This window comes from Aotus nancymaae, unplaced genomic scaffold (assembly GCF_030222135.1).
Source record: "Aotus nancymaae isolate 86718 unplaced genomic scaffold, 86718_ANA_hifiasm-v0.15.2.pri h1tg000016l, whole genome shotgun sequence".
In the NCBI taxonomy this organism is placed as follows: Eukaryota; Metazoa; Chordata; class Mammalia; order Primates; family Aotidae; genus Aotus; species Aotus nancymaae.
In genome coordinates this window covers 69,163,624-69,305,397 of record NW_026988428.1, presented here as the reverse complement: position 1 = coordinate 69,305,397, position 141,774 = coordinate 69,163,624, and the positions used below count along the sequence as shown (strand labels likewise).

Below are 141,774 nucleotides of genomic sequence, written 5' to 3'. Positions count from 1 at the left end.
TTTCACTCTCAACCCCAACAAAGCGTTCTTTTTTGTTTTATAGAAAGTTTGTCAGAATTAGGTTTATATATTTTCTTGTTGAATTAACAGAATAATTTGATTTAACATCACTCTCTAGTCTGACTGAAAGCCTCTAATCTTTTACTGTTATTTATTTATGGGCATATTTCTTTTTACAGCTATGGTAATTATTTCACTTTGTGTGATTTCTCAAAAACACGTGTTTCTTGTGTCAAAGAGCTCCTACACTAGATCCCTTCAGATTTGATGCTAATAACATGAAGTAAGAATTTAAGACAAGTCTTTAGATGTTAGAGGAAAGCCAATCTAATAGCAAAGAAATTAATTAATTTCAAGTTGACATTCAAGTTGAGTTGTGGAGGTGGGGGAGGCAGTTTGGTAAATGAGTTCGGAAGTAAGGAGAAAGATCTGGCAATAGATATAATTTTGGATTTTGTAGTAGTGTTTTGATAGCAGTTGTTGATAGCACCAAAATCAATTATCAGTGAGCTCCCTGACAGCTCCCTGACTTTTCTTTTTAAAGAAACAGGGTCGTGTTATGTTTTCTGGGCTGGGCTAGAACTCCTGGGCTCAAGTTATCCTCCTGTCTCAGTCTCCTAAGTCGTATCTAGGGCTACAGCCATGTGCCACCATGCCCAGGTTTGAGCCACTCCCAGCCATCATGTTGCAAAATATTTAAATGTTACATTCAGAGGTACATGGGAGATCTGTATATAAATAGCATCACGTAAATTGCTTGAATGTTTCTCTTTAGAGTTGTGTTTGGATGCAGCTTAAGAGCAGGGATTAGTAAATTCATTTTTACTTTTTTTTCTTAAGGCAGATTCTCACTCTGTTGTTCAGGCTGGAGTGCAGTAGCTCACTGCAGCCTCTGCCTCCTGGGTTCAACTGATTCTCTTGCCTCAGCCTCCTGAGTAGCTGGGACTACAGGTGCCTGCCACCACACCCAGTTTTCTTTTCTTTTTTTTTTTTTGCTAGAGACAGGGTTTCACCATGTTGGCCAGGCTGGTCTCGAACTCCTGACCCAAGTGATGCCCCTGCCTTGGCTATTCAAAGAGTTGGGATTACAGGCATGAGCCATGGTGTCTGGCCATTTTTTTTTTCTTTTTCTTTTTTTACATTTTTAAATTACAGTTTTTATGCCTATTCAGAAGTAGAGAAAATAGTACCATGAACACTAAAATACCCATTCCTGAATTTCTGTGATCATTAAGATTGTCCTACATTTTGTTCTATTTCTTTTCCTCCCTTTGCAAGAATATTGTAAAGCAAATCACAGTCTTCACATCATTTTACCTGTTCAGTGCACATCCCCAAACAGCCACTATCTCATCACATCTGACAAAACTAAAAATGAGTTTTTGGTGTCAGCTCATTGTTTGCTTTATATCTGGATCCAAACAATCTTCTTGTGCTAACTTTGGTTATTATGCCTCTTTTAAGCTAAACCAGCCTCTGCTTACTATTGTTATTTCACATTCCATGAATTCTTTGTGGAAAGTTATTTCTTTTAAAATAGCATGCTTACAAGGTTGAAGGGGTAAAGAATATTGATCTTGTGGATGCAGTGCAGATGAAAGTGTAGCCTGAAATGTGCCAGTGTGCAGCAGCAATGGAGGAGGGTTATTAAAGGTCACCAGCAGGGAGTAGCAAAAGGCTGCTTCCAAATAGTATTTACAGGCTGGGTGCGATGGCTCATGCCTGTAATCCCAGCACTTTGGGAGGCCGAGGTGGGTGGATCACTAGGTCAAGAGATCGAGACCATCCTGGTCAACATGGTGAAACCCCGTCTCTACTAATACAAAAAATTAGCTGGGCATGGTGGCGCGTGCCTGTAATCCCAGCTACTCAGGAGGCTGAGGCAGGAGAATTGCCTGAACCCAGGAGGCGGAGGTTGCGGTGAGCCGAGATCGCTCCATTGCACTCCAGCCTGGGTAACGAGAGCGAAACTCCGTCTCAAAAAAAAAAAAAAAAAAAAATATATATATATATATATATATATATATATATATATATATATATAAATTAGCCAGGCATGATGGCAGGTGCCTATAATCTTAGCTACTTGGGAGGCGGAGGCAGACGAATTGCTAGAACCTGGGAGGTGGATGTTGCAGTGAGCTGAGATCATGTCACTGCACTCCAGCCTGGGTGACAGAGCAAGACTCCATCTAAAAAAAAAAAAATACTATTTAGGTTGTATTCTTTATTTTCTATAATAATTTTCTTTCTCTCTCTTCCTAAGGGTATTAAAAAAAAAGTTTTATCTTTTAGGATCTTTGAAGATCTCTTTTAAGACCAAAACTTTGAAGCACATTCAAATGATCTGTATGTGGAAGGACTACTGGAAAACATTCCTTTCAAAAGTCCCTCGTGATATGGAATTCCAAGGCTGGAAAACATCAGTCAAGTGGGCAACTGAATTAATTTTTATTAAAAGGTAAGATAATCTGCAGAAACAAATTAAGAAGAGATTAATTTGATGAAGATGGGCCTTTTGTTCCCATCTCATCATGACTTCTTTATATTTACAATTAATATTTAGATTCACTTATTGAACAAACATTTATTTAGTATAAGCATTAGATGTGCAAAATTGGGTCTGACAAGAACCCTGTCGTTGGGGGCTTAATACTAAGAAAAATAAAATGAAAAGTTATTCAGCATTTTTGGGGAAGAAAGCAAGGATGGCATATCCAGTTACTGTCTCATTAAAGATCAGTGAGAAAGCAAAAGCAAAGTATTATAAATTCCATCAAAGAAAACCATTTAAGTTTTTGTTTTTTAGACAGTCTCACTCTGTCACCCAACCTGGAGTGCTGAACATGATCATCTTTAAACACAAAAATTAATCACCATCACAACAGAAGCCCCACAACATAATCTGCTTCACTTACAAAAAGTGAAAAGAGAAAGGGAACCTGTTTCAAATATGAGTAAAGGCAGGGAGGTGTCAAATATGGTCACATATTCACATACCTCACCCATTGTGTGTGGAGTGAGGAGTGCCATATGGGTGTGGTGGGATTGCATAGATAGACTTGTGTGACCAAGTGGAGGAAGGGCTTAGAGCCTACCAAAGAAGTGGCAGTCATGAAATGGTCTCATAGTGTTATGCCCTAGCAAGTTTAAACAGAAGCGCCATGCACTGAGTTTGTTGAGAGTCCACCTTTATGCTGGCATCTGAGAGTCAGCTAGAGCTCAAACCTCTTGGCCAAGAACAAAGGGCAATCAACATTTTTATACCAGTTTAGGGTCAGGGGCAGTAAGCAGATTATTACAGAAGCAGAAGGAGCAGGTCAAGGGAAGGGGGGCTTGTCTAACAAAAAGTTCTACTTAAGATTTTTTTTAACTCAAGATGCTTTTTTTACTCAGGCCCATCTCCCTCCTGACAGTGGCCTCTCCAGGCCCAGCTCTGGCATCCCCACAGCCTCCCCAGCACCAGCCACATCTTTAGGTCAGCCTCTCGGAGCCCAGCTCCTCCTCCTGATGGTGTCTAAGGGCCCATCTTCCTGCTTCGCCTCACAGCAACCTCTGTGAACTCGGCTCCTGCCCTACTCCCGGTGGCCTTTGTAGGCCCAAAAGCTCAGGCCCTCGACTCAGGCTCTCCAGGTCCACCGGTTCATGCCTCACGCTGGCCTCTCCAGGCTTGGCTCCTGCCCTCCCAGGGCATCTCCAGGCCCCAAATGTTCCCGAGTCAGCTTCTGCTGGCCCAGTTCCTGCTGCCTCCTCCCGCTGGCCTCGGGAGGCCCAAGCATTGGGTCCTGAAGTCAGCCTCTCCAGGCCCAGCTCCTGCCCTCCTGGCGTCTCCTCCCCATGGGCACAAAATGTGCTCACGTGGGCCCCTCCAGGGTCAGCTCCTGCCTCCCAACGGCCCTCTGGGGCCCAGCTCCTGCTTCCTGTCAGCCTTTCCTGGAGGTCCAGCCTATGCCTGCCTCTGGCAGCCTCCCCAGGCCCAGATCCTCCTCTCTGGCTGCATCTACTGGACTGCATCCTGCCTCCCAGCAGCTTCTTTTGGCTCAGCTCCTGGCCAGCTTCCAGCTGCCTTTCCTCTGTCGGCGCAAATCTTTCTCAAGTGGGGCTTTCCGGGCCTCCGTTCTGCCTCCCGCTGTCCTTGACAGGCCCTGCTACTGCCTGACATTGGCCGCTCCAGGCCCAGCTCTGGACTCCCCACAGCCTACCCAGCACCAGCTGCTGCCTGCTGGTGGCTTCCCCAGGCCAAGATCCTACTTGCCTTCCTGCCTGCATCCCGGCTGCGTCCACAGGCCCAGGGCCTCCCTTACATTGGCCCATTGGGGCCAAGCTCATGCCTGTGGCAAACCTCTCCGGACCCAGCTCTCGCCTCGTGCTGGCCTCGAGTCTAGGCCCAAGTCCTCCCTCGCAGCAGCCTTCCTCAGCCCAGCTCGCATATCACGGACTCTCCCGGACTAGCTACTGCCTCCTGGCAGCCTGTCCAGGTCCGAAGCTTCTTCTCCGGGCCTGGCCTCTGCAGGCCCAGCTCCTGCCTGTGCCAAGCCCCTCCGGTCCAGCCTCTGCCTTTCAGTGGACCCTCCAGGCCCAGCTCGTGCCATCATGGTGGCCTCTGCTCAGGCCCAGCTCCTGCCACAGAGGCCCTGCCCCCAGCCTCCCTATGGCCCCATCGGGCCAAGCCAGTGCATTCCAGTGGCCCTTCTGGGCCCAGCATTGGCCTTCTGGCATCCTCCCTGGACGCAGAACGTGTTCAGGTAGGCCTCTCGGGTCCCAGCTCCTCCTCTCAGCGGCATCTACAGGCCCAACTTCCGAATTTGCCTCGTAGCAACCTATGTGGACTCGGCTCCTTCCCAGCTTTTGGACCTTTGTAGGCCCAAAAGCTCAGGCCCTCAACTCAGGCTGTCCAGGCCCACCCAGCTCATGCCTCACGCTGGCCTCTCCAGGCTCATCTCCTGCCCTCCCAGGGAGTCTCCAGGCCCCAGACGTTCCCAAGTCAGCTTCTGCCGGCCCGGCTCCTGCTGCCTCCTCCCTCTGGCCTCGGGAGGCCCAAGCATTGGGTCCTGAAGTCCGCCTCTGCAAGCCCAGCTCCTGCCCTCCCGGCAGCCCCCTCAACATAGGCACAATATGTCGTCACATGGGCGCAATAGGTTATCACGTGGGCTCCTCCAGGACCAGCTCCTGTCTCCCAGCGGCCCCATGGGGCCCAGCTCCTGTGTCTCACCAGCCTTCCAGGAAGCCCAGCCTATGCCTCCCTACTGACAGACTCCCCAGGCCGGGATCGTCCTCCTGGCCGCATCTATGGGCCCACATTTTGCCTCCCGGCAGCCTCTTTTGGCTTGTCTCCTGGCCAATTACCGGCAGCCTTTCATCTGTTGTCCCGAAGCTTCCTCAGGTGGGGCCTTCTGGGCGTCCCTTCTGCCTCCCAGTGGCCTCGACAGGCCCAGCTACCTCCTGACAGTGGCCTCTCCAGGCCCAGCTCTGGCCTCCCCACAGCTTCCCCAGCATCTGCCACTGCCTGCCGGTGGCTTCCCCAGGCCAAAATCCTGCCTGCCTTCCGGCTGCGTCCACAGGCCCAGTGCCTCCCTCACACTAGCCAGTTGAGGTCCACCTCGTGCATCTGACAGACGTCTCTGGACCCAGCTCTCACCTGGCACTGGCCTCGAGTCTGTGCCCAGGTCCTCCATTACACCAGCCTTTCTCAGCCCACCTCACCTCTCATGGACTCTCCTGGGCCAGCTCCTGCCTCCCGGTGGCCTCCCCAGGCCCGTCTCCTGCCTGCGCTAGGCCCCTCCAGGCCCAGTGTCTGCCGCTCAGTGGACCCTCCAGACCCAGCTCGTGGCCTCACCATGACTTCTGCTCAGCCAAGGTCCTGCCTCTGTGGCAGCCTGTATCCACAGGCCCTGCCCCCGGCCTCCCCGTGGCCCCTTCAGGCCAAGCCGGTGCCTCCCGGCAGCCCTCCCGGGCCCAGCATTGGCCTTCTGGCATCCTCTCCGTGTCCAGAACATCTTCAGGTTGGCTTCTTGGGGCCCAGCTCCTCCTCCCGGTGGCATCTACAGGCCCACTTTCCAGCCTTGCCTTGCAGCAACCTCTGTGGACTCAGCTCCTACCCAGCTCCCGGCAGCCTTTGTAGGCCCGAAAGCTCAGGCCCTCGACTCAGGCTCTCCAGACCCACCCGGCTCATGTCTCATGCTGGCCTTTCCAGGCTTGGCTACTGCCCTCCCAGGGTGCCTCCAGGCCCCAAACATCCCTGAGTCGGCTTCTGCTGGTCCGGCTCTGGCCTCCTCCTGCTGGCCTCAGCAGGCCCAAGCATTGGGTCTTGAATTTGGCCTCTCCAGGCCCAGCTTCTGCCCTCCTGGCATCTCCTCCCCATGGGAGCAAAACGTCATCAGGTTGGACCCTCCAGGGCTAGCTCCTGCCTCCCAACGACTCCCTGGGGCCTAGCTCCTGCCTCCTGTCGGCCTCTCCAGGACGTCCAGCCTATGCCTCCCCAGGCCCGGATCCTCTTCCTGGCCACATATATGGGCCCATGTTTTGCCTCCCAGCAGCCTCTTTTTTTTTTTTTTTTTTTTTTGAGATGGAGTTTTGCTCTTGTTACCCAGGCTGAAGTGCAATGGTGTGATCTCGGCTCACTGCAACCTCCGTCTCCTGGGTTCAGGCAATTCTCCTGCCTCAGCCTCCTGAGTAGCTGGGATTACAGGCACATGCCATCATGCCCAGCTAATTTTTTGTATTTTTTTATTTTGAGACGAAGTTTCGCTCTTGTTACCCAGGCTGGAGTGCAATGGCGCGATCTCGGCTCACCGCAACCTCTGCCTCCTGGGTTCAGGCAATTCTTCTGCCTCAGCCTCCTGAGTAGCTGGGATTACAGGCACGTGCCATCATGCCCAGCTGATTTTTTGTATTTTTTTTTTTCTTCGAGACGGAGTTTCGCTCTTGTTACCCAGGCCGGAGTGCAATGGCATGATCTCGGCTCACCGTAACCTCCACCTCCTGGGTTCAGGCGATTCTTCTGCCTCAGCCTCCTGAGTAGCTGGGATTACAGGCACACGCCACCGTGCCCAGCTAATTTTTTTGTATTTTTGGTAGAGACGGGGTTTCACCATGTTGACCGGGATGGTCTCAATCTCTTGACCTAGTGATCCACCCGCCTCGGCCTCCCAAAGTGCTGGGATTACAGGCCTGAGCCACCGTGCCCAGCCCCCAGGAGCCGAGCCAAAAGAGGCTGCTGGGAGGCAAAACATGGGCCCATAGACGTGGCCAGGAAGACGTTCCGGGCCTTGGGAAGCAGCCAGTAGGGAGGCAGAGGCTGGACCTCCTGGAGACATCGACGGGAGGCGGGAGCTGCTGGGAGGTAGAACCTGGCTCCGGAGGAGCCCACGTGATGACGTATCGTGCCCATGTTGGGGGTGCTACTGGGAGGGAAAAAGCTGCGCTTGCAGAGGTGGACTTCAGGACCCAATGCTGGGACTCCCAAGGCCAGCGGGACTAGGCCTCCGGGCCCAACTCTGGACTCCCCACAGCCTCCCCAGAACCAGCTGCTGCCTGCTGGCAGCTTCCCCTTGTCAAGATCCTGCCTGGCTGCCTGGCTGCATCCCAGCTGCGTCCACAGGCCCAGCGCCTCTTCACACTGGCCAGTTGAGGCCCAGCTCGTGCCTCTGGCAGACGTCTCTGGACCTAGCTATCTCCTGGCACTGGCCTCAAGTCTGGGCCCAGGTCCTTCCTTGTACCAGCCTTTCTCGGCCCAGCTTGCCTCTCATGGACTCTCCTGGGCCAGCTCTTGACTCCCGGTGGCCTGTCCAGGCCTGAAGCTTCCTCTCCAGGCCCAGCCTCCCCAGGTCGGGCTCCTGCCTGTGCTAGGCCCCTCGGGCCAACATGGTGAAACTCTGGCTGTACTGAAAATTCCAAAATTATCCAGGCATCGTGGTGGGTGCCTGTAACCCCAGCTACTCAAGAGGCTGAGAGACAAAAACCACTTAAGCCTCGGAGGCAGAGTTTGCAGTGAGCAGAGATTGTACCATTCCACTCCAGCCTGAGTAACAGAGTGAGACTCTATCTCACAAAAAAAAGGTGATAATTAATTCAAAACTCTTTTTGTGCAAATAAGTAGTTAGATGAATAGATAAATTGATGAAAAATCACTACATATTTTGTTTGTGTTTAGTTTTATAAGTTTCATTTGCGTGATACAACAGAAGCTGAAGAAACTAAAGCAAGGTAGGAGAATTTCTGAACTTCAGATAAATGCCTGTGTGCAAGTGATATCTTTTCATTGAATGTTCATTAAAATTATGAAAAAGTTAAATGTGTCATGATTCTTTTTATTCTGCAGTTTCTATCTTCACCCACAGCTGCTGTATTTTTGAAATTGGTTTGATGGTTTCTGTTTAATGCTTGTATACTTGGATGACATCATTCTTGCAAGAATATTCTTGATTCATTTTTCTTTAGTTCTTTAAGTTCTGACTCTATCGTCATCTGGTTCTGGCTGGGGCTATGGGAAGGTCTGAGGCTGGCTGGAGGTTCTTCTCACATGTTTGTGTGTTATATTTTCCTCCCAACAGGCCAGTGGAGTACTTTTTTTTATCATTGAAGTTCAGTAGCTTAGCCAGCGTTGGCTCTAGGTCAAAACTAATTCTGTATTAGTTTTTCCAGGTATATGGTGTGCCCTTTGATACTGATTATGTACTCCTCTATCTCTGCATTCCTTCCTTTCCTTCTTTCTTTTTCACTTTTTCTCCTTTCCCTCCCTCCCTTGTTCCCTCCCTCCTTCCATTCCCTCTCTCCTTCCTCCCTCCTTCCCTCCCTCCCTCCCTTCCTCCTTCCCTTACTCCCTCCATTCTTACATTTCTTCCTTTCTTTCAAGACAATGCCTTGCTCTGTCACCCAGGTTCTAGAACAAAGTGGTGTAATCATAGCTCACTGCAGCCTTAAACTCCTGGGCTTAAAAAATCTTCCTGCCTCAGCCTCCCTCGTAGCTATAACTACAGGTATGCACCACCACACCTGGCTAATTTTTGTTACTTTTCTAGAGATGGGGTTTTGCTATGTTGCCCAGGCTTTTCTGGAACTCCTGGCCTCACACTATTCTCCCAATTTAGCCTGCTAAAGCACTGGGATTAAAGGTGTGAGCCACATGCCCAGGCCTTTTTTTTTTTTTTTTTTTAGGTTCTCTAACTCAGGGTCACCTATTGACAACCCAGTGTTAGACTACTATCTCTGATTTTCATAATTTTTTCAGTTGCTTTAATGTAGTTCTTTTATTCTCTGATTCACTTTGATTTTTTTTTTTTTTTAGATGGAGTCTCACTCTGTCACCCAGCCTGGAGTGCAGTGGTGCAATCTCAGCTCACTGCAACCCTTGCCTCCCAAGCTCAAGCGATTCTCCTGCCTCAGCCTCCCAAAGTAGCTGGGATTGCAGGTGTGCACCACCACATCCTGCTAATTTTTGTAATTTTAGTAAAGACAGGTTTCACCATGTTTGCCAGTCTGGTCTCAAACTCCTGACCTTAGATGATCTGCCCACCTTGGCCTCCCAAATTGCTAGGATTACAGGCGTGAGCCACCACACCCGGCTGCCACATTTTCTTGATTATTTTTTCTATTGATGGAAGGAAACTTAGGTTGATTCCATCTCTTCACTATTGTGAATAGTTGTCTGCAAATTTTTTTGCACTTGTCATGGAGAGATAGAATTCAGTTTCTCTTCCCTTGAAAATGAGCTTAGACCCCTGCTTCTGTAAGTAGAATACAGTAGAAGTGCTGCTCTTGACCTGCCAAAGTTAGGTCTTAAAAGATGATACTGTTTCCACTTGGCTCTCCTTCCTGGGAGGTGTGCACTTAGAACCCATTCATCATTTTGTGAGAAAGCCCAGGCCAGGTAGGGAGGTTATGTGTGGGTATTCCACCAGGTAGCCCCAGCTAAGCCCTGGCTGACAGCATGCATTAACTAGGAGATATTTGAGCAAGGAAACCTTTGACACTATTCTAACTCCAAACTGTTTGAAAGCAACCACATCCTGAGCCAGAACTGCCCGGGTGAGTCTAGTCAGCCTCCAGAAGTGTGAGAAGACTAATAAACATCATTGTAAATTTATACCTTGGGTGGTTTATTTTTCTTGTTTGTTTGTCTGTTTGTTTGTTTTCTGAGACAGAGTCTCACTCTCTCACTTTGTCCCCTGGGCTGGAGTGCAGTGGCACAATCTCAGCTCACTGCAACCTCTGCCTCTGGAGTTCAAGTGATTCTCCTGTGTCAGCCTCCTGAGTAGCTAGGATTACAGGTGTGTGCTACCACACCTGGCTAAGTTCTGTATTTTAATAAAGACAGGGTTCATAATGTTGGCCCGGCTGGTCTCGAACTCCTGACCTTGTGATCCGCCTGCCTCGGCCTCCCAAAGTGCTGGGATTACAGGTGTGAGCCACCATGCCAGGCTGGTATGTTACACAGCAATAGAGAGCAAATGCACAAAGGCATCTTCCAATATAAATATTAAGTCACTTCTCCACTTGACAGCATTTAATGGTTTAGAATTGGGTGTAAAATAAAGACAAAACCCAATCCTGAATCCATCTGATGAGGGATTAAAAACCAGAGTATATAAGGAGTTCAGGGGAAAAACTAAATAGGAAAAAAAGCTCTAATAATCTGATTTAAAATGTGCAAAAGATCAGAATAGACATTTCTCAAAAGAAGACGTATAAATGGCAAATGGGTATATGAGAAGGTCCTCAACATCATTGATCATCAGAGAAATGCAAATTAAAACTTCAATGAGCTATCATCCCACTCCAGTTAAAATGGCTTATAGCCAAAAGACAGGCAGTAACAAATGCTAATGAGAGTGTGGAGAAAAGGGAACCCTGGTACACTGTTGGTGGGAATGTAGATTAGTGCAACCACCATGGAGAACGGTTTGGAGGGTCCTCAAAAAACTAAAAAGAGAACTTGTTTATGACATAGGAATCCTACTGCTGGGTATATACCCAAAAGAAAGAAAATCAGCATATCAAAGAAATGTCTACATTTCTATATTGACTGCAGTACTATTCACAATAGCCAAGATTTAGAAGCAATCTAAGTGTCCATCCACAGGTGAATGGATAAGGAAAATATGGTACATATACACAATGGAATATTATTCAGCTATTAGAAAGAATAGAATCTGTTATTTGCAAGAAGAAGTGTAGAACTGGAGATCACCATGTTAACTAAAATAAGCCAGACACAGAAAGACGAATTTTGCATGCTCCCAGTCATTTGTGGGTGCTAAAAATAAAAATGATTGAACTCATGGAGATAGAGAATAGAATGATGGTTACCAGAGGCTGGGGAGAGTAGTGGGCTGGAGGGAGTGCACAGGAACAATTAATGGGTACAAAAATACAGTTAGAAAGAATAAGATATAGTAGTTGATAGTACAACAGAGTGATAATGGTAAACAATAATTTATTGTATATTATAAAATAGCTAAAAGAGGCCAGGCATGGTGGCTTATGCCTGTAATCCCAGCACTTTCGGAGGCCAAGGCAGGAGGATCAGGAGTTTGAGATCAGCCTAACCAACATGGAGAAACACCGTCTCTACTAAAAAAAAACAATTAGCTGGGGGCAGTGTCAATCACGGTCACGTCGACTGTTCTGAATCCATATCCCATCACAGCCCTTCAGGGACCTTGAGCTGTGGCCATGCCAGCCACATGGGCACACACGCTTCCCAGACTTTGCACGTGTCCATGTCTTCCACTAAGAGCACCATCTCCTCTCTTGTGAATCCTGAAGTCCTCCTTCTGCAAATCTCAACTCAAAGGCCGCTTCCTCCAGAAGCCTTCCCAGACCACTCTGTCCTCACGCCAGAATTCATGTTCCCACTTGGGCTCATGCTGGTTTGGGTCCCAGGAGGCGCCGAGGGTTATGGGGCTTGTCCATGGACAGAGAGCCCACAGGGTGGAGACCAGAGCCCAAGAGTTCCGTGTGCAGCAGTGTCCCTGGCTCCGCAAAGCCCCAGCCCTGCCCATCCTCCAGCAGGGGGAAGGGCCACTGCTTCGGGGAGGATGACGCCAGCCTGGCCGCGAGCAGAGGGGCCGGAGCTCCCTGCCTCTCCCAGCTCCACGGCCCTGGGCCGGTGCCTGCAGACATGGATATGCTTGTGTGTACAGCAGGTTCACGGAGCAGGCTGGACTTGGGGAAAGTGAACCAGGCACGGCTCTGTGGTCCTCCCACTAGTTTGGCTGCATCTCCCACCCATGGCCAGAGCCCATCGCTTCTCCAGGCACATGCAGGAGCTAAACAGACTGGTCTCATTGAAATCATTGAAATCAAAACTTTAGCCCTGCTTCCAAATAAATTTCTTCTTTTTTTTTTTTTTTTTTTTTTTGAGACTGAGTGTCTCTGTCGCCGAGGCTGGAATGCAGTGGCATGATCTCAGCTCACTGCAACTTCTGCCTCCTGGGTTCAAGCGATTCTCCTGCTTCAGCCTCCTGAGTAGCTGGAATTACAGGTGCAAGCCACCACACCTGGCTAATTTTTGTATCTTATTTTATTTTTTGAGATGGAGTCTTGCATTGTTGCCCAGGCTGGAGTGCAGGGGCATGATCTCAGCTCAGTGCAACCTCTACCTCCAGGGTTCAAGTGATTCTCCTGCCTCAGCCTCCTGAGTAGCTGGGATCACAGACATGCGCCACTGCACCCGGCTAATTTTCGTATTTTTAGTAGAGACAGGATTTCACCATGTTGGTCAGGCTGGTCTCAAATTCCTGACCTCATGATCCGCCCACCTCGGCCTCCCAAAGTGCTGGGATTACAGGCACGAGCCACCATGCCCGGCCCCAAATGAAGCTTCTTTCCAGGACCAGAAACTTGCCTTGGGACGTGGGGGGCTGTAGTATCGTCTTGTTCTCCTTGTTCCATCTTCTACCAGCATCCCGACACCATGCCTCCCCTCGAGATTCTGTCCCATCCAGAGATGAGCAGGTGAGGAAGGACGGCTCAGAACAGCCGAGCATCGCCTGTGTCGGGAGCTGTTTTTGCTGCCTGTTAGTGCCTTCCCTGTGGCAGATGCCCAGAGGGAGGGTGGGGGGGCACTTTTGTGGGTGTTTTGGGGCCTCTGGCCCTGGTTTCTGCTTTGCCCAATTCCTCCTTGCAGGGGCGCCTTTCCAGCCCGGCCTTCTTGCCGGGGCAGAAGATCCTGCAAGGGGTTCCCTCTCATGAGCATCTGTCTCCCTCCATGGTGTCCATCTGACCCCTGGAAGAGGTCAGGAAGGGAAGCCTCCCCCACTGCCACCCTATCCCCCGCCATGACACTGCAGACTGCTCCATCTGGTATCTCCCTGGGGGGAGTCAGGCCCCAGGATCCATCTCCCTGAATGCCAGATCACATGCATCTGGGTGTCCTGAGGATGACTTCTGTGCACGCCCCTCAGGTGCCCTGGTACAGGAGGCTTGGCATTTAGCTGGTGTCCAGCCAGGGGGAAAAGGCCAGCTTCCTTCCTGGAAAGCACTGCCCTCTGTGGGGGGTGTCACCTGAAGCCCCTTACTCAGCTTAAGAGTGGAACTCTTTATTATTTATTTATTCATCTTTTAGAGATGGCAGTCTCACTATGTTGTTCAGGCTGGTCTTGAACTCCTAGACTCAAGCAATCCTCTTGCCTCAGCCTCCTGAGTAGCTGGGACTACAGACTTGTACGATGACACCCAGCTAGTTTTTGTATTTATTATTATTACTACTGAGACAGAGTCTCACTCTGTCGCCCAGGTTGGAGTGCAGTGGCACAATCTTGGCTCGCTGCAACCTCCACATCCTGGGTTCAAGCGATTCTCTTGCCTGAGCCTCCCTAGTAGCTGGGATTACAGGCATGCGCCACCACACCCAGCTAATTTTTGTATTTTTAGTAGAGACAGGGTTTCACCATGTTGGTCAGGCTGGTCTCGAACTCCTGACCTCGTGATCCGCCGACCTCGGCCTCCCAAAGTGTTGGGATTACAGGTGTGAGCCACCCCGCCTGGTCAAGGGCAGAACTCTTTTAATAAATCCTCCCCCAAGCATGACTTCGATGCAGGTGAGCGGGGGCCACATACGATAGTTCTGTTCTCCTGCCGAGTCCTGAAGGTGTCTCTGGCATCCCTCTTAAGGTGTGGGCACTGCTCACCCCGCGCTGCTCACCCCACACTGCTCATCCCTTGCTCTCAGCCTTGGGTCTCTGCAGAAATTCCTAAAGACTAGAAAAGTCTTGTCGTTCTCTTCTGCATATACTCTGATTTAGCTCTCATTACTGACACCTTTGTGGGGAAGGTTTCTTCTTTCCTCGTTTTTTTTTTTTTTTTTTTGAGACAGAGTTTCTCTCTGTTGCCGAAGCTGGAGTGTGGTGTCACGATCTCAACTCACTACAACCTCCATCTCTCAGGTTCAAGTGATTCTCCAGCCTCAGCCTCCCCAGCAGCTGGGACTACAGGCATGGGCTGTTTTTTTTTTTTTTTTTTCAACCCCCACCCCCAGGCAAGGAGTCCCAGGAGACCGGCAGAGCAGACCACGGGGGCGTTTATTGGGCCCACATTCCTGCCTGAGCCTGGTTAGCGGCAGCCACACTCGTCCACCACCATGTCCTCATACTGCTGCAGCACCACGTTATCGCTGCTGTCAAAGAAGAGCACGGAGATGGGCGACAGGCGCGCGGGCACGCAGCAGGGCAGGTCGGCGGCTCCCGGGGCGGCTGCGTGCATGAGCGCGTGCAGTACGGCGTGGTTGAGCTCAGGCGGACCCCCGGCCCCGACAGCGCGGCGGGCAGCGCGCACTGACCCTGGCAATACTTGGCCAGGAAGCCGCGCGGCGCGATGACCCATCGGTGCCAGCCCACCTCGCGGAAGCTCACGTATAGCCGTCGCGCGCGACACGCGCCCCCGGGACCGCCGCCCAACACGAGTTCGGCGCCGCGCAGCGGCCAGGCAAGGGGGTGGCGTAGGAGCGGGTCGAGAGTCACCAGCAGCAGCGAGGCCTTGGCCAGGCGCGCGCAGGCCGCAGGGGTCGGGGGGCGTAGCGCAGCGCCAGCGCCAGGCGGAGGCTGCGCGGCCACGAGGCGTTCCGATCCCAGGCGGCGCCCAGCAGCTCTGCGCGCACCGGCGGCCCCAGGGTGGGCACCGCCTGGCGGAGCAGCACCAGCCCGGGGCTCGCCCCTGCGCCCTAACCCGCCAGCGCCACGCTCAGCTCCCACCCGCCCTCCGGAGCCTCCGCCGCCGCGAAACGCAGCTCCAGGAGAAGCTGCTCTGCCTGGTGCGGCACCGGGCAGGCCACCACTGTCAGAATGCCGTGATCGTCATCCTCATGGTGGCCTGGGAGGGCATCCCCCGTAGCCTCGGCGACACCCTCTACCAGGAGCTCACGGACACCCTCCGGAAGTATGGGAACCCCACCAGCCGGAGATGCGGCCTCAACGGTGACCGGACCTGCGCTTGCCAAGGCAAAGACCCCAACACCTGCGGTGCCTCCTTCTCCTTTGGTTGTTCCTGGAGTATGTACATCAACGGCTGCAAGTATGCTTGGAGCAAGACACCTCGCAAGTTCCGCCTCGCGGGGGACAATCCCAAAGAGGTCATCTTTCTAGGTGTTAGATTTAGCAGGAAAGGCGGTCTCCGGCGCATGGGCCACCCTCTGGGTCTTTGCTGTACTTCCCGAGGCATATACCACCCTACCTGGCTGCTGGACAGATGCTAGGCAGTCGTCCCGGCCCTTGCAGTCTCCATGCCGGGAACCTGGCCTGGTCCCTGGGCTCTGGACTGGCGTCCACACAGTATGGCCACTAGCTCCTAGTACCAGAAGGGCTTCCCACTTCCCGTGGCGCACGGACATCCTCTCCACACCAACACCCATGTCACCTGCTGTGCTCTGACTGCCAAGCTCAGGTCTTCATAAGGAAAAGAAAGCATATTAAAATTTAGAACTCTTTATTTACCCCTCCCCCCAAAAATTGTCCTATTTGTTATTTTTTTGAGATGGAGTCTCGCTCTGTTGCCCAGGCTGGAGTGCAGTGGCATGATCTCGGCCCACTGCAACCTCCTCCTCCCGGGTTCAAGTGATTCTCCTGTCTCAGTCTCCTGAGTAGCTGGGATTACAGACACTCACCACCATGCCCAGCTAATTTTTGTATTTTTAGTAGAGACAGTGTTTCACCACGTTGACCAGGCTGGTCTCGAACTCCTGACCTCAAGTGATCCGCCTGCCTTAGGCTCCCAAAGTGCTGGGATTACAGGCGTGAGCCACTGTGCCTGGCTGTTGGAAGGCTTTTTCTTATGCCATTTGACAGGCTAGAAAACTGAAGTCCACAGATAGAAACAGGTGAATAGCGGGACAGACAAAACTCCAACGAATGGCCGGGTGTAGTGGCTGACACCTGGAACCCCAGTATTTTGGGAGGCTGAAGTGAGAGGATCACTTGAGCCCAGGAGTTAGAGACCAACTTGGACAATGTAGCAAGACCCTGTCTCTACAAAAAATTTAAAAATTAGGTGGGCATGGCAGCACATGCCTGTAGTCCCAACTACGTGGGAGGCTGAGGCTGGAGGATTGCTTGAGCCCAAGAGATGGAGGCTGCAGGGACCTGCGATCATGCCACTGCACCCCAGCCTGGGTGGCAGAGTGAGTTTGAGACCTTGTCTCAAAACAAATAAACAATCCAGCAACCTCCAACTTGGTTCTGACGCCTCCAAAGTCTGTGTCCTTCCTAGTGCACTAACCCAGGAACAGAGCTGCGTATACCCCAGGAACTAGCAAATACCTCAGTGCTTACTGACCGAGCTGGGGGGGGCATCACTTCTGGCTGATAGGAGCTGTGGGGGTTGGGGGGGCCTGACCTCACAGATGGAGGCCCCATCAAAGCCATCCCTGCACCAGCCAGCTGGGGCTGGGGCCCCCCTGCCAGTCCTGCTTCTGTCACTGCCTTGGTTGGTTGTGGGAGGTGGCTCCTTGGCTGGGTTTTGGGGACACAGCTGCCCCCCACCCCTCGCCGGCACCCTGCAGCCTGGCACATCTCCAGAGCTGGTTGGCTCATCTAGAAATGACATTGCGTCTTGGCTGCCAAAGCCAGCTGGAGAAACTCTTATTTAGACCTGCCCTGGGGGTTGGGGCTGAGGGGCGGAAAGGCGGGCAGGGCCAGGGTGCATCCATCCTCTGGCGCTGGGAAGCCACTGGTTCCGGCCTGGTACCCACCGATGCCGAGCCGCTGTGACCAGAACTCTGACCCTCCAGAGGTGCTGCATCCCCACCCCATGGCTCTGTCTGTGCCTCCGTAGTCTGCTTGGATGTTTGGAGCTGAGATTCAGGCTCCAGTTCCTCCTCTTCAACAACTGTCAGTCGCAAAGCCCTTAACCTCTCCAGAGTCCACCTGCCCCTCTCCGTCCTCCCTGCCCATCCCTGGCTCATGCCTTGCTGTCTTTCTCCAGAACTGTTCCAGAAGCCACCTTCCTGCTCACCCACCACAATCTGTTCTTCAGTTCTTCACACATTGCCAGAGTGAGCTTCCTCCCTCCCTCCTTCCCTCCCTTTCTCCCTTCCCTCCTCCCTCCCTCTCTCCCTTCTTTCTTTCCCTCCCTCCCTCCCTTCCTTCCTTTCTTCTTTCTTTCTTCCTTCTTTTTCTTTCTTTCTTCCTCTCTTTCTCTCTCTCTTTCTTTTCTTTCTCTTTCATTCTTTCTTTCTCTCTTTCTCTTCCTTCTTCCTTTTTTCTTCCTTCCCTTCCTCCCTCCCTCCCTCCCTCCCTCCCTCCCTTCCTTCCTTCCATCCTTCCTTCCAGACATGGTCTCCCCGTGTTGCCCAGGCTGCTCTTGAACTCCTGGCCTCAGACGATCCTGCCCATGCTGCCTCCTGAGTAGCTGGAATTATAGGTGTGTGTCACTGTGCCTGGCTTACAGAGTGAGCTTTCTGACACCATGACCCTTCCCTGCTCAGAAGCCTTGCATGGCTCCCTGGGGCCTCTGGGGTTAGGTCCTGCTCCTTATCCTGGCGTTTAAAGCCCCTCATGAACTTCCCTGACAACGCTGGGAGCCTTATTCCTCCACTGCAGTCCTGCCATACAGCTTCCCTCTTGATTCCCTAGGCCATGTTTCCCTCTCCTTCTCTTTCCCCATCCTCACTCCCTTCGCCATATGTCCAAAGCATTCTAGGCCTTCAAGGGCCTCCGTCTCTCCATGGATTCCTCCCTGTTGCCGGGCCTGACCCCCTCTCCCTCCTTTCTTTAGTACGCCCCAGCATCGTCTTCCTGGGGTCTCGGTTATGTACATTCTGGCTCCTCTCCCAGCCCTGTCTGTGAGTTTTAGCAGGGCCCAGCTTTGGTTCTAATCTTTCTCTGCACTCCAGCTCAAAGCATGGTCAGGCACATGGATGACTGGGTGAAAGTCACTGCTGGCTGAGTGAAGAGTCGGCTAACAAACTGTTTGTATTCATTTGTTTATTCGACCAATATTGATTGAATGCCAATTAAGTGGCATACTAGTTTAAATGCTGTAGATATAGGTGGCTGGGCACGGTGGCTCACGCCTATAATCCCAGCACTTTGGGAGGCCGAGGCAGGCGGATCACCTGAGGTCAGAAGTTCAAGACCAGTCTGGGCAACATGGCAAAACCCTGTCTCTACTAAAAATACAAAAATTTAGCTGGGCATGGTGGTGCGTGCCTGTAGTCCCAGCTACTTGGGAGGCTGAGGCAGGAGAATCACTTGAACCCAGGGGGCAGAGGTTGCAGTGAGCCAAGATCATGCCACTGCACTCCAGACTGGGAAACAGAGCGAGACTCTGTCTCTAAATAAATAAATGCTGTAGATATAGCAATGAATAAAACAGATAAAAATGTCTCTCTCCTGAGGGAACTTACATTCTAGTTGGGGGAGATAGATAACAAACAAAATATATAAGTATTGTGAATTTTATTGTAAAATTCACAGTATTTCAGATAGTCATAAAGGCTTAGGAGAGAAGTGGTGTTGGGAAGGGAAACAGGGAGAGTGTGAGTATTGGGAGGAGAGGGTAGCAATTTGATGTAGGGTGGCCAGAGAGGCCTCACTGAGAAGGTAGTTGTTGAATAAAGACCTGTAGGGGGTGAAGGAGTGAATTATGTGGATATATGGGGGAACAGTAAGTCAGGAGTATACTCAATGGGTACACAATGAGGTGGCTACTCTGATTAGTGCAGAGAGAGGAGGACAGGGAGATGATGGGTGCCCAATGATGGGTTCTAAGATGGGGGACATCTGGCTTTTGTCTTCTGCATCTATTGAAATGATCATGTGGTTTTGTCCTTTATTTGATTACTATAGTTTATTACATTGACCGATATTTATGTGCTTAACCAACCTTGCATTCCTGGGATATGTTCTCCGTGGTCATGGTGGATGACCATTTTTATGTCTTGCTGGATTTGACTTGATAGTACTTTGTTGAGGATTTTTGCATGAATGTTTTGATACTGGTGTTCCGTTTTCTTGTGGTGTCTTCGTCTGTTTTGGTATCAGGGTAGTGGCCTTGTAATGAGTTGGCAAGTGTTCCTTCCTCTTCTGGTTTTTGGAAGACTTTATGAGGAATTTGTTAATCCATCGTTAAACATTTGGAAGAATTCACCAGTGAAGCCATCTGGTTTTGGGCTTTTGTTTGTGGAAAGTTTTTTGATTGCTAACTCAATATTTACTTGTTATAGGTCAATTCGAATTTTCTATTTCTTCTTGAGTTGTTTCAGTAGTTTTTATGTTTTTAGGAATTTGTCCATTTATTCTAGGTTAATCTAATTTGTTGGCACACAATAGTTTATACAACAATTCCTTCTAATTCTTTTAATTTCTGTAAGGTCGGTAGTAATGTCCCTGTTTCATTCCTAATTTTAATAATTTGAATCTTTTTGTTCAGTCAGTTTATCTAAAGGTTTGTCCATCTTGCTGATCTTTTCAAAGAACCAACTTTTGGTTTCATCGATTTTTCTCTATTATTTGCTTTTTTTTTTTTTTGACATAGGGTCTGGCTTTGTTTCCCAGGCTGGAGCTCCTGGCTTCAAGCAATCCTTCAGCCTCAGCCTCGCCTCCCTAAGTGCTGGGATTATAGGAGAGAGCCACCCCATCTGGCTGGCTTATGTTGAGTAGAATCTGTCTACTCTGGGGGCAAGGGCAGAAGCAGAGAGGAGTGAGGAGCCTATTGCTAGAATGCAGGTGAGATGATGGGGCTTGGACCAGAGTGGCAGCAATGGAGGTGGTGAGAGGCAGTTGGATTACATACGTATTTTGAAGGTAGAGCTATCAGAATTTCCTGATGAATTCCAGGAAGGAATGAGTCCATCCATCCATCCACCCACCCACCCACCACTTCACTTCTCAGATTGCAGGAACCAAAGTCCTTCCTGCAGGATTTCTGCTGTTGAAGGAGTAGGTACTGGGCAGATGATAGGCTCTAAACTCTTCTTGGGAAGGGCCCATGGGAAGATGGGCCTGTGTGCTAGTGTGTGCATGCATCTAATATGAGTGTGTGCATGTTCATTCTTGTGTATATACGTTAAAATGAACATACTAGCAGGGCACAGTGGTTCACACCTATAATCCCAGCACTTTAGGAGGCCAAGGTGGGTGGATCACTTGAGGTCAGGAGTTCAAGTTCAGCCTGGCCAACATGGCAAAACCCCATCTCTACTAAAAATACAAAAATTAGCTGGGTGTATTGGCATGTGCCTGTAATTTCAGCTACTCAGGAGGCTGAGGCAGGAGAATTGCTTGAACCCAGGAGGCAGAGGTTGCAGTGAACTGAGATCACACCACTGCACTCTAGCCTGGGCAACAGAACAAGACTCTGTCTCAGAAAAAACAAAAAACATGAATATACTATCTGGGCATGATGGCTCACACCTGTGAGGCAAAGGTGGGCGAATCATTGAGGTCACAAGTTCGAGATCAGCCTGAGTGACATGCTCTCTCCCATGCCCCATCTCCACTAAAAATATATTTTAAAAAATTAGCTGGGTGTGGCAGTGGGCATCTGTAATCTGAGCTACTCTGGAGGCTGAGACAGGAGAATCACTTGAACCCAGGAGGTGGAGGTTTCAGTGAGCCGAAATCGTGCCGCTGCACTCCAGCCTGGGCGACAGAGTGAGCCTCCATCTCAAAAAAAGAAAAAAAGAAAAAAAAGAGAATATACTTATACATACGATATACATTTAGCATGAATGTACATTTAAATTTAGCATGAATAAATAAAAATGCTAAATATATATTGTATGTACGACTATGTTTTAATTTGTGTGTGTGTGTGTGTGTGTGTGTGTGGTGTGTATGTGCGAGTGTGTCTGTGTGTTGTTTTGTACGCTGTTCTGTGCCTGGGCATGCACACCCATGTCAGGACATGCAGATAACTGTGTGGGATGTGCCTGTGTGCACATGTGTGCCTGCAACTAAGTATAGCTTTTCTCTTGCTACTTGGTGGCTGTAACTCCACTGTGTGGGCAGGCTGATTTTTGGTGGTACCGTGTGTCTGCTCCCAGATTTCCTGAAGTAGGGCCAAATCCTGCTGCTGGTTTCATGGAAATGAGTTTTTCTGAGAATATAAAGTCCGATCCGGGGCCTTCCCTGGGGATGCTCACGCCCTGTGGCCACCTACAGAAACAGAGTGTTCCATCTTTCCAGGCCTCTTGGCAAGGGAAGTGGACTTCCCGGCTGTTAATTAGGATCCAGACACGCACGCAGCAGGTCCTGGCTCACACCACCTTCCTTGGCCTTCTTCTCAGAGCTGCTGCCCTTCAGAGGAGAAGGCATTTGTGCTCAGAGGAGGGACTGAGCCCAAGGCAGGGGCTCCACTGTCACTGACCTGGTGGCTGGAGGATGTGAGTGCACATTGGCGGTCCCCCTCAGGTGGGCTCTGTGGTCAAGGTGGAGGGGCAGGAGTGGGGCATGGGAGAGGGCACACAATGAGGTGCCTGAAAGACATCATTCCTTCTTCTTCCCTTACCCACTGTGTGACTTATGTGACCTAGGGCAAGATCTGGACCTTGCTGAGCCTCAATTTTCTTTTCCTTTTTTTTTTTTTGAGACAGAGTTTAGCTCTTCTTGCCCAGGCTGGAGTGCAGTGGTGCGATCTCAGCTCACTGCAACCTCTGCCTCCCGAGTTCAAGCAATTCTCCTGCCTCAGCCTCCCGAGTAGCTGGTACTACAGGCGTGCACCACCATGCCTGGCTAATTTTTGTATTTTTAGTGGAGACAGTGTTTCACCATGTTGACCAGGACGGTCTCGATCTTTTGACCTCGTGATCCGCCCTCCTCGGCCTCCCAAAGTGCTAGGATTACAGGTGTGAGCCACCGCGCCCAGCCTGCTGAGCCTCAGTTTTCTTGGCAATAGAATGGGAGTGCTACTCCTTACCTCTCGGTTTCATTAAAGAGGTAAGTGAATTTTGGAGCCTGTTCTAATTGCTATGGCGATGCCACAAAACATAATGTCTTAAAATGACAGCAACATTAATTTTGCTCACAAATGTGCAGTTTGGGCCAGGTTTGAGAGCAAGGAGGCTGATATCTCTTTTCCACTTGGTATTAGCTAGGCAGGACGAGGGTGAGGGGCTGGATCACCGAAGGGGTGGGGCCTGCCTGGCAGAGGATGCAGCTATTGACTGAGAACTCCGCAGAAGCTGTGGGCTAGAACTCCTGTCTGTGGCCTCTCTGTGTGGTCTGGGTTTCCTCACAACATGGTGTCTGGGTTAAACAAGGACTAATGTCCTGAGACAGAGGGCCAGGTGGAACTGTATTGCCTTTTATGACCTACCCTTGAAAGTTACCAGGAATGTAACTTCATTCTCTGCATTCTATTGCATTCACTTTTTTTTTTAAACCTGAGCACAACTACTTCCTCCTCCAAGTAATGGGGCAAATAAATGAACTCTAGGCTGGGCGCGGTGGCTCATACCTGTGATCCCAGGCCTTTGGGAGGCCAAGGAAGGCCGATTACCTGAGATCAGGAGTTCAAGATCAGCCTAGCCAACATGGCGAAACGCCATCTCTACATAAATATGAAAATTAGCCTGGCATGATGGCAGGTGTCTGTAATCTCAGCTACTTGGGAGGCTGAGGTGGGAGAATTACTTGAACCCAGGAGGCGGAGGTTGCAGTGAGCTGGGATCACTGCCAATGCACTCTAGCCTGGGTGAGGGAGCAAGACTCCATCTCAAAAAAAAAAAAAAATCAAAAAACAAAAAACAAAAAAGAAGGCCAGGCACGGGGGCTCATACCTGTAATCCCAGCACTTTGGGAGGCCGAGGCAGGCAGATCATGAAGTCAGGAGTTTGAGACCATCCTGGCTAACATGGTGAAACCCTGTCTCTACTAAAAATACAAAAATCAGCTGGGCGTGGTGGTGAGCACCTGTAATTCCAGCTACTCAAGAAGCTGAGGCAGGAGAATCTCTTGAACCCGGGAGGCAGAGGTTGCAGTGAGCTGAGATTGCACCTTTGCACTCCAGCCTGGGTGACAGAATAAGACTCCGTCTCAAAAAAAAAAGAAAAAAAAAAAGGCTGTGTGCAGAGGCCTGGTGCAGTAGCTCATGCCTGTAATCCCAGGCCTTTGGGAGGTCGAAGCAAGAGGATCACTTGAGGTCAGGAGTTTGGAACCAGCCTGGTCAACATGGGGAAACCCAGTCTATACTAAAAATACAAGTTAGCTGGGCATGGTGTCTTGCACCTGTAATCCCAGCTACTTGGGAGGCTGAGGCAGGAGAATCACTGGAACCTGGGAGGCGGAGGTTGTAGTGAGCCAAGATCGCGCCACTGCACTCCAGCCTGGGCGACAGAGTGAGACTCCTGCTCAAAAAATAAATAAAAAAAAATAAAATAAATACCATAGCATGTTAGATGGGGACGAGTTCTGTGGAGAGCAACAGCAGGGAAAGGGGACAAAGGGAGTGACGGGGCAATGTAAGCAGCCAGGGGAGGCCTCGCTGAGACGGTGGCACTCCAGAAGCGAGTGTGGGAAGGAGCCATGTGGGTCTGGGTTGAGGCAGGGAGGGGTGGTCCCTGTGTGGGGAGCAGCCTGTGCAGAGGCCCTAAGGGAAAACGCCTGGCTGCTGTGTTGGGGAAATGTGACTGGAATGGGGTCAGCCAGGGAACAGTAGCAGACCGTGACCTCTGATGGGGGAGTGAGGGTGGGGATTACAGAGGGCCTTGTACATACATTCCCTCTGGCTTCCAATGCCAGTGAAATGGGAAGCCACCAGAAAGTGCCCAGCACAGAGGCGAGAGGCTCTGACTTAGGGGTGATAAAAAAAATCACCCCAAAACTTAGTGGCTTAAAACAATGCCCAGGTCGGGCATGGTGGCTCAAGCCTGTAATCCCGGCACTTTGGGAGGCCAAGGTGGGCGGATCACAAGGTCAAGAGATCGAGACCATCCTGGCCAACATGGTGAAACCCCGTCTCTACTAAAAATAATAATAAAAAAAAAATTAGCTGGGCCTGGTGGCATGCGCCTGTAGTCCCAGCTACCCGGGAGGCTGAGGCAGGAGAATTGCAAACAAACAAAAAAACAAAAACAAACAAATAAATAAAAAACAATGCCCAGTTATTTCCAATTCGGTGGCTTGGCTGAACGCTTCCTGCTGCTTTGCCCGTGCCCACTCATGCAGCTACTTTCACCTGGACAATTGCTGGACTGGAAGGTCCACGCCAACCTTGCTCCCCTCTGGCTGTCCCCTGGGTCCCCTTCATTCTTCTCCATGTGGCCCTTCATCCTCCATTAGGCTAGATCAGCTTCCTTATATGACCATCTCAGGGCAATGCTCTAAGAAAGCAGAAGTGGGAGTTGCAATGTCTGTTACCCCCAGGCCAGGAGCTTGAAAAGCATCACTTCCACCTGATTTTATTTGTCTATCATCTACCTATCTATCTATCTACCCATCCATCTATCTGTTTTAGACAGGGTCTCACTTGTAACCCAGGCTGGAGTGCAGGGGTGTGATCTCAGCTCACTGCAACCTCCACCTCTATGGTTTAAGTGATTCTCCTGCCTCAGCCTCCCGAGTAGCTGGGATTACAGTAGCCACCATGCCCGGCTAATTTTTGTATTTTTAGTAGAGACGGGGTTTCACCGTATTTGCCAAGCTGGTCTCGGACTCCTGACTTCAAGTGATCCACCCGCCTCGGCCTCCCAAAGTGCTGGGATGACAGGGTAAGCCACCGCTCCTGGCCACTTCCACCTGATTTTATTGGTCAGAGCAAGGTATAACACCAGCCCATTTACCATGGCAGGGGCCTTCATACAAAGGTGTGAATGTCAAGAGGCCTGATTACTTTGGGGCCATTTTGTAGCTGTGGACCACGTGGTTTAACAGGCACTCTCTTGCTGCCACACTGAAAATAGAATGAAAGAGGACAGGCTGGGCGTGGAGACTCACACCTGCCATCCTAGCACTTTGGGCGGCTGAGGTTGGAGAATCGCTTGAGTTTAAGCTCAGGAGTTTGAGACCAGTCTGGGCCACATAGAGAGAAAACATTAAAAAACAAACAAAAAAGAAATTAAAAGAAAAAAAAAGATACTGGGCACAGTGTCTCACATCTGTAATCCCAGCACTTTGGGAGGCCAAGGCAGGCAGATCGCGAGGTCAGGAGTTCAAGACCAGCCTGACCAACGTGGAGAAACCCCGTCTCTTCTAAATATACAAAATTAGCTGGGCTTAGTGGCACACGCCTGTAATCCCAGCTACTCAGGAGGCTGAGGCAAGAGAAATCACCTGATCCCGGGAGGCAGAGGTTGTGGTAAGCCGAGATTATGCCACTGCACTCCAGCCTGGGCAACAAGAGCGAAACTCCATCTCAAAAAACAAAAAAAAACCAGAAATTTTTTTAAAAAAGCACAAAGGCAGAAACAAGGCAATCACTCAGGAGGTTTTCTAGTAATCTAGGCAGTTGATAGTGATGGCTGGACCAGGGTAGTCATGGAGGAAGTGTGGAGAAGTGGTCAGATTCTGGGTGTATTTTGGAAGTAGAATTACAGGATTTCCTGAGAGACCGGGTGTGAAGTGTGAAAGAAAGGGAGGGGTGCAGGGTGGCTTCAAGGTTTTTGCCCTGAGCAGCTAGAAGCATGGACTTGTCCCTTCCAGTGGCGGGAAGACTGAGGGAGGGGCAGGGCGATTCATTGTGGAGAGTTCATTTTAGACATGTTGAATTGAGGTGCTTCTTAGAACGTTCAACTGGACCTGTTTTCTTTTTTTCTTTTCTTTTTTTTTTTTTTGAGATGGAGTTTTGCTCTTGTTGCCCAGGCTGGAGGACAATGGCATAACCTCAGCTCACTGCAACCTCCTCCTCATGAGTAGCTGGGATGACAGGCCCCTCTTGCACCAAGCCCGGCTAATTTTGTGTTGTTAGTAGAGACAGAGTCTCACCATGTTGGCCAGGCTGGTCTTGAACTCCTGGCCTCTGGTGATCTGCCCGCCTCAGCCTCCCAAAGTGCTGGGATGACAGGCATGAGCCACGGTGCCCCACCTCGGACCTGTTTTCTAAGACAGGGTCTCGCTCTGTCACCCAGGCTGGAGTGCAGTGGTGCGATCTCAGCTCACTGCATCCTGGACCTCCTGGGCTCAAGTGGATCCTCCCACCTCAGCCTCCTGAGTGTCTGGGACTACAGGTGCGAGTCACCACGCTCAGCTAATTTCTGTATTCTTTTGTAGAGATGGGGTTCACTATGTTACCCAGGCTGCTCTTGAACTCCTGGGCTTGAGTGATCCGCCTGCCTCGGCCGCCCAAAGTGCTGGGATTACAGGCATGAGCCACTGGGCTCAGCGGGCCCTGCGGGAGATCGACAGCTTCCAGGCGGGCAGCAGTGGGGAGGCTTGTTCTCCTCTTCTTTCCGCCTCCCCTGGTGCCCAGCCAGGCGATCACTTGCTCACTCACTGATGGCCACCTTCGCTGTGCCAAACTGTGCCTGTCTCCCAGCAGCTGCAGGCAGAGCAGTGACTGAAACTCCTGCGCACCCCCGATCCTGGCTTGGTCTGTCCCTGCCTTCTGTGGGATGCCTCCCAGCCCCCACTGTTGGCCACAACAGGCCCCCAGCGTCCCCCGCCGCCCCGATCCCGGCCGGCATGATGTGCCTGGAGTGCGCCTCGGCGGCGGCGGGCAGCGAGAAGGAGGCGGACTCGGAGCTGCGGCGGCGGCGCCCGGGGGGCGCAGCGCAGGGCTGGCTGTGGCGGCTGCTGCGGGGCGCGCGGCGCGGGCCGCGGACGATGAGGTGCAGACCCTGTCGGGCAGCGTGAGGCGGACCCCGGCCGCAGCCACCGGCCCCCCCTCCCCCGGCTGCGCAGCTGCTGCCAAGGACCCGGGCGCGCAGCAGCCCAAACCGGCCAGCTTGGGCCGCGGGCCGGGGGCAGCCGCCACCATCCTCAGCCTGGGCAACGTGCTCAACTACCTGGACAGGTACACCGTGGCAGGTGAGCGAGGGCCCCACCCCGCCCGGGGGCCAGGACCCCACTCAGCCCACTCCCGCCTCGGGGGACCCCAGAGAGCTGTCGTCCCCGGCCTCCTAGCTCCAGGCCCTACGTGAGGTCTCCACGGGCCCTCTGCTCAGGCACAACTGGGCAAGGTACGCCTCCGCGCTCATACCCACCCGGGGGGCCAGGTGTTGGAGGAGTCCCCACCCCGGAGCAGCCAGCGCTTCCTCGCCAGTCCTTGGCGGCCCATCCGTTGTCCTCTTCTCCAAGTCTCCTCTGTGTCTCTCTGCGCCCCTCCCACCCCAGCCGCAGGTTCCCGGGCCTCCTTCCCTTCCCCCAGCCCAGGCCATCTCTCCGTCCATGGCCCGTCAGTTCCTTTCTCCGCCGCCTCCACCCCACAGCGTGCGTGCGGCGAGTGCTCGCGCCCCTTGCGGGTGCGCGCTAGGGAGACGGGTGTGTGCGCGCGTGGCGGCCCGGTTGTGTGTGTGTGAGCGTGTGAGCGCGTGGCTGACAAAGGCTCTGGGCTGCGGGGAGCGGAGGGAGGGGCGGGGCGGGTCCGCGGCGCCTGGGGACCCGGGTTGCGGTTTGCAGCTGGCCCCGTACAGAGGCCTGAAGACGCCCCCCCCGCCCCCGCTCCATAGCACTTGGGGCGCAGGGTGGGGCGCAGGGTAGTGGGGCACAGGGTGGGGCGCAGGGTAGGGCGCAGGCCTCTGGAACCAGAGACCTCGAACCTCATCCTCAGGGAGCATCTCTGGGAATCAGCCTTGGGGACGGGATTGGGTTCTAGTCCCAGATTTGCTCCTAATGTGCTTGCTGTGTGACCTTGGGCCAGTCTCAGCGTGTGTTTAGGTCTCTTTGCCCATTTGTGAGTTGACTGATCCTTGGGCTTTTGGGGGGATGCACGTGGTTCTGGAATTTCCTTCTGCTGGCTCCCCTCCCCAGCTCTTAGGGGTGGGTCTAGGGGTAGGAATTTGCCCTAGACTGAGCTGCTACTGGTTGGGAATGGTGGTGCCTTGAGAGGGAAGGACTCTGGCTAGACTGGCATAGGTAGGGACTCCCTGCAGGAGGAGAGCAGTACTGTGTGCCTGGCATGCTGGCCCAGAACCTGCCTAACTATAGCCTAGTGAAATCTGGAGCTACCAAATACACACACAACAGAGAAAGAGAGAGAGAAAGAGAGGGAGGGCAGAGGAGAGAGAGAGAGAAGGATTTATTTTGGACAGACTCTAAAGAGAACTTTGTGGCAGTTGAGAGAGGAGAGCCCTGGCATAAACCACACACCACCTGGTGCCCTTCTCCGGGCCTCAGTCTCCCCTCTGCTGAATGGAGTTTTGTGTCAAGTGGAAGGGAGGAATTCCTATGGTTGAGCGGCAGCTTTGCCCCGTCTCTTCTGCAGATAGGGCACTCGACGCAAAGGGCTGGCCCAGGTCACACAGGGAGGCCGTGTGAAGCAGAGCGCTGGTCTTCTCTGGGCCTGGTCCTCGCCTGCTGGCTGGGAGGTTGGTGAATGGGGCCATGGGGGAGATGAGGGTGAGCATCAGTATCAGAGGGAGGAACAAACCTGGAACGCTGCACCAGCCAGAGCTTGGAGGCTGCGGACAGGGGCCGGTCCTGCCTCCCACTTTCCTCTGCCCTCTTGGAGCCCTGGCTAGGGTCTCCCCACTTCCGCTCCTAGAGCTGCGAGGTCTTCGGGATTCCTTCACTGTCAGGCCTGGGGTTTCTGAAGGAGGCTTCCAGGAGGCAAACAGCAGGACGAGGCTTTGTAAACTGAAAAGGGCGGTGCCTGGGGAGGGGTGGGCTTACTTGTCGCTCAACTGTTTCTAGCACCCATGTGAGGATGACTGGTGTGGATGTTGAGGGGTGACTGGTTGCAGCCTTTTGGGGGGCGTTAGGGTGCAGGTGGGGAACATAGGCCAGATGTGGGAGCCTGGGGGCCAGCCCAGCCTCTCTCCTGCAGCCTCTGCATCTCAGTTTCCATCTGAGGTGGGGAGCAGCAGTCCCGGCCTCCTTGGTGACTGAAGCAGCATGCGGGAGAAGGCTGACGGTTTGTGGGTTCGAGGGTAGCTGTTCGGAGGTCTCTTATCTCTTCCCCACCCTCTTCCCCAGGCCCCTAGCTTAGCCTGTGTCTGTGGGCACACAGCCCACACCCCCATGGGTCACAATAAGACTGGGGCCACCTTGTCCCTGGCTCCTGGTGGTCTTTGGAGTCCCTGGGCCAGGGCAGGGCTGGGGAGGCTGAGCTGGGCAAGGAGTGGCTGTGCAAAGCCCCCAAATTGCTAAGGCAGTGCCTGGTTCCAGTAAAGCTGGCCCCAAATGATAGACTAGAACCACAGGCCAGAGGCCCGGCCACCTGGCCCTGCCCACTCTGGGCATAGAGACACAGCAGGGAGGAGGGGGTTGCTCTGGGCTCCGGGGGTGGTGTCTCTCTACGGCTGGTGGGGTCTGTGGGCAGGACTTTTGGGTGGGGAGGGGTGTTTCTCTGAAGGGTCAAGGATCTGGGCTGGGGGCCTCATCCTCATGGTCCCTGCAGAGATGGTCACTAAGCTGCTCTGCCATTAATTACCCAGATTTGCAAGGTGGCATGGGGGCAGGGGACTGGCACACGTAGAACAAACCCGGCTGAGATTCAGAAATGAACCCAGCAGGGATGTCTTGGGATTCTGTGCCACTTCTCAAATGGACAACCTGAGGCTCAGAGTAGGGGCCAGCTGCTCCTGAAGGTCATGTAGCCTCCTCTCGGGCAGATGGGGGCAGGATCCTGCCCTGTGGAAGTCTGGGGATGGGTAGGAGTGAGTGTGCCTGAGTCCAGGGTGCTGGTCAGGGACGGCCTTGGCCCGGTCCCTAGGCTGGTGGGGTGCCGATGGGGCCATGCTGTGGCTTCCCAGCCTTAGCCATCCAGCGCCAGGTCAGCAGAGCCAGGCTCCCAGGCCCCTGTAATTACCGAGGTGGGAGCTGAGCCGAGCTGAGCCGGAGCGGGAGAAAGACTCCCAGCGTGAGCCAGCACTGAGACCTCCACATGGGGACCCAGGTCCCTCTGACAGGGACTCGCCAGGGGCATGAGGGCCCATCCCTTCAGATCCCTAGGCCCTGGGGCGGTTGACATTTATGACATTTGTTGAGTACCTACTGTGTGCCAGGCACTGTTCTAAACACGGTACGTGGATTAAGCGACTTAGACCTCACCCCAACCATATGAAATGAAGCAGGTCTTCAAATGGAGCCGTTTTACAGAGGAGGAAATGGGCACAGAGAGGTTATGTCATTTGCCCAAGGTCACACAGCAGGAAAGCGGGAAAACCAGGCCTTAAACCCAGATGCTCCAGTTCTGGAGCCCATGCTCTTGAGGACTCAGGTAAGCCGCTGCTGAGAAGAGGCTTGGGCAGGGTGAAGGTGGGGTGATATTGACTGTGCTTGGGGAAAGCAGGGGGCGTGCAGGGACAAGCTTGACCACCAGATGGCCTGTCTGGGCTGCCTAGGAAGGAAGATACCTCAGGGTCACACTGTTGGCATCTTGCATTTGAGGCTGGCCTCAGCCAAGGATTCTCGAGGTCAGTGTGGGCTTACCCTTACACCTGGGCCTTTCGAGGGCTCTGTGATGTCAGCAGATTGGGCCTGGCTGGAGGAGGGAGGAGGCGGCCAGGAGTCCTGGAATCTGGGCTTGACTCCTCTGGGGGCCACGGAGGGCCTAGCAGTGATGGGGAATCACTGTGACTGTCTGGGACCCGCTGCTGAGTAAGTCAGGGCCAGAGTTCATCCAGTTCTGGGGGTGCCCTTGCGGTTATGGGCACCACTTCACCAAGAGCCTCGGAGGAGAGAGGGCAGGTGTCCTGACAGACGTGACCTTGGGTCTGGGACCTAGAGGGCGAGGCAGCTGTTAATGGCTAGAGATGACTGTCTTAGAAAGAGGGTATGCCTGCAGCCTGTGCCGTGTGGTTCCCCAGGGAGCTCTGAGCAGCTGGGCCCGGGTTTCTAATCACCTGGCCAGTGCGTTTATAGATACCTGGGTCCCACATCTAGAGAGGGTGGCTCCGCGGGCTTGGGGTGGGCCCCAGGAAGCTGTATTTAATAAGCACCCTCCCTAGAGGTGACTGGGCTTCTCAGGCAAGTTTGGGGCCACTGATCTGCCTGGTCTCTGCATTTCACAGGAAGAAGGAGGGGTCCAGGGAGGTGGAGAGTCATGGCTAGTGGCGCTGCCCTTGGCCTGGAGTCAGGGGCTGCGTGTGTGTGTGTGTGGTGGGCACCATGGCTGGGAGAAGAGCTGGCTTAGGGCCAGATCGTGGAGACCTCAAACACTAGAAGTCATGGACAGCTCTATGTGAGTGGGCAGCCGTGCCCGTGGAAGAGCGCCTGGCATAAAGTAGTTGGCCGATACCCATGGATGTGTGTGTTATCCTTGTTGTCGGTACCATTACTGAACCAGGGGCGTGGGCCAGTGGTCCCTGAAGGACTGATGGGCGATTCTGAGGCCCGGCCAGAGGTGACAGCCAGTGGGCCACAGCACTAGCTCCTTGAGTCCAGGAACGCTCTTGTGGCCTCTGGAGCCCCAGGCCAGGACCTAGAACCCAGTAGGAGATTCATAAGAGCTTGTGCAGTCAGGCAGCAGGAGGGAGGCAGGGACTGGAGGCCGGCTGGCCGGCTGGCAGGGGCCAGAGGCAGGGAGCCCAGGGAGGAGGCCGGGTAACGAAGCAGATGGATAATAAATGGGACACGCTCATGGGGTGGAGAGAGTCGGGGGGTGTTGCAGCTGACTCTCAGGGTCCTGCAGTGTTTCAGGGAATGGGGACCCAGTGGTGAGCTGGGGAATCAATCAGAGTCAGGGGTCTGGGAAACGGGGATGAGAGCATCTGGGGCTTGAGTCTCCAGGAAGTGGCTGGTTTCAGAGGAGGAAAGCGGGTGAGGATATTGAGTTGGGAAGGGGAAAGAACTCTTAAGAACGTCTCAGCCGAGTGTGGTGGTACATGCCTGTGGTCCCAGCTACTCAGGAGGGTAAGGCAAGAGGATGGCTGGAGCCCAAAAGGCCGAGGCTGCAGTGAGCTGTGATTGTGTCACTGCACCTTAGCCTGGGTCAGAGAGCAAGACCCTGTCTCAAAGCGACAACAAATACCATCATCTGTGAAAGGAGGAGAGGGAAGGAGCCGCTGGCAGAGGGGACAAGACAGCTGTTCTCACCACCAGGACGAGGGAGGTGTGGGCACGTGTGTGGGCCACTGTGCAGGAGCTGGAAGGCAGGGAGAGGCTGAACGCACCGGCCCAAGCCAAGGAGTGGCCTAGCACCGCATCCCTGCCAGGTGAGAGAGACAGTTGGCCCAGAGAAGGGGACACTGACCTCAGACAGGAGGTGACACTTCCTGGGACTTGGGAGGTGCGTAACTGTTGTCAGTGGATGAGAAGACTCAGACCCTCCCATTTTCTTGGGCGATGAGGACCCTGTGGCCAGGGGACGATTCTGGCTGTGGATTTGGGGTGCCGCCTGGAGAGGACCACACTGTGGCTGTGTTGGCTGGGGTCTGCATTTGGGGTGGCTGGGGTCTGCATTTGGGGTGGGAACTCCACCTTGCCTGTTCCGGGGCTGGTGAGGTGGGCTTGGCCTGAGCTGTGGGAGGCTGCTCCTGGGCGTGAGGCCCGTCCTGTGACCCACCAAACCTCAGCCTCCAGGAAAGAGGCTAAAAAGGCTGTGGTGAAGAAGGGAGAGTACTGGAGCCCAGAGGAAAATCTGAGGCGACAGCCGAGCTGCTGTGACACATGCTTCCCGTGCCAGCGGCCAGTGGGATCTCACCCTCCTGTGGCTGAGGCCGCTTCCAGGCCTGGAAGAGGGAAAGCAAGCCAGAAAGGCTGAGACCGGGTCTGACCTTGGGCCTCACAGCCTGCAGGAAGCCCTGTTCCCTGGGAAGGCTTTCTCTGGTCTTTTTCCTGGAGCTTGGCCTTGGACCCAAGGCTGGGCTCTGAGGAGTGATAGGGTGGGGACAGGCCGTGTTATCCACAGCTTCCCTTGTCCTGGGAACTGCCCAGAACTTCCCAGAGACCTTAGATGCCCATCTGGATGTGGAGGAATGTTTCTCCCTCTACCAGGAGCTCTATGTGGTAGAGGAAGTCAGGGGAGGCTTCCTGGAGGCAGAGGCAAATGTTGGACCTTGAAGTCATAGGGTGGGGAAGTGTGCAGTTGGATGGTTGAGATGTGCTGCAGGGAGGAAATGAGAGTGTTTTGATTTGTCGTGCACACAGGACGTGGTCATGATGGCTATATATATATATTTTTGAGACAGAGTCTCACTCTGTCACCCAGGCTGGAATGCAGTGGTGTGATCTCGGCTCACTGCAATCTCTGCCTCCCGGGTTCAAGCGATACTCCTGCCTCAGCTTCCCAAGTAGTTGGGACTACAGGCACCTGCCACCACGCCCAGCTAATTTTTTGTATTTTTAGTAGAGATGGAGTTTCACCATGTTGGCCAGGCTGGTCTTGAACTCCTGACCTCAGGTGATCCACCCGCCTTGGCCTCCCAGAGTGCTGGGATTACAGGCATGAGCCACCGCACCCGGCCCATAATGGCTATTTGATACGGCCTCCCTCCCAGAAACGGAACCTGCAGTCATGCAGACCCATGTCCCTCCCTTGGCCTATGGATGGGGACCCTCCTGCCTCCTCCTGACTCCACCCATTCTTCTGTCCACCCAACACCCAAATCGTGACAGTCCCTGGTCTGGGTCCTGGAGATGACCTGCCACGGCCCTGCCTTGCTTGTGGTCTAGTGGAGGATGACGCCACATTCACCCACGTGCGAAGTCCCTGTGGGCCACGTGCGTGCTGGGCCCTGGAGGACACCAGCAAACCACGCAGAAGGCAGTATGGCAGGAGAACAAGCTTTGGTTTTTGGCCATAGACCTGGCTTCGGATCTCACTCCAAAACTGAATGTGCTGGGTGACAAATGAGTTTACATCTCAGAGCCTGTTTCTTCCAAAATAAAATGGGATCAGAATCACAAATACCAGCACAGAAAGTGAGGCCGGCATCTGTACCATCTTCGAAACCTCACACAGTTCCTTGGAACTTAGCAGGCAGCAGTAACTAGTTGCTCTTAGCTCCTGGCCTCGGAGGCACTCACACCCACGCTCCTGCATGCGTTCCCCATAGAACTCACTCATCCTGGTGGGCCCAGTGCTAAAATGAGTTTGGACGGGGGAGAGTGGAGGAAAGTAACTTACAGAGAGCGGTGGGAGGGGAGCAACCAGGGAAGATGTCCCAGAACATCAGACATCTGATCTGGCCTCAAAGGAGTGGCAGGAGTGAACCCAGTTGATGAAGTCATACCAGGATAGAAGAGGAGGTGTGGGCCAGACGCGGTGGCTCACGCCTGTAATCCCAGCACTTTGGGAGGCCGAGGCGGGTGGATCACGAGGTCAAGAGATCGAGACCATCCTGGTCAACATGGTGAAACCCCATCTCTACTGATACAAAAAATTAGCTGGGTATGGTGGCGCATGCCTGTAATCCCAGCTACTCAGGAGGCTGAGGCAGGAGAATTGCCTGAACCCAGGAGGTGGAGGTTGCGGTGAGCCGATATCGCGCCATTGCACTCCAGCCTGGGTAACAAGAGTGAAACTCCGTCTCAAAAAAAAAAAAAAAAAAAAGCCAGACATCAGGAGGGGGAACAGAGGTCCTGACTCAGAAAGGAATGGATTGTGGAATGGTGAGCCCCTGGGGGCTGGGGCGGAGCACCTCAGAGGTCCCTCTCGCTGGCCCTGCCATCCACAGGCCTAGGACTGGCCCCGGCTTCCACCCTCAAGGCAAAGTCACAGCCTGCCTTGGTTATTAAGTCATTAACTGGGCCTCTCACAGTCTTCATCATGGGTAATTATGGTCAATCCACTCAGGGCATTAACAAGGAGGAAGACAGCTTCTCGGGGCTGTCAGGCTGCTAGGACATCAGCCCATGTGGTCCTGCCTTCCAGGAAATCGCTCAGCATCCCAACCTGGGTCTCGGAAGGGATGGTGACACTCCAACCTCCCCAGTCCTTCTGCACCCTCAGTCCCCGCTGCCAGCGGGACCCTCATACAGCGCTCGGAGATTCCACTCTTTCCTGCTTCCCTGGGGCATGACTTTGAGCCCATGGCTTAATTTCCTATGCTCCAGTTTCCTCATCTGTCAACTCAGATACTGGTACCAGCATCTTGGGACTGAATGAGGATTAAACAGGCATTTAATGATCAGTTAGGCAAACCATCCTCTGTTGAATGCTGCCATCATCATCATCATCATCATCATCATGAAGAGCTCTGCCATCCCCCAGAAGCCTCTGTCCCTGTCTGGGGAGCCCCCAAGGGCAGAGCCATCTCCTCCTTCCTCCCCTGTCCCTTCCACTGCAGACTGTGGTCAGGGGGCACTGACCTGTGGCCTGGGTCCTGCTGTCCTGGGGAGGAAGTGCAGGTGGGGACCCCAAGGCCTTGTAGGGCTGTGGGTTGTGCTTACTCAGAAGCCCTCGCTGGGTGCTATGAGGGGTGGAGGGTCCAAGACCCTGCCTTCCTGCCATCAAGTCATGGCTCTGTCAGTCTGTTGGCAGCTGTGGGTGGTTTCTAGGTGGTCCAGCTGCTGCCCCCACCCCGTGACATGCAAAGCCCTAAAGTAGTTGGGCTTGGGAGCAGGTGTGGTCTCAGGAATCCACTTCTCCCAAGAAAGTGGGCCTGGAGCCCCACTCACTTCCCTCTGTGTCCCGGGACCCTGTGTCTGAAAATGGGGGGGCCCAGTTACACAATCCTGAGAGCAGCGGAGGTGAGAGCTTGTGTGTGTGTGTGAGCGTGCATGTGCATGCATGTGTGCATATATGCAGGTGTGCGTGTGTGTACGTATGTGCGTGTGTGTGTATGTGAGTGTGTGTGTGCATGTGAGTGTGTGTGTGTGTGAATGTGCTTGCGCGCATGAGCAGGTGAACCAGAGTGAGTGTGGCTGCTCCCTCCCAGGTCAGAGGGCTCCCTGTAGCTTTCAGGCCCCCCACTGCTCTTGAGGTCTTGGACCCAGAGGGAAAGGCCGGTGTCTGTTGCACTGATCCTGGCCTGGGCCACAGGTAGGGAAGAGGCCCAGGCTGGCAGATAGGAGGCATGGTTGCCCATGGGGCAGAATAACCACAGACAAGCCCTGCCTGTGTCTGCCCCTCAGGCCTTTGTGAGTGATGGGGATGGGCTGGGGACAGGAGGCCCCGGTGGGGCAGGAGGCAAGCCTGGCAAACCTGGGCAGGGTGGAGGTCACAGCAGAGCAGGAGATATGCAGATGGGGGCAGGCTGGGCCCTGCAGGGTGGGAAAGAGGCTGGGCTGGGCTTGGGGACACCAGGCATCAGACTCGGCCAGTGAGCACCCCTCTGTCTTCCTCCAGGCGTCCTTCTGGACATCCAGCAGCACTTTGGGGTCAAGGACTGAGGCACTGGCTTGCTGCAGTCAGGTGAGGCCCACCCCCACCTTCCCCCGCCCAGGCACTGGCATCGTGGGTCCTGTCCTGTTGGCCGTCCTCTGCCCCCCACCCTGCCCCGGTCTCTGTTCACCAGTGCTGACTCCTGGAAAGAGAGTGGGCTTTGTCCCCAGTCCCACTGTTGCTGCCTGCCAATGGCAACATGTCTCTGAGCCTCTGCTTCTTTTCTTGTCTAACAAAATGAATAATACCTGCCCCGAGGGCAGATACGGGGGTGCAGGTCAAGGGCCAAGGTTGCAGAGGTGACCTTTCCTCTGGGTCCTGGAGCCTCATGGGGACCCAGTGATCCGGGATCCATCCTGAGGCTGGTGTAGGGAACTCCTTAAGTCAGTAAGTTGGGCAATGACAACAGAGCCATGGTGACCCTGTTTTTATCTCCTGCCCTCCCCCACACGCCTTCCATTACCATCTACCCTGGGAATCACCTCTTAGGTGACCAGCAGGAAACTCCACCTGGTCAGCCTGAAAGCAGTTCCCAAGCCTGGGACAGGCGCCTGAGAATCGGCCCTGGACTGGCCGTGGGCCTGACGTTCCCTGCCACCCTCTCCGGTAGGGCCCAGGCTTCCGATGGGCTGCCAGAGCAGGGCCTGAGCCCCCGGCCTGCTGGAAGCTGGGCTGGGACAGTGTGGGAGGTCATGGAGCACTTAAGGCAGCCTCCCAGGCCCTCCCTCCGGGAATGTGCCTCCCTGTCCCTGCCCTTGCTGAGGCATGGTCTCTGGGAGCTGGGCTGCTGGCTCCCTGGCCTTGTTGGCTTTGCCCTCAGCAGCACCCCTCAGGCCGGGCAGAGACTCCGGCCAGTCCTGCAACCCAGGGCTCGGGCAGGAGGCTGGTCCTGACTCTGCCCTGGGGGTGCTGTGTGGCCCCAGCTTGGGCCCTGCCTTTTCTGTCTTTGGCACCGGAGTCCATCTGGCTTGGAGGCCCAGTCAGATGTAAGATAAGGTCCCTGTGGTCGGTACTCCAGTCGGTGAATGCTTCCCCTCCTGGGCCCTCCTGGGACGGAGGGGTGAGTGAGCTGGCTCTGCCCAGGAACCTGCCTGACCTGTCTAAGTGGCATTCCAGTATGCACAATGCCTCCTGAGCTCAGAGTGCCACAGCCACTCACCGCCCCCTCCTAGCTGTCCCCATAGCCCAGATGGGGACTTTAGGGCTCAGAGAGAGGGGATGCAATGGTTCCAGGGCTCACGTGAGACTGGACTGTGCTAGGACAGGGCAAGGCTGTGTGGTCCAGTGTCCCCTGTGGGTGTCCAGGTCCCTGCCCTGGCAGACATCACCTCTTCCCAGGCCATGAGCCCAACCCCTCCCTGACCTCTTCCTGGGCCTCCCTGGCTAGGCCAGAATAAGTCTGCCTGCCCTGTCCTCGAGACAGGCTCCGGTGGCCCCCTCTGGTCTGTGCACATGCAGTGACCAGCACTTTGGCTGGGAAATGGAGGTCCGGGCACATGGGTGCATGAGAAGGAGGGGGCTGCCAGGCTGGTGAGGAAAGGGCGGAGAAGGCCTCGCTGCCCAACCCCCACCCTGCATGGCCCCTGACTCACTGGGGACCTGGTCTGAGCCCCATCTCCCTCCTAGTCCCGGCCTCACTGCCTCATCTGGAGTAAGGCTTTATCCCAAGCATCCTCCATTTAATGCCCATTAAGCATGGTCAGGGACAGCACAGCCCAGGGAAGGGGAGGGGTGGGAGGTGCAGGGAATGGTAGGGAGGGCCATGGGGCTCGGCTCAAGGCAGCTGTGAGGGTTCCCTGGTTCTTTTTGTGGCTCTGTCCTTGGCTGGCTTCTTGGGCTCATGAAAGAGAATTCACACAGTTCCTATTCATCCCGGTGACCTGGCCGGAGGTGGACAAAGCACGCCATGCATCATCTTGTTTGATTCTTCCGGTAACCCTGAAGGTTCCCTTCATCAGCTTCACTTATCAGATACAGGGACAAAGGCCAAGACAGGGAAGCCACTTGCTTGAGGGCTCACAGTGGACAGCAGCCAGCCCGGAAGAGGGACCTGGCCTCTCTGCCTCTCCTGCCCACTGGCCTGCATGGTCTGGGTGTCTGGCATCTCAGTGTCCCCAGGGTGGGTGCCTCTGGGCCATGGTGAGAACTCCCAGCATCCTCAGGGACCCTCTAGTCTGTAACTGATGGCCCTCACCTGTCACCTGCCCCAACATAGCTGGGATGCCTCTCCAGGGTGTCCTCACCCCTTTGGCCACCTGAGCCAAGACGCCATTCGAGTAGACCAGGATGTGACTCAGTGGACAACTAGGAAAGTCACCTAATTGGCCTGTGTCCCAGGCATCTGTGCCTTCCCTAAGCCGGATAAGGTTGGAGCCAGGTGGAGGGCGCCAGCCAGGTGTCGGTGCTTGCCCAGATCAAAGGGCCGGGGCTGAGAGCGGGGCTGTCTGCTTATTTGTGGGCACCAGGGGCTGCTGGGCCAGGAGACAGGGAGGGGGTGGCTCAGGGGTAGGCCTGGGCTTGCTCCTGCTGCCTCCCCTCTGGGACCAGGTGTGAAAACTGCTGAGGACCGCCCACTTTCAGCAGCCCCTTTGCAGATGAGACTGCTGCTGGCTCGGGCCTGGCCCCTGAGCTGCCCGCAGGAGTCATAGGTCAGCCTCTGTGAAAGCCCAAAGCAGAATTACAGCTCACAGGCTGGGCGTGGTGGCTCATGCCTGTAATCCCAGCACTTTGGGAGGCTGAGTCAGGTGGATCATCTGAGGTCAGGAGTTCGAGACCAGTCTGGCCAACATGGTAAAACCCTGTCTCTACTGAAAATACAAAAATTAGCCAGGTGTGGTGGTTGGCACCTGTAATCCTAGCTACTCAGGAGGCTGAGGCAGGGGAATCACTTGAAGCGGGAGGTGGAGATTGCAGTGAGCCAAGATCATGCCACTGCACTCCAGCCCGGGTGATAGAACAAGACTCCATCTCGAAAAAAAAAAAAAAAAAAAGCTGGGTGTGGTGGCTCACGTCTGCAATCCCAGCACTTTGGGAGTCCAAGGCGGGTGGATCACAAGGTCAGGAGTGTGAGACCAGCCTGGCCAATACGGTGAAACCCGTCTCTACTAAAAAAAATTAGCTGGGCCTGGTGGTATGCGTCTGTAATCCCAGCTACTCAGGAGGCTGAGGCAGGAGAATCACTGGAACCCAGGAGGCAGAGGTTGCAGTGAGCCGAGATTGCACTACTGCACTCCAGCCTGGGTGACAGAGTGTGACTCCATCTCAAAAAAAGAAAAAATTACGGCTCGTAGGTTTTGCTGTTTTGGGAAATCGGGAACCGCCATGGCCTATACCTAAAGAGGCAGCTGCCACTGAACCTACTGCTTGGCAGGCTGTGTGTTGGGCTCTGCCCAGACTCAGTTTCTGCCCTCAGGTAGATTCCCTCTAGCTACGGGGAATGTATCATCAAGTCACCACCCAGGCACAGGGGGATTGTGGGAGCCTGGTGGATGGCAGAGAGTGTGCGCCTCACCCTGGCGGGTGGCAGGTGGAGAATACGTCCTCAAGGAGGAGACATTAGAATGAGGCTTTGAAAAGATGAGTTAGAGTTTGTAGTCAGCGTGTGAGATCGAGTAAATGTGTGAAGCCCTCCTTTCCCCTCCAAGCTAGATAAAATATGCCAAGAAAACATGTTTAAATTACAAAGCTGAGCTTCACAGCTAAAGCTAGCAGGGAAATTCCCAGATGCCAGAAGCAGAGAGCTGAACTCAGAAAATGGAGTGGGAGCTAGAATTGAAGTCAAGTGGTGCAGAGTGTTTAGTGACCAGATAAATGTCTTTGAAGCTTGTGGCAGTATTTTTAATATAAACATTTTTATCATGAAAAATTTTAAACATACATAAAAAATGGTGAGAATAGCCCAACCAACTTCCATATGACATGTCGCCCAGATTCAGCAAAGGAACACCAGTCTGGCTCAGTTTCCAGGCCTGGGGCTTCTGCATTCCAATCATGGTGGTTCCATTTCCAGTCAGGCTCCCTGATTCCAAGCTGTGTCCCCACGCTGGTGGGTAGTTTTCTGGTGGAGTTCCCTTTCAAGAACAGACATTTTCCACCTGGCTCTGGCTTGATGGAGAGAGCCTAGTTCCAGCCCCTGCTGCATACAGGCCTGGGCCTTCTAATTCCTTCCCCATGGAGGCTGCTATATTTCCAGGGACCCCAGCAGAAGCAAATCCCAGACCATTCCTTAAGGAATTCTTCATGATGCAGAGCCTGCATGGGACACAGGGGACAATCGCGACTGCAGACAAACTCAAATTCCAAGTTAATAGAGCAGGCCGGCGCAGTGACTCACACCTGTAATCCCAGCACTTTGGGAGGCCAAGGTGGGTGGATCCCGAAGTCAGGAGTTTGAGACCAGCCTGACCAACATGGTGAAACCCTGGCTCTACTAAAAATACAAAAATTAGCCAGGCATGGTGGCATCCACCTGTAATCCCAACTACTTGGGAGTCTGAGGCAGGAGAATTGCTTGAACCCAGGAGGCAAAGTTTGCAGTGAGCCGAGATCGCACTATTGCACTCCAGCCTGGGTGACAGAGCAAGACTGTCTCAAAAGAAAAAACAAAAAAGATAGCTTTGAGGAAATCGATGTCAGTGCCACACAGGGAAGGGCAAGGGAGAACGAAGGTTGTTTGTGACACTGCCTAACTCAGTGACTTGTGTGGCCCGTTGGCCATGCGTTGGTGCATGGGGAGAACAGAAGGAGAAGAGGCTGGACAGTGGGCAGGGTCTGACTGTGAAAGGCTTGAAGGCCAAGATAAGGCATGTAGATTTTGTCTTGGGGCAGTGGGGAGCCAGAGAAGGTTTTGGAGCAGGGCAGCTCCATGTAAGATGTGTGTATCAGGATATTTATTCTGAGATCAAGTGTGGGAAGGGTGGCAGAGGAAGCTGAAGGCTACTCAGGGCTGGGGTTTGTGGGGTCATGAGGAAGTGCCAGGATGGGGATAGGGGAACGGAGGGAGAGTGGGGACAGGAAGAGCCAGCTCAGACTGAAACCAGACAGTGCCTCTGCTTTGGGGCAAGTCTCCTGGCCGTTCTCCTGCCGATCTTTGGCCAGCCTGGTGACTGCCTCCTGCTTCAGCGGACTTGGATTCTGAAGGCATAATCAGACAGCTCCTGTGACTGTTAGCCAAGCCCCCTCCCACTGTTCAAGAGGTGGCCCCAAAACCTCATTCACCTGAGACCTGAGAGGCCAGCACAGTTTAAATCCTGAGTAGAGGGATCACGGAGGAGGTGGTTCCCATTCCTCCACTGGAAAGTCTGAGCGTGGTGAGCTCTCAGGCACCGATGGGGCCATCTGTCCTCAGCACTCTCCCTTGGCTTGGCCAACCTGGGCTGTCCCTTGGATGGCAGAGCCTGGCCCACCCCACCCATGCCTCCTGAGCATCCTCCCTGCCCACAGGATGTGGAGGATGGCGAGTCTTCTCCAAATAACAGGTCAGCCATGTAAAAATAGCCGTGGTTCAGCCCAGGCTGAGGCAAGGGCTGAATGCAGGGTCCAAGATCACAGAGTGGGGGCTCAGGGCTCCCCCCAGCTCAGCCCTGTCTCTTCTGCTCCAGAATGGCCTTCTGGGGTCACACAGGTCAGGTGTGCCAGGAGGGTAGCTCCACTCACCATGGATGGGGGTCTGGGGCTGCCCACCAGGACAGCGAGTCTCTGTGGGGGTTCTGAGCTGTGGGCTGCCATAAGAGGTGGCCAACACCTGAGGCACCCATCTGCCCCCTGTGGCTTTCTGATGGCCTCCTGCCTGAACAGCGAGGGGAGGGAGTGAGGCCCCGGCCTGAGACCCCTGAGGCAGGCGGGTTGTTCTGAGTCCTCCCTCCCTGCTGCCCCGGCCCCACCCGCCGAGCCCTGGCTGCCTGCCCTATCTCTCCATTGTCCCAGACCTGTGGGCTCAGCACACGTGAGCTGAGCGAGGGCTCCCCGCACCCTCCACAGGATGTCCTCGTGTGGAACTGCTGGGAAAGCCGCCCCTACCAGAACCAGGGGTGGGGCCGCCAGTCTGCCCAGAAAGCTCTCAAACCAACAAAGACCATGGGATTGCGGGGCGGTGGGCAGGGGAAGCTTCTAGCCTGGAGACCAAGCCAGGCTGGTCTTTATTTTCAGCAGAGCTGCCTGCTGGCCTCTGTGTCCACATCGGATGAAGTTCACATGGCCGAGCCTTCACCCATCCTGTCCGTTCTGCCAGGAACGTTCTCTCCACCCGCTCCTCGTGCCTACCCTGATTGTGTTCAGGCCCCTTCAAGGCTTGTGACCTCCCAGAGGGCCAGGAGGCATCTTCCCTCCTGTCCATCCTGAGCAGAGGGGAGGGCGGCAATGATGGACCCCACTTCCCCCCGACCCTGGACTGCCTTGTCCCGAGGGAAGGCACTGGGGGGCAGGCAGTGGTGTGGAGTGTTCCTTCCTCATGTGCTGTCATCTAGGGCCAATTCCTCCACCTCTTGGGGCCTCAGTGACCCCAGCTGTAATATGGGCATGGACACGGGGAGCTAAGGGCACGTAGGTGCTTGGCCAAGTTCATCAGGCTGGGGCCAGTGGGTGGGGATGGGGCGTGCCTGCCTCTGCCAGGAGTCCACCTGTAGTCCTGGGGGCTTCTGCCCATCTGAGTGAGCAGCCAGAAACCAGGGAGGATTTGAAAGAGCCAGGAGGGGTCTGTGCTTCCTGCTCCACTGTGGGCAAGAGGGGAGAATGGCCATGATGGCCAGGGTCTGGCCAGGGTCTGGGCCACGTCCCTCCGATGCCTCTTCACCCACCTGGTGAGGGCTTTTTCTAGTGGCATTGGGGGCGGTGGTTCTCCGTCGCCTTCTAAACACCAGATGCTGTCCTGCTCTTCAGAGTCCAGTCCTCCCTCCACGGCCTCCCCTCTCGCTGCCTCTTCTTCAGCCTGACCTGTCTCTTTGCTGTCCTCAACATGCTCTGAGCTTTCGCTGACCTTGGGAACATCGGCGGGGACCTTCCCGCTTCCCAGCACGGCAGACTGTGGAGTGATTTCGAACGAGGGCTCTGGAGTCTGCCAAATTGGGGTTTGAATTCTGGCTCAGCCACACACTAGCAGTGTGATGTCACTTCTTTCGGCCTGTACTGCCTCCTCTGTCAAATGAGGAGAACAGAATGAAGTGAGATCATCTGTGTGTATTTTTTTTAATTAATTTAAATTTTTTTATAGAGAATGGGTTTCACTATGTTGGTCAGGCTAGTCTCGAACCTCTGACCTCATGATCCGCCCACCTCAGCCTTCCAAAGTGCTAGGATAGGATTACAGGTGTGAGCCACCGTGCCCAACTTAATTTTTGTATTTTTTTTTTTAAAGGTGGGGTTTCACCATGTTGGTCAGGCTGGTCTTGAACTCCCGACCTCAGGTGATCTGTCTGCCTTGGCCTCCAAAGTGCTTGGATTACAGGCGTGAGCCACTTTGCCTGGCCGTCTGTGCATATGTTGAGGCTGCATGCCTGGGCCTTGCCTGTAACAAGTGCTCCATGAATCATAAGTGCAGTTATTATGAACACTAAGCTTTATGCCTCATCAACCATTATCTGGTATTGCTGGTAAGATCTGAAGTTTATATTTCAGTATATATCATTGATGTTAAGTGTTATTGTAATGGTAAACTCCTGTGCATGCTTCAGCACCCAGCTTTGACACTGCCACCTCCAGGAAGCTTCTCTTCATTATCCTGGCAGGATTTGGAGCTCCTTGCTGGTTGCTCAACATAGGTTGTCCTTAAATGGGGCAACTTATGAACAGGATCTGCCCCTGGCCAGACATGGGGCAACTCTTCTTCTGCTTCTGTCTACTCCCCACCTGATACAGACAGGCACAGAAAGAGCAACTCTTCCTCCTCCCCCTAACATGTGTCAGTCCTGATGCGACTGGAAATCTACCCCCTGCCCACGTTCTGATCTGATCTCAGGCAGGTCCTTGGAGGCAGGCCCAGCAGGAAAAATTCATTTTCTAGATGTGAGGAAATAATTTCTGCCCTGACTAATTTAGACAAAGGCCAGGTGTTGACCAAGGCTGGCCTGCTCTGGGCAGGGTGTGGCATTAAGTACCTCCTCGCATGTGCTAGCCAGTACCCAGTCCAACCCTGGAGAGTTGCTATTTTTATCTTCATTTTACAGATGAGGATGTTGGCATGTTGGCGCTGGCTGAGACGGGCTCATGAGAGTCAACTGTTGACATTTCAGGAATGGTGTGTGAGCTGGTAGTTAAATACAACCATTGTTAATAACTAAATAGTATCAACTTACAATTAAATAACTAGAAATGGGGGCCGGGCACAGTGGCTCACGCCTATAATCCCAGCACTTTGAGAGGCCAAGGTGGCAGATCATCTGAGGTCAAGGCTTTGAGACTAGCCTGACCAACATGGTGAAACCCCGTCTCTACTAAAAACGCAAAATTAGCCAGGTATGGCGGTTCCCGCCTGTAATCCCAGCTACTCGGGAGGCTGAGGCAGGAGAATCTATTGAACCCTGGAGGCAGAGGTTGCAGTGAGCCAAGATCATGCCATTGTACTCCAGCTTGGGGGACAGAGCGAGACTCCATCTCAAAAAAAAAAAAAAAAAAAGGAATAACTCAAAAGCCTTCACTTACTAATGATTGTACTATGTTTAAGTGTTATCCCTGTTCCTGTGGTGGTGACGTCTGTTCTGTTTGTGCGGCAGAAACCCCGGACAGTGGTGTGCTCCTGCGTATCCCTGTCTTACTCCCATCAGTGACCCGACGTCAGTAGCTTGAACTCAGCCAGGGCGGGTGTTTACATCACAGAAATGAGCAAACAGAGCCGGGCACGGTGGCTCATGCCTGTAATCCCAGCACTTTGGAGGCTGAGGTGGGAGGTCAGGTCACCTGAGGTCAGGTGTTTGAGACCAGCCTGGCCAACATGGCAAAACCCCGTTGCTATTAAAAATACAAAAATTAGCCAGGCATGGTGGTACGCACCTGTAATCCCAGCTTGGGAGGCTGAGGCAGGAGAATTGCTTAAACCTGGGAGGTGGAGGTTGCAGTGAACCGAGGCCACACCATTGCACTCCAGCCTGGGAGACAGAGCGAGACTCTGAATACAAAAAAAAAAAAAAAAAAACAGCAAACACGCCGCATGAGGGCTCCTCTCGCCCCTTTTCCAGAGCCAGTTAAACGTTTCTCAGCACACCATTGAAGGTGGGACAGAAAGGTCGGGACCCGGCTGAGGTTACCGGCTGGGAGGCAGCAGAGGTGAATTTGAGCCCAGGGAGTGTCTCCCATGCCCAGGTCTGTGCACCTGCAAGGGGATTCTGCTCAAGGCCTCTGGAATTAGTGGTCTCCTTGCACACCCACCACCTACACACACTCCCTGGCCTGCTCTTGCTCGCATAAGAGAGGGGCAGTCACTCCCCCAGCCAAGTTCAGGGGCTGTGCTCGGCCCTCTCGCCCCGCCTTCCCATCTCTTTTCCTCCTTCTTTCCTCTCTCCCTCTTTCTCTTCTCTCAGGTCCCCTCTCGCCAGGGTCTCAGGCCCATGCAGGAGCAGCCGGGCCCACACACACATTCAGCCTGGTGGTCAGAGGCCAACGGGCTGCCTTGTCTGCCACTCCCAGCCTTTGTCTGGCCATCTGTCCATCAGCTGTGGGACTGCCTTCCAGGGGGAGGAACGGGGAAGGGGGCTGCCTTGCCGTGTGACCTAGGGTCTACCCTGCCTTGCTCTGTGCCTCTTCATCCCACTTGGGACCTCCAAGGCCCCTCCCATCGCTGGCAGTGGCCTCCCATTGAGTCTTTTAACCTCTTGTCCTGGAAGAACAAAGCCAGGTCATGGTGTGTGCTCGGCATCTCCTCATGTCTTCCTTTGTCATCCATGGATGTCACAGTCATCACCGGGGGCTCTGAGGCCCCACCCCAGCCTCTCTCCTGTCCTCCGACATGCCGAGTGGACTCCTGCCCCAAGGCCTGGGTGCCTGCTGTTCTTGCCCCAAGAATTCCATGAGTTGTTTCCTTACCTCCTCCAGGTCCTGGCTGAAATGTCTCCTCCTCTGACCCCTCTATTTAAAATTGTGGTGGCTGGGTGTGGTGGCTCACACCTGTAATCCCAGCACTTTGGGAGGCCGAGGCAGGCGGATCGCTTGAGGTCAGGAGTTTGAAACCAGCCTGGCCAACATGGTGAAATCCCATCTTTACTAAAAAGACAAAAATTAGCCAGGCGTGGTGGCATGCGCCTGTAGTCCCAGCTACTCGGGAGGCTGAAGCAGGGTTCAATCGCTTGAACCCGGGAGGCAGAGGTTGTGGTGAGCCGAGATTGTGCCACTGCACTCCAGCCTGGGCAACAGAGCAAGACTCTGTCTCAAAAAAAAAAAAAAATTGGTGGTGGTGGTGGTGGTGGTGGTGAATGACAGGAGTGTAGGATGGGGGGATGGATGACACTGTTTTTAGCCATCAGGAAAGCCCCTGAGACGCTGGGAGCAAGGGCAGCTGTGTGATCCGGCAGGTGTGAAATGGAGTTCCAGGCCCAGTTCTGCCCTGATTTGCTGTGTGACCTTGTTTAGATCCCTTCCCCTCTCTGAACTTCTTTCCCAAATAGAATAAGGAGTGCAATATGGTAAAGTATAAGGAACACAGGCCCTGCAGTCAGGCAGATGGGGTCACATCCCCGCTGGGACTTTTATTGCCTGTGGGCTGCTGGGAAAGTCACTTTCCCTCTGTGTCTGTCTCCGCATCTGTGAGGTGCAAGGGGCTGGAAAGGAACATGACACATGAGATACAGCCAGGTGCAGTGGCTCACAACTGTAATCCTTGCACTTTGGGAGGCCGAAGCAGGTGGATCAATTGAGGCCAGGAGTTCGAGACCAGCCTGAACAACATGGCCAAACCCCATCTCTGCTAAGATACAAAGATTGGCCAAGTATAGTGGCCCACATCTATAATGCCAGCTACTCAGGTGGCTGAGGCACGAGAATCACTTGAACCCAGGAGGTGGAGGTTGCAGTGAGCTGAGATTGTGCCATTGCACTCCAGCCTGGGTGACAGAGTAAGACTCTGTCTCAAAACAATAAACAGAAGCAAATTTTAAAGACATGTGAGATATGACATGCTGAGCCCCTAGCACAGTGTCTGGCATGTAGAAAGTGTTCAATAAATAGGGTTTTACTCTTTTAGAAAGTACCCAAGGCTGGGCACGGTGGCTCACACCTGTAATCCCAGCACTTTGGGAGGCCGTGGCAGGTGGATTATGAGGTCAGGAGTTCAAGACCAGCCTGGCCAACATGGTGAAACCCCATCTCTACTAAAAATACAAAAATTAGCCGGGCATGGTGGTGTGCGCCTGTAATCCCATCTACGTGAGAGGCTGAGGCAGGAGAATCGCTTGAATACAGAAGGCGGAGGTTGCAGTGAGTGGAGATTGCGCCACTGCACTCCAACCTGGGTGACAAGACCAAAACTCCATCTCAAAAAAAAAAAGGAAAAGAAAGATTGAGGATTGCATCTTCACTGGAAAGGAAGCGGGGACTGAGTCATGGAGAGCCTTGAATGCCAGGCTCGAGGGTCTGGGCTTCCTTCTGTGGTAGTGCTGAGCTCTGGAAAAGTTTGAAGAACAATGGCCGGGTCAGATGTAGGTGGATACAGGGGACGCTGGAGGGAGGGCAGAGAGAATTGGCAGGTTTTCCAGGGACATCCTTGCTTCATGTGGCAGCTTCACGGAGGAGGGTCAGGTCAGGTGAGCTCCAGGCCCAGGATGGCAAGTGAGCCTGGTGGTCACAGTCAAAAATAAGGACTGGACCGGGCGTGGTGGCTCACGCCTGTAATCCTAGCACTTTGGGAGGCTAAGGCAGGCGGATTGCCTGAGCTTAGGAGTTCAAGACCCTCTGTGCAACACAGTGAAACCCTATCTCTACTAAAATACAAAAGAAATTAGCTGGGCATTGCAATGTACGCCTGTAGTCCCCCAGCTACTTAGGAGGCGGAGGCAAAAGAATTGCTTCAACCTGGGATGCAGAGGTTGCAGTGAGCCCAGATCGCGCCACTGCACTCCAGCCTGGGTGACAGAGTAAGACTCTCTCTACAGAAAAAAAAAGAAAAAAAAAAGGACTGGACCAGAAACCTCTAGGGCCCCTCAGGGCCTTGTCTTGCCCCTGGTCAGGCGCCTGGTCACCAACCTCTGGGGCTGCTACTGGGACTGACCAGTGAGTTGAGGCCATCGTGCCAGGTCTGGGCCCACCTCTGGGTGTGTGGAAGGGGAGGGAGGGTTGGTAGAGGAGATAAGCAAAGGCAGAGAGAAACAGGTCACCCCCAATGAATCTAGAAATCCATTGCAGTCACAATTTGCGTCCCATGGGGGTTTTTGGTAGACCTTGGCCATGTGGTTCTGAAGTTAATTTGGCAGAGAAAATGCCCAGGAGCCACCAAGAACATTGTGAAAAATTAACAGCAAAAGGGGATTTGCCTCTCAGTTATGAAAATGCAGCTATTCTAACTCAAACAGCAGAGCCGTGGACTAAGAGCCATGCAACAGAGTCCTCATTTCCGTGGGGATTTAGTGGAGGATGAAAGCTGCATCTGAAACAGGTGGCTTGGGAGGAACTCTCTCTCCATCTGGATTGAAAGAAAAGTTTGGTCTGTATTTCAAACCATACTGCAGAATAAAGTCCAGATAGGTGAGAGTAAAGCAAAAAGCAGGCTCTTAACATCTAGGACTATACATCAATAAGAAAAAGACAACGCAGCAGAAAAATGGGCAAGGGATAGTTACAGACAGCTTCAGAAGACACCCAAGCGGCCAATAAATGTAGGCAGAGTCAGTGCTCAGCCTCTCCAGTGATGGGGAAATGCAAATCAGAGCAGTGAGGTACCATTTCACACCAGTCAGATTGGCGACAATTACAAAGGCTGACAATACCAAGTGTTATCAAAGCTGCAGGGACTCAGGGACTCCAGCCGTGCTGGTGGGAGTGTAAATTGGTAGAGTCTCAGAGGAACTCCAGCTTGTAGACACATGCAAGGAAGAAGGTTCATTGCAGCACTGTCATAGCAAAAAAAAAAAAAAAAAAAAAAAAGGAAGCAATCTAAATGGCCATCACTAGCTACACAGATGAATAGTGTGTATGACTCTCTTTTTTTTTTCTTTAGATAGAGTTTCACTCTCACTCTTGTCACCCAGGCTGGAGTGCAATGGCACAATCTCAGCTCACTGCAACCTCTGCCTCCTGGGTTCAAGCAATTCTCCTGCCTCAGCCTCCCAAGTAGCTAGGATTACAGGCGCATGCCACCACACCCAGCTAATTTTTGTATTTTTAGTAGAGACGGGGTTTCACCATCTTGGCCAGGCTAGTCTTGAACTCCTGACCTCAGTTGATCCACCCACCTGAGCCTCCCGAAGTGCTGGGATTACAGGTGTGAGCTACTGTGCCCATCCCTGTGAGACTCTTGACAGCAAAAGAATGAACTAGATCTTGATTCATCAGTATAAACGGGTTTCAAAAAGATAAGAATGAGGGGGCAAAAGGAAGTTACAGGATAAGATGCACGGAAGGTTTCCTTTTATATTCATTTTATTTTTGAATGTTGTTTGTTTTGAGACAGAGTTTTGCTTTTTCACCCAGGCTGGAATGCAATGGCTCAATCTTAGCTCACTGCAACCTCTGACACCCCCTGCCCTCCCTACCCCGGGTTCAAGTGATTCTTCTGTCTCAGCCTCCTGAATAGCTGGGATTATAGGCACCCACCACCATGCCCGGCTAATTTTTGTATTTTTATTAGGGATGGGGTTTTGTCATGTTGGTCAGGCTGGTCTCGAACTCCTGACCTCAGGTGATCTACCTGTCTTGACTTCCCAAAGTGCTGGGATTACAGGTGTGAACCATCATGCCTGGCCTTAAATGTGTTTCATCACGCCTCGTCGCCTAGTCTGATATGCAGTGGTGTGATCACAGCCCACTGCAGACTTGACCTCCTGGGCTCCACTGACCCTCCTGCCTCAGTCTCCTAAGTAGCTAGGACTATAGGCGTGCACCTTGATGTCCTGCTGATTTTTATTTTATTTTTAAAATTTTGTAGAGACGGGGTCTTGTTATGTTATCCAGGCTAGTCTCGAACTCCTGGCCTCAAGCAGTCCTCCTGCCTCAGCCTCTCAAAGTGCTGGGATTACAGGCGTGAGCCCCTGTGCCCCGCCTCACACAGAGGGCCAAGCATGGTGGCTCATGCCTGTAATCCCAGCACTTTGGGAGGCCGAGGTGCCTATAATTCCAGCTCCTTAGGAGGCTGAGGCAGGAGCATCGCTTGAATCCGTGGGGGCAGAGGTGGCAGTGAGCCAAGATCGCACCACTGTACTCCAGGGACACTCCGTCTCAAAAAAAAAAAAAAAAATGCAACATAGACAAATGACCCCACAGAAAAACAGGCCCAGGCTGTGGGCAGGTGATCCCAGGAAGAGAAATAGAGGTGAGGAGCTAAGGGCAGATGGGGAGATGGGAAGAGCGAGAGGGAGAAAGAGAGACCAGCATGAGGGGTCGGAGATGGGCCAACCCAGGCAGCACCCCCAATCACAGCCGGCTGGGGGCGAGGTGAGCAGACGGAGGGAAGTCAGGGAGCCCCCAGAGAGGGCTGGATGTGGGCGATGCTGGCCAGATGGGTGGTCAGGGTGGGGCTGGGGAACGATAACCAAGCTGGGTTCTCAGGTCCCGGGCAGCTGAGGAAAGGAGAGGACAGGTCCACATCAAAGGGTCATGCCACCAGCAGCTGGCAGGGCCCCACCCTTCCCCACTGAGCCAGGCTTTGCCCTTTGATGTGTGCAGGGGGAGGGGCTCTGGGCCCCCTGGGCTTCCCTGTCCATTCCCGACTCACACTGGGCCTGCAGCGCTGCCAGAGTTGGCCCAGTCACCCAGCTTGGGAGAGGGACAGAGTGAAGTGTGGTGGCTTGAGGCTCCCAAAGTGCAGTCAGAACCAGGAAACAGGTCTCCTAGTTGGTGGAGAGTGGATGCCTAGGTTTGTGTCCCCAGAGCTTATGGGGGCAGAGGGGTCTGCCTGGGCCATACCACTCTCAAGCTGGGATCGTCTTGTCCCATCCCAGCATGGGCCAGCCAGGCCCTGTCAGACCCACTATACAGAGGGGCAAACTGAGGCCCGGAGTGGCCAGGGAGGTCGTTTTTACAAAGGTGCAGCTCACCAGCACCCTCACCCTTCTCTCCCCTGGCTCCTGGGCCTTGCCGGGGGGAGGGAGCAAGTGGGAGGCAGAGATGAGAGGCAGAGAGTGGGTAGCCAGTCCCCAGCATCTGCCGCCCCTCCCCACAGTACTTCTGGCTGCTGGTCCTGTCCCAGGGGCTGGTGGGCATCAGCAAGGCCAGCTACTCCACCATCGCACCCACCATCATCGGCGACCTCTTCACCAAGAACACGTGCACGCTTATGCTGTCCATCTTCTACTTTGCCATCCCGCTGGGCAGGTGAGAGCCGAGACACCAGGGTCTGGCTGAGGATCTGGGAAAGGTTCCCTGCACCCTCAGGGAACTCCACAGGTGGATGGTCAGCCTTTGAGAAACACCTGGACCCACTCCCTGGCCAGCTGGCTGGGTGGTGAGGGTGGGCAGCCTCCTTGCAGACCAGTGGGCACTCCCTGTCCCCAGCCCGTCTCTGCTCAGCCTGATGTGTGTCTCTTCTCTGTAGCGGCCTGGGCTACATCACTGGCTCCAGCGTGAAGCAGGCAGCCAGAGACTGGCACTGGGCCTTGCAGGTAAGGCCTACGTCCCTTCCCTCCACAAGGACACCCTCCAGTCCAGACCTCGCCCCAGGGTTGCCCAGAGATGGAGCCCAGGCTAGGACGTAGGCCTCCAGGATTCCTCCCCAGCTTCCTGGACCCTGAAATCCCTGCCCTTCCAGATTAGTGCAGATCGAGGTCAGAATGCTCAGGCATGCAGGGAGCCAGACACGGTCCCACCACCCTCAGGGCCCCCAGGCTGAGGGTTGGAATCTCCCGCCCGGGAGTCCCAGGTTGAGAACCAAGGATTCTCCCACCATGTCAGGAAATTCCAGGTCCATGGTGGTGCTTCCTGCTTCGAGTCCTGGCGCTGTTCTAGGGTAAGGCTCGGACAAGACCTCTGCGTGGAGGCCCCAGGGTCTGGAGTCACTTCCTGTCTCACTGGGTTTGGGGTAAGTTACCGAGGCCCCAGGACAGTGCAATCGGAGGAAACAGAGGCCCCCAGTCTCTCAGAGGAGCGGAAGCTTATGACAAAGTGTTTTTTCCTAAAAGCAGGAAGGAAGTGGCCTCCGTGGAATTTCTTAGTGGGGGGGCGAGAGGGAGGTGGCATGCAGAGGAACTCCGCAACCTGGGGGCGCGAGGGGAGACTGTTTTGAGGGGCCAGTGGGATGGAATCCAGGCTGCCAGGATGTCACCCTCCCATCTGGAGAGAAACCTGGGGCCTTGGAGGTTCTCTTCTGGAAAATGGGCTGGACACAGCGAAGACCCAAAGGGGCCGGTGAGCCTCTTCTTGTGGGGCCTGTATGGGCCACTCCCCTAAATGCCAGCCCACCTAGTCTGTCAATCATATGCTCCACGCCCAGACAGCACCTTCTCAGTGCCCTGTGGCTGAGGAACCTGTTTTGGGAACCTGCCTCAGGAAGTCTCTCCTCCCTCAAAGTCATCATCCCATCTGGCTATCTACTTCTCTCATTCATCCATCTGTCTGTCCATCCATTCATCCATTCATCCATCCATCCATCCATCTGTCCATACATCCATATATCAATTCATCCCTCCATCCCTCACTCCCTCCATCCCTCCTTCTGTTCTCCATCCATCTCTTCAGCCATCTCTCCTCCTCTGTCCATCCACACACTGCTCCACTTACCCACCCCTTCTTCTTCCTCCAGTCTGTCTGGCTTCCCTGCACCTTCCCTGCTCCGGTCCTGCCCCTGGTCTGGAAGGTCCATCTCAAGTCCCCAGCTCCTTGACTGACCTCAGCCCCAGCTTTTCTCAGCAGCCCAGTTAGGAAGGCTGGGTGGACCCCAGCTCAGAGGAGAAGCTTGTGGCCTGGAGAAGGCGTAGTTTGCCTGAGGCCCCCCTTCTGCAGCAGAGACGAGGCTGGCCAGGCCCTGGTGTCCTAACTTCCTGCTCCCTGACAGGTGTCCCCTGTCCTGGGCATGATCACAGGAATGCTCATCCTCATCCTGGTCCCGGCCACCAAGAGAGGCCATACCCACCAGCTTGGGGACCAGCTCAAGGCCCGGACCTCATGGCTCCGAGATATGAAGGCCCTGATCTGAAAGTGAGTACAGCTGGGAAGGGCCTGGCGGGCAGAGGGAGGAGTGTTGAGGTGAGGGGCTTTCCCTGCAGGGCAGCCCCCCACACCCTCAGCTGGACAGCCGCCAGCTCTGCTGTCTCAGTGCTGGGAGGGACGTTTGGCCCCAAGAAACTATTATTCCTGCAGCCTGAACCCTCACCCCTGGGGCCTGTAAGATGAGGCATTTGGGGCATTCTGTCCCCTCAATGCACGGGGCTGCCCGTGGGAGCTGGAGGTGGTCCCTCAGCTCAGCGCCACTGCCTGGCCTCTCCCAAGCCTTAGCTATGTCTTCTCCTCGCTGGCCACGTCGGCTGTCTCCTTTGCCACAGGGACCCTGGGCATGTGGATCCCACTCTACCTGCACCACGCACAAGTCGTGCAGAAGATGGCGGAGTTGTGCAGCAGCCCACCTTGTGGGGCCAAGGACAGGTGGGTCCCCTTGGGATGGGACCTCGGACAGGAGGGGCCCTCAACCTGAGCCCTGACCCCCCTCAACTCATGCCCCCATCCTCTGTCCCCACAGCCTCATCTTCGGGGCCATCCCCTTTCTTTACGGGCTTCCTGGGCGTGGTCACGGGTGCGGGAGCCATGCACTGGTGCTGCCTGAGGACCCAGCGAGCCAACCCCCTGGTGTGTGCCGTGGGCATGCTGGGCTCTGCCATCTTCATCTGCCTGATCTTCGTGGCTGCCAAGAACAGCATCGTAGGGGCCTATGCGAGTGCGTTGGGGGGAGGGGTCCTGGGGGAGCTGGGCCTGGACCACGGGAGGGTCTGGAATGGGAAATTCCGTCTGACTTGTGGGACGGTCCCTTCCCTCGGGAGGCTCCTGTTCTCTGGCTGCCCGTGCGCATCCCTGGCCTGTTGGGGCCTCTGGGTGCCTTAGGGCAGTGGGCATGGCTTGAAGTCTCTGGACGGCCCATGAATGGATGTGGGCCTGGGAGGAGGAGGGGGAGGTTTTGTGGGCTCCCCACCAGCAGCCAGTGTGTAGGGAGCAGCCTGTGGCTGCTGCAGGGGGAGGGTCCCCTGATGATTGCTTTGCTCTCTCCTGGGCGACACTGCTGTTTTCCAACTGGGCCATCACCGCTGACATCCTCATGGTGAGCCAGGCAGGCCAAGGTCATCTTGTGCAGCTGACCCAGACCTCGACCTCACAGGGGTGGCTGGGAAGGGCGGAAGAGCTGGTAGCGGGTGGGCAGGAAGGCAAGCCTGCCAGGAAGGTGAAGCCAAAGGCAGCGAGGGGATCAGAGTTTGGGGTCTACGTCTGAACAGGGCCAGGAAGCAGAGGGCTGGGCAGGCAGAGCGAGATGTGGGGACTGGGTGGGGAGGGGTGTCTCAAGGCTCAGGTTAGTGTCTGGGAGGCTGGCAGTGCCAGGCTGGCACCAAGGTACTGCTGCTTGCCAGCACTCCTCCCCCCAGTCTGAGTGTTCATGGGCTCTGCCCCTCCCTGCTCAGCCTGGCTCCCAGGTGCCCCTGCCCGAGTGCCTGTGGCTGGGGCCGGTGGACAGAGGCCGTCTTCACGGGACCAACAATGGGCTCCAGACCAGCCGGCTGGGGACAAAGGGCTGTCTGAGCGGCCAGCAGGGGCTTGTGTCCCTGGGCAGGGATGGGAGCACCCTGGGAGGAGCCAGGAGGGGACTAAGAACTCGTGGCCATCTCGGGGTGGCAGGGGTGTGACACTTGGTCCCGTGCCCAGGGATCAGCCTGGCCAGGGTCAGCAGGGGACAGGGGAGTATGTCTGGGAGGTGTCAGGGCAGGCTCTGGGGCAGACAGAGGAAGGACTCATGAGTGGACCTTCAGGGTGCTCGGGGTCGGGTGCCCAGCATGGGACAGCCCAGGAGATGAGTCTGCCAGGCACCGCGGCCCCTGCTGGCTCCTGTGATTTGGGAAGCCTGCTTTGCCCACCCTGAGCCTGGTGAATCCGCTTCCCCTGGGCTGTCTCTCTCTGTCCCTCTGAGTCCATGGGCTGGGGTAGTGGTGGGGAGGTCTGATGCGGCTTTGAGCCTCAGCACGGAGCCAGGCAGTGGCAGGGGTGGGCTGGGGTCGCTGCCCAGGCCCAGCGTGAAGGGAGGAGTGAATCTGTGCAGATCAAGTGCCCTTGGTGCTGGCCAGGACCCCTCCTCCCCTGCTTCCACCACCCCCGGGGGAGCCTCTGACGGCTGCCGGCAGGGTCAGGGTCCCAGGGAAATTGTGTCCCAGTTTATTCAGTGTCTGTTTACTCCTGCTGGAAACGGGGCCACTCCATTTAACCAGATTCAGGCCTTTTTCCACCTGCCCCCACCTCTCCTGCAACGGGGTGCCCATGGGTGCTGGCTGCTGATGCCTACTAAGGCTGGCACTCTGAAGAGGTGAGGCAGCTGGAGCTCAGGGCACAGGGGCTCGGGGCACCCACAGAGCTGGCCGTGCCTGTCCCGACCCCGCCCCAGCCCCTCCCGACTGGCCTGCCCAGCTTTGAAGTTCGCCTCCTCTGGCTCGGGCCTGCTTGGTCTGATGGGGGCCTGCCTGGCATTCAGTGCTGAGGTGCCCACGGGTATGAGCAGAGGCTCTTCCAGCCAGGGGCCTGCCTCACCAGCTCCCGTCCCAGGCGTCAGGCCTTACTTAGTCCTCAGGGAGGGGAACCAAGATGGGTCTTTAGCTTGATGGGAGTGAGGACAAACGGCCCCAGCTGGGGTTTGGATTCCGCTGGAACATGTGCCTCTCTGGGCCTCAGTGTCCCCGTGACTATGGGCCAAGGGCAGAAGCCATGGCAGCCTGGTCTCAGGAACAGAGGGAGAGCCAAGCAGGGGAGGTGGCGGCGTGGCCATTCCCAACGGCCCAGGTCCTGTGAGGCTTGGAGGGCTCTGGGCTAATGGCCTCTAGTGACTGGCACCTGGGCAGCCCCCAAATTACCTTCCCTTGACTGCAAGTAGCTGGGAGCGAAGTGAAGATTCCCATTTCTGAGGGGCATCCCAGGGGCACAGCAGGTTTGAGGCCAATGATGCTTTCGGTCTGCGGCAGGTGGCACTGGTCTGGGCTGGAGGTGGGGAAGCCCCTGGGGCTGAGGGGGTGACTGAAGCTGTGTGTGGGTGGAGGGGCTCAGGGAGGAGAGGGGTGGCTGACGGGAAAGAGCAGCCAGGCTGGCGGGGAGGAGGGCAGAGTCCAGGGGAGAGAGGAGTGAGTCTGAGGGTGTGGGGCTTCGGAGATGCCAGGCCCCGGGCTGGGGCCGGCTCCTGGGGCTGCTGACCTGCCCGCCTCTCCCGCAGTACGTGGTCATCCCCACCCTGTGTGCCATGGCTGTGGCCTTGCAGAGCTTCACCTCCCACATGCTGGGGGACGCCGGGAGCCCCTACCTCATGGGCTTTGTGAGTCACCCTGGGCAGGGGCTGGCCTGGGGAGGCTGGGGCTTCAGGGGCTGTGCCCTGACACCCACCCCCACATCCTCGCAGATCTCAGACCTGATCCGCCAGAGCACCAAGGACTCCCCGCTCTGGGAGTTCCTGAGCCTGGGCTACGCACTCATGCTCTGCCCCTTCGTCGTGGTCCTGGGGGGCATGTTCTTCCTCGCCATGGTGCTCTTCTTCCTCAGCGACCGTGCCAAGGCTGAGCAGCAGTGAATGGGGCTGAGGGGAGGCCTGCTGGGGAGCCCTGCTCGGGGGTGGCGGAGGGGAGAGGGGGCGTGGGCTGTGTGCCCACAGACACAGGCTAAGCTAGGGGCCTGGGGAAGAGGGTGGGGAAGAGATAAGAGACCTCCGAACAGCTCCCCTCGAACCCACAAACCCTCAGCCTTCTCCCGCATGCTGCTTCAGTCACCAAGGGGGCCGGTGACTCCCTGAAATCCCAGAAAACTCCCTGCCTAGTTCAAGGGAGATGTTAGAGAGGACCCAAGGAAGGGACTCTATCCAGTCTGGGACAGGTGGAAAAGGGAAGCAGAGCGATACCCTCCGGAAGCAACATGGTGGTGGCCACAGGGCTGGGCAGAGGGGACCCAGGAAAAGTGAGGTTCAGGCAGGTCACCTCTATTCAGAGCCGCCCCTTCTCAGTGCTCCATCTCTGCAGGGCCTGTGATTTAGTCCACTCTGGGATGAGTTTTACACCCAACATTAAGAGCTGAAGGTATTTTTAAAACCAGGCATTCCTCGCCTGGGTGAGGTGGTTCACATCTGTAACCCTAGTGCTTTAGGAGGCCAAGGTGGGAGGACTGCTTGAGCCCAGGAGTTTGAGACCAGCTTGGGCAAGAGAGGGAGACCCCATCTCTACAAAAAAGTTAAAAAATCAGCCAGGTGTGGTGGTGCATGCCTGTTATCCCAGCTGGTGAGCAGGCTGAGCTAGGAGGATGGCTTGAACCTGGGAGGTCAAGGCTACAGCTACAGTGAGCCATGGTCATGCCATGACACTCCAGCCTGGGTGGCAGAGCAAGAGCCTGCCTCCAAAACAAAAAACAAAAAACGCTCTGGCATTCCTGAGAATCAGGGCCCAGACCAGGAGATCTCTGAGGGGCATATGACTAGAGGCTGGGGCTTGGGGCCAGGGTCTCCCAGAGGGATTTCTCCTGGGAAGGCCGCTAGGCAGAGTGCAGGGCTCTGCTCCTGGTGCAGCATATGCTAGTGTGGCCAACACACCCACGTCCCTGCCCTGGCAGCCTCACCCAGCCTGTGTGCCCTGCCTCAGGCCTCCACACCTTCAGGCCCTACAGGAAGGAGTGAGGCCAGCAGGACATGGCTTTCCAGGTGAGGCAGTGTGGGGAGTGGGCAGGTCGAAGGGCTAGCTAGGTCATCTAGGGGAAGTCACCCCTACCTGTCCCATGCCATGCATTTCCCAGAGGTGGCAGCAAGGCGAGGGCTTCTGAGCACCGGTGGGAATCCTGAGGCGTCCCAGGGGACCCAGGTTTTCAGCCTTTTGTCCCAGGTTCAGGAGCTGGGAGGGAGTGAGAGCCCATCTGTCACCCTCCTGTAGTCCCTGGTGCCCCCATGCCTGCTGAGGGTCCTTATCCTGCCCAGGCTCTGCCCCCATGCCTGCTGAGGGTCCTTATCCTGCCCAGGCTCTGCCCCCATGCCTGATGAGGGTCCTTATCCTGCCCAGGCTCTGGCTGTGAGGGCTCAGAAATGGAGAGGAGGGGGCCGAGGGTCTCTGCCTAGGTGGGGAGCTGTGGCCTAAGGCACTTGGTGCCTTTGTAGGGGCTGGACACAGAGGAGGGGGCATCTGTGGCCCTTGTGGTGCTGGTGCTAACGATGCAGTCCCGGCAGTTGGATGTGGCACCTCTCCTTCTGACGGGCAGTTGGGAAGGGACGAAGTTGATCATGCATAAAAATGTCGCTAGAGCCTCAGTACAAGCAGCAGGTGAGAACCGTCCCGCAGATCTGCCAGGTGGAGAGGGCAGAGGAGCAAAGAGAGATCAGAAGTCCCTGAGGCTGTCGGCCCTCAGGGGCCTGGAGCAGTGCTGCTCACGCCCAGTGCACATGTGAGTCCCCTGGGGCTTGGACAAAGGGCAGCTTCCTGCTCAGGTTGGGGTGGGGCCTGAGGTTCCGCACTTCTAACAAGCTCCCAGGTGATGCCCGTGTGTGTGGGGAGCCGCACTCCGAGAACTGTCCAAGAGCAGGGCTTTGCACAGTTTGATGGGCATAAACCACCTGGGGACCCTCTTATTACAATTCCGCAGGCTGGGGTGGGAGCCTAAGAGTTTTCATTCCTAATAAGCTGCTAGTCAATGCTGTGGGTCTGCGGTCCTAGGGCTTCTCCAGAGATGGCCTGATTTAATGAGATCCCGAGTGAGTATTTCTGCTCACTCAGAGCTGTCTGAGCAGCCTTTTTTCTCTGGGACACTGCCTGTAGTTTGCTGCCCTCAGACTCCAGAACAAAACTCATGTCTGTTGTGGATGCTCTGATGTGTGCAAGAGCCATGGGGGAAATGGAGACTCTGGGAGGAGCCCCTAGAGCTGCCACCAGCTCTGACAACGAGCACAGAATGCAGCGCCAAGCCCAGCTCCGGGAGTCCTGCCTGCCAGCCCCTCTGTCGGCAACCAGGAGCTGAACAAGAAGGAGCTGGAGCATCCTGCCTGAAGCACACGCAGGCTTGGGAAGGTCGCTCTCAGCCCCGTCTCACTTTCCATTTCTAAAATACAGAGGACCTTCATTCTCCCACCTGGCTCTTCATGGGCCCTCCCCTGCCTTCTTCTTCCTCTTCCTCTCCTCCCTCCCATCCAAGCATGCATTGGGGTAATGTCACCATGATCCTGGTAATGATGATGACATGCTGTTGGGTCTGCAGGAGAGGGGCACTGGGCTGCTCTAGCCCGTGACTGTCCCGTGACACCTGGGGTGAAGGTGGATTCTCCTAAGTATAGAAACAACATCCCGACTTTCCCCAATGTTTCCAGCAGCTGTGGCTGTCCTGACCTTGCCTCGTGAATCCGGATGCTGCGGGCGGGCTGGTGGAGGTTCATGCGGGCTGTACGCACTTGTCTCTCTGCAAGGCTAGTGAAGGAGGTAGCTTCCTCCCCTCCTCTCCTCTCCATCCCTCCCAACCTGGAGGACAGCAGGGAGTGTGACCACTGCCTTCAGCTCGCAGACTCGGTGCTTAGAGTGGTGTTAATCATCCTCGGGGCCTCTGGGTCACAGCTGAAAGGTGGCTTAGGAAGTTATTTCGTCTCCCACTAGGTTAAGCAAGCGGCTGTCACAGCCCTTCCACCCACGCAAGTGTCATGCAGTGCACCCTCTTCCCTGTCCCCACCTTATGGGTTGATGATTTTCCTGTGCGCTTTCTGGATCTTTCTGATTCGTGCTAAGGGGGAGACCAGAAGGGAGCTGTTGGGCCGGCCCAGATTTGTGCTGTAAGCAATGTCCACATCTCCCACAGTGTGCATCTCATGCCGGGGGTGGGCAGGAGGAGCTAGGCTCCCAGCAGACATACTTCTGCATGAGATGTGTGTTCCCAGGGCTCTCTCTGGAGAGGTCCAGTAAGGGTGGGGGTATGTGGGTCAGATTCTCATCAGTGTGTGTCTGTCCACATGCACACACACATGTGCACACACACGCGCACACCCCCACCTGGAATCATGCAGAGGGGTACAGGATGCTCTCGTCAATGTGTTTGCACACACACACACACACACACACACACACCCACACCCTGAATCACACGGAAGGCACAGGATACTGACCCACCAGATCCCTGAGTAAGCATCGGCAGCTCCCTCCTGACAGAAGACACGGAGAAAGCAGCGTGGATGGCTCCAGGCAGCCGGCAGGGGGCAAGGAGAGACAAGATGGGACAACTTCCCTGCAGGTGCTGGAGCTGGCAGACAGGGTGGGGCCGGGCTCTGGGGCCCAGCTGCGTGGTGCCCGGTGCTCTCTTTCGGTGGCCGCCTGGGTGTGGCACTCGGCCACACGTGGGACATTTTTAACAGGGAAGCCGTCATGCCTTCAGCTTCTTGGGGGGTTTCTGAGTCAGCACCTGGCTGTCATCAGAAAACACGAAGGAAGGGCCAGGGAGGTTCCAGGAAGTCATGCCAAAGTGATTGCTTGGTTTCCCTTTTCATGACCTGCGGATCCCAATCTTGACTGTCTTGTGAGTTTTCGGTGCTTGAAATGTTTCCATCTTCCAGTGTGAGCATGTCAGAGTGGTGGTGGGCTAGGTTCCATTTAGGGCTTCTAGCAATGGGCTGTGTGAGCTTGTGTACAGTTACATCCCCCTCTGAGCCTCAAATCCTCCCCCACCAATAGGAATACATACCATCTATACATCAGCCCACGGGCTTCCTCAGTGAGATTCTTTAAAATCTTGAATGACGGGAACCAAGAGCATAGCACCTAGTCCTTCCAGCAACCCCCTTTTTTGAGAGGCCAGGCAGTGGCTCCCCAGGGCCCTCAGGATAAAGCCCCCACTGCCTCTGCCAGCTGAGCTTTGCACACACTATTCCCTCACCCTGGCTCTTTCCCCTCTCATGTCACTTCCTGTCAAGATCCTTCTGGGCTTAAATCTATATCACTTCCTCCAGGAAGTCTTCCCTGACCTCCATGACTGGTCAGGGACTCCGATGTTTGCTTTCCTAACCCCAGGGCTCCTGCTAACACAGCACCTAGGACTGTACTGTGGCTGCCATGCTCTTGTCTGTCCCCTTCCCTTGAGTGGGAGCTCTCTGGGAGAGGGGACGGCACCCAGCCTGTGACAAGGCTCCAGCACAGGGCACAGGACCTGGTGCACAGTGGCTCTGCTGCAAAGTGGACACAGAGTACGTGCCCCTCAGCCTCCTCCGCAGGCCCCCAGGTGGAGGGTTCCAGGACGCTGTGTGTGACGGGGCAGTAGAGCTGGGCTGCTATGACTTTTTTTTTTTTTTTTTGAGAAGGAGTCTCGCTCTGTCGCCCAGTCTGGAGTGCAGTGGCGTGATCTCAGCTCGCTGCAACCTCTGCCTCCTGGGTTCAAGTGATTCTCCTGCCTCAGCCTCCCATGTAGCTGGGACTACAGACACCTACCCCCATGCCTGGCTAATTTTTGTATTTTTAGTAGAGACAGGGTTTCACCATGTTGGCCAGGCTGGTCACGAACTGGCCTCAAGTGATCTGTCCACTTCGGCCTCCCATAATTCTGGAATTACAAGTGTGTCACCAAGCCCAGCCTGCTATAACATTTTTAGTAAAACATTCTCCTGCCAAAATATTCTAGAAATTAGCTTCTAAAGTTACGTCTAAGTAGAGTGCCTTCAGAATCCACCAGCAAGAGGGGAAGCTGGTATAGAGGAAGGAGGCCCATGACCTGGGGACCTGGCCGGCTCTGCCACAGCAGCTGTGTGACCTTCAGTGGTGGCTCTGCGGTGGGTGTCCTCAGATGTGTATGAATCAGATGGGTCCAGGGGTTTTCAACCCCAAATACACATTCGATCTACCTGGGGGGCTTAAAAATACCCAAGCACAGGCCTCAGCCCAGAGCGCCTGAGCAAGAAATCTGTGGCAATGGGGCCTGAGCAATGAAAACGCACGTGAGGTATTTTCAAAACCCGATTCTAACATGCAGCCAGGGCCACAGTGGGGCTGGCTCAGATGGTGTGTAAGGCCCTCTGCGGTGTAAGAGTCTATGATCTGGGGGTAACTCAGGACCCTGGTGGTCCTGTCCAGGTCTGAAACTGCCTCCAGTGTGGTGTTCCACAACTGAGGTGGGTGAGCAGCCTGGGGGAGCCAGCTGAGGGAACAGGTGCGTGCCACCCAGAATGCGGAAACTCAGTATGGAGGGGCCTCTGCCAACCAAGTGCAGGGAATCATCCCTATAGCCTCCCTGCTGGCCCCCAGCCTCTGCCCCAACAAGCAGCCACAGAGGGCTTAATACTCTGTAAGGGCCTTAATACTTTGTTAAAAACTTCTAGAACGTGCCTCCTTGTAAATTCCACCTACTGTTACTGTTCCATCCTCTGGAACCTCAGGAAAACTCCCCTGCACCCCATAAATGACTGCCTTGGGCATTCCAAGACGGTGCGGATGCTGTCTGCACCCCATCTCCTGACCTCTGCCATATCTGACTTCCAGGTTCCACGTGCCCCTTGCCACACAGAGGACCTGGCTGCACAGTGGAATCACTGGAGAGCTTTACAAACACATCGATGCCCCAGACCATTTTATTGCATTGTGCTGGGGTGCGGCCTAGGTCTGGGGTGGTTTTAAAGCTTGCTGGGTGATCCCAACGTGCAGGTGACTCTGTGGAGGCCTGATCCCACCTAGAAGGTGGCCTGAGCCGGCACCTCCCACACCCTGGCTCTGTCCATGATTTCTATCAATGAAGTTCCAGGCCATATCTCCGTGGGCAGCACCCTATTGTCTAACTCAGGTAGATGCCCTCGCTCTGTGATGGGCTTAAATGCAAAAGAAGACAAAGCTTAAATGTAAGGACTTTCACTCTGCAAAAATGTTTTACCCTTTGCTTCAGCATGCTCTTCCCATCCACCAGGCTGTTTTTTTTCAATGCTGGCTTTATCACTCCACAGATCAGCCATTTCTGCAGATGTGGTAACAATTGTCAGGGTTGATCAGCATGCTTCCTGGGTTTCATCCATCACCAGGGAAAACATGGAGCGACAGGTCTCAGTCTGAAGGCCACAGCCACTCCTGGAACCTTTCTCCAGGCCGACATTAGCCCTCTAATTTCCCTTCTGCAGTGTGATCCTCCAGTTCGCCGTGATTTCCCCTAAGCATATAAGAGCCTGGTCCACATGTCCACAAGGCAGCAAATGACTTGTTGCCAAATACCTGACTGAAATTCTGCTCAGTTTTCAGTGTTCACAAACCGTCTGGTGGTTCACAAGCCACCTGGAGTTAACACTCCAGGATGGTACAGGACATTGATCTCAAGGCAATTGATCACAGAGGTGAGAACCTTACTGAAAAATCAGAACGTTAATCTTGGAAGTTTCCTGAAAGATGAGCTACACGGTTTTGAAACTATTGGAAACCCTAAGGGTAGCTCAAGGCTGGGTATGTGAGGGAGGTGGGTGCCTAGTGTCTGCCTGCTGGCGAGGATGACAACCAGCCTTTTCTCAAGCCTTCGGCCCACCTGGGACTTGGGTAGTGTAGTGCCCAGCATTGGCAGCCAGAGGGAGCTCTAACTCGAGGCTTGGCCACTGCTGGGCTGGCTCAGTGGACCACGGGGAGAAAACAGGGCAAGGGGTTGAGTGCCACCAGAAGCCATTCCATGGTGACCATGGAGGAACAGAGACAGCATGGTGGGGGTTGTGAACTGGGGGTGGGGGGAAGTGTCCACTGCCCAACGACCTGGCTTCCTCTGCATCAGACTTACACAGCAGCTCCATCCACCTGGACCTAAGGCTTAGGCCATCTGCAGCCCCACTGCCTGCCCTCCGCCTCACTGCCCTCATCTGCAGCTTCTATGGGCTCTCGGGGCCGGAGAGGTAAGGAAGAAATAGAGTGATGCAGGCTTGGTCAGCGTCCATACAGAGCAGGCCCCCTCTGCACCGGGAGTCACAGGTTTCCGGAAACCTCAGCTGAGCTTGGCGCAGCGGCACAGAGCAGCCCTGCCCCAGCTCCCAGTGGTGGCTCCTCTGGGGTTCAGCACGTAGGACAGAAGACCTGCCCTGGGGAGGCGCAACAGAGGGGCGATGCTTACGTCTCCTGGGCTCCCTGGCCCTGCAGGTGCGTGAGGATGAAGGGGAGCAGGCTGGTCTGGCCAGGGAGCACCTGGGGCTTTTTTTTTTGAGAGACAGTGTGCCCTTGCAGAGATGATATGAATGATGGTGTCGTGTGTCGATACCTGCTATCTGCTCAGCAATGAGCCAAGTATTTATATGTGTGTTGCTAATTCCCACCCTGGCCACCAGATGAGGTCTTGTCAGCCCCATTTCACAAACCAGTGACTGAGGCTCAGCGATGAAATAACTGGCCCTAGGTCCCACAACTTGCAGGTGGCAGAACCAAGATGAGTGTCCCTCCAAAGGCTAGGGACCCTCCTCTGAGCGCATTAGGCTGCCACTGGCCCCTGTAGGCCCACAGATGATGTGGGTAGCTGGCCCTATCATCTGAACAGACCCTGTGCTGGAAGGTTCTCCAAGCCAGCCAAAGCCACTGTCCCCTGCTTCTCTTTCCCAAGACCTCTGTGCCAGGGTAGGGAGTTTGAGAAAGCAAAGGGCCAATGCCAGGAGACCTGGGTGCCAGTTCAGGGGGTGAGACCCTGGGTAAGTGCTTCCCTGGGTCTCAACTTTCTGATCTGTAGAGTGAGGAGAATGTTACTCTGGCCTGGGTCTCAGTCGTTGTGTGGACACAATGAGTGGAAGTATCGGAAATCCTCTGAAGTCTACAGACAACTAGATAAAGGCTTAGCAGGCTTTCCTGTATGTCGGGCGCTGCAAGTGGGTCACAGGCATCACCTCATTCTTATTTAGACCTTGGGAGGTTGAAGAAATTATGCACATTTTGCAGATGAAGGGTTGAGTGACAGGGAAGTTAAGTAGCTCCAGGTCACACAGGAACAGAGCCAGGACTGGACTTGGGTCTTCTGAGGCCTAAGCGCGACTCTTCCTCTTCCCTAGCCAGTGCACACAGCCCTGGATGGGAAAGGGCTGGGCAGGACAGCAGGGCTGCTGTGCTCCTTCTAGAAGAACAGCCCACACCTGAGGGGCTCTCGCCTCTGCAGATTCTAGACCCTTGACTAGAGCAGCTGGAGAGAGTGACCTTGACTTCCTGGGTGGCAGCTGGGGGACTGGGTGGAAGGGGAGAAATGAGAGCCAATGCCCTTGCCCATCCTCAGGGAGAGAGCTGCATATATAAGGGGAATGTGTGTGCTCACACACACACACACACACATACACACAGACACATATGTGCGCACACACACATACACATGCACACATACACATACACACATACACATACGCACACACACATACACATACACACATACACATATGCACACACATACACACACACATACACACATACACATACGCACACACACACAACACATACACACACATACACATACACACACATACACACACATACATACACATACATACACACATACGCACACATATACACACACACAGAGTTGTTCTGGATTCCAAAATCCACTGATGCTCAAGTCTCTGATATAAAAGGGTGCAGTATTTGCATATAACCTCTTCACATCCTCCTGTGTTCTTTAAATCATCCCTAGATTACTTGTAATACCTAACCCACATGCCATGTACATAGTTGTTATGCTTATTGTTTAGGGGGTAATGACAAGGATGTTCAGTGTATCCATTTTTTTTTGAGTATTTTTGATCCATGGTTGGTTGAATTCAAGGATATAGAACCCATGGATATGGAGGGCTGATGGTATACACACACACACACACACACACACACACACAAAGGAATGAGTGCAGATATATACACACTCACACATGCACAAGCATCCTAAACACACATCGTGCATACCACCCCAACCACATAGACCCAGGAGCACGCCAACCCCCATGGACCCCCACACACCATGGCAGGCCGGCACACTCACCCCCACACACACACGCTCTAGGTGCACGCATGTACCCCAGCCCACAACCACACTTCTCCCACGCCCCTGTTCCTTAGGAGTTCATGTTGACCCTCAGGCACCTTCCTTCATGTTCTCTGAGAGACAGACTGAGTGTGGGGTTCAGCCTTGCTTGCAAAGAGAAAGGGAGGGAAGAGAGCAGGACAGGGCACGGACATGCCAAGGGCCAGTTATTTCAGCCCAGTTACTGGAGATCTTGGCCACTGGAGAGGGGCTCAGAGCCCTTCCACATACCTTCCTCCTAATCCCCCAACTGCAACTCACCCGCAGGCAGGCCACCCCGATGCCCACCGCCCCAATGAGTAGCGGGTAGCTTGGTGAGGCAGCCTCCCTGGAAGGGAAGGGCAGGTGACATGGCTTTGGCCCAGGAACAGGCACAGGTGGGGAGGGAGGAAGGGCTGGCCATCCCGCTGTATGTGGCAGAGGCAGAGAGTGGACCAGAGGACTCATGGGCTGGACCTGGCCTTGAATGGCTCACAGGTTTCATGAGTGGCCCCAGGGACATGCCATGGTGCCCTGGACTCTTCCGGTAGGAGCTGCTTGTCCCAGGGCTTTGTAGAGCCTCTGAAGGCCTGGCACTGTGGACTCATGGCCAAGAAGCAGAGCAAAAGCTCTGCTTTTCCCATGCCTATCTGCCTGACCAGGCCCTCTCCTTGTCCCCAGCTTGTACTTGGGCACTCACCTCCCCCTTGCAGATGTTGGAGGGTGGGCCGGCTGGCTGCGGAGTGCCACCACTGCCTTGCAGCAGCTGTCGGGCACTGGGGTCTCTCGCCTCCCGACAGCAGGTACGCACTGTGCTGCCAGTCGCTGAGCTGTTGCTTCCACAGCACTTGACCTGCAGGGGGAGGCAGAGGCTGGAGGGGAGAAGCCGGTGTGGGGTTCCAGGGCCGAGGACACAGGATTCAAATACTCAGCCAACCCCTCTTTGCTCTCCCTGTGATCTCTCCCTTCCCCTGCATGAACCAAGAGCTGGTGGGGGCCAGCACTGCCCACAGGACACCTATCTGCTACTTTTTGCAGCCCTCCAGTTTCTTTAAGGAGATGATGCTGGGTGTCCTGGGGATAGGGTAGGTCTGCGAGGTGGGCAAGATGGATGCGGGTGAGGGTCCCCAGAGAGTGGGGCTATGTACTGCTGTATGGCAGAACACAGGGTGGTGACAAGCCACAAGGGGCAAGGGGACCCTGGCCATCCAGGAGACAGGACACAGGGACAGGGACCAGCTTCGCCAGAGGCTCCCAGGTGAAACCACAGAACCCCAGACCTGCAGGGGCACAAAGGGTGTCCCAGAGTCCACGGTGCAGGCAGGCAAGTGTTGACCAGCGGGGGCGCTGTGAGTGCTGAGTGAGGACTGGGGTCATCTGCTCCATTCCAGGGCAGGGAAGTGCCAGCCAAGATATGAAGCAATTCAAAGACAGTGAACTCGGGTCACTTCCTGCCCTTCTGAGTCAGGGCACTGAGATTCCAGGTCCCTACACAGGCCACCACAGAACACAGCAGCTGGGAGGCTGTCTGTGGTGTGGGGGTGGGGGTGGGGGTGGGTAGGCGGAGCTGTGTTGGTTTATTAGTTCAGCTAACCTGTGCTAGGTTTGCCATGTGCCTGGGGTGAACGAACATGAGTCAGGCACCCACCCTGCCCTGAAGTAGAGTCGCTTTTACTGTAGTTAAGTAGAGGACAGTGGAAACTTGTGCCCGAACCCCAGAGAGGGGGTTAGTCCTCCACAGGGCTGGACGTGGGTGCCAGGCATCCAGGCCGAACATAATGGCAGCCGACCGGGCAGGGACTGGCAAGGCGAGGACGGGGAGGCACACGGCCTTGCCCATCCCTGTGTCTCTGGCTGTGTGTGCTGGTGCTGCATGACTGCCAGGCCTCTTGCATGTAAAATGGGCCCAGCAAGAGTACCTGCACCCTGGGTTGTTGTGAGGACTGAACGAGACAATTTAGAAGAGAGCCTGGTGCAGCACCCGCATTAATGAGAGAACTTCTGTGATCATACTTGTGTGGATACATGTGATGTGACCGTGTCATTTACATCCGTGGGGTGCCACTGGAGGGCCCGACGCTGGCCCTGGCTCTGCAGCCACTGCTTTCTCAGGGCTCAGTCTCCCACTGAGCCTCCTACATCCTAGATGTAGGCTGGGGTTCTAACTGTTCCCGGCCAGTGTGAGGGCCTGTGTTCGCGTGCACTGGTGCCCCGTAGGTCTCCGTGGGGCGACGCGGCCTTTGCTCTCAGCTGCACCTTTCCTCATGCCACTCCCACCCTCTCCGCCTAAGCAAACCCTGCCCACGCCCCTCAGAGCCCTTCCCACCTCCCCTGCTCTCTATTCTGAGGTTGCCCCAGCCTCGCACTGCCTGCACGTTGCCTGCTGTGTGTCTGGCTTTCTGAGAGAGGCCGAGGGCGGGGATTCTGTCTTATTCTTGTCTCGAGCAGATTCTCACGGGCGCAGCCCAGCAAGTGCACACTTAGTCTTGCACAGGGCTGCCCAGCAGTGTGTGCTGCACGTCCCTGTCCTGGGCTAAGCCTGTGGGGTATGAGTGTGTGTGTGGGTGTGCACCTGTGTATACACGTGTGCCCCCGGCCACTATTTCGGACAAGAGACCCCTCTGCCAACTGGGAGCTGGGCCTGAGTTTTGGGGAGATAGGGTGGGGGCTTCCCCGCTGAGCCATGATGCCCCTGGATCTCCCAGCTCATGACATCTACATCCTCTACTTACCTGACGTTCCCCGGGCCAAGACCAAGGCCCCAGACACAGGGGGTGGGGGTGGGGAGTGGGGTGGCAGAGAGAGGGGGACCAGAGCAGGCAGGTAGAGCAGCCTCGGATTTTCCGACACAAACCCATCGGGATCTGGAACAGTGCCGTCTAGGAGAACGTTCTGCGACAGCGTCCTGCATCTGTGCTGCCGGCATTCACTCACCATCTGGGGCTCCTGAGTGCCTGAAATGTGGTTGGTGTGAGCAAGGAACTGGATTTTGTTTAATTTAACTGTAAATAGCCACATGTGGGTGGTGGCTGCCGTATTGGACAGCACAGCTCTGAGGTCCTCTGCCCGCCCCCTATGTCTGGCAGGATGGTGGGCCTCGCTGGAGGGATCTGCCGCGTCTCTTCTTGGAAAGGAGACCACCTTTCTGTCCCTCAGCATTCTGCCTGCTGGCTCACAACTGGGGCATTCTCTTGGTGGCTTCGCTGAAATACCCCTGCCCGGTACCGCTCCCTCTTATGGGGCCTCAGCTCCCTGCTCCCCAGGGAAGAAGGAAGGCAGTCCCAGATAGAAGCCCTGAGAGAGGCCGCCTGGCCCAGATCCTGGCAGGAGATGGAGTTCTCCTGGCACTACCAGCTTCCTGCCCACCAGGACCCAGAACGGGAAGGCAGCAGGGGTGGGTTTGGAGGAGGGAGTCAGGGAGAGGGAGGGAAAGGAATCAGGCTTCAGCAGGCACTTCTCACGGTGATGGGGACTTTACAGATGTGACCGAATTAAATGCTCACACACCCCAAAGACACTTCATTTTAGGGATATGACAACTGAAGCTCAGAGAGGGTAAGTAACTTGCCCAGGGTCACACAGACAGGAAAGACGAGAGTCAGGATTTGAACCTGTGTCTGCTTGGCCTTCAAGGGCATAGGGCACAGCGTACCTCCTGCTACAGCTGGTCTACGGAGGTGGAGATCTGTATGGCTCCAACCTACCTGTAGTTCTCGGTCAGAGTCCGGCTCAAGTGCTGCTTCTGTTCATCACTTAGCTGAGGAGTGGTGAAGATGGCATCAACGGTACCACCCCACCCCTGCCCACCACCCAGGCCTGCTCCCAGGCCTCCCAGCTAACTCTAGAGCACTGTGGTCTGTGGATGGTGTGATGACTGTCAGTGGGAGACAGGGCAGAAGAAGGCCATGGAGTGAGTGGAAGTTACAGCAGCTGGGCCCTGAGTCAGGGTGCAGGTGTGATGCGCAGGGCCGAGGGAGGCCGGGAGATGGCTCGGGTAAAGGGTGGCAGCCAGAGCTGGCAGGAGGCAGAGGTGAGGCTAGACACCAGAAACTTTGAAATGTCTGCTGATCTCAATTTCCATTAAGAGGTGATATTCAAAATACTTACAATTGTTACCCTGTGAGCACCATTCCAGCACTGGCTTAAACAACCAGCAGGGTTGTGCTGTCTCTACCAGCTGAATATTACCCTGGTCATGACCTCAAACTCTTGATTCAGAGGGCAGCAGAGTGGGAGCGGATGGGACTGGTCACTGCGTCACTGTCCAATCCAGGCAGGCAAGACCTGATCCTGACTTCACAGTCTTCCATGGGATCCTGGCCCAGGCCTTTCTTCTTGGATGTCTCTGACAGATGGATTCATCCTCTAGACCATTCTTGAAAGGCGAGAGGGATGACGTAACTTCCCACGGGAACCCCCCTCCCCAACTCCCATGTGGAAGACAGCAGTATCAGTGGAATCCGGGAATTGCCAGAGCCGGGACCAGCAGCTGGGATCCGCATGTGTGGAGGATTGCCAGGGTGGGAAACGGGGCCACCCCTGTGCCTGCCTCGGCTTCCCTCATCACAGTGCAGCCCCCGCATTGTTATCCCCCCACATTTCTTCATCGGGGCTCCCCCTACATTGCTTCACTGAGGCATGGACAGAGAATGGAGGAGGAGGAAACGTTCACTCACCCTCTGGTAATACACATGGGCCAGGACTCCCGCCACCAGCTCAACCAGATGATAAGCGACAGGCAGAAATACCAGGAGCAAGGAGAGAAGAGGGTCACCACCAGGAATCAGGACACTTCTATGACCATGTTTCCCCAAAGTGGTGGGGGTGGTAGAGATAGCTGCCAGGGACCCCATCACCTGTGCCATCCTCCTTCTCTCACCGGCAGCTCTGGACGTCCCAGCCTTGCTGGCTGATGGAAGCGAGTTCCCCACTCACCCTTTTCCTCACTGGACTGCTGGCAATTCAGTAATCCACCCACCCATCCAATATGTATAAATACCTGCCGTATGCCAGGTGCCAAGTAGCGTAAGACAACTGTTGCCCTCAAAGTTATTAATTGGTGGGGGACAATGAGTGATTACAATGCTGTGTTATCCAGTATAACTATGGGTTAAGCCCTAGAAATGAGAAGGCTTCCTGGAGGCAGTGGCACCTGAGGGGCATCTCTAGGGATGAGCAGGCATTTGCCAGGTGAAGAAGGAGGGAATTGCATTCCAGGCAGAGGGGAGAGCAGGCGCAAAGGCTGGAGCCTGAGGAAAGCATGGGGCATTTGTGTTCAGGGAGCAGAACGTGCCTACATGGCTAGGGTGCAGGGGCCAGGCTGGGCAGCAGCAACCAAGGCTCAGGAAGAAGCAAAGGCAGAATGAGAAAGGTGATTCTATGTCCTCTTCCAGCCCCGTGCCCATTTTCTGTCCTGCATGGCCCTGCAGGGATTCTCAGTTCCCCTCACCGCTGCCTGGCCGCCTCCAGGCTTGGGGCTGCCCTTCTGGCTTTATGGCCCTGCTGCAGCTGCTGCCTGGCTTCCTGGCCATGCACACACGCAGGGAAGGTGGGACCCTCCCCACTCCCGACTGGCTTTCCTCCGTCAGGGAGGCTCCTGCTCGACCCTGACCCTGGTGTGTTCTTGCAGCAGCCAACAGGTCTGAAACGCGTGTCAGGCCCACTTGGGCTGGAGCGGGCAGGGAGAGGGGGATGAAGCCGGGTGAGTACTGGCAGCTGAGGAGCACTGGGCAGGAACAAAGGAAGAGCAGAGAGGAGGAGACAAGAGAGGGAAGGACTATTGATGGAAATCAGCCCTGCCCAGGGATAGCTCAGCCCCACTCATGAGCACCTCTCCCCTAGCTGCCCCCAGGGACTGCCCACTCATCTGGCCACAACAGGGCAGCTGCCCATAGCACTGGGATGGCTGGGTTCAGGGAAGGCCCAGGCTGTGGGTGACACCTGACACTCACCCAGCAGGGAAAGGAGTGTGGGCTGGAGGGAGACAGCTGGGGGTGGGGGTCTCCTTAGGATGGACCGGGGGCTGCTGGCAGTTTTAGAGGCAAGGCCAGTGGAGGGGCCCATGGGTTTTATCCAATCAGCTGCACTATTTGGCAATGAGCCTGGTACGAGCAGGGAACACGAGGAGAGGGACGTTTCTTTGTGTGGGGAAAGAGCCTTGGCCCAAGAGCAAGGCTACCTTTCGTTGTCGTTGTCTTTTTTTTTTTTTTCAATGTTCGGTTTCCTTTGATGACCCCCATCTCCATGAAGGGCAGGTGCCCTTCCTGCTGGCTCCGGATTGCCCTCCCACCCTGCCCCACTGTGGTGCTCAGGCCGCCTCCCTCCTGCTGCCCAGAACCTAGAGGCAGTGACGCCGGCCACTCCCAGTGCCCCTCAAGGCATGGGAGGAAGAGGTGATGGAGCATCTGTAACTGAACACAAAGACCCAGGCTGCTGGCAGCTGGGAGGGCTGCATCCTGGCATCTCACCACCTTCCTTCTATTACCACCGTGGGCTGGGAGTCAGGCCCAGGACAGTCCTGAAGAGCATCCCTGCCCTGGTTGCTATGCAAGACAGGGTGGGGAACAGGGAGGATGGAAAGGGAGAGATGCAATCTCACCGCTTAGTTTAATGGCAGGCTAAATTAGCACCTGCCAGTGCTGCAAAGGCCAGGTCAGAGGCATCACATGGGCTACCGACCTGCTGGAGGTTTGAGGAGTGGGGGAGCTGAGTGCTAGGCAGGGGTGAGGGGTGGGGGGACAGCCTCCCGAGTGAGGGGCTCCAGCGTGTAAAGATACCTGGGAGGGGATTGAGGGCCCTGCCTGGGGCTTTGAGGGATTGAGGCTGGGTGGCCCCAGGCGCTGGCTCCAGGCAGCAGCTTCAACAGTGGGAGAGCTGCAGGTATGTGACTCACCTGAGCGGGGGAGGCCTTGAGTCACGCCTCCTGCTGTGACAGCCCCAGGAAGCAGGCCAAGAGTCTCACTCATCTGGATCCCGCCCTAAGGCTGGCTAGGGCTCCTGAGCAGTGGACCGGGCTGTGGGCTTTAGCCTTATAATGCCACAGATGCCAACAAATCCACCTTTGCCCTGCTACCCTGCATTTACCCAGCGTTTCCTGGCTCCCTCCGTGCATCACAATCATCTCGGAACTTCTGCGGCACACGCGGGCTGTCTGCAAAGCAGAAAAGCAGCCCTTGTGTTACTGCATGAAGCTCCCTTCGTGTAGGCCAGGCGTCCAGCCTTCAGGCCTTTGCTCTCCCTGTCCCCGCTGCCCAGAAGGCCGGTGCCTCCCTGTCCTTCAATAGGTCAGTCATGGCTCAGCTCAGTCATGGCTCCACTAAGCCACGCCAGGTGGCAGTGACGGCTACTCCCTGCCATCGGATGCCTGCAGCGTGTCATCTGCTGTCTCCCGACAGCAGCATTTTCTGCTTTGCCCCTTCTCTCCTCTGTGCCTTCCCCCTGCCTGCTGCATGACTCCTCGATTCCAGTGTAGGTCTTCACTAGATGAATGACGCAACTTTCCCCACTGCCCTGGATCAGTTGCGTCTGTTTCGGGTGTTACCACTGTCCCCCACGGAATGACTGTGAGCTTCTGGGGACCGCACCTTGGGTTTCTTCTGGGTCCTCCACAGTGCCTGGTGCGGTGCTGGACCTAGAGGTGTGCTTGGTGAATGTCCCTGATGAAGATGTGGGTGTGCACTTTCTTACAAAGCACACCTGGAAGACAGCAGGAAGAGGCGGGAGCGAGCCAGTCTTGTGCTGGGGCAGGAGTTTTGTCTTTTTCTCATCTGAGAGTACCACAGCACAGTTACCTTAGTTACATTTATATCACTGGTTCTCAACCCGGGTGGATTTGGCCCTCGGGGGCATTGGGCTTTTGCTGTTGTCATTACTGGGGGAAGGAGTTCTACCACTGGGTAGAGGCCAGGGATGCTGCTGAGCACCCTACAGTGTACAGGGCAGTCCCCCACAGCAAAGAATGATCGGGCCGCAAATGTCGGTAGTGCCGAGGTTGAGAAACCCCGGGTCACACATTGATGGTTCTCAGGCTGATGCTGGGACTTGCTTTGCTTTTGTGCCCCTGTACACTACAGGAAGCACAAACAGAAGACCTGAGGAATGTCACCTCGCTGTCAAGGAGCCAGGAACGGAGCAGGAACAGAAGCATGCGCAGCCTTGTGCTTTGTACCTGCCTGGGAGGGCAGCTCTGCGGCAGGAGGCTGCTCACCTGGACACAGGAAGGCTGAGGGAAGCCCATACTGCTTCAGCCCACATCCCCACATGACCTGGAGGCTGGAGAGGGAATTTCAGGAATCCAGGTACATCCTTTCTGGTCCCAGGGTCTCTGAAGCGTTCCCTGGGGACAGTCTGTTTTCTGAAGCAGCTGTGGAGTCCTCCAGCTTCCTTAGTGAGCTGGGGAGGGGGACAGGGTTTGCTGCCATGATTCTGTAAGCGGTTGGCTCTAGGAAGCATGAAGACTCCAGAGACAGCTTTTGCCTTCTTTAAGTTTGATTTGATGTTGTTTTTTGAATTATTAAACAAAAGTCAGTAAGAAATTCTTAGGTGCCCTGTAATTTGGAGGAGTTCTATTTCCACGCAGTTAGTGTCACTGGCCCCGTGCTGTCCTCCTTCTCCTAGCTCACCACACCAAGGAGGGCCCATGCTGCACCAGCAGAGCCCAGAATTCTCTTCGGGGACCCCCATAATTGCCGGCCAATGGCTTAGGAGGCGATACCCCAACTCAGGGTACGCTGGCCTTGCTTCTCAAACCTAGTAGACGAGCAGAGGGGCATGCAGTGTTTCCAGAGCGGGAGCAGCAGAGAGCATCCCTTTCTTTTTTCAAAAGAAAAAAAATGCACCCTTCCTTGGCAGAGTCGGTGCCTTGCTCATGGGAGCAGCCCAGGAGTGTGGAGCAGAGGCTGGCGCACAGGGGTGCACCCTGACGGCGACAGCCAACATGTATGAGGGCTCCCAGGTGCCGGCCCCCTTGCAAGCACTTTGTGTGATCTCTCCCATCCACCCTCAGAGATGAGTACTAGCATTACTCATCACATTGCCACGTGGGCACGAGTGTCAGCCTCATTTTCTAGATGAGGACTCGTGCGTGGAGAAGCTAGATAGCTTGCTTGAGGTCACACAGCAAGTCCATGGCTGGGTGAGGCCTGGAACCCAGGAATTCTGGCTGCCGAGCCTGTGTGCAGACCTGCTACATGATACTTTCCCCACTAAACGGCAGCTGCGCGGAGGGATGGATGGATGAGCACTGGGCTGACTTAGCGGGGATTCAGCACGTTAGGGCTGGTATGGTTCAGATGGATGCAGGGGTGTTAGGTGCTCCCCCAAGGGACAGGGTGTCAGGAGAGGTGAGGAATGAGTGGCTGTAGGTGGAGAAGAAAAGGGGAACCCCAGGCACACAAGCATCCCTCACTGCCCTTCACTCAGCCCCTTGCCAACTGTCCAGGGCGCGAGCCTTCTGTGGTCCCCTTGTATAGGACACAACCTTTAGGGCCATCCATGGAGCTTCTGTGTCCTTGCCCGCAAATGGGGTAGGCCAGTGATGCTCCAGGCAGCACCCCCCTGCAGGCTGCCCTCCTCCTTGCCAGCAGTAGTGGAACATCTCCTGCCTGCTCCTCCACCCCTGTGGCTTGTCCTGTGTTCATGGCCATGGGCTCTAATTTAGGTCTGCCCCTCTACCCTTCACTTTACTTAGCCCAGCCTGCTCTGATCTCAGAAGCTAGTCACTGTCTCTGCAGCCTGTGAAGCATTCCCTGTGTGTGCACAGAGCCTCGCACAGCAAAACCTCCAGCCTCCCTGCCTTTGCTCTCTCTGGCTATTCCTCCTGCCTAGAATTCCCCACCTTGGCTCCATCTGTGTTCTGTTATTGGCTGCTCAGTCACCAACATTCAGCTCAGGCATGGCCTCTGCAAAGCCTTGGGCCAGAAGCTTCTGACCCGTGACCTGTGAGCTCATTGCTAGCATCCTTGTTTTGGAACATCCTTCTGGCTCCAGGCCTCTCTGCTTGTCTTGCTCCCTGGCGCTGTGCACCCCGGATCCCTGCTTGCCCTCCTGGCTCTCACCTGTACCTTGTTCTGCCTTCGAGGACCCTGTGCACCAGGGTGTGAACTGAACCTGCCCAGTGAACTCCAGTTCACCTCCAGTTCCGCTCTGGTTTTTGTGACAGGTCTGTCCCTTACAGACTTGGGGCTGCATGGTCCTTCTTTTTTTTTTTTCGGAGACAGAGTCTTGTTCTGTTGCCAGGTGCCAGGCTGGAGTGCAGTGGCGCAATCTCAGCTCACTGCAACCTCCGCCTCCTGGGTTCAAGCAATTCTCCTGCCTCAGCCTCCCAAGTAGCTGGGACTACAGGCGCGCGCCACCATGCCCAGCTAATTTTTGTATTTTTTTAGTAGAGGCGGGGTTTCACCATGTTGGCCAGGATGGTCTTGATCTCTTGACCTCATGATTCACCCACCTCGGCCTCCCAAAGTGCTGGGATTACAGGCGTGCATGGTCTTTCTAGAAGCGAGTGGTCTGGTTTGATGGAAATGGGTAATAAGAATCCCAAAGAAAGCTCTTCTAGCATCTGCCTTCCAGAAGAACGATCCCATTTCAGGCTCAAAACGCAGAGGGAACCAGTGTGTTAAGCACAGAACAGGACCCAAGCGTTAATTCCCACTCCCTCCCTGTAAGCATAGTGGGTTTTTTTCATTAACTCTTTAACAGAACAGCTGAAACTAGAAGCAAAGTTGGATACTTTCTAAAACTATAGATCAAAAGTGAAGTTAGGACAGCATAGCATTTTCTGAATCAAATCAATACTTTCTTTAATGAGAGGCTTTGCAGGAAATATGCAGAAATATTTCTCATGGTGACATTAAGATGACTAACTAGAAATGGAGTCTTTGGAGAGACTTATGCCAGGTGGGGGCAAGCTGAGCCCCAGACAAGGGTTTCTGGGGCAGATGCACTGAGGCATGAGAGGCAGGGCAACTGAGCGTCAGCGGGTGCCATCCTTGAGGTAAGTTTGAAGAACTTTGTAAAACTGGAATTTCAGAATTTCTCCATTGGACTGATTGTGCCACGAAGAAGGGAGCTTTGTGGAAGCATTCCTCTTTTGTTTCTCCAACCAGCCTGAATGATTAGAGAGAGATAGTGTTTGCAAAGCTTCCTGCAAGCGATAGCCTGATGGTGGAGGCTCGGTGTCCAGGCAGGTCGCGACAGGGTGGAGGGACTAGCCTATTCTCAGAGCAGTGTGGCATCAGCACAGCGGGAGGATCACGACGTTGCCAAGTTAAGCTGCAGGGAGAAGAGCCCAGCCTGAAGGCTATCCAGCCGGCTGTGTGTGAGAGGGTCACAGAAGCAGGTGAAGGGAGGATCAGGGAGCCCAGAATGACCAGCCAAACAGGAAAAGATGAAGCCAGCTGTTTAAGCAGCAATGACCTCAGGGCGAATTATTTTCTGGCAATTAACCATCGACTGGAGGCAGCTCAGAGGTGCAGCTGCCTGGCCTGTGTGTGCAAACAAGTGAGGATGTGGAGTTGGGAGCCACAAGCCATTCCTGTAACAAGATGTCACTGTCAGAAGGCTGAAGGTGACCTCTACCCCTCCTGGCCACAGCCCAGCCTGGGCTATCCAGCCACAGCTATGCCGGAGGTTGGGACTCAGCCTTTCCACTGGGAGCAGCTCTTCGGTGAGGACAAGAGGATGTGTGCTCACCAATTTCTGATAATAACATACAGTCCTGGCCCTGGGGGCTGGGAGAGGAGAAGAGGACCAGGGCTGGGACAAGGGGAGCAGTAGATGAGACGGAGTGAGGGCAAGTTGGAAGAGACAGGGAGGGAGCAAACTGGATCCTGGGGAAGCAGGAGGTGTTCTACAAGCACATCAAGAAAATGCAGCTGAACAGTTCCACTGGCTCACACCCGTAAGCCCAGCAACTCGGAGCCGAGGCAGAACTGCTGAGTCCAGGAGTTCGAGACCAGCCTGGACAGTATAGCAAGACCTGTTTCTTAAAAAATAAAATAGGAAAAAAGAGAAAATGTGGCTGAGGACATCCAAAGCCCTAGTCCAAATGTTGGAGTCTAAGAGGATCACTCTGTGTGTGCGTGTGTGTGTGTTTGTGCAGTGGTCGGAGCACGCCTGGAAGAACAGAATTCCAGAACTATATGCCCAAGACAGGCATCCACTGGGCTTCAAGCTGGGACTACTAAAAGCTCAGTTGGAATGGGTTGGGTGACGGCAGCACCCAGAGAAGGCAGCAGGGCCTGGCCAGCACGCTGTGGGGGATGAGGGCCAGATGCCCCATGGGGAGAAACAGCCCAGGGGACTCAGGGGATGCTGCCACCCAGTGGATTCAGGTATAGGGAGGTGATCAGTTGCCACCTCCTCCCAGCCTCCCTGGAAAGGACTAGATGTCCCCACGACTGTCTTCTCACGGGCTTTGGAGAGAGGTGATGCAGCCTGTAGTTACCTGTGCACAGGGGTGGACAGAAAGGACTGTGTAGGTGGCGAGGGTGCAGGTGGAGAAGAGCAGTGGCAAGGGCCCAGGACAGGACTGGTGTGGGGGCCCCAGCAGTGGTAATTCATTCTAGGACAAAGCTGGCCATGGAGGGTGGGGTAGGCTACCAAGAACAACAGTGAGGAGATACCAGGGAACAGGGCAGCCTAAAGGTTAGAAAAAGTCCTGAGGCCCAGAGAGGTCAGAGCCTCTGACCAAATCCAAACATGAACTGAAACCACCTACACAGTCCTTTCCCTTTTAATACAGGCACCTAGTGCTCCTCGCTAGAATCCAAGCTTAGAACTGCGCCACTGTCCCTTTCTTCCTCTCCCCTTCTCACCCTACTTTATGCCCATCAGAGCAGGAAATGCTGAGAAAGTGCTGGAAATGCTTGTTGAGGCCGGTGCGTTAGGCAGCCTATCAGTGCAAGATGGAGCCTCGGTTGCAGAGAACTGGAGGCGGGTGGTGCGGAAGCTCGTTGGCTGTAAGAACTGCCCTGTTGCGACAGTGTTGCTGGAGGTGGTGGTGATCAGGTACACCCACTGCAGCCTGGAGAGGCGAATGCTGACACAGTCTATGAGTCTCTAGCGCAACCAGTTCAAGGCTGGCTCTTTGAGATGTTTGTATCCTGCGTCCCGAAGAGTCTTTAGGCTTCAGGGGTCGTCCTGTCCATTCCCCTGGCTCTACCACACAAGTCACCCTGGATGAGGAGAGGCTCATGCCAGAGAAGGTGGGGATTCTCCAAGCTCTGGCTGTAGGAGAATCTTTGGAGCATGGGGGCATCTGAGCAAAGGTGAATGGGTGAGAAATGAGGGGCGGATGCAGTCCAGTTCCCGGGCCCAGGGACCCAGCTTCCCCTGAATTTCCCACTTGCCCCAGCTTCTTTAGAGGATGTAGCCCAGCCAAGGCTGCGGGCCCCTGGGGGCAGGGGATCCAAGAGGAACTCTTACTTATTTAGATCTCTTCTCAAAGGAGCTGGGTCGTGGTGATGGTGATGAGAATGAGAACGTTCATTAAAGCCACATTTTTACCATCTTTATATAACATGGTGACTTGTTTCCTAAACCCCGAAAACATTTCCTCCTTATCCTCATGCCTTGTCCCATAGAAAATGGCAATGCCAAGGTGGCAAAGCAGAAGGCGGTGACTTACCTGAGGCCCCAGAGCAAGCTGGGCAAGCTCCACGAAAACTTTGAGACTGAGCTCAGATGTTATTTGATTCTGGACCCCATTCCCCTGGCTGACCAAGCCTTGGCATATTTGATGGAAGTGTTGCAATTCTGGCTCCTCTTGTCTTCAGAAATTAGTTTCTAGAACTTCTTACTTTTTAATCCATCCCCTGATAAAGACCCAGTTTAGTCTGAACCATCCATCGTGATCTTCATTTGGCTTAAGATGCAAAAGTTTTCAGAGCCCACATTCAAAACTCTAAAAATATCTTCCTCTTTTGATCTAGGTGGCATCTGTCCTGGTCATTGGCCTCAGGCTCAAATGGCCTGAATTATCTGTCTCTCTCATGCAGCCTTTGCTAAAAGAGAAGATCTGGTGTGAATAATTTAAACCCTATTCCCATCTCCTCTCTGCACATTTCTGAGACCAAGCTGATCATCATTTCAGCACCAGCAAAGATGTGCTATTCCTGTCCCTGATGAGCATTTCCTTCTCGAGAAAGTGACTTCGAGGGGCTGCAGATGTGCTCGGAGGAAGGTTTGGGCTGAGACAGATGACATGCCCCTGTGGGAGCTGGACGGCCCCTCTCTGGGTAGCTCCATGGAAACTCCTGTGTTCGCCTCCCGCTCCCTCCTGATCCAAAGTGGATGTACTTTGTTTCAGGTGGATGTACTTCGTTTGAGGCCTGGTCTTTCATCTTTCCTTCTCCTCGTCGGGGACCACTTTGTCTAGCACTAGACTCACTGTGCTTCTCCTTTGGGACTTCCTTCAGCCTTCAGCTGATTCAAGGTTTCAAAAAAAGGAAGTTAGACATGGGAGGAGAAAAAGAAATGAAACCGAGAAGGAACCGCTAAGAAGCCTACAACGCGCGTACGCTGCCTTAACCACACGCTTGACTGTAAATGGGTTTAAACATTCCTACTTGTGTTAGCCCAAGAAAGGTTCTGCAGCCACTTTTTTGGTTTAAACAATCAAGTGCTCAGTAATCCGGCGGCTGGTGGGCTGGGATGTGGGCTACTCGGCTCCTCTGCTTCACCCCATGCTCCGTCCCTGAACCAGTTCTGTCATTGGTTCTTTCAGACCAGGGCAGGGAACGCCAAGAAAGCAAATTCCAGGGCGTGGGGTTTGCCATTTGCTGGACCGCTGGCAGAAACGCGGTCCTTGTAGTCCTGTACTGGTGGCCAGGTGTGTGTGCATGCACGTGCAGGTGTGTGCGTGTGCAGCTGCGCATACATGTATATGCGCACACATTCACGATTGCATATGTACACGCACACTTCTTTTCTGTTTTCAGTTTCAAGCTGTTGCCTCCCTGATGTGTCTGTTTAGTGACTTGAGCCAGAAAGACCCCTGGTTCTATGTGGGATGAGAGTGAACGCAGGCAGGTCTCCACAGAAGTGGGTAAAGTGGAGCTGAGAAGGACAGTATCTCATGCCAGCATGTCCAACTGCCACCAAGTCCCAGAGGGATGACAAGGCTCTCTCTGTTTGTTGACTCCTTGAAGCTCAGGAACACGGGGCAAGAGATGCCCATGAAGCCTTTAGGCAATCGCAGGACTGTGACCTTCACTAAGTCTCCACATCTCTCTCGCACACTCCTGGGGGCTTAGGGCTTGGTCCCCTCTGGGCAGGCCATCCAGACTAAGTGACAGTCAGATTGTGTGTGGGGAGGCTAGAGACATCTGCTCTTCGTGGATCAGTCTGAATGGCTGGACAGATCTTGCAAATGGATTGTGTAAGACAGAGTGTAGAAGAGGAGGCTGTGATCAGTGGCTCGGAGAGCAGAGTGTGGTCAGGTGCTAAACCTAAGGGTTTTCTGGGAAGAGCTCTTAAGATTAGACTGTTCTCCCCCAAAGCCAATAATTCTGAGTGTCTCCATTAACGCCTCTCCCAGCCAGTGTCCTTCAGCCTGGAACCTGTGGATGGAGGATTGGACCTTGTGATCCTCAAGTTCCGTTCCAAACCAAATATGCTCTAACCCAGATGTGCTGTTCTTTTCTTATATGTAATGGGAGCAAGGAGACACTGGGATGTCCAAGGCTTCTGATCCCACCATGACACCCTGGTCTCCTGCCCTAGGGGTCTGGGCTGGGACCTGCACAGAGCCCTCCCTTGTAATCAGCCAGGTCTCCAACAGCCATGGCTCTGCACAGACTTCCCCACCTGCACACATCCATCCCCGCCCCGTTCAGCTTCCCGTCCCTCTGCCTTTCCTCAGCCCTGGCCCCCCAGGAGAAGCAGACTCTCGGAGGTGATTCCAACAGACTGCAATTCCCAGTCCAGCTCCGGCTCTTAATTGCTGCACATCTCAGCCCGGCTTCCTCATCTGTAAAGCAGGGGTGAATACTGCCTCTCTGGACACAGTGGGGTGTGGTGGGTCATGGTGGGTCAGAGCATGGGCTTGGAGCCAGGCCACATGCCGCTCACCAGCAATGTGGATCGCACATTTTCCTGCTGTCTCCACATCCCCACACGCAGGCTGTGTGTGCCTGCCTGGGTGACAGGTGCACCACTGTGTCAGGGCAGGCCCTGCCACAAGTTCCCCTGACCATGACCTAGCAACATTCAAATGCACTAGTGGAACCCCCTCGTGTCTGTTTTTGGTGTGCTTCACTCTGATCTCCAATAAAAATGCCTCCCCGGCTCTCTGCCCCCCACCTGCTTGGTGCAGCCTGCGACCTGGGCGCTCCTCCCATGCGACCCCTCCCAGCAGGGTGTGCAGTGATTCTGTGGGGCCTGTGAGTCTGGGAAAGTCTATTGTCCTGCGCCTCTCCCGTGCCCCCTCTTGTGGCCGTCCCTGATTGACCATCGCCTAAAACAATCACACACACATGGACAAATCACTTTCCTGCTCCTGTCAATGCACATGGTAAGAATAAGCTGCTCCTTGGGGCACAGCGAGGACTAAGTTGACACGCATGAGTGTTGAGAACAGCGCTTGGCACAGAGTTCAGATTACCCGAGACTTTGCAGGTTGCTATAGTAAGGACAGAGATAGGCGGCTCTGGCTGAACACTGGCCATTTGTGTTCTAATCAGGCCCTGGGAGGAATGCAGGGGGCTGATTCTCTTGCTGCAGGGACCACTGGCCTTCAGGGGCTCCTCAGAGCCAAGGCTCTGAGTCAGAAGAAAGGTTCCTGGTGAGAGCTTCTGCCTTCCCTTTGGTGCTGTCCGGAGGTGAGTCCTGTCCTCCCTCAACAAGACGACCTGGTGGAAGGAAGAAGGCAGCGGACAGCACGTGGCTGGGCAGCCCGTCTGAAGGCAGACCTCCAGGTGTGAGGGGCGGAGGTTCAGCCTGAAGCCTGAGGCCAAGCTGAAGGCCACGCCCGCGGAGGGGCTCAGAGCCAGACAGGACGCAGTGGCTCGCCAACACTGCAGAGGAGAGAGGTTCTCTCTCTGGGCCCAACAGCACTGGTCCCGCCAGCCTCAGGCTCCCTAAGGGCTGGTTGGTGCTGCAGAGAGAGAGCATCTCCGCCCCCAGGCCACACTCCACGCCTGGTTCACTGTCTCACCACATGCCTCCATCCAGCTACGTTGGTCAGGTCTGGGATGCACCATTGCACTCTCGAGGACCTCAGCCGAGCAACTCTGCATTGGCCAGGATGCCGGAAATCCTCATGCTGGGCCCCATGCAGTGGGGCTGGGTGAGGGCGTGGCTGGCTCCCGGCACACCAGGACCCAGTGCTGGAGAAGAGCTCAAAGCCCATGCTCTGGGGCCTTCCGCCCGCAGGCCCATCTCATCCACTGTCCTGGCGCCGTGGCTCTGGCCTCTCCCTCCCTTCAACACAGGGAGGACCGTCCTGCAGGCCCAGACACAGGTGCTTCTTAGCCATGGCTGGAGACTAGGTCGCTGCTGGTGAGAGGCAGCAGGGGACGGCCCACAGGATTCTCAGCAGCCTTCCTCTGCCACTGGCTCCCTGGGTCACTGTGCAAAAGGCTGCAAAGTCTGTGGTGGACCCCGGGAAGCCGGAGAAGGAGAGCACGGGGGCCCTTGAGGCTTCTCCCTCCTGCCCGATTCCTTTCAGACTCAGCCTGATTTCCCCTTGAGACTTGGGCTGGCTCTGCCCCTCACACTTCCTTGCTAGTCTGGACGTTTTCCAGCCTCATCTGTCTTCTTCTCTTCCCATACACTGGGCTTTGACCCTCGGGAGGGACTGTGGGGTGAAGAAAGGCCCCAGGCAGCAGGGAGCTTGCCGCTGCCAACAGGGCGTGGGAGTGAGGGAGTTGGGGTCTGGCTGAGTCCTGAGCCGGACTCCAGGCCTCTGGCCCTGCATGTTCCACCCCATCCTCCCCTCATAACACTCTGGGCAGCTGCAGATTCCCAGCTTCCCAACACCAGCCATGCACAAGGTGCTCCCCAAAACATCCATGTCAGTAGGATGGGATCAGGATCTAACTGCCAGGTGGGCGTGTTAGACAACATCACGGGGGCGTGATCAGAAAATCCAGACTGGGAGAAACGTGCTAGGACAAATGACCTTCTTCTTCAGAGAATACATTGCAAGAGGAGGAAAAAGGAGAGAAAGGGATTTGAGGGTGGAACTTCGAGACTAAAGGAGACTTAGGAGGCACATCAACCCATTTTAACACGTGGACCTAATTTAGATTCTGACTCAAACAACTTTTTAAAAAAGAACAGCTAAAGGTCAGTTGGGGAGATCTGAAACTGCCTGGCTGTTTCATGATATGGAGGAATCGGCTATTAATTGTTTTTATATATGATAATGGTAATGTTACCGTGTTTTCTAAAAGAGGATTGTTAAGTTTTAGAAGTTTGTACTGAAGTTTTTGTTTTTTAAATGTTTTTAAAAAATTATTGCTCTTTCAGAAATGTGCCGAAATATGGACAGATGATTTGCTCTCTGGGATTGCTGCAAACCTGCCCTGGGGTGGGGAGGGGTGGGATGGAGGGGAGGGTGCAGGCCAGGGCATGGAGGTGGACTGTGGAGCCCTGTGCGATGGGAAGATGGAGCTTCATTACAGCGCTTTTAACATTTTTGCATATCTTTGAAAATTGCCACAATCAAGTCTGGAAGGAGGAGGAAGAGAAACAGGAAGAGAAGGGAGGAAAGAGAGGGAGAGGAGGAGGGAAAGAGAAGGCAGAGGAAGAGGGAGAAGGAGGAAAGGAAGGAGAAGGGAAGGGAGAAGGAGAAGAGGCAGAGGGAGAAGAAGGAAGGGGCAGAGGAGGAGGAGGAGGAGGAGGAGGAGAGGCTGAGCTGCGGAGGAGTCCCTACTGCAGCTGCCGAGGCTGGCCTCCTGGCTTATGTCCTAAGTTCCTGGAGAACCCCAGGCCCGAGAGCAGCCACCGCCTCTCTGGCTGTCCCATGACCTCAGCCCCTTCCCACTCAAGGGCTGAAGCCCCTCTTACATGCTGGGAAGCTCACTGGGAAATAGGGTGGTGGTGCAGGGTCCCCCTCCCTGCAGAGCATGGGGCAGGCACTCACCATGGAGAGGCAGCCCTTCTGCTCCTGGGAGATGGTGCTGAAGCCCAGGAAGCCGGTCACCATGACGAGAGTACCTGCCCAGATGAGGATGCAGGCGGAGGCGGTGAAGGTGCTGGAGGCCAGGATGCTGAGGTAGGGCATCCTGGGTCCAGATGCCCATGGCCAGGACGGCCGCCCCGCTGATCTGCAGGAGACCACCAGGTTGAAATGGGTGGTTGGGGGGCCTCCGGAGCTGCCATTCCTTGAGTGCCCGCAGGGTACCAGGTGCTTCCTGTGCATTGTCTTATTCAGCTCTGGCCTGCTAAGAGCCTGTGAGGACAGCGGTCGCCCAGCTTTACAGATGAGGAAATGGAGGTTGAGAGAGGTCTGCAGACTTGTCCAAGCTCACACATGTGAGCGAGCTGCAGATTTTGAATCCGTGTCTGACTCCTGTCTGTGCATCTTACTATGGTTCCTACTGCATATGAGATGGGGAAAACGACTGCAGTTTTGGGCATGACCAATATACCTGAGTCCCTTTGCCTCCCAACTCCTGCCACCCTGGCCCCTCCTCCCCTCAGAGCACACCCTCCACCCTCCCTCTGTCCATGTTTCCCTGGTGGATTGGGGGGGTGCCCTTTTGAGCACCGCCTCTTGTTCAATCCTTATAGTTGCCCATTGGGGAAGCACGGCTGGGCCCCTTATCCCTCCTTGTGATGCAGAGGAAGGAACTGAGGCCCATGGAGGAAGGGTAAGTGACCTGAGTTAGGGGCAGGGCCAGGACCAGGACTGAGAGCCCAGGGCCTGCTCGCTCAGTCTCGCTGCCTCCATGATGGAAGGGCCACCATGTTAGACAAGCTGGAGCCCCCTGGGGCCACAGGAGGAAGGAGGACAGACTTCTGTGCTGTCTGATTCCCTTTCAGTCTCAAGAAGGGGCAGGGATGGGACATTTCTGATTTGCAGGTCTGGGGGATGCCTTCTTAGAAACTAGAGTACCTGGGAAACATGGCTGGAGTGGCCTGTTTTTTCCTGTGATGAAGCTGAGTACCTTTCATGACTGTTATACTCAGCAGAGCACAGTGTGTGTGTACAAATGTCCTCAAGGTGCCAGATGGTGACTATTTGGAGTGTTTTCCCAGGATTTGGGTCCTCTGGGACCTCTGACCATCTCTGTCATTTGCTCCTGGGAAGGTGGACTTCTGTCTCCCAGTCTCTCCCCGCCCCATTTAGGGATGGGTCCGTCTCCTCTGATGGGCAGTAGATGCTTCCTTAAGGGGTCTTGGGTGTTGTCAAAGCTAGAGAAGCCCTCCTGGGCTCTGTTCACACCCCCTGGTGCCTCTCCTTGCAAGTTGTCTCCCGTCTGCCCCAGGAAGACTTTCTGTGTCACCCACCCTGTCACTTCCCACTTCTCTGTTCCGGGCAGTCACAGACCTTGGCTGAGCAAATGGAAGGTGGTCCTTAGCAATGAACAGGCACCTACGTTACTTAACTGACATGCATTTTACCATTTTGCCATTCTCTCTTCTGAGCTTTGCAACAGCTCTGTGAAGATGGGGCAGGGCAGGAGGGGACATGCTATCCTCGTCTTGCGGATAAGAAAATTGAGGCCTGGGGAGAATAAGAACGTGCCCAAGATGACACCAGTGGAGGGTTTCGGAATCGAGGTGCAAACCCAGTTGTTTCATGGGCAAATCCAGGACTCTGTCCTTGGATCCCACAGAGTGGGCTGGGTCTGCTTCTCTACTTCTGTGTTTTTAATGGAGATGATTTCTTCAAAGTGCCATTTTATCTCCATGGGTTCCTCCACCAGGTGGATGGACACCACCCAGGCTGCAGCAAATGGAGTGGGAAAGGCTAACACATCATAATTTCTCAATTCCACAATGCACAATTTTCTCACATTCTAACATCTCTAAAATTGGGGCACATCTTATGACTGATGGCATCTTACACTTGGAAGTACTTTCTCTTGGTGATAGAAAAAACAACAGTGTATCTTACACTTGATATCTCAGATTCAGTGAAATCCTGGAATACAATAGGTCTGAAAATTCTCCATGGGTGAGCATTGTCTGTGACCCATACAACCTCCATGACCAGTGAGGGGTTTCCTGAGTCTGTGTTCCAGCAAAATATCCTGCACACAATTCTTTTTGACTCCCTACAGCATGCCTGGCAGGTTTAGGAGAGGGTCAACTGTGTAGAACTAGCTGGGTGACCTAAAGAGAGTCCTCGAACCTCTCCAGACCTGTTTCTTCACCTCTTGAAGAAGGGAGTGAGTAATTGTAGACCAGTATTTCCCAGCCTGTAATCACTAAGGACCGTTTGATTATTTTTTCCCATGGATTTTATGTTTTGAGGGTTTTTGCCTACCAAACACAGTGCATTAATTAAGTAATAATTCACTTCTCATTTTTTATTAATCAAAGGCACATATAGTGCCAGGAAGGTTCTCAACAGCACGAGACAGTCAACGTGACCACACTGAGTCAATCTAACTCCAGCAAAACGCCAAGCATCTTGGCTTTTCATGGGAATAGCCTCTTTATAGAAACATGCGCATTCTCCACGATCAGTTAGGCTTCGTAAGCCTGTCCCTCAAACCAGATTGCAGGCTGAGCATATGGGTCCGGGGCCACCAAAAGACATACGTTTGGGCTGGTCTGGGGACAATTAATCTGTTAGGAGGCACAGAACCTCGCTGAAACCCTGATGAAAAGCTTCGTATCCTTTGCCCAGAGAAATGGTCATCCACACAAAATAATACCCTCGGGGCTAGGGGCTGAAGTCTATCTTGAATCACCTAATGAACTCTGGCCTTGACAGTCTCTAGGCCTCCTCCACCCATATGGCACCCTAAAACCTCGCTGTACAATCGCCTGCGGAGCTATGAAAAACCCAGGCCCCACTGCAGGCCCACCTGTGTCTGTGGGAGTGGGACCCAGGGATGAATTTTTTACGAAGTTCCTGGGTGATCCCAGCTGAGAACCATTGCCCAGAATTAATGATAAAATAGGAGTCCAGGTTTCCTGCCCTCCCCTTCCCAGTTGGTGACACTGTGCTGAGCCTCGCAGAACACAGCGGCTTCCCAGACGTTCAGTCCCAGGAGAGGCTCCTTAAAGCTCTGGGTTCCCTCCCCTGGGAGGAGTTGCCTGGAGCACCACTGAGATTTGTTCAGGACCTGAACCCCATCCTTTCTGTCTGTCTGTTTGTTAGGGTGTTTTCTTTGGCAGAAGCTTTGAGGTAGAAAGTGGGGTAATCCTGATGAACGGAATTTTCATCTAAAGGGACAAAAACCAGATTATGCAAGAAAGGAGAAAGCCTTGGCTCCCAGGGGAGTTGGAGGCTATGAGAAATGTAGCCCAGAGAGGAGCAGCGCTGATCCTGCCCACGGAGGCCTGCTCTCTGCCAGGGCACCTGCCGGCCATGCAAATGGTGCTGGGATCTTGCAGAGCTGGCTGGGCCAGGGTCAGCCAAAGTGACAGTGGGTCCCCGGCCACACACAGCGGAAGGGTCTGGAAGGGGTCTGGAGGGACACGCTGCCCCGATTAAGGTCTAGAGAACAACACATCCACGTGCGTTGCTATCCAGAAGAAATCAGATGAATCTGAGTCAGCGGGGCCTGGTTATGCTTAGCCAGGGGTCTGCAGGAGCCAGAGGCCTGTGAGTCCTCTGGGGGCTCCCACCAGGGACACGATCAGCTCTTTAGAAAGCAAGCTTTCCACTGAGCAAGAGAGGGAAAACTGCTCACTGTTGGAATGGGTCTCGAGAGGGTGCCAAGCGAGAGCAGAAGTCAGCAGGCTGGGTGCCAGTCCTGACTGTGCCCTTGACTGGGTATGTGACTGTGGACAGACAGTTGGCCTCTCGAAGCCTCAGTCTCTTCATCTGCAAATTGGGGGCGCTGGATGGGAATATCTCTGAGGTCCCTTCCACATGGTTAAACCGTCCCTGTGAGTACTGGGCAACAATGTTCTGCCAAGACACCTCCAGCAAGATGCTTCTGGACCAGCGGCTCATGGCTGTTACTCAGACCACTTGGGAACTGCCCAGTTCAGGAGAGAGCAGTGGAAGAGGCAGGAAGAGGAGGACTGGTGGGGCAGGAGAGATCTGACCCCAGTGTGCGGTTTTAACAACCACTGGCGTAGAGCTGATTCAACAGTATTTGGCTCTTTGTAGAAACTGGGTTGGTTTTCTGTGGAGTATTAACTGCAATTCTCAAAGCCATAGCCTGTGGCCGATTAGCCAGCAAACTCTGCAGAGGGTGAAGCCAGGCAATGAGGACGCGAGCAGGCCAGTGGGGCGGGGGGTGGGGGGAGCAGGTCACTAATGCCGTGCAATTTTAGGAACTTCCCATTTGTAGGAGAGAAACATTGCCAAAGTGTGGCTCACGTCATCATGGGGAGAAGCGTTAGCCTAAACCGCCACACATGCTTGGCGCCTGATAGAAACAAGGCAGCAGGCCTGAAGGAAAGACTTCTGTGCTGAGAGCTGGGGGGAGGACAGGTGAGGGGCAGGAGCCAGGACCATGGGACTCCCAGTAAAGAAGGATTCCCCGGGTAGGGGAATTCTCTACCTTTGGTGCCGGGGTTGGGCGGGGGAGCCCATGGCACGGGAGGCAGAAATGCACCGGCTGACAGTACAGTTCGTTTATTTGATGTTTGCTACTACGTGCCAAGCATCACACTGGACTGAAAAGGTTTTTGGCCTGGACAGCAGTTCCCCCATTGGGAACCACACACATCATCCGTGCCCCTCCTTCCAGGTCAGTCTGGTCCATGGCACCATCACCCACCCACCCCAGACCAGACCAGACACCTCAGGGTCACTACTGACTCTTTCCTCTCCTCTCAATGACAGCCAATTCCCCTCTGCCCTCAAACCTGTCTCCATCTCCGCACCATCAGCTCCCAGCTCCTGCTCTACCTGCAGCCTGGCACACTGTGCCTCAAGGGCTGATCTCCAAGGCCCCCCCTGCTGAGCAATCCCCACGGGCTCCAACACCCACAGCCCCAAGCCCAGACTCTTCCGCGTGGCCTCAGGGCTCTCACGTCTGGCCTTCACCTATTTTTGGCTTCATCTTCTGAGGCTTTCCTTCCTCCACACCTGGGCTTTAATTGCCATGAACAAAGTCATTGCTTTTCTTATAAACATTGTAGATACTCACTATGGCAGCAGGAGTAGAATGGTAAAGAGGGCAAACTTTGGGGTGAAGTGCCAGTGTCCGAGTCCAAGCTCCTCTGTTTATGGCTGTGTGGATTTGGATAAGTCACCAAACTCTGGGCCTCTGAGAGGCTCTCTCCTACCCCTTCCCAACCTTCCTTTTCACGTTGTTCTCTTTGACCTTCCTTTTCCACTGAATTCCTACTCACCCGTTAAGCCCCGTCTTGAGTGCGGCACCTGCTCTGACTGTGCTGGGCAGGTGAGCTCGTCCCTCTCCTGCACACCTGTGGCACTGCTCACCTCGCAGCAGCCCTCGGCACAGGGTTGGGAGACTCCCCCCACTCCCCTCAGAACCCCTGGCCCAGCATACCACCTGGCACCCGGGAGCCGCCCACGTGAGTGTGGGACTCCGTGAACGGGGCATAGTAGGAGGTTTTGGAAATAGCGGCATCTGCTCCCCTCACCTGCCTCTGGGGCAACAACAAGTATCTCTCTTCCCTATTTTATGGCCGTTTTTATTTTCAGAGGGACAGTCCATAAAGTGCTAGCAGTCCCCGAGCGCAATGGACTTTCCTCCAGGTCATTAGGAAGAAGCTCTTGGAAAGGCCTGCAGTAGCCCCTGAAAAGGATCTTCACGCCAGACCAATGCTTGGCTATTCTCGTTCTTTCTTTCAACCCACACCTACTGTGCACTTGCTATGAAGATGCTGGGCTCTCAGGCCACAGTGGGCCCCATGCCTGACACTGCCCCGGCCCTCATGTCACCGGCTCGTGGCTGGTGGAAAGGCCCAGCAATCACCAGGGTGATTGCCATTAGGAAGAGAGAAGAATGGGTCTAATTTCAGAGTGGAGCAGGTGCAAACACAGACTGGAGCTCAGGAGAGGACTGGGAGACCATGTCTGAGCAAGGCTTGGTTGCTTTTAAAGAATGGTGCCCCATTCCCACATCAGAAGAGTCAGCTGAACCCCAGGCTGCAGCCCCAATAGTGCACTGCTGAGCCTGGCGCTCACATGCAGGGTGGATGGCACCCCAGTGCCACACTCGAGCCTCCGAGCTCTCCAGGAGGGCACAGGCAAGCATGCATCAGGCACTGCAACTCACCCTACTCATGGCGACCCTCCTCTAAGCACCAGGCAAGCATTTCTCCCTGACCCTGCCCATGCTGCTGTTGCCTCGGTTTGACTGAATCTTCAAGGACAGGCTTGTCAGGCTAGGAGGCCGTTTTCTACTTTGAGGCATTTTTCTTGGCTCTCTGGTTTTAAAGAGCACTTGATAAAATAAATCAGAGCACTGCTTCCCCGTCTGTCTTCCCCAATCCCATTTACCCTATAACAAGAGCAGAATCTCATGGGACTTATGAGGGGTGGAGCTGGAAAGGAACATAAAATCACCTGTTCATCTTCCAAACCCAGCTCAGTGCCCAGGGGAAGCCTTGCTTGGAGCTGCCTCTCCCCACCCCACCCTCAGCAAATCATTCTGTCCTCTGTCCCAGCTCCATGTCTTGCACGTTTCTGTAATTACACTCATGACTGCCTCTTTGTTTTATTTGCTACCTTGTGTCTCTTCTTTCAGCCTCTCGATTAAACATTATTCATCTTAGTATCTCCAATGGAGCCCTACATGTGGGAGGGAAGAAAGAAGGAAGGAAGGGAGGGAGGGAGGAAGGAAGGGAGGAGGGAATTGAGTTCAACCCCTTTTATATTCTGGATGGAGAAACTAAGGCCCAGAGAAAAGTGACTTTTCCACAGTCACACAACTAGCCGGGGGAAGTGTGGAGTGTAGAACTCGAGAATCGTAATGTTCAATTTAGTGTCCATTTTACCAACTGGGCTGCTGACGCACATGAAGCTGCTTGGCCCAGGAAGCAAGTTGTGCGGTGTCTGGGTTCCAGCAGACCTAGAGTCCCTGAGCTGCAGCAGGGCAGCTGGGAGGGGTGACCGCAGCTTCATCCTGACTTGGCTCGCTCCCTTTGGCCCTGTGCAGACCAAATGCGCATCCCTCTTGATATGGTTTGGCTGTTTTTCCACTCAAATCTCATCTGGAAATGTAGTTCCCATAATCCCCTCGTGTTGTGGTTGGGACCTGGTGGGAGGTAACTGAATCATGGCGACGGGTCCCCCATGCTGTTCTCATGAGAGTGAGTTCTCACTAGATCTGATGGTGATGTAAGGGGCTTTTCCCCTTTGCTTGGCCCTTCTCTCTCTTCTGCTACCTTGTTTGCTTCCCCTTCTACCATGATTGTAAGTTTCCTGAGGCCTCACCAGCCATCCGGAACTGTGAGTCAATTAAACCTCTTTTCTTTATAAATTACCCAGTCTCATGTATTTCTTCATAGCAACCTGAGAACGGACTAATACACCCCTCAACTGTGGCCCTGTCCCTCAGCAGATCCTGACAGCTAAGAGGTGCTCCGAAGGCCGTGGGGAGTCCCATGCCATTCAGCATCTCAAGAAGCGGTGCAGCAGAGAAACCGGCTACTGGGTCCCTCACCTGTTTTTCCTCAGCTAGCAAGCCTGGGAGGTGATAGAGGCCATGTTCAGTGGGGTAATGCTGTCCGTGGGGAAGGGCTTCCTAGCTCCGGCAGAGAGGTGAACTGAAGGCCCCACCAGGACCCCCCCTGGACACTGAAGTGATGCGCCCAAGCCATCTTACTCCCCTGCCAGGCTCGAGCCTCCATCTTCTCTGCCACCTGTCTTGGTCCCATGCCTCCTTTAAGGCCTCCTAGGGTTCACAGGAGGCTGAGCCTTCCTGGTGCCCTGGGAAGGAGCAAGGTCTTCGCTTCAGGAGCAGAGGCAGCCTCTCCAGTCATGGAGTGCTTCCCATTGCCTGGCAGAGCTCCTGGGAGGCTGGAAAAGTTTTGATTATGAACACAGCCAAGCAGCTAATTAAAATAATAAATTAGAGAACAACATTGCAGGGGTAATGCGAGCTGCAGGGAGTCGTGGAGGAAAAGCATTTCTTTGAAATGAATCTCCTAGGTGGCCACCTAAGAAAGCCTGGGCCACATTTTTTTTTTTTTAGGATACTGAAAGAGGCATGAAAGTGTTGGCATTTTGGTTCCTCCCCTGCTCAGTGGGATAATCCCATCAACAGTGGGTTAACTGAAACCCTAGGTGGGCAGTGGGAGTCAAAGATAGGGTGATGGGCAGGATTGCCACCTGAATCTTGCTCCATGTTTTGCAAACTTTGGAATGTGACTCATTAGGGTGATAAAATAAATTTAGTGGGTTGTAAACCTGCACTAACAAAAAGAGAGTTAAAATAGTAGAGAAAATATCAGCATGCATCTGTATTAGGGTTTTCTAGATGGACAAAACTGATAGGATATACATATATACGAAAGGGAGCTTATTAAGGAGAACTGACTCACACGATCACAAGGTGAAGTCCCATGATAGGCCGTCTGCATGCTGAGGAGCAGGGAAGCCAGGAGTGGCTCAGTTCAAGTCCCAAAACCTCAAAAGGAGGGAAGCCGACAGTGCAGCCTTCAGTCTGTGGCCAAAGGCCCAAAAGCCCCTGGCAAGACACTGGTGTAAGTCCAAGAGTCCAAAAGCTGAAGAACCTGGAGTCTCATGTTCGAGGGCAGGAAGCATCCAGCATGGGAGAAAGACAAAGGCTGGGAGACTCAGCAAGTCAAGTCCTTTCATGCGCTTCTGCCTGCTCTAGTGTGGCAGCTGATTAGATGGTGCCCACCCACATCGAGAGTGGGTCTGCCTTCTCCTGCCTGCTTTATTCTAGCTGCACTGGCAGCTGATTAGATGGTGTCCACCCACATTGAGGGTGGGTCTGCCTCTCCCAGCCAGCTGACTCAAATGTTACTCTCCTTTGTCAACACCCTCACAGACACACCCAGGAACAACGCTTTGCATCCTTCAATCCAATCAAGTTGACACTCAGTATTAACCATCACAGCATCATACATTGTAAGGGTAAGTTTAATTTTCTGAAAGTTTCATGTAAGCATTTCTTATGCTTCCATGTGTATCATGGGTCACCATCAGAAAAGTCTTAAGTCAGCATTATGGACAAAGAAAGTCATTAAAGAGATGAGGCATGCCCATTAGTCTAATCATAATAGCTTTTTCTTCTTTTTGACAGAGTTTTGCTCTTGTTGCCTAGGCTGGAGTACAGTGGCATGATCTCAGCTCACTGCAATCTCTGTCTCCTTGGTTTAAGTGATTCTCCTTCCTCAGCCTCCCGAGTAGCTGGGACTACAGGCGTGCACCACCACGCCTGGCTAATTTTGTATTTTTAGTAGAGACAGGGTTTCACTACGTTGGCCAGGATGGTCTCAATCTCTTGACTTCGTGATCTGACCATCTTGGCCTCCCAAAGTAATCCCGCACTTTGGGAGGGAATACAGGTGCTGGGATTACAGGTGTGAGCCACCACACCTGGCCTCATAATAGTTATGCATAATCGCTAAACACCAAGTGTGTGCCATGAACTGTGCTATTTTTCTAAATGTTAACCTCTAATTCTTACAGGTATTGGCATTCTCATTTAGCAAATGAGAAAACTGAGGCTCAGTGAGATTAAGTGATTTGCCTAATGTCTTAGTTCAAGCTACCATAACAAAACACCACAGTCTGGGTGGCTTAAACACTGGAAATTGCCTCACAGGTCTGCAGGTTGGGAAGTCCAAGATCAAGGTGATTCTGCCCCAGGTGGGGCTCTCTTCCTGGCTGGGCAATGGCCGCCTTCCTGCGGTGCCCTCACCTGGTGCTTGACTATGGAGAAAAAGAGAGATCTCCTTCACTTTCTGTTCTTAGAAGACCACCAATTCTAGCAGAACAGAACCATGCCCCTATGGCCTCATTTTACCTTACTTACCTTCCTGTCTCCAAATACAAGCATGTTGGGGGGTAGGACTTCAACATATAACTTATGGGGACACAATTCAATCTGTAGCACCTAATGTCCCAGGGCAGATAAATAATGGAGTCTGAATTTGAACTCAAACTTGGACTTGAATCTTCCCAGCATGCTGTGCTGCCTCGTTAGTTCACTAATGCCCCAAAGGCACTGGGAAAGTGTGGGATTTAGAGCTGGCTGCAAAGCTTGGTGGCCAAGCACATAGGCTTGATGCCAGACAGCACTGGGCTGCAGCTCCAGGGCTCTGGGACAAGGCAAAGTGCTTCCCATTCCTAAAGCAGGGCTCTAAGAGCTGTTCACGGCTTCAGGCAGGGCTGGGAGGATGAGCGGGATGATGCATGTGCAAGGACAAATGCAGAGGCCCACCACTGTGAGTTCCAGAAACGCTGGGAACTTTGTTTACTGATGGATCCTATGGGCCTAGACTCATGCCTGGAACTTACTAGATGCTTCATACAAACTGTGGACTGAATTTTTAAATTGTCATTTTCATCATTGACCTCATATTAGAATACCTGCATGCCGGGGTTAGCTTTGTCAATGCTATCAGACCTTGGGTGACATTCGGAACCCGCGGGCCTGTTCCCTGTCTGTAAAGTCAGGATAATAATGACAGGGACCATCCAACAGCACCGGACAAATGCTGGGCTCAGAACCACAGGGGGCAGACCCGGGTTTCCTCTCTTCGTGCCGGGATAGACTAGAGAGGACCTTATTCTGGGGGAGAAAGGAAGCTGTGTTTCCCTGTGTTGCGCCTCATACGTCGGCAGGTTCAGGCAGGACAGTGATAGAACTGGGGGTGTCTGTGTGGGAGGGAACCTTCTCCTGTTGGGAGGGATCCTCACTGGCCAACGCCCCCTCCCTGGGGAATTCTGGTGAGTTCCTAGGGACTTGGTGTTCTGTTTTGGGAAGAGACCGGCCGGCAGGCTGCCCAGTGTGTACCCCTGAGGAGATTGCAGCAGATCTGGGGGTCTGGAGGCCAGGACCCCCTGCACTGGAGACTGAGGCCTGAACCTTCAACATCCAACCATCCTCCACCAGGGAAAGAAGGCGGGGCTGAGCTGGTCCCCAGGAAGCTGGTCCACAGCCAGCCAGGCCCCCGGCAGGGGTATTTTTAACTGGAAGCAGGGAGCGCTGCATGAAGGAAGCTCCCCTTGCTGGCAACTGCACCAGCAACACACTTGCTGCGCAGCTGCGTGTACTGCCACCCACAGGCCCTTCTCCTTCCAGCCCCAAAAGGCTGCACACACAAAACAGACAGGCCCTGAGTCCTCCCCAACCGTGGTCACCGAGTCTGCTGCCCACTCCCACCTATGGGACCTTGGCACAGGCAGGAGTGCAAGGTCCGAGCCCTTCCACAAATATATGGGCAGAGTACCTCATGACAGCCCTAGGGACTAAAGAGCCAGTAACCCTCTGGCCCCAGCCCTCTTCTGGTGCCTAGCTGGTGGTGTCCACACGGAGTCCACACTTTACTGAAAGTGCTTTCCCCACAGCTGCCCCTCTGTGGCCTTTTTGCTAAGCCCAGTGGCCTTTTCCGGGCTTCAAACACTTGATGTTCCCTTATCCTTCAACACCGCTGGCCTTCCCGGGCCCCTGGCTTCCCTCCCACCTTGCCGACTGTTCTGCCCCATGCTCTTCTGATCAAACTGTAAGCACTAATCCGTTTGTCTGGGGCTCTCCTGGTTTTAGACGAAAAGTCCCACATCCCAGAAGCTCCCTCAGTTCAGGGCAGACTGGTACTGTGCGTCACCCTAGACTCACCCTGACCTGCGGGGACGCCCCTGTCTCCATCTTGCTTCTTGTTTGCTCTAGATCTCCGTGCTCTCCCTAAGGGTTGTCCTTTATTTCTGTGGCTGCAGCTGCCATTGGGTGGGGACAATCTCCAAGTCTGGGGTGGCAGCCTAACTCTCTCCTGAGATCCAGACCTGTAAGCTATCTGCCCACAGGGCGTCTCTGCTCAGAGGTCTCCTGGCATCTCGAAAAGTCACCACGTCTACATCTGACCTCATCATCTGGCCCCAAACTTCTCTTTCCAATCTCTGGTTTCAATGAAGAGCTCTACCATCCATCAGGAGATGCATGTCCCAGGCACCTCTTCCAGACTGTGGCACCTCTTCTTGTCAATTTCACCTCCTAAATCCCTTGACTCCAAGTATTTCCATCCCCAGTGTCACTCCCACAGTGCAGGTCACTACCATCTTTCACTTTGATCAGTGCAATGTCAATAGTGGTCGTTCTTGGCTTGGCCAGTGTTCTGGGTTGGACTGTGTCCCCTGCCAAAGATATGTTGAAATCCTCACCCTCAGAAACTGTGAATGTGGCCTTATATGGAAATAAGAGCTTTGCAGATGTAGTCAAGTTATGATGAGGTCAGAAAGGTGGGCCCTAATCCAATATGACTAGTGTCCTTAGAAGAAGAGGAAGACATCGTGTGAAGACAGAGACACACAGGAGAGCAGCATGTGACAGCAGGGGCCTCAGAAGTTGGAGGGATGCAGCTGCAAGCAAAGGAGTGCTGAGAATTGCCAGCTACTCCCAGAAGCTGGAAGAGGTGACGAAGGGTCCTCCCCTAGAAGCCCCAGGGGAAGCACAGCCCTGCTGGTGCCCTGATTTTGGACTTGTACCCTCCAGAACTGTGAGAGAGTGAATTTCTGTTGCTTAAAGCCATCCAGTCTATGGCACTTTGCTGCAGCAGCCGTGCAAAACTAACATAGGGAGATACGGACGATTTTCATTTTCTTAGTATACGTTTCAATATTTTAGAGGTGACCTGTAGTGGATACGTAAGACTTTTATGATTAAGAAAAACATAGTTATTCTAAAAAAGAAGTGCTCATCAGTAGGAATCCTAAGCATGGATTTGTCCCTGATAATCAGAGTCATCTATGCCACACAGTTTGCTGTCCTCATCAACATAGCTTTATTTTTCCACAGGCGACTCTTGCCCAAGAAGATAAAAGCTGCATGCAATTTTATTGTTCCTTTCGGTGACTTTGCAAACAACATTTACACAAATAGATTGTGCAACTTTTTAATAGATGGCATCTAACGACTGCCTATTTGCCAAGGCCCTTCACAACTCTTACCTTGCCATGTCTTCCCATCCCAAACTCCCAGGTCACGGCTCCTCCCAGTCCTAATCAAGTCCCAGCAGGGAAGATGCCGAGAACTGAGACATACCCCTTTTGCATTTGCTTTTCTGAGATGCTTCTAAGACTCTGTAAAGGGTCTTCTCCCTTACCACGGTAGCAGGAAACCCAGCTCCGCCTCATCAGCAGGTTGATTTGGTGGTATTTTCAGTCATTTGACATCTAATATTCAAAATACTGCATTTATCGAATTCAGCCCCAATCATCCCTGAGTGGTAGCCAGGGAAACAGACTCCTCGAACTTAAGCTGCCCAACGCCACACCATTTGTAGCTGGCAGAGCCCATGTCCAGCTGCCTGCAAAGCCTTCACTCTTACTGTTCACCTACCCTCCCGAATTTAGTGAGACTGTAATACAAAATACTTATATTCCGGTGTCTGGCTATTTTTGGGAACTGCCGGTATTCGGCTCCCAGTTGTCCAGATAATTGCCCCAAGTGGACAGACTATAGTCCTCTGGAAGACATCACCCAGGCATCTTTCCTGTGGGGGTCATCACAGAGACCATTTCTCTGGCAGGCAGCAGCTGCCTGAGCTCCCAGGACTTCTGTTTCCCTGCCCTGGGCCTGGGGAATGTTAACCATTAAAGGCAAATGGGCTTTGGTGGGAAACAAGCCATTATTAGCCATTATTTCAGGCAGTCGCATTTCCCACAAGGCACTCGTGCAACAAGTTAGCAGGGAAGAAAGAAGCTGGGCCTTTGTACAGCGGGGCCAGAACACAAAGCTCATTGCGATGTTCGTGCCTCTATTCAGACGCCACGTGGTACAAACTCCACGCCAACCTGCAGACTGGATTCTTTTCTTCCCCCTCAGTAGCAAATGTACACATTTGCTTTAAAGTAGGCAGAATTTGCCCATGGGTGGTCTTTGATTTGGAAGAAATCAACTTCAAAGTGGTGACTCACAAAAAACAAAGGTGGCTCGAGTCATTCAGTGCTCGGGAAATGGAATGTATGTGCAGAATTCACTCATCCAGAAGCAGAAATTGAAGATAAGGAGTAAATACTTCAGGTAGATGATCAGCCAGTGATCCTGCTCTGTCTTGTAATGGGCCATGGCTACTGGGCAGGCGGACATGCTGGGCTAGGGAATCGCCGACGGCCATCTTGCCCCTCCAGGAGCTAGGGCGCCTTGGCTAGGCTCCTTTCGAAGGGCTTGTTCCCCTGTCTAGCCATGGGACTTTGAGGCGTGGGAGTGCAGCATGAAGTAAAGGTCGGGGAATCACAAAGGCTACTGGATGCCTAGTGGAGGTGAATTTGGGCAGAATTTTCCAGACTTTTAGGTGCTGGTTTTGTCCTCTTGACAAAGGTCTAAACCTATAAGTCTTCCACAGATTTCCCCAGCCATGTCGTGTTCTTATTCTCTTTCCCTGTCTCATCAGGGTTGCAGGATACAAGTTTATCAAGTTTATCTGCCTTACAACCCCCCTTCTCTCTCTCTCTCTCTCTCTCTCTCTCTTTCTCTCTCTCTCTCTCTCTCTCTCACACACACACACACACACACACACACACACACACACACATGTTCAGTATGGCTGCTTTGCAGTGGAAACCTGGACTCCTACCCAGGTGTGGCAGGAGTCCCAGATCAGAGCATCTGTGCTGGAAAGATCCTCAGTGATGACCCAGTCCACCCCTCCTGGCCTCTGCACCCCTTGACTTCCCAGACAAGGAAGCAGGTCCAGACAGGCCCAGACTGTCTGGCAGAAGAAGTCTAAAAGCCTCTGGAGTCTAACTCCCTGCGTTCAAACCCTGATCCGTCACAAGATGTGTGATACTTTGGGCAAGTGACATGACTTCCCATTCCTCAGTGTCCCCGTGTGTACATGGGGATAGTGATACCTACATCATAGGGTCGCTTTGAAGATTAATGGGATAATCTATGTGACGTGTTTAGCACACTCCTTGGCTGAACACACAGTAAGTGTTCAGTGTCTCATGTCACAGAGCTCGTGCTAGAACCTAAGACCCCACTCCTAAAATTCCAGCCTTTGCCCCAGCACCGTGCTCCATCTCTTGTCCTGACACCCATCAATGGACTTTCTGGGGAGGATGACATCAACAGTGGTGATAAAGGCAGAGAAGCCCTACTGTGACCAGCAATCCCTTTTGCTTCTTAGTCGGTCTGAACCTCAGTAAGTCTGAAGCTTTTGTGGTTTCCTCTTCACCTGGACCCACTTGTACCCCTGGGCACCTGCACCCTCACAGAGTAGTTGCTCTTTAAGAAATTGTCCCCATTTTGGGAACCTCTTTTATTTCAGAACCATAAGCAATGAGGCATTTGTTTTGCCCATGACCTTCTCTTCCTCTGTCATTCCCAGCCCCACACTGGGCCACCCCACCCCCCACCCCACCCCGCCTCCTCAGCTGGTGCTGGGCCAAGCCCAAATTACTTTCCTGAGCCACTGCTCTGCCTTTTATTTCAAGCTTATGGGCTCACAGAGACAGGGAGAGAAGAAGAGAGAAAAGAAAAGAAAAGGTGGCTGTCTTATTTGGAATTTCTATTTGCAGACCTTGAAGAAGGTAATTTAAGACTCGTAGCCTTCTCATTAAAAAAAGACAAAACCCATTTCTCTCCAATTTAGTCTGAGAGGTAGGGTGGTGGAAGAAATACAGGAGAAAAACAGGAAGACTGTCAAGAATGGTGATGGATGGGGGTGGCCAGGCAACTGAGCGGGAGCTGTTCGGTGGTCATTCTGCAGTCGGCCCTGACAAGAGACTGGGTGCAGTGGTGCCTCGGGTTTTTAGTAAGAGCCGCTCCTGTCTGCAGTCTCCCTCTCTCTGCACATCCCTCCCCTCCCAGACAGGGCCTACTGGACTCCTAACACGGAACCTTCTCTCGATCTGCAGCAAAGGGGCCCGTTCACTCACTCAAACCAAGGAGTCAGGGCCCCTGAAGGGAAAGTTGTATTTTTTAAAAAGGACTTCAAGCAGAAGATAGGATTTAACGAAGGAAAACGTAATTCTAATGGTAAGATGTTAGCCATTATTGACAGAGAAGATAGAACCACAGAGCTGCTTACCTCCAGACTTAGTTTACATGAGATAACAACAAACTTGTAGCTCCTTTAAGCTACATACTTGTGGCAGGGGCACTGCAGTGGGAGCAGTAGGACCCGAGGCCCATGTCAGGCAGTGGTCGCCAAGCTCTTCTGACTGTACACCCCCTCAAATTTCTTATCTATAGTTTTTATTCATGTACTATTGTCCATCTATATAGCAGGTATTCATCAAAACTTAAATTTGCAGTTTTTAAATATAACAAATAGTGAAGGATAAGGATTTCAGTGTTTTCCCTATATCCCAATGTATTGTCTGTCACCACCTAAGAGACCACTGGTGCAGAGTGTGCGTGGAGGGTAAGAGCTGAGGGTCAGGCGGGGTCAAGAGTGGCCTTACATGCGAAGCTCGGGGACTTGGATTCATGTCCTGACGGTGATGCCGACTCCAGGAAGGTGGTGCTTAAGTTTGAGAAAGAGATGGCAGGGGAATGGAGCGTAGGGGACAGACACCTGACTGGCACAGAGGGTGGCCCTATCAGGCAGGCAGTGTGCTCCGGGAAGAGGCAGAGGAGGACAGACGCCAGGAGTGAGCAAGGAAGAAGCAGCTGGGTGGGAAGTTGAAAGGGAGGGGCAGAAGGAGAACCAGGGGAGTACAGTGTCCAGGAAGCCAAGAAGGATGGCGTGGGCCACACTGCATGCTTGCTAAGAGGTCCAAGCAAGGGCTCACCTTTGTCCATGGGGGATGCCTGCGGATTATAGGGATGCACCATGGAGGGAGAGGTAACAGGGACCTGGAGGTGAATATTTTCAAATGAGAAGGCTAGGAGGGACGCGGCTAGGCCAGGGGAAGGAAGTGCTTATGTGTGGTGGGAGAGGGAGGCTCGGGCCTGGTGCACTGGGAAAGGCTCCAAAGCCTGCTTAGCTCTGCCGCCTCTGGGGAAGGGGACAGGGCTGAAGGAAGGTGAGTGGAAGCGCTCTAGCGACCACTTCCAGCTGTCTTTCCGACTGTCCCAGTGGACTCTGCTCTCTAGGACCTTTGCCTGGAGCGTGAAATATGGGAGGAGGCTGCTGGGGGAATGTGACAATGGCTGCAGCTGCCCCTGGAGAGGAGAAAAGCAAACACAAGCCACTTGATGTGAGCTTATCTGGCAGCAAACGGAGGGGCCCAGGCTTTGGATAATCCCCCAAATCATGTTTCATTGAGCTCTGAGTGTCTAATGATTGCTGGGAAGCCGAACTGGCCTTCCTAAGTGGGTGTTACTTCTGTTGGTAGCAGTTGGGAGTTGGGCTCCTGAACCAATTGGAGGAAGTGTTCCTAAGGGGCCCCAGCTAGACAGCAGCGGGCAGGCAAGGCAGAGACTCCCACGGTGGTGGTGACCAACGCTGGATGCAGAATTATGGACAAGCCTATGAGGACGAGGGAGAGGGACCCCACCTCCCGGATCCCCGGCCGTGGCGCTCATCTCTTCTTTGGTCTCTAAAAGGCCCTGCTGTGTCCTCACTGTGGCCCTTTGTTCAGGCTGTGGCCTGAATCTGAAACCCCAGCTCCTCTCTGTCCAAATGCTACAGGGACCAGGGGGACTCCACCCTCTCTGAAGGTGGCTATCCCCACCTTCCCAGACCCCCAAAGCAAAGGCCAGCGGCCACGGCCTGGGTGCTTCTCAGCACCTTATCGAACGGACTGACTGATTTGGTCCCAGGCCTGTGGACTGAGATGGAGGCAGGGGGGCTGCACAGCCAGGTCCATACCCTCCTTCTGGCTCTGCCCTTTCCTTGCTGCCTGTGCTTGGCGAGGTGAGCTACTGCCCTCCCTGGGTGTTCAGTTTCCCACCTACAGGGAAAAGCAGTGGTTCTCCTGCTCAGGTCTTAGGATTACCTGGGGGACTTGTTAAAACACAGATTGCAGGGCCCACCCCCAGGGTTTCCAATTCATTAGGTTTAGGGTGAGACCCTTTGCTCCCAGACTGATGATCCCCATTTGCCCAGGACAGAGGGATTTCTTGGGAGACAGGAGTGCTGTTGAGGGTTAAACCTGGGCAATCTTGGGAAACCGGGTTGGCTAGTCACTGTTCCCAGGTGCTGCTGGTCTGGGGACCACACTTTGAATCAATGTTCTCTAAGATCCCTTCCAACTCTGAAAGTCCCTGACCCTGCAGTATAAGTACCCTTGTTTCAGTACATCTGAAACAGACATAACTGGGAGGGGCACGAGCGTAGGCATGCCCTCTCATGCAAATTCACATTCGGGATACAGTTCCTGTTGAAATGATGAAGATCTCCCAGATTGCCTGGCAATGAGCCTCAGGGTGCCTTCCCCCCACGTGGAGGTTCTGACTGCAGAACAAAGGTGGGATGCAGGGGCAGCTAGCAGGTGTGGGGATGTGAATGTCGTCATCAGGATCCATGCTGTAGGACATCTCAGAAAGGCAATCACAGAGGCCTTGATGGTGAAGTGATGCATTTTCGGGACTTTCATCAGGGCTGGATTTATAATGTCAGGGCTGTGAGACTTGGGGATCATCGTCTCTCCTACTCCATCCCCCACTTCCAAGTAGAGGAGGCTCAAAGCACAGAGACGCAGGATGTGTAGGAAGAGCCCAGCTGGCTGGCCAGATGTGCCAGGAGTCCTGGTGAGCAGAGCAGGCTTCAGCCAGGGCCAGCGCCCAGAGCAGAAGGTACCACAAGTGTTGGCTGGTGGGCACGGCCAAGTCCTTTAATGGTGATGGGGGGCAAGGGGTGGCAGCTGGCTGTATAAATAATAAACACATGGGTCATACAGAAACACATACATAAACCTGAAAACGGCCCTAGGTCAGCTGCATCCTTCACTCCCTCAACAAACATGTATTGGGTCCCTGCTATGTGCCAGGCCTGGCACTTGGAACAACTGGACTTGCTCCTTCAGGAGCTCACAGCAGTCGTGAGGGTGGGGCACAGGCATACACACAACTTCCAGACACCAGAGAGCACTTGCAGAGATGCTGGCCCATCTGATGGGAGGACAGAGGGACAGGCATTGATTCTGCCAGACAAGGCTGGTAGGGGTGGTGGCAAAAGGAAGAGGCATTTAATGTGGCCCTTGAAAACAGGCAGGGTTTCTGCAGGCAGAGAAGGAGGGAGGGCTGCCCAGGCAGAGGGGTCAGTGTGAGCAAAGGCCAGAAGAATGGCCAGGCAGGGTGGGCCTGCGGGGCAGGAAGGGCTGGGAAGTCAGGTTAGGGCCTGGAACAAGCTCGGCCTCACTTAGCTGTGACTTTCCCCTTTTCCCCACATTCTCTACTCCTGGGATCTCACCAGCCTCTTATTCTCTGTCTGCTCCCATGAGCAAAAACTGAGGTTGGGGGGGGGCCTTGACTCTTCATTCCCTAAGGGAAGAGCACCCCATACCACGGGGAGGGCTTTTGGGGAGTCTGATGTTTCTGAAAACAAACAAACAACCAAAACTGGTATATTTTACTTAAAATAACGTCCTCCAGATTCATCCATGTGTCACAGACAACAGGATGCCCTGCTTTTTAAAGGCTGAATAGCATTCCATTGTACAGATGTGCCACATTTTCTTCACCCATTCATCCCCTGATGGCCACTTAGGTTGATTCTGTATCTTGGCCATTGTGAACAGTAATGAAATCAACACAGGAGTGCAGATAGCTCTTCAATATACTAATTTCATTTCCTTTGGATAAATACACAGTAGCATCTTATGTTAAGTGAAATAAGCCAGGCACAGAAAGACAGATACCATAGGATCTCACTCATATGTGGAATCTAAAACGTTGATCCCATAGAAATAGGGTGTATAATGGTGGTTCGTAGTGGCTCAGGTGGTTGGAGGAAGCAGGGAAGGGAAGAGATGTTGTCAAAGGGTATAAAGTTTCAGTTTGACCGGAGGAGTAAGCTCTAGAGGTCTATTGCACAGTGGGACTCTATATGGTTAATAGCATACTGTCGTCTTTAAAAACGCTGAGTGATGTTATATGCTCTCCACCTTAAAATGCTATTAGGTTGGTGCAAAAGTAATTGCAGTTTTTGCCATTAAAAGACTGTCACTCCACGATGTATATATACTTCAAAATATCATGTTGTACACGTAAATACTTATAATTTTATCCATCAATTTTTCAGAAAGCAAAAATAAAGGCCCCCCTCCTCCAACAAGACCAGCGCACCCCCCACACCTGTGCCCCTTCAGTTAAATAAGTGCCAGTTCCCACCTTTGAGCTCTCGGCCAACAAGAGGCCATGCCTTCTTGATGGCCATAAACAGTAGGAAAGGAAAAAACAGTCTCCCTGATAGAATTTATGACTTGATTTCAGCTTCTGGTGAAACTCAGTGACCATCCCCGCATGGTGGATTTCCTCTCTCCGTCTAGACATCCTTTTCCTTCTGTGTCCTTGCTTCCCTCTGGTTTAATTTCCACTTGTCTGCTGTGGGTGGACAGTATGACTGTCCTTCTGAAGCGGAGAAGTGGGACTTCCTCGGGCCCTCGAAATGGGGCAGCTGGAAGGAGCCAGAAGGATTCAGAGCTCAGTCCTTTTGAAAACGGAGGCCACTGAGCCCTTGTGGGGTGGGAGTTGGGGTTGGGGACCAGGAGGTCACCTGATCTTCTGTCTCCCAGGCCAGTGTTTTTTCCATGACCACCAACAAGATTTTGATTGGCTGATATATAATAACCATTTACTAAACGCTAGCTCGTGCTAGCACTAACCTAAGTGCCATATGTGCATGAGTTAATTTAACACTTACAGTAATCCCATGATGGGATTATTTCCCCTTTTACAGAAGAGAAAACGGAGGCACAGAACACTAGTGGAGAGCCAGGCACATGAGTATGTGCAAAGCAGATGTTTGGCTTTTCCCAGCACAGGTCTAGTTTGGGTTTCTTGTAGCTTGTGGATCTCTGGTAGAAGCTGAGAGCCAGGGGATCTGTCTGGGGCAGAGACCACAGTTGAGGGCTGGAAGGCACGGGGCCAGGATTCTCTGATTCTGAAAGGATCTTGGGTCAGGAGGACCATGATGGCCGTCAGTACAAAGAGACCAGCTGTCTGGAGAACCCTCTGGAGGGAACCACACCTTCTCCCTTGTCCTCTATCTCCCTGACTTTGAGGCTGGAGATCCAGCAGCTGCCAGTGCCACAGTGAGGCACAGGCTGGGCTGGGGTCTCTGGGCAACTGCCTTTTCTTTTATTTTCTTTCTCTTTCTTTCTCTCCCTCTCTTCCTCTCTGTACCCAGGTTGCACCCGGACTGGAGTGCAGCAGCACAATCTTGATTCACTATAACCTCCATCTCCCAGGTTCAAGTGATTCTTGTGCCTCAGCCACCATAGTAGCTGGGATTACAGGCATGTACCACCATGTCTGTCTAATTTTTGTATTTTTAGTAGAGACAGGGTTCCACCATGTTGGCCAGGCTGGTCTCGAACCCCTGATCTCAAGTGATCCACCCACCTTGGCCTCCCAAAGTGCTGGGATTACAGGCGTGAGCTACCTCCCCTGGCTGGCAACCGCTTTTTCTTTTCTATTACTGTGTTTGTTGTGTGCAGGTAAATGAGCACAGACAACTCTTTTGGACCAAACTTAGAATTTGATTGCTAACTATAGAGTCATGTGGATGGTGCTGTAGGTGGAACTTGAATTAAAACCCTAGCACTAAGAATTCCTAGTTTTTATGCCCTGAGAGACATGGTTTCCTAAGTAAATGACTATTTTTTACTTCATTTGCAAGTACCAAATTGCATTCTTTGTATTAGTTAGGATTCTGCTCCTACTGTTAGGCAATGGGTTCAGCGTCTCTCATCCTGAGAGACACAGAGAGTCTCTGGAGGTGCCTGTACACAGGTATCACATTTGTTTACCTTTTTTTTTTTTTTTTTGAGATGGAGTTTTGCTCTTGTTGTCCAGGCTGGAGTGCAATGGTGTGATCTCGGCTCACCATAATCTCCATCCCCTGGGTTCAAGCGATTCTCCTGCCTCAGCCTCCTGAGTAGCTGAGATTATAGGCACTTGTCATCCTGCCCTGCTAATTTTTGTATTTTTAGTAGAGATGGGCTTTCTCTATCTTGGCCAGGCTGGTCTTGAACTCCTGACCTTGTGATCCACCCACCTCAGCCTCCCGAAGTGCTGGGATTACAGGCATGAACCACCCAACCTGGCCTAGATCCTTAAAAAAAAATGCTGTCTGACCTATGAAATGAGGGCTTCTCCAGTGCTTGTGACAAGAATCAGTGACCAAACAAACATGAAACCAGCACTAGTCAAGAGATTAAGGGATCTGGGTGTGAGGACCAGCTGCCCCCTACAGCAGTGTGACCCTGGGTGAACTCTGTGACCTCTGGGGCCGTGGTTTCCTCCTCTGTAAGATGGAGATGATGCTGGGCCGGCTTTGTCTCCTTTGCATGGTGGCTGTGAGGACGAAATGGGATGGAGAGTTGCAAGAACTATGTATACTGCAATTTTACAGCTTCAGTGCCAGATAAGGGTAATAATGAAACCCACCTCTCCAAGAGCTTCCCAAATGAAGGACAACAGGCAAAGGCTGCGTAGCCGTAAATAATACACTGGCCAGGATCTGTTCTGATGGCTCTGGATGCAGTCTCAGCCCACTTGGCCTGCAGAGTGGACTCTATACAAACGATTGAGAGGTGACCCTGTCCCCAAGTGAACATGAAGAATGCACCTGCAGAAAGTCAAGACCTCAATTTAACAAAGCAGATTGGTTCAGACAGGAAAGCCATTTTAAAAGAAGAGGAAAAAAGGCAACGGCTGCAGTGAACATTAAGCACCTCATCTCTGTTCTCAACATGACAGCAAGGCACTGCATAAGGACACCCTGGGTGGGGTGGGAAGAGGTGTCCCACCTGGCAGGACTGCAGGTGGGGTGCTCTGTGGGTAGGGCTCCAGTAAGCAGCACCTGGGCCTCTGCCATCCCAGTGGGGCTAGTGAGGTCATTGAGTGCAGAAGGTGACAGCTGTCTTGGTGCTTGGATCGCCCCTACACATTCCTTCTCTTCTGATCAAAACCCCCCGACCCCGCCAACTCCTGCAACATAAGGTGGGGCTGAGCTTATATTTATTTGGAGACCTGGTTCTGGTCCCACTTCCATCTCTAAGTTGGTTGTGACTTTTGGCCTTGGCTCTTCTCATCTATAAAACCGGAATGACTATCTTCTTTACCGGGTTGGGTAAAGATGCTTCCCCATTCTAAGACTTACTGCAAGTGCAGGAGTTGTGGGCCATTGTGGCATCACCTACATCTTTGTGTATTTCCTCGTGCCCAGGAATAACCGTGGTGTGTCAGGTATGCTTTTAGTACAGTAGTTCCTCGGTATACGTGGGGGATTGGTTCCAGGACTCCCTTGTATATCAAAGTCCACACCTGCTCAAGGTCTGCATCTGGCCCTGCAGAACCCACATACGTGAAAAGTCGGCTCTCTACATAATTGGGTTTTGCATCCCGTGAATACTGTATTTTCCATCCACATTTGGTTGAAAAATAGAAGCAGATCTGTGCAGTTCAACAACCCCGTGTTATTCAAGGATCCACTGTCCTTTGTAAGTATTATCTCTTTTAATCCTCACAACCCCATGAGGTAGGCACACACATCCTCCCCACATTACAGAAGAGGAAAGAGAGACAGAGGGTAATCCTGCTTTGCACCTATTGTCAACATAATTATAAGTAATGCTCCAGTTCACTTTGAAAATGCCCCAGCTGGGTGTTAAGTCCTGGCTCTTCACCACTATTTTACACCGCTTGTCAACAGCATGGAATCCTTCTGCCCCATCTCTTCCATACTCTAGGTATCGTCAACCCACTTCCTGCTCTTACACCCCGGGGTCACCAACCCCCATGAATGAAGCCCAAGGCATGCCCCTTAACTACATTACTTGACAATATCTGAGCTAAGTTCTGGGGTCCTGAGCACCCAACACAGCACCCCATGTATGGGTGTCCGATGCTGAAAAAATGATTGAACGAATGAACAATTCCAATGAAAAGCCATGTGAATGGTCAGGAACTCTGGGAGAGCTACATAAATACTTCTCACCCCATCTTGCTCTCACTTGGTTCCTTAGGAAACTTAAGTCAAACAAAACAGAAAGAGGAGCTTTCCCTGAGCTTTCTCTGCCTTCTTTGCATCTTCCTCTTTTTTCCCCTCCTTCTACAATGTCAGCCTCAGATGAGAAACACAGACCTATGTCCACTGTACGTCAAAGTAGAGTATCTTTCTGAAAATAATCCAAACAAGGCACAAAAGGGAACAAGGCAGTTTCCTTGATGGGAAACACCTGAACACATAATCAGACACTTCCCTAGAGGAGTCAGAGCTCACAAGAAACCCACAGCAGGAGAGGACAGCTCTGACGGGAATCGGAAATGAACGTGCAGTTGACCCTCTTCTCCTAGCTCTATGCCTTCATTTCTTTGCCTTTGCTCCAGGCCTTAACGGTGGACCCACAGCAGAGACTGAGAAAGCCCAGTGCCCCTAAGGGCCACCAACAGTGAGATCTCAGTGTGGCAAACACAAGTGGCTTCCTTCTTCTGCTACAGAACCCAGCATCACAGACAGCTGGTAGAGAAAGACAGTGTGTGTGTGTCGGATCTGAAAGTAGCTCATCAAGTAAACACATGCCAGATCCAAGGAAGGCAGGTCACCCTGCCTGTTCCAGAAATGTATGATTTCCTAGTCATGCAGACAAGGTGTTTTAAGGCCCCAAGAAGCCACCCTGGCTCCCTGCACCTCCTCCAGACTCTGGCCAGTAGTGAGAAAGCCCAGCCCCCTACAGCTTCAGCCATAAATAGTGGTGAGGCTCTCATCTGGGCCAGGTTTCTCATTTCATTGTCTCAATAACTCAGTGAGGCAGGTGCTATCACTTCTGTTTTATAAATGAGGAGCTGAGGCTCTGCTGGCAGAGCCAGGAATCAAGCCCAGGTGTTGCTGATGCCAAAGTCAAAGGCTCTCAGGTTTGGATTTTAGTAGACTTGGAGGAAGGAGGAAAAGCTGTCCCCATGCAGAACTGATTTCTCTGTCCAGGCCTGGTCCATGGAGCATTGAGACACCTCCTGAGAAGCTATTCAGTGCAAGCATGGAGGCTTCAGGAGTGGCCCATTCAGGGTGAGCCTGAGTTCACCCTGCTCTGTAAGGCAATGAGCATCAGCAACAGGAAGGCCCGAGACCCCAGGGTGCTGGGGTTCAGCAGAGGGTGGGACGTGGCTGAGACACAGGTGCCTGCATCACCCTGCTCCAAGGGGAGCTATCCATGTCAGAGTGACTGTGAATGGCTGTCCCCAGAATTGTGCAGTGCACAGTCTGTGCAGGTGTGCCTAAATGCCTGGCAAGTACCCAGCTGCTCACTGGACAAGCTGCTTATCTTCCTTCTAGCTCTCATTTCCAGTAAACAAGCTCTCCTCCTTACCACCCATCCTTCGCTGCCAAGCCTGGGTGCTTTCTTTTGGATGGGGCCAGCTGGATGAAATCCTTTTACTGGAAGTTGCCAACCAGGAACTGGGCAGCACGATGTATTGTGGGTGAGCGGGTAAGGTAGGTGTCTAAGGGTTGGGCTGCTCATGTCCAGGGAGGGTAGACAGACATTTGGAGGCTGACACACCTGACAAGAAAATCCTCATGAATCCCTTTAAACAGATGGCCTAACTGTGATCTGTAGGTAGATCACCTGCCCTTTCTTCCAAAGGATGGGAGATGGCATTAAACTTATTCAAGTTTAGCCAAGACTGCTAGTGATCTCCCCAAATTTGTTCTTCTCTTCTTCCATTATAATGAAGCTGTAACTGGGTATGTGGCCACCTAACCAGTGACTGCATTTCCCAACCCTTCAAGCAGCTAGATCTGGCCATACAGTAGTTCTTGATAATAGAATGTGAATGGAAGTACTGCTCCATGGCTGGACTTTAAAACATTGCCCCTCTACGTCACTACAATCTTTTCCCTTCCTGAGAATTGGGATAGAGATGTGTCTGAAATCTAGCTTCAACCATGCAAGCAAGGACAGCACCTCAGAGAAGTGTTTCTAAGCTTAAGGGTACATTAAAATCACCTGGAGGTCTTCTGACAACACATCTGGCTCTACCCCCAGAGATTCAAATTCAGTAATTCTGAAATTCTAAGCCCAGTTAATTCTGGAGTGGTGCCTGAAGTTTGCATTTCTGACAAGTTTCTGGGTGATGCTAGCGCTGCTTGTCTGGAGACCACATTTTGAGACCACACCCTGACCTTGGGGATGGTAGAGAAACAAGATGGCAGAAACCTGGATCCCTGTATGACTACATGGAGCAGAACAGCTTGCCTACCCTGACTGTTAGATGAGAGAGAGAGAGAGAGAGAGAGAGAGAGAGAGAGAGAGAAAGAAAAACCTTGTTCTTTAAGCCACTGTCCTATTGGGTTTCTGAGTTGGCACCTCAGCCTTTGCTCTAAACTGAGTCACATCCTTGGGGGTCAGAGTCTTCTCTGTATCAATGTTCCTCTCAAAAAAGAAAAATGATCCTACTCTAGCTCCAGCTCTAGAAGCAACAATTTAGTCCTTAATCAGACTAGTACATGGAGCTAGGATACAATCTCAGCTGTAAGACTGCAAAGCTCAGCCTCATCAGGATGCATGCTGTCTCTCAAGTCACCCACAGTTTCCTGGATCCTGTCTCCCTCTTGAGTTACTGCCAGATCTTTCTTCCTCTGATTCTTCACTTTTGTCCAGTCGTCTTGCAGCCCACCACTTCTGACCTCCTCGCCCACTCCACTCATCACAAAGCCACTGTAATTGCCAGAGCCAAAGGTGGTTTTTCAAACCTCCTCCTGTTTCACCTCTACTGAATTGGAAACACGGATCACACCTTCCTTTTGAAGCCTCTCTCCACGGCTGGTTTTGTCATGCACTCTCACCTCGTGCTTCCCCTGAGTTTCCAATTTGCCTGGATCTGAACATCATGACCTCCAAGTCTCCTGCTTTGTCCTCTCTCCCTTGGTCTCATCCACTCGTCTTCTTCCTGGCTTACCCCTTTAAGGCTGGCACTCCCTCCAGGGTGAGGTGGGGAACATTCCCTGTTCTTTGCCACCCCATTCATGCCCAACTCCATCCACCTCCAGCAATCTGATGACTCAAAACCCTGCTGAGCTGCAGGCTCCCTCCCATGGCTGCGGGCCCCTACCATTTAGCACGCCCAAAATGAGGTCAACATCTCCCTACAACCCATTCGTCTCCTATTCCTAATCTCAGTAGTGACACTCTATCACCTGTGCAGTGCTCACCCCTTTTTCTCAGTGTCACCACTTCCCTCCCCAACACACGGTGCTTTACCAGGACATCCCCATCTGCAGCTCTCCTCAAAGAACATCTTGCAAAATCCGGCTATTGCGGCTGCCTTTCCTGCGTCTCCCCTCCTCATTTAGCATTGCGGGGGGTCTGCTGGTGGTTCCTGCGTCTGTTTTCCCCTCTGAGATTAACTAGTTAATTCGTCTATTAATTTATTGAACATCCCAGGCCTTATTATGTGATACACAGTGTGTCAGGTGCTGGAGATTCTCAAAAAAATGATGAAGAGAAGGGAATGAATGAAGCTGTCTCTGAACTCCAAGAATTCACAGCTGGAAAGATGGCGACATCAACATAACAATGGAGGAAGTTCAGGGAGAAGCATGTGTGCAGGAGTGATCAAGAGGGAGCTATGGACATAGGTTTTTAAGGATGAGCAGGAGTTAGGCAAAGAAGGTGACAGGGAAGGAATGGTCCAGACTCATGATCCTGGACTTTGTAAGCAACAGGGAACGACTAGATTTTGAGAATTAGAGTCACCACTTATGAGGTTAAAGAAATCCAAACGGCCCAGTGGGTTATAAACCAGAGTCTAGGCTTGGGGAATGAGCATTTATTTAAATGAATTCTAAAAATACACTTAGCAGCCCAGTTATCTGAAGGGAGAATCGGGCATGGATTAATGGATTTCCTGTGATTCTGCAAGACCACAGAGGAGGCCGAGTCATCTAGGACAGTCAAGGGCTGTCCAGTCTGCCCTGAAGTCAGTCCATGGAAGCTGGCCCAGTCTGCCCACCTGCTGGGGTGAACCTAGCTAGAGGAGCAGAGGAGGCTGATGGTGAGAAGATAGACCCTAAGCCCACTCACGAAAGTCACTGCCTTTCTGCATGAAGAGCACAGAGTTTTAATTCTGACACATTTGGATCTTCAAAACATCTTTCAGAAATATACTAATATTCTTACTGCTCCCTTGAATGAGCTTAAATAAAGGGGAGAATACAGCCTATAATTTTTCCTGTGCTTGGAGAATGGATCTATGATTTCCATAGAGAAGTACCCGTCTTTTCTTCACCCATGCGGAGACACGTGTACGAGGCCCTGTCCATGTCCATGCGGGAGCAGCTTGCTCACCTCCCCTCCTTGCCCCAGAGTGAAGGCTGGTGCTCGGCAAGAGGGAATTTGGTTGGGGAAAATGTGTGCTCCTGGATCCCAAGAGAGGGGCAGGGGCTGAGGAAGTCCTCGTTTTCCATGATGACCAAAGAAAGGGGAATAGCCAAAGTGATTGCAGGGACAGGGATATCTGCTAACCGATGTGCTGTGTTTATAAAGACAGAGGACATGATCACAGGGGCAAGCAAAGGCCCAGGTGTCGGGAATGGGGTCTAGGTTCAGGAGGCCTTCTCTACTTGCCAGCACCTTGAGCAAGTCACCACCCCTTTCTGTGCCTCAGTTTCTTTATCTGTAAATGAGAAAGTTGGTGTTCTAGCAGATTCTTTCAAATACATTTTTATGTAGAGCCTCAATATATGAAAAAGAAAAAGCAGAGCCCCTCTGGCTGAAGGGGTGTATTAAGCCCCTCTCCACTCATTTAAGCTCCTCTGATCACTGTCTCCCTCCACCACCGACCCCAAAGCTGGAACCACAAAAAAAATCCTGTTCTGACACTATAGGAGACAAACAGGCAGCCAGCAGCTTTTCCATTTCTCAGTTGTGTATCATCACTCTACACCTGTTTATGGTTAAAATGTGGGGAGAGCTGGGACCATATCACAGACTCACAAGATACTTTTAGAACTGAAGGTGACCTCCAAGATCATGGAGGAGCCCTTCCTTTCACAGACAAGTCAGCTTCTGCTGACCTCCACCTGGTCCCAACCCCTTTCCACTTTTTTTTTATTGGGATAAAATACACGCAGTATAAAAGTGAGCATTGTAACCATTGTAAAATATAAAATTCAGTGCCATAAAGTGCATTCGTGATGTTGTGCAACCACCATGACTATCTAGTTCCACAACTTTTTCATCACCCCACACGGAAACCCCATATCCATTAAGCAGCCGCTCCTCTCCCCCTCCCCGCCCCCGGCTCCTGGAAACCACTCATCTGGTTTCCGTCTCTATGGATTTGCCTGTTTGTAATATTTCCTGTCAATGGACTCATACATTATGCGGTCGTTTGTGTCTGGCTTCTCTCACTTAACCTAATGTCTTCAAAGTTCATGCGTGTTGTAGCATGCATCAGTACTTCATTCCTTTTCATTGCTGAATCATATTCCAGTGTATGCATGTACCACCTTTTGCTAATCCAGTCATCTGTTGATGGACATCTGGGTTGTTTCTAGCTTTGGGCTGTTGCCAACAGAGCTGCCATGAACATTTATATACGAGTTTTTGTTTGGACACCTGTTTTCAACTCCTCTGGGTAATACGGTAACTGGGCCATATATGGTAACTCTACGTTTAATGTATTGAGGACCTGCCAAACTGTCTTTCACAGTCCCACCTCATTTTATGAAGAAAGTGTCTGCCATGAGGAAGTGGGCCCCATTCCCCCAATTCCCCTTGCCCAGGAAGAAGCAGGAGCTTCTGCTTGCTGGCCTGCTGTGTCTGCCTCACCAGGCTCTAGCTCCCTGGTTACTTGCACAGATGTTGGGGATGATGATACCATGTGAGTAGTGCAAGGCACTCTCGGGGTCCCACTTCACTGATAGGAAGACTAATTCAAGGACATGTGGCCTCATCTGAACTACAAACTGACATTCTGCTCCACTCCTACACTGTCCTGCGGGAGACTTCCCAAGCCTCCCCGCCTTGGACACAGTCTGGCAGATGCCCCTGACCTGCTCCTGGTGCCTGCCTCCCAGGAACACGTCCTAGTGTGTTTCCTGAGGCCAGGCTGCTTCAGCTTCCATCACTGCACCAGGTTTCTCTGATCAGTGCCCAGCTGCTGCTTGATGACGAGAAGAACCTCTGCCCAGCCCCACTCTGTGCCCTGAAGACCCTGGGCTGAGGACCAGTGCCAGCTCACTTCCCTTTCCCAAGGTCACCCAACACACTGGGCTCAGAGTGTGCACATGGTTTTCTGGACCTCATACTCAGCCCCATACTCAGCCAGACTTGACGGGCTCTTTGGGACCCATACCTGGGCCTCAGGATCTGAGGATGACAAGGTGGACACCCTGCCAACTACAGTAGGTCCAATGAGGGAGTCCTTTTGGGTCGGTTCTGCTCTGCCCCCTCAGACCCGGAGCTAGGACAGAAGCATCTGAAGGTCTTCCCTGTCATTCTGCTGTCCATCCATGCTGGTCCAGCCAGTAGCTGGGGGTTGTGCCTTGCCGAAACTTGAGAAGGCCAGAGGGCTAGGTAACCATGAGGCTGATAGCAACATCCACAGCCACCAGGGAGCCAGGCAGAAGCAGATGATGCTGCAGGTCCAGCAGCCACCCAGGCTTGGGTTTAGGACCCAGACTGGAGCTGGAGGCCTACATGCATCTCTGTTCTCGGGGGCTAAGGTGAGTATTCACTGCTGTGTATAGGTGTGAAGGGAAGGCACAGAGACCATGGATCCCCAAGGCCGTCTAGAGGATGTGGGAGGCACATCCATGCCCCTGAGCAGCAGTGATCCCAGCTTTCAGACCAGTCTGAACTAAGAGCTCTCAACCAGGCTTGACGCAGAGGACCCAGAGCCTAGGACATGGGACCCTCAACACTGCTGCCCCTTCTAGGGTGGGGTCTCCAGAGTGGCACCCCCCTCGGTCCACAGCTGCAGCCACTAAGCTGAAGCCACTATTTGCTTGACCAGACACTTTCTTAGATGTGGCCATGAAATGACTCTGGTTGGATGCTGCAGAGGACACCCACAAGCTTGGGAGAGGTCCCCTGTGGGGCAGCTCATGCACCATCCTGAGCACAGGCAGAAGTGTGGCTTTTGTCCCCTTCCCCATCTCCTATGCCAGGAGGAGGGAGCTGGAAGGGTGAAGATAAACACGTGAGCCTAGCTCTCTGGTGTTTGCTTTGGGGCTGGGATGTCACATATATGGAGGGAAAATTAATGCCACCCTTGCCAGCTGCGGGACCTCGGGCAGGTCATCTGACCTACCTGAGCCAGTGTCCTCTGCCCCGTGGGATCAGAGGCTGAGGATCACTGAGAGAGTGACTGTGATGCCCCAGCCAGTGCCTGAATTCAGAAAGAACTGGCTGGACGTGCAGCTGCCCCTCCCCAGCACACAGCAGCAGCCCAGCAAGGCGTGGCAGCAGTTCGGATGTTCTGTGGCTCTGGCAGGATCAGCCAGGCTGGAGAAGAGCTTGCTGAGGGGTGGAAGGGGGAGTTCTCCCACAAAAGCCTTCCTCATGCATGACATTTCGTGCTTAGGGATATTCATAACCTGCCCACTGGGAAAAGGAAAGGCAGTGACATTTCCTTCCCAGCAGCAGGAATTGAAAAAACAATGTCCGAATGACTTAAAAACTCATCTTCTTTCCCAGACAGAAGGATTTGTACAATTTCTCATTTGCTTTCAAAATAGTGCCTGTTTTGTCTCTGGAACAGGATACCACGGCTTAGCAATAAGACTAAAAGACCATCTCGTCCAGGGAATTATAACTTTGGGGCCCCTGAATTGTATGAAAAGTTTTAATATTTAGGTGCGGCAGTTCCACAGATTTTAGCAGATCTCCAAAGGGCTTTTAGCAGATCTGCAAAGGGGTTTGTGACTCCCTCACCCAAAAAGAGTAAGAACCACTGATGTCTGCGCCTTCTTTTTTTGTATAGGCCTGAACTGTCAACTCCCAAGAGAAGGACCATGTCCTTGGCACAGGCTCAGAGACCCAGTGGGCCCCAGCGATGTTACCAGAGGCAGAGCTGGAGCTAGAAGCCAGGTAGCCAAGTGTCCAGACTTCCGGCCCGGCCTGCCTTCTCCCACACCACCCTGGCTGATAAATCTGTGATGAGGGTGAGGGAGACAACAGTCAGCATCCAGATTTAAATTCCAGTGTTCACTTTGGGACTTGGATGTAAATCTGTTAGGTCTTAATTCCAAAGGTGATGTAATTCATTGAAGAGAGCCTGGAAGTCGCTAAGCTCCCTGATACATAAGCCATGTCTCTCCATCTCAGGTCTATGAAAACATGTTTTTTAGGGACTTAGAAATCTCTTTGGAAAGCATTATAATCTTCTGCTTGCTGGAGAGCCAAGCACACAGATATTTGTCTGTTAAAGAGATGCTTGACCTTTTTGGGCAAGGAAATAATGCACGCACATAGCGAGTCACCAACGACTCCCACACTGTTACCCCAATTCTTTCCAAAAAAAGGAAGATCTTTAGTTCCATGAGTTATTGAGGGAGGATGTTATAGAAACCAACTTGGCATCAAAATCCCCTAGAGAGTGCCCAAATCAGCTCCCCCATCATGTACTCATCACATCATCGCCACCACCATCACTCACTCCCCATTGTTTCCAAGGTTTAGAAAGAAAGCTGCCACCTGTCTCACATGGAGCAGGAACCTTAGAAATCAGCCCGCTCCCAGATTTTGGCTAGAGCGACCAAGAGGGTGGATGTCCTTTCTCTATTCTCAAGTTGATCAGGTCAGAGGAGAGTTGAGACGCAAATCCATGTCTCTGGTTCTCAGCCCAGTGCTCCAGGTTTGGGGGTGCTGTAGACTCACAGCGCTACCCCCGGCGGTCATGGCCTTCGCGCTCCCATTGCCCGTGGCTGTTACCGAGGATAACAGACGCTAAGACGCTAAGACATCAAAAGCTAATGAGCACACAGCGGGTTGAAGACATGAAGATCTCTGAAAGGCTGCCTCATTATTATTGATGAGGATGATAATGTGTAATATTTATACACCACTTTGATTGCTAATTTCCAAAATGAAGAAGGAGGAATTTAAGGACCCATGAAGCTCTGTTGGTAGCAATGGCATTCTAGACAACCTGGACAGAATATCTCTCTGGTTGCTCTAAGTGCCTCTGGTCCTTGGATTCTAAGACGGGCATATCAGCAACCCAACTTTTGTATGGTGTGGACTCACTTCTTGCCAAGGAAACCCAGGAAAATGGGCAAGACTTGGTAGGGCTGAGAACGATCACTTTACATAATCATAAGTTCAACTAGTGTAGATGTATTGAAATGCCACGTCATGCCTGATCACAGGCAAGCTTCCCTACCTCCAATCCCACCTATTTTGAGGCCAGACCTCCCTGGGTTTGAATCTTAGCTCTGCCATTTATTGGTTTTGGGATCTCTCTGTGCCTCAACATTCACAACTATAAAATGGGGATAATAATATTGACTTAAGAGGGTTGTAATGATTACAGGAGATAAAGGCACCTCATATTGTGCCTGGCACGCAGTAGGTCTTCAGTGTAATTCTTATTACATCCTTATAACTGCTTACAGGCTACATCACTGGAGGGCAGGAAACTGGGGCCAAGTGCCCTGTGGGAATCTGTCTTCCCCAGAGGGGGCGGTTGGGAGAACAGAATTCACCCATCAGTTATGAGATAAAAGTCAGCAGTCCAATTTTCCTACTTCCCAGGCATGTATAACATTTATTTAAATTATTTGAAGATAGTTCAAAGTTGTGTTTAAATCCTTGTTTACCAAGTGGGTACCTTTCGTAAGTGAATATACTAACATCAAAAGATAAATATACATGTAATAATGATAAATAGAGCCTGATGTTAAAAGTATTATAAATGAACATTTTCTAGGGAGGAATTCATTATTATCATTGGTGGAGTTATTCTGTCCCAGGCTCTGGTTCCTTCAGCTCATTTCACCTCCCAGGGCCTCAGTTATGTGTAGGGGAACAAGCGTGGTTATTTCCAGGCTCAGACCTGAGGTCTTTTGGTTCCCCCCTTGTCAGCTTCCACCCATCCTTCTGCACTTTCAACCTGACCTATTTGTGAGGTTTGCCTGCCGTGAACAGAGGCTATGAGCACGGCCTTTAAGTTTGAAACACCAAGCCTTAGAGCAGTGCTCTCAAACTTGAACAAGCTTCAGAATCACCCTGAATGCATACTGGTAGGTTGCTGGACCCCACCCAAGAGTTTCTGAGTCAGCAGGTTTGGGGTAGGGCCTGGGATTTTGCATTTAATAAGCAATGTTGATGCTGCTGGTCCCAGATCCGACTTTGGAAACTGCTGTATTAGAGCTACTTTTGACCTCAGATGTCCACTAGAACCACCTGTGGATTAAAAAAAATCAATTCCCAGGCTGCACTCCAGGAGAGTTAAATTGGGACCTCAGAGAGACAGCAGTGTTGTGCCCTGGGCTCACTCAGCTGTTGATCACCCCTGCAGCTGACGCTGGAGAGATTAGGGGTCAGTAAACTTTTTGTATAAAGAACCAGTTAGTACATATATTAGGCTTTGCAGCCCACATATGGTTTCTGCGGTATATTCTTCTTTGCTTTTTGCTTGTTTCAAATCTTCAAATATGTAAAGAAATCATTCTTAGCTTTCAGGTCATAGTGTAAAAATAGTTTTGGAACCCTGGAGAATTTGCAGCAGACAGACACGCATCTATCACATTTAATGATGAAAATAGCTACTCACGATTAGCATTATTTATACAATAAATTAAAACAAGGTGAATGTAGATAATTTAAAGGAATTAAAGGTACAAGGTAAATGTGGCTTCTCCTTAGTAAACATTTACTGTTACCCATCACTGCACTTTCTAGCCGAGTTCTCCTTTCTACACTAAAAAAAGAGGAGAGGGGTTTCCTTCTGCCTCCAACCCCTTTCTGGTTCACTGTACTAGTATTTGATTCCCAGTACTTTCAAGTTAAAAGCCCTGAGCTATCTATTCAGTGCTGTCAGAAAGTGTTAATTGCCTTTCTAGGATTTCATTCTCTCCCAGTGCTTCTAGTTCTAACTTCCTGCCTCACCCTCTCTCCCCACACAGAGGAGTTTCTTTCTTTTGGAAAGCCTGGCTGCTCTAAGCCTCTGCGTGTACATCCCCAAATGCGGAGTTATCTGGCGCTTTCTCACATCCTCTTCCTTGTGCCTCTCTTCTCTCCAACCCAAAGAGTACTCCCTCAATAACTAAGCCACTCCCTCCCTCTCTCCATCCCTCCCTCCCTCCCTCCCTCATCCCAACCTATCTGTTCAGCTTTGGTATAAAATGATCATGCCTAGAACAGCAAGTGAGTATCTGAATGGGCCTAAGAACTCCTAGAAGTTTTTTGCTTTTAAATCTGTTCCAAATCTCAGACAAAATGGACCATATCCACCTTTACTCCAATCATTTGTTCTTTTCTTCTGAGCCTTTTAAACACACTAGAACCTGTTGGTAAAACACCTAAGCTCTTAAAAAATATAAATGACTTAAAGCAGGAGGGTGGAGATCTAGATATATTAATAGAAATGGACGTCTTTTTTGTTTTTGAGACGGAGTCTTGCTCTGTCGCCCAGGCTGGAGTGCAGTGGAGCAATTTTGGCTCACTGCAACCTCCGCCTCCCGGGTTCAAGTGATTCTTCCACCTCAGCCTCTCAAGTAGCTGGGACTACAGGCGTGTGCCATCATGCCTAGCTAATTTTTGTATTTTTAGTAGAGATGGGGTTTCACCATATAGGCCAGGCTGCTCTCGAACTCCTGACCTCAGGATACACCATCTTGGCCTCCCAAAGTGCTGGGATTACAGGTGTGAGCCACTGCGCCTGGCTGCCTCCATCATTTTCTAAACATATAAATGATGGCCTTGAATCCTAGGGCTCTTGGGTGGCTCACTTGTTGAAAGGATTTATGTTGCCTTAACTGGGCCACCATCTAAAAATGTGACCACAAAGGGATGAGGCAAGGCTGGCTTCATAAGTGTGCACCTGTGTGGGCTCACAGGCTCACATTTGGAAGGATTTTATGCTTGGTTTAATGCCCTGCTGTTGGCATCTTGAAATTCTTGATAATTTTCTCTTTGAACATGTGTTTTGTAAGTGAAACCCAATGGGACAGTGGGACATGAACATTAACAGAAGATATGTGCATATGTGTGTCCATGCCTCCCTGCTCTCCATGTGCATGTGGTGTTCATGATGCCTGTGAGCGCAGAATTCCAGGAACCCACAGTGCATGGGAGCTCAGAGGACCTCAAAGGGAGCCCAAGACAAGATGTCTGCGACAGAGTAAACAGGTTGTCCATAGCCCTGAAAAGCCACACTCCATGTTGGAATCAGAAAGATACACATTCTAAGAAACACGAACAACCAAGGAACCCTATGGCATCCGATCTTTTCTTATTTGTGCTGCTTCCTGCTTTAACCAACCACTTACACCAAAATGGTGACATAGAAGAAAATAAAAATAGGATCATGGATAGTTCCCTTTTCCTTTCAGTCCCTCCTAACTTACTGTTAGGCATTTCAAGGAACTCTTTAAATTAGCTGGGCGTAGTGGCACGTGCCTGTAGTTCCAGCCACTCTGGAGGCTGAGGTGGGAGGATGGCTTGAGCCTGGGAAGATGAGGCTACAATGAGCCGTGATCGTGCCACTGCACTCCAGCCTGCGCGACAAAGCGAGAATCTGTCTCAAAAAAAGTTTAAGAAAAACAATTAGGATAAAAAAGTTCAGAAGAAAAAAGTACAAAGGACAGAAGTGAGTTGTATTGTCCTGTTTGTTTGAGGTCAGTTAGAAAAAAAAATTACATTATCCTATTTAACCACGTAGCTGGTATGGTAGCTAGACTGTGCAGCCTTTTTGGCAAGTAGAAGTTTAAGTTTCCATAAATATTCCTGAAATACTATAAAGAGATTTCTCTCTCATAGCTGTATATGGGACAAAGGGTTTGACCTTTGTCCTGTACGCTGGTTTTAGAATAACAGTGCTCAGCACTACTTGAGAATAGAATTGTGTTTATTATTGTGGAGATGGGGTCTGGCTCTGTTACCCAGACTGGCCTTGAACTCCTGGACTCAAGCCATCCTTCTGCCTCAGCCTCCCAAAGTGCTAGGGTTATAAGCATGAGCCACTGCATCAGGCCCCTGTCTGAGCCTTTTAAACACACTGGAATTCTGTGAGTAAATGATCTGAACTGATTTTTTAAAAATGTAAACCATATAAGGTAGAAAGCTGGACACTGGATAGTAAAAGCAAACTATTAGTGATATGGCCTTTGATTAATATTTTTAAGATACAGAGACAAATTCTCATTTATGTTGAAGTCTGGCTGACAAAAGTCTTTCCAACTATGAAGTTCGTGTTTAACAACAATCAATCAGAACAAGGCTGAGAGCCACTGGGGGGTTATGCCACACCACCATCAAAGGGGGACCCCTGCTCAATGCTTCAAAACAGACTGAGGAACCATGAAAGCAAGTCTCCTGGGCATTTCCTGAGCCTCTGTAACATCCTCACAACAAGAATACTTCAGCTTCTGATCGGGCTCGTGTGCTTGTACATGGGTGGTGAGGGAGGGAGGGAGGGGGAGCCGCCGCGGTGAGGGATGGAGGGGGAGCCGCCGCGGTGAGGGAGGGAGGGGGAGCCGTCGCGGTGAGGGAGGGAGGGGGAGCCGCCGCGGTGAGGGAGGGAGGGGGAGCCGCCGCGGTGAGGGAGGGAGGGGGAGCCGCCGCGGTGAGGGAGGGAGGGGGAGCCGCCGCGGTGAGGGAGGGAGGGGGAGCCGTCGCGGTGAGGGAGGGAGGGGGAGCTGTTGCGGTGCAGCCACTTTCCTTCTCGTAGTTGAGTCTGGGGAGTAGCATGGAAGTAACAGTTGGAAAGGCAAGAAAGGGGGTGCCTGGTTGGCCTGGGGCCTAACCAGCAGGAGGCCAAAGACCCCTGGACTACTGACAGAGGAGACCAACATTAGACAATCCCACAGCGGTCACCATCTGAGAGCCCCCTCCTCACCATGGGCCCTTTCCCAAACCACTTCACTGCGGTCACTTAGGTGCTCCGTGCCCTCTACTGGGTTCAGCTCAGGCAGGCATCCATGCACCTCACTAGGAGTTAGAGGTCATTTTCTCCATTTACAGATGAGGAAACTGAAGCTTAGTGAGGTCACGTGACACAGGGAAGTTCTCACGGAGAGGAAGGGTCATAGCCAGGATCCACGCCTGGACCATCTGCCCCCAGAGCTAAGCTCTCCTGCCACTCTTGCTGCCTGCTGCCTCTGCCTGCAGGCTCTGCCCACCTTTCCTTTTTGGGAGCTCCAGCTGTGGCTTGGTGGGTGCCACTCAGTCTGCACTTGGCTGTTTTCTCACCTATTCCTGGGTGTAAGTTCACTCTCTTTAACCAGTAGCATTCAGCATTCAGGGGCAGCTCCTAATGCACTTCTCAGGGCCTGGAGGTTCGAGGTTGCAGCAGACACTTGGTGAATATTTGTGCACAGTGTCTATCTGTCGCCTCCCTCGGCAACTGTATCAGCACTGTGGTGTGTGGACCCAGAAACGCAGTGAAGTCAGCCAGAGTGAGGCCATGTACAAGAAGGAAGGGAGCGTCAAAAGGAGTGATCAGAGGGCCCAGTTCTTTACTCCCATCTTCTCTCCACCTGTCTCCACGAGCTCCCTTCACAACCCTCCTAAACCAACCAGACAAAACGATGATGTCTCCTTCTGTGTCATGGGCATGGCCATTACTGCTCCTCGCGTGGGGCTTAGAAAAGGGAGAGGTAAACCTAGGTTCTGTGCCCCAAACCTGGGCACAGTGTTGGACACAGCAGTTGCCCGACCATTTCCAAGTGTATTTATAGAAAAAGACAGCACAAGAATGTTTTACATGGAGACGAGCTTGGAAACCCTAGGAAGCATGGCTGCTGTAAATACAGGCCAAGGCTGGTCCACCACGTGGCTGTCCTTTAGGCTCAGTAACTGCCCAGAGAGCAGAGCTCCCCTGCACTGCCAACTACTCAAGACAATGCTGAGTGGGCATCTCCTGGGGACGAGGCAGTCTGGGCAGGATGCCTGCGAACGCACCCAACAGAGGATGATGACAAACACAGTCGACTTAAATAAGGAGCTCTCAAATATCCGTGAGTGGTTTATCCACCTTGCAGATGTTCTGTGTTTTTTTCCCTGCCCGGGTTCTGTCTCTTCCATGGATAAAGAGTTCCCACATAGCCCTTGCTGCTGTATTATATGCAAAGTCATTTTCATATTAACTCCAACCAAAAATTCAGGAAATTAAATCAGTTGCATAAGAATATCCATGGATGGGCCATGGATTACAGGCGTGAGCCTCCCAGCACTTTGGGAAGCCAAGGAGGGCAGATCATGAGGTCAAGAGATCGAGACCATCCTGGTCAACACGGTGAAACCCCATTTCTATCAAAAATACAAAAAAATTAGCTGGGCATGGTGGCGTGTGCCTGTAGTCCCAGCTACTCGGGAGGCTGAGGCAGGAGAATTGCTTGAGCCTGGGAGGCGAAGGTTGCAGTGAGCCGAGGCCACTGTACTCCAGCCTGGTGCCTGGTGACGGAGTGAGATTCTGTCTCAAAAAAAAAAGAATAATCATGGATGAATTCCATGGGCAAACAGAAATGAGCTGCAGAACAACCACTCTGTGTGTGTGAATCCTGCCTGTGACCCTCACAGAGGGCCAAGTGCGTGTTACTTCCGCGTGCAGTGCTGCTGTTTCAACTTGGAGCTGAAAAGATGAAAAGACCCTTTAAGTCTTCTGGTGCAATGGTTTTCTAGTTTTATTTTAGTGGGAGGACCCTTTCTTCAAACCTGGAAGCAGACATATAACTTAGATTAACCCCAAGCTGCTGGTGTGAGGGATCCAGGGCCATGGGGCTTGTGGTCCCCCTCCAAAGCTCCTAGGAGAGCAATTTGAGAAACAGGCATGCGTCACCCCCATTCCCTTAGTAACTTATTCGCTCGCTCATTCACACAACCGATTTCGTGAGCACCTACTGTGTTTAGATGCTGGTGAGCCAGCAGGCAACAGGACAAAGGCAGTCTTTGCTTTCACTAAGCTCACACTATAGCAGGACATGGCAAAGGGAAGTTCAGAACAGGTGGCCAGTGCTACAGAGGAAACAGGTCATGGAAGTAATGTGACCATGATGAGGAGGTGGCCACTTTAGATGGGGATACGGACAGGCCTCTCCGAGGAAGTGAGACACAACTGAGATCAGAATGACAATCTGGAAAGATGCCCTGATTTGGACCAATGAGGAAGCAGACCCAGTGAGGCAAAGCAGCCTTCCCCAGGACATGGCGGGGCATGGGCACAGCTGGGATCTAACCTGGGTTTCCAGCATCCTCCACCCAGGGCTCTTCGCTTTCACAAACATTACTAAACAGCTACCACATATAAAGAAGTCTCAGTGGGCCGGGTGTGGTGCCTCATGCCTATAATCCCAGCACTTTGGGAGGCCAAGGTGGGCGGATCACCTGAGGTCAAGATTAGAGTCCGGCCTGGCCAACATGGTGAAACTCCATCTCTACTAAAAATACAAAAATTAGCCTGTCGTGGTGGCACGTGCCTGTAATCCCAGCTACTCAGGAGGCTGAGGCAGGAGAATCTCCTGGGAAACCAGGAGGTGGAGGTTGCAGAGAGCTGAGATCGTGCCACTGCACTCCAGCCTGGGCGACAAAGAGAGACTCTGTCTCAGAAAAAAAAAAAAAAAGCCTCAGTGACAGATGTCATCCAAGGGCAGACAAACCACCAAATCAAGCCCTGCTGTTCGGTGCTGTCTGGCCTGACTCTTCCCTCCCCTCCCCTCCCAAGCTGAGGCCAGGGTTGGCCCTGGATCTGAAGGCTCTATACCACAAAAGAGCTCTGCAGTTGTTGGCACCCTAGACCTGTGATCTTGGCTGGGAAAGCTTCTTCATCTCCTGTCTTTCTGGCTGTAAACTGGAGCATGCTCCTTACTGCTTCATTTGGCATAAAGGTAAAAGCAAGATGGCAGGCGCAAGCCCACTGGTTCATCTGGAGGACGGCTCTATGGAAAGGCAAAGTGCTCAGGGCGATTTAAAGACATCAAAGCCAGTTTTCCTCCTGCCCTGTGGAAGGCGTTCATACAAGAACTATGAGAAACTACACAGGTCTGTACATATTTTACATGCAAGAGTCAGACACTCCTGTTGTGCTGAATATGGCAGGAAGCAGCCTGCGAATGGCTCCCCTACTATCCACAAACCAAGCAGCTCCAGGCCACCCAAGCACTCCCCAGACCGCCAGCTCTGCACCTGTGACCCAGCCGTGTCCCTGGCCCTAGGAGCCTTACTGCTGCCAAAGCACTTCCAGGCATTAACTAATGGGAGCTTCCAGATTCCTAGGGAGATAGGTCAGTGATTATTAGTCCCATTCTGCACACAAAGCAACTGAGCCCCAGATGACCTTTTCAGGCAACAAAGCGAATGAAGCAGTGACAACCACTAAGTTCCAATTCAAATCTAGGTCTCCAGGCTCCATCTGCTGCTTTCCACTACAAGTCAGCTGCCCCAAAATTGAACACGCCGTGGCCTAATACCACCCTCATTCTCGGGCCACCCCACCCTCTACCTGCATACACCCTACACCCCAGAGTGCACTTAGGACTTTTTCTAGAAGCTGCCTCTTCTCACAATCCCACCTCAGAATACTTGCCACACACTGCAGACCCCTGGAGCACTATTCCTGCACACACAGCAGCTGAGACCCATGTTAAGATGCTGTCCAGCCGAACCCAATGGAGCAGCTTCTCTTTCACACTTTCCAGCCAATACGCCGTTAAAACTGCACATATCACCTATGAGGGCTTTACACCTCAGAACCTTCACACCCTCCTTTCCATAGGAGCCGGCCAGCTGCATGTGCAGGGAGGGGCACACAAACACAGGTGACAGGGCCTGCAGTCATGTTCCCACAAATACACAGACGTGCCCAGGGAACACGGGACACCCCTGCACAGGCAGCCCGACCCGCCGAGAACAATGTGCACCGCACACAGCAGCTGCCAGCATTTAGCAAACCCCGTGTTGCAGGAGGTAGGCGGCCAAGGCCGGTCCACATCCAGCTAAGCGGCTTTGAGCCTGTCGCCTAAGCTTATGCACAAGAGGCAGCTACTGGAATTCAGGATGGAGAAGGAGAATGACATTTTGAAGAGGGACAACCATGTCCCAGGAGGGCACGCGGCCCTCAGAGACCCAGAGCTCTTCCCAAGGCACAAGTGCAGAAAGCAGACTCCGGCGTGTGGTTACAGACACTACGCTGCGCGCCCCTGCACACACCAACGCGTGCTCCCATCTGCCGCGACTCCCCCGGGATGCCTGCCCCGCTCCTATCCGCAGCCGGCGTCTCCTCGTCCGCCCGACCCGCCACAGTCCAGCAGGGTCTGCGGGCGGCGCCTCGCTCGGACCCCCATCCTCTCTCCCCTCCCCCTCCCTCCCCCTCCCTCCCCCTTCCCCCCTCCCCGGCGCTCAGCCTCAGGCGGGCGCACTTCTCCCGCCGCCATGCGCACTTACCCGGCCAGGACCTGGGGCTCCGTTAGCGGCGATGGGAGCCGAGCCTAGAGAGGCAGAGAGCGGCGGAGAGCTGGGCCACCGCACACGGCCCGCGCCCGGGCCCGCCCCTTCCCTCCCGGCCGGGGGAGTGTCCGCGCGCCTCCCGCCGGCCCCGCGCCCAGCTGCGGTGCTCCGCGCCGGTTCTCCTCGCCTGGCAGCCTGGCCGGAACCCCGCACGCGGGCGGGCAGCTTCTTTGTTAGCAAGTTTGCCTTTCTGCTTGAGATTCAGAGCACGCAGAGCGAATTAAGTGGAGTTAGGGGTACCGTGCGGCTGCCTGGGGGAAACCACCTGCGGGGAGCGGGGGAAGGGATGGACTTGGTGAGGGGCGGAGGAGCGGCTTTCAAACCTCCCTGCCCTCCGCGGCCCCCAGCGCCCAGCCTACCGCCCTCTCAGAACCCTCCGTCCCCCTGCCTACATCGGCCCCTGGGAGAGGTTGGTCCTTGGAGGTTCCCAGGGACTTTAGGGACAAGGTCTGAATGCAGAGAGCCTCCCCACTCCTCATCCTTCTCGCCAAGACTCCCATCACGTCCATGTCCCTCTCAGAGTCCTGGGGGCCATCGGCCTTACATTCCCTGGCCCAGAGGGAATCAGGATTCTTCCTAATCGGAAGAGAAAAGAGTAGACGGTAGGGCCCAGCCGCCCCTGCCTGTACCCGGTGGGGTGCAAAGCTGCCCCTAAGTGGGTCTGCCCTAGCAGTGGGGCGAGCATGATGGGTTTTTTTCCCAGAGCAGCCGTGGCCTTGTGCTTATCCAACGTGTTCTTTTGAAACTTGACTGCAGTGAGCCAGCTTCTCCATTTACCAGGTTGCTAGTTCAGGGAGGCCGCTACTGGCCGGTGGGGAACGCGAAGGACGCCACTGCGCCTCAGAGCACTATTCCTCTCAATGCCCCAGCTGGCCGCTGAGGAGGGCTTCGCACAGGGCCATGCAGGAAGGAGCTGATGGCCACAGTCCCCTGAGATGAAGACCTGAATTCAGAAACTGCCGCAAAGGAGTCCACAGAGCTTGCTGTGCGCGGTGCAGGAGGAGGAGGGTGGTGGGAGAGAGGGGGTAAAACCGTGAAGTCAGGAGGAGACCTGGAGTGATGTGAGGTTGAGTTTCCTGCGGGGCGAGCTGGGTTGGAGAAGCAGGCCACCTTCGTCCAGGGGCACACATCCAGCAAATGCAGTGGGATGACCTGTGGTACTTGGGAGAGAGGTGGAGGCAAGAGATGCGAATTTTGGAATCATCTAGAAAGAAGTTGGGCTGACAAGGGAAGAGATGGAGCGAGAGGGTAGAAAAGATAGAACAGGGCTGGAGACAGAAGCTAAGTCTAAGGAGAAGAAGGAGCCCACGAGAGAAGCCGTGCTGGAGGGTCGGGACTGTGCGGGGTGAGAGAACTCAGGAGAAGAGGGATATTCAGTTCGGCCCGGCTACAGGGACATCAGGAAGGAGGTGTCCAAGAAAACGGGCTTAGATTTGGAAATGAGGAGATCTCTGGGGGCTTTCGAGAGAATTATTTGAGTGGTGGGTTGTGTAGACCAGGTTGCCACTCCCGGGGGGGCATCGGGGTCCTGGATCCAGTTGGTTGATGCAGGGATACAAAGGTCCGTCTCTCTGCTTTCCTTCAGGGGGACTCTGAAGGGCCGCCCCAGCTCCACAGCTTCCCGAGGGATCCGAAGAGGCCTCAGTGGAAAGCAGCGCGGTTCAGATTCAGTCTCTGCCTAATCCTGTTTCCCTCACTCTCTCAAGGTGAGTGAGGTCTATGGGGTAAACCGTTCCCACCCCCACCCGTAGACTTCCTGGAATGCCTGGAACAGCTTAGTGACCCAGGCACAGGTGGCTTGAGACAACCAAGACATTCGGGCCCGCCGTCAGAGTGAATGCTCCCGCCGGGTCGGGGAGCATGAGCTGGTCAGTTCCCCAGGAAACCCCTGCAGGCAGATTTCCATCTCCGTGCAGTCTGTATCCTAGAAATCCAGCCTGAGATCCAACAGCACCGAGAAAGGGTGAGTGAAACAGAGAAAAGATGAGATGGAGGGACACAGGTGGAAACCACCCAGCAGGAGCAAGAGGGGGTGATGGTGGCAGACAGGCAGGAAGGAGCAGGTATGTGAGTTGATGTCTCTCTCTTCCATCTCCAAGGAAGCTGTTTCAAGAGATAGGGATTGTCAGAAAAAGGCAGAGACGCTAGCGTTAAAGGGAAACACTGAGAATGAGGAGTGAGGACGAGGGTTATTCGTAGTAGAAGATGGGTCTTCAAAAGCCAGGAGGCAGAGGAGAGGATGCTGTCGATTGGATAAAGGTGAGGGGAAGCTGATATTCCTGAAGTTAGTCATATTAAAACAGTGCTGAGGAAAGAGAAAGTTGGAAAATGGTCTAGAGGGACCTTTAGCAACATGAGAGAGCGAGGGATGAATGAATCTCTGGGCCAGGATATTCCTTCTGTAGCACCAACCCTGGGAGCATTAAGCATCAGGAGTAGTGAACCAACAGAAATAGAATATGAAATTAACAATTTCCCAGGAATCATGTTTACACACATAAAAAAAAAGAAATAGGTGAAAATAATTTCAATAATGTATTTTATTTAACACAATATATTTTAGATATGTGTTAAATAAAATATATCATTAAAATTGACATGTGTCAATATAAAAATTAATAATGAGATGTACATTTTTTTACTACGAAGTCTTCCAACTCTGGTGTGTTTTTTAAATGTATTGCACACCTAGGTTCAGACACTAAAGTTTCATGAGAAATACTGGATCCGTACTTAGGTTTTATAACATTGATGGTTAAAGAAGCAGATTTACAAACCAAATTGCTCCATATGTACTTATGCTTTTTACTAACTGAATCAAATGATCAGTCTTTAAGTTAATTAAAATGAAATGAAATAAAAAAATCCTGCCCTTCAGTTGCACGTAGCACCTCTCAAATGTTCGGTAGCCCCACATGTGGCTAGTGGCTGCTATAGCAGACCACACAGGTCTGGAATTGGAATTCAGAGACTTTTGGATTTTGGCCTTTATTTGGTCCTGATTTTCTATGAAGGAGTGGGCTTGCCTACCCCAAGTGCTGTACCACTAAAAAGTTTCTCATCTGTTCCATCTCATTTCACAAAACTCACTTGAAGAAGGGAGAAGTTTGAGAGTCCGTCTATGAATAGGGAAACGGGGCTTTGGCTTGGACTAGAAATGGTATGAAAGAGATGAGATATGAATTGGAAGTATCCCGTTTTGATTTTTGTTCTATGTTCGTAGGGGGAACGAGTCTTATTTGTCAGATTGGGTGCTCCAGAGAAGGAGCTGAGAGTGCGCTGTGATGATGCACAGGGCAAGAACAAGGCTTATTTGGCAGATTGGGTGTTCCAGAGAAGGAGCTGAGAGTGCGCTGTGATGATGCACAGGGCAACTCTTGCTCATACGAACTCCCATCTTAGTAGTTTCCCTTGAGCTTTGAGCACTGGCTGCGTCACCAACAGGTGGATGGAGTTGCTATGTCTAGGCCTCATTTCCTGCATCTGAAAACTGGGAGAGTAGTTCCTTTTTTGGAAACATAGGAGGGTCCAGGGAAATCCCAAATTTGGAGACTGGTGCCCCTCAGCCAGGCCTGTAGCTCATCTGCTGTCCCTGCCTGGGTGCCAGCAGCTTCTGCATTCGGTCCACACTCTGGTATCATTTGCCTGCCTTTATATCTGATAGAGACATCTGTCATGGGATACAAGAGTGAGGGAAGTTCTAGAGACTCCTTTAGAAATGTAAAAATAATAATACTTAGGCATCCTTGCTTTTATCTAAAATGGCCTACATTTCTTGCTACTTGGAGGTTCAAGATAGATCTGTGAGACCCCCTGCATGCCAGCACAGGGCCTGATAGCCTCTCCATGCAGCAACAGTATCTATCACCATCCCTAGAAGTGGAGTCACAGGAAATACCATGGTAATCGTGGCTTTGTTTTGAGGATGGTTACACACACACACACACACACACACACACACGTGCATGGCATGGAGGAGCCTGACCTGTTGTTGTTGGCATCCCCAGGATACATGGCACATTAGCTTAGTGTTCAGGTTGTACCACAAACCCTCAAGGTCAGGAGCTGTAAAACTTGGATTTCTCCATCCCCTGTTCATAAACCTGTCTTTCAAAACAATTTCTGGCCACTACCTAGGAGAGTTGTAAGATAAAGTTTTCCTTGACAACCTCTACTCCTGCTTCCCTGACATCCCTGCTTGGTTAAGCTGCCATCCTGCCATGGCCTTAGTATATACTCTGTGTATAGACTCTTGACAGAGCCATTCCTGGGAAAAACAGCTTCGTTCTTGGAGTGGGGAACAATGCCCTCAGGATACCCATCAAATACAGCTTGTCTGGCTCAGCCTGCTTCCCCATCTTTAAAATGGGGAGATCTTCCTGCCTTGGCTTTCCAAAGTGCTGGGATTACACATGAGCCACTGTGCCCGGGATAATCGCTTGAGCCTAGGAGTTAGACACCAGCCAGGGTAACATAGAGAGAACTCATCTTTACCAAAACCAAATATAGACATAAAATATGACGGGGAGAAACTCCTCCTGAGATTCCTTTTACAGCCTTAAGAGAGTGGAAACTGATTGTGGTTTCTTCATCTATGTGAAAAATAGAGCTAAAAAGCCCCTTGTCAGCACGTTTCTCTCTTCTAGCAGGACTGAGGAATGACCAGCGGTTAAATATTGATCAGTTAGAATTAGCTTCAGTTCAGTCTGCATTTGACTAAGAACTTGATGACTGAACGTGCTCATTTTTGCAACACTCTCTGGGGCTAATGGGTAAAGAAATGACTGTAGAATTGAACCTCACAATCTCAGGTGTAATTCCCATGAGAAAGATGTTACACCAGAAATAGGAACTTCCCAGCTGTTCTCAGGTACACTTTCAATGACACTAAGAACATTAGTTGCACTAATTGGTGCTTTAAATAATTATTGATCTTTGTCAACAGTGTCAAAAGCATTGCTCAAATGTCCAAATGCTTGCCTGCTCTCTTGGCATTCTACACGAAGGATTTCACAGCCTGGTTCTTTCTCAGGAGAGCATTAGTTAAGGCAAAACATAGAAAAACACATCTAGGATACAGATAACATAAGTACAGACAGCTGAGCAAATATATAAATAACACCCGAAATGACACTTAAATATTTACAGCTGGAGATTTCTGCTACGTGCAGCACATGCTGCTAATTCTCTCTCATCTCCAGGAAGTTTCCTAAAACCTGCTTCTGTAACTAGCAGACAGGTCTTCTGGATCCAAGGTCACCTGCTGGGGAGAAAGAGAAGCCTTTGGATAAACATCACAAGTTTTCTTGGAACATTCATCCTGTTTAAGATTTTATTTAAGATTTTTTAAAAACAAGGGAATAAGGTTTTTACAAATACTTTCCAAAGTATGGCATGTATATATGCTCATTTTAGACAATTTGATCAGTATAAAATATTAAAGAAAGTAAAAACTTGCTTGGAATAAAACAAACCCACAGCCAATATAATACTGAATGGGCAAAAGCTAGAAACATTTCCTTTGAAAACTGGCATAAGACAAGGATGCCCTCTCTCATCACTCCTGTTCAACATAGTATTGGAAGTTCTGGTCAGGGCAATCAGGCAAGAGAAAGAAATAAAGTGTATTCAAATAGGAAGAGAGGAAGTCAAATTGTCTCTGTTTGCAGATGACATGATTATATATTTAGAAAACCCCATCATCTCAGTCCAAAATCTCCTTAAGCTGATAAGCAACTTCAGCAAAGTCTCAGGATACAAAATCAATGTGCAAAAATCACAAGCATTTCTATACACCAATAATAGACAAACAGCCAAATCATGAGTGAACTCCCATTCACAATTGCTACAAAGGAAATAAAATACCTAGGAATACAACTTACAAGGGATGTGAAGGACTTCTTCAAGGAGAACTACAAAGCCCTGCTTAAGGAAATAAGAGAGGACACAAACAAATGGAAGAACATTCCATGCTCATGGATAAGAAGAATTAATATCGTGAAAATGGCCATACTGCCCAAAGTAATTTATAGATTCAACACTATGCCTGTCAAGCTACCATTGACTTTCTCCAAAGAACTAGAAAAAACTACTTTAAATTTCATATGGAACCAGAAAAGAGCTCATATAGCCAAGACAATCCTAAGCAAAAAGAACAAAGCTGGAGGCATCACACTACCTGATTTCAAACTATCCTACAAGCCTACAGTAACCAAAACAGCATGGTACTAGTACCAAAACATATATATAGACCAATGGAACAGAACATAGGCCTCAGAAATAATGCCACACATCTACAACCATCTGATCTTTTGACAAATCTGACAAAAACAAGCAATGGGGAAAGGATTCCCTATTTAATAAATGGTGTTGGAAAAACTGGCTAGCCATATGCAGAAAACTGAAACTGGATCCCTTCCTTACACCTTATGCAAAAATTAACTCAAGATCGATCAAAGACTTAAACGTAAGACCTAAAACCATAAAAACCCTAGAAGAAAGCCTAGGCAATACCATTTAGGACATAGGCATGGGCAAAGACTTCATGACTAAAACACCAAAAGCAATGGCAACAAAGCCAAAATTGACAAATGGGACCTAATTAAATGAAAGAGCTTCTGCACAGCAAAAGAAACTATCATCAGAGTGAACAAGCAACCTACAGAATGGGAGAAAATTGTTGCAGTCTATCCATCTGACAAAGGGCTAATATCCAGAATCTACAAAGAACTTTAACACATTTATAAGAAAAAACCAAACAACCCTATCAAAAAGTGGGTGAAGGATACGAACAGATACTTCTCAAAAGAAAACATTTATGTGGTCAACAAACATATGAAAAAACGTTCACCATCACTGGTCATTAGAGAAATGCAAATCAAAACCACATTGAGATACCACCTCACGCCAGTTAGAATGGCGATCATTAAAAAATCTGGAGACAACAGATGCTGGAGAGGATGTGGAGAAATAGGAATGCTTTTACACTGTTGGTGGGAGTGTAAATTAGTTCAATCATTGTGGAAGACAGTGTGGCGATTCCTCAAGGATCTAGAACCAGAAATACCATTTGACCCAGCAATCCCATTACTGGGTATATACCCAAAGTATTATAAGTCATTCTATTAGAAAGACACATGCACATGTATGTTTATTGCAGCACTGTTCACAATAGCAAAGACTTGGAACCAACCCAAATGGCCATCAATGACAGACTGGATAAAGAAAATATGGCACCATGGAATACTATGAATGATGAGTTCATGTCCTTTGCAGGAACATGGATAAAGCTGAAAACCTTCATTCTCAGCAAACTAACACAAGAACAGAAAACCAAACATGGCATGTTCTCACTCATAAGTAGGAGTCGAACAATGAGAACACAGGGACAAAGGAAGGGGAACATCACACACCAGGGCCTGTCAGGGGGTGGGGAACTAGGGGAGGGATAGCATTAGGAGAGATACCTAATGTAAATGTGGGTTAATGGGTGCAGCAAACCACCATGGCACGTGTATACCTATGTAACACATTCTGCACATGTATCTCAGAACTTAAAGTATAATAATAATACAAAAAATTGAAAAGAATGCATTATATCATTTTTGATGTAATATTTTGATATGCCACAATTTGTTTAATCAATCCCCTATTAATGAATATTTAGGATGGTTTTAATCTTTAAAATATTTTACAATGTGGTTATGAAACATTCTTTCATATATATATTTGCCTACTTATTCAACTATTTCTTCATGACACATTCCTAGAAATGGAGTCATAAAAAATATTTCTTTTGGTGGATGGATGCAAACACACACATATGTATGTACATTTACATATGTACGTACATCCACACATGCATGCATACGTGTGTGTGTATTTATATATATGTAGAGAGAGAGAGAGAGAGGGAGGGAGAAAGAGAGGGAGAAAGAAGAGTCAGAAAATATATTTTAAATTTAAATGTAGCCATTACCTCCTGAGAAGGGACTTGTATTGGGGATGTATTCAAAGAGGAATTTGACCAAATCTGTCATGTTTTAGTTTTTTCGCAAGCAGAAAATATATATGTAACTTAAAATTAGTTAAAATTAAAGGTAACAGTAACAAAAAAGGACAAAATAAAATAGTTATCAACTGACATTCACATATCATTGAAAATAAAAGTATTTGCTTTCTTCTGCTGAATAAAAGGTAACTGTTAGAAGAACGGAAATAAGATCTATCAATGTTAAACTGCCAAAAGAAAAGAAAACGAACCAGAATGCCTAAAGTATTGATTAATCCAAGAAAAGTAAGGAATGGAAAAAAAGAAAAAAAAAACAGCAAGAAAGCACAGCATATAAAAAGTACAGCATATGAAAAAATAAGTCCAAATATACCAATATTTAGAATTAATATGATTTGGTTAATATTTCCATTAAAAGATGGCAAGTCTCTAGGTAACAAAACAAAATGCAGTTATATGTTCTTTAAAAGGGACATTTACAAAAAGATAGTGATGGAAAGTTACAAAGGAGTGAAGAATATCTGTATAAACCCAGGAAATGCTGGCACCAAGAAAAAGTTGTGTCAATATTAAAATGAAATAAAATGCATTTAAAGCCAAGAGGAATTGATAGTCAAAGAAGAATCTTTTTTGTTGTATTTTTGTCCATCATGAACCTTTGTGTACGGCTTCAAAATGTATAAAGAAAAATGATAGCACAAGTAGACAAAAAATAACCAAGGATTTACAGGTGCACCGTCCAATGTAGTAGCCACTAGCTACATAGTAGAGCCAATAGTCACCAGGTTATTGACCATTCAGATATGGCTAGTCCAAACTGAAATGGGTTCTAAGCCTAAAACATACGTTGGATTTCAAAGACTTGGTATGAAAAAGTAAAGTGAAATAGCTCATTAATATTTTAAAATATCGATTACACATTGAAAAGATTATATTTTAGATATGAGTTAAATCTACTAAAATTAATCTTACCAGTTTCTTTTTACTTATCTTAAGGTGTCTACTAGAAAATTTAAAATGAGAACACATGGTTCTCATTATATTTTACTGGACAGCACTGAAGAGGATATAAATTAATACAAATAAAAATATGGACCAATAATTATATAAAAGAAACATTTTGACTTATCAGAGGTTTTATGTTCTTTTCAGTAATGTAATACTTATAAATTCATCAATTGCCTGACCATAGGAAGATCTCAAAAATGTTTAAAAACTAGCTATTGCAGAGGCTGTGATACCTAACTACATTGCTTTTCCGTGACTCAAATGGAAATCCCTGTGGCCTGTACCAGTTACTGTTGTCCTCCCCAGTGACTGTGGGAAAGTGCCTGTATAGGTGGGGTCTGTGTGTAGCATCACCCTGATGATGGGGACTACATCCCTTTCGGGAGCCCAAGTCACCTGAGGTCCTTCTCTGTCTGTTGGCCCACCTCACAGGATTTGTTGAGTCAGAGCTCCCCTTTCAGAGAGCAGTGACAACAGCTTTAGCCTGGGAGGAAGTGACCTATTTACAAATGGCTCTGTGTTTACAGAGGTCTGGGAGGGGACAGACCTGACTGGTTCAGCGGTTCTGAACTAGTCACGTGATAACACCGGGGTCCCAGGCTCTTCCCTCCATATGGATTTTATTACTCATTACTTGGGGGTGCTCTGGAGCTGTTCTTGCCTTGTGTAGTTCATCCTACTTACTTTGGCTTGAGAGTTTTTTTTTTTACTTCTGTGTGTGTGTGTTTTTAAAATCAATCCAAACCTATTTCTAAACAACAACAACAAAAAAATCCTTAATATTTCTAGTCCACAGTTAGAATCCTTCCTTAATTTCCAGCAATAATATAAATTTATTCCTTTTTCAATATTTAATTTCTGTTATTTCATGGGACTTTCAGTAGGTGGGGGTGTAGAAGCTAGTATGCTATCTGACCTCTTGATCCCTCATGAAATGTAAATGTTTGTGTATTTATCTCATAACCAGTCACCTTACTAATGATACTTTTCATGCCAAAATAGACACTGATATATCATTAAGAATGCATGCATTTTTTAATGCCATAGGAGCTGAAACAAATTGGACAGTTGTGGAGGGTTGCTATACTGCTGCTCCCTCTTTTATTGGGGACAGGTTGAGGACAACATGTTGGAAGTTCAGCTTAAAAAAGGGTTTTTTTACTGCCTTCCCATCTCTCTCTCTGTCTGTCTTCCTTTTTAACCCAAATAAATCAATTCAATTCCTGTAAAATGCTCTAATAAGGCCTCTTGGTTGCCCTCAATTATAGACAAGGCTATGTTTGTGAGTGTGCAACCAGTGCAGTCACACGAGGCACCGCACTTAGATGGGCCCAGCCCTCACTTAATGCTCTGCTGTTGCTGTCTTGACATTTTTAATTGCTTTTGAATAAGAGCTCCATGTTTCCATTTTGTACTGGGTCACATAAACTGGGTAGCTGATCCTGAATATAGGCTACTACTCAGCAGAGCTGGGTCCTTGGCATTTCTGCCAAATACTTAGCTAGTATAATGCATTTTCCACCCAAGCTAAAAGATTAAGGCTTGTGGCATGTCGCTGAGCCCAAAGAGAGCTCCATTATGTGTATTTTAGGAAAATTCTTACCCTTTCTTCAGTGTTGGTGCTGGGGGAGGGGGTGGCTTGAGTTTGGGGGAAGGAATCTAACCAGAGCCACAGTGCTAAGATTCTTTTGTGAGCTGGCTTTACCTCACCTCGTGACACTCTGTCACTGATGGTTTCATCTCCAGTTGGTGTCAGAGCTTGCAGTGCAGTACACAAAGCTTGTCCTTTCTTCCACACATCTGCCCAGCTGGTTCCTATTGCTTGACGTAATGCCCGTTCCCACCCCGGCTACTTGGCGAACTCCTACTCAATCTTCAAAATTTGCTTTAGTTATCACCTCCTTTAGGTGGTAACTTGGCCTCCTTGGATCTCTGGATAGAGCTAAGTGACTTGATTTTATTGATGTGATATCTCCAAGAATAACTTAATCATGGAGCAGAAATTATTTTCGTATATACCTCTTTTTCACTAGAATCACTAGGCAGGTGGTTCCCAAACTTTTTTTATGTTTACTGATTTTTTTGTGTGTGTGCACACATCAAGGCATTAAAATGCTAAAGCATATTAAACAAGTCAGGGGCCATCACAGTGCAACCACTGCTGCAGTATCCCTGGGTCTCACAGCAGCTGTAAAAGCATTCACTGTTGCCACGCTATCACTTGGTCTCCACTTAACACTGATTTTCTGTTCTGAGTATACGCTCTGGTATGTCTCACATGCTACATTTTGTTATGTTGCAGTAAACACCAAGTTGGCCAGATTTTACATTTCTCACCTCATCTCATAGCCAGCTTACCCTGTTCTTCATTGTCATGTGACTCTTTGGTTCCGTGCCCCATTTGACAGACATTGCTAACATCTATCTCCCATTAGAACAAACATATACATTAGACATTGATTGAAATTTGGCAGTCCACTGTAATCACCAGAGTCAGCTGCATAGATTGTGGGCTGCACCAGGGTACTCACCTGAAAGGGGAAAGGGGACTAATGATTGGTTATAATGTGCACCAGGCTATGTGTTCCCCGGAGTGCATCTTCCCAGAAGGGGGACCCTTTCCTAATTTGTACAACAGTATCGATTGGACTAATGGTGGATGCTCTGGCTGGGGGCACCTAGGGTAAACTGGGAACTGCTGGAGAGCAAGGGCTGGATTCTAGTCATCTTTTCTTTCCTGGCACTTGCATACTGCTAGACAATAACAGACTTAATAAATGTAGGATAAATATAAAGCAGTCAAGACAGTCTGCTGTTGGTGTGCAGCATGACTTGGGCCTAGTCTATAACGTTATTAACATAAGTTCCCCAATCTTGTCTGCTGCTAGTGCAGGTTTAAGTGGCTCCTAAATGTGGTGTTGGGTGCACCGGTGTGATACGGTAAAACTACATCTGTCCTCCAACTCCCAACCTCCAGCCCTCAAGAATCGTGCATAGCCCTGGATTCTTCACATCTGTGTCGGAATCCAAAAAATTCCCTGGGAATATATCAGGTTCTCAATCGCCCTTCATCAAGCAAGCTGCTGTTGAAAGATAGGGTGGAGTCTGCTGCCCTGACAGGCTTCCTTCTTTTCAGATGGAAACCCCCATAGTCTCTCCTCACTCCCTTTCTTGCATAGCATGGATGCAATTAGCACCGCTCTAGAAATCAGCACTCACTGACAATTCAAAAATCCTAGAGCTGGGCGATGGCTTAGAGGTCACCTTGTCTAATCCCATTTACAACCAGGAGACTGAGAGTTGGGGAGGGAAGTGATGTCACAGGGTCTGTGTTGTTGGAACAGCATCTGGAGCCCAGGTTAAGATTGCTTCTCTCTTGTGCTCATGTGTGTGCCTTATTCCTTCCTTTCATTCGGATCTGAAGCAGTTTCCCTTCCCACCTGCTCCATGAGCTGCTGGTATGGTTCGGTTCTGTGTCTGCACCCACATCTCATCTTGAGTTATAGCTCCCACAGTTCCCACATGTTATGGCAGAGACCCAGTGGGAAGTAATTGAATCATGGGGGCAGCTCTTTCCCACGCTGTTCTTGTGATAGTGAGTCTCACGAGACTGATGGTTTTATAAAGGGGAGTTTCCCTGCATAAGTGCTCTTCTCTTGTCTGCTGCCATATGAGACGTGCCTTTCACTTTCTGCCATGATTGTGAGGCCTCCTCAATCACGTGGCA

The 141,774-nt window shown here is 52.3% G+C and overlaps 1 protein-coding gene, 2 long non-coding RNA genes and 2 pseudogenes across 3 annotated transcripts in view; 3 read left to right on the top strand and 2 right to left on the bottom strand.

Annotated features, from left to right (window-relative positions):
* LOC135275297 (uncharacterized) overlaps positions 1–2,976 on the top strand; it is an 8,930-nt gene extending 5,954 nt beyond the window's left edge. Inside the window, exon 4 of the long non-coding RNA XR_010342927.1 lies at positions 2,296–2,976. This is a non-coding gene — a long non-coding RNA (uncharacterized LOC135275297). The remainder of the gene's footprint in view (positions 1–2,295) is intronic.
* Positions 2,977–14,553: 11,577 nt separating this feature from the next.
* On the bottom strand, positions 14,554–15,847 carry LOC135275337 (embryonic growth/differentiation factor 1-like; annotated as a pseudogene).
* Positions 15,848–27,050: 11,203 nt separating this feature from the next.
* Positions 27,051–57,661, top strand: LOC105719692 (sphingosine-1-phosphate transporter SPNS2-like; annotated as a pseudogene).
* Positions 57,662–77,507: 19,846 nt separating this feature from the next.
* LOC135275420 (tetraspanin-11-like) lies at positions 77,508–86,727 on the bottom strand. The gene is made up of 2 exons (XM_064377532.1): positions 86,147–86,727; positions 77,508–82,619 (listed from the first exon to the last, which is right to left on the bottom strand). The coding sequence occupies exons 1-2, from the start codon at positions 86,423–86,425 to the stop codon at positions 82,608–82,610; spliced, it is 291 nt and encodes a 96-aa protein (XP_064233602.1). The 5' UTR covers positions 86,426–86,727; the 3' UTR covers positions 77,508–82,607.
* Positions 86,728–130,978: 44,251 nt separating this feature from the next.
* Positions 130,979–134,483, top strand: LOC110568407 (uncharacterized). The gene is made up of 3 exons (XR_002478701.2): positions 130,979–130,991; positions 131,128–131,287; positions 134,177–134,483. It is a non-coding gene; the product is annotated as an uncharacterized LOC110568407 (long non-coding RNA).
* Positions 134,484–141,774: the final 7,291 nt, after the last annotated feature.

Excerpts from the sequence above, each read along its gene's own strand:
- LOC135275420 (XM_064377532.1), bottom strand. The coding sequence starts at position 86,425 with ATGCACAGGAAGCACCTGGTACCCTGCGGGCACTCAAGGAATGGCAGC.